Below are 144,179 nucleotides of genomic sequence, written 5' to 3'. Positions count from 1 at the left end.
CAGCACAGCCGAAAAATACCAAAAAAAAATAATAATAATAATAAATTTTTTTTTTAAATAACAGAAATTTGAAGTAAAAGGAGGTAGAGTGAATAACACTATTTGCCATTTCCTCAAGATGCTCTGTGAATATGAAGAATGTATTGGGCCATAGAGCAAGGACTACCACCCTATAGCTCGTGGACTATAGTACAGTCTACCAGTTGCTTTCATAAATATGTCTTACTGGAACATGTATTGTCTATGACTGCTTTTGTACTGTAACAGCAGAGTTAAGGAGTTGAGACAGAGACTGTGTTGCCCACAATGCTGAAAATAGTTACTACCTGGGCCTTTAAAAATATTAGCAATCTCTGCTAGAGAACATTATTATAGCTGTGATTACCATTCCTGGGATCCTTGAGACTCACCAGATGGTAGAAACTGCTGATGGTGTGCCAGGGACCCCTGGACAAAAGTACAGAGACCCTCTGGGGTATTTTTTGGTTATTTGAAATGTTTCAATGCTTCCTATGAGACATAATTTAATTAAACAATAACAAGAATCTAAAATAGAGCAAAGGATTGCCTCTGGTCTTGCATTCTGCTGTAAGAATATTTGCACACTTGTTGCTTTGAATTGTCTGTTAGAGAAGAGAGAATGGAAACCCAAATGAAAATGAGAGACATATATGGACGTCGTCATTGTCAGTCATCTGGGGATAATTAGAGGAGACAGATGACCCTGAGGGAAAGGACCATATCCATGGACATAGGATATGTGCACAGTGCCTGATTCCAGGCAGCCTTTGGTGTGGGTCCTCTTAAAAGGGGGGATGCTCAAGTCTCTGCTCTGCTCGGTCCCCAAAAGCAGCCCACAAGTTAAAATGAGAGACCTCTGTGTTGGACAGCTAACCAGGGCAGATCATGTCTTCATAGTATCTTAATTAGGAAATAAAGGGATTTGTAAAAAAAATCATTTTTGACTGATGTCTCTCCCTTAGCATCCTGGATCTTGTATTCATTGACTCAAACAACAATACTTTTTATGCTACTGAAATCTGGCAAGATGAAGAAAATTTCCCCTGATCCTTGGGCCGTGACAAGAGACTATGGGTAAGGATGGGGACTGGGGCTCCCAGCAAGAACTGTCATTTCTATGTCGGATGGAAGGGAGGTGACTTCCCTGAGGATCGACTTTCTTGGAGTTTTCTTCCTCTCAGAACCCACAGAGATGAAGAATGGTTTCGTTTTTTTGGTGCTGCTGCTATTATTAGCAGAGGCTTCTGGTGCTATGACTTCTGTCATCATCCCAGAAATCAAGAATGCATTGCTCAACAATGACGTTTCTTTTCCTGTAAACACACACACACACACACACACACACACACACATTTGGTTGACTGAAATGGCAATGTATTTGCTGTGTGATACTGTGTAAGAAACTAGCTCTTTCAGTTCCTCCTCTGAAAATGGGGTTATTGACCACCTACCTCCTGGGGCTGTTGTGAATATCAAGTAAGATGATCCCTGTGAATGGCTTCACTTGATTAATGTAGCTTGTTGTTGCCCATAATGATAACAGTACTAACAAATAACATTTTCAGATGCTTTCCATGTGCCAGGCAATGTTACAGGCACTTTATATGTATCTCATTTAATCCTCACAAAAGATATAAGAAATCTAAGCTCAGAAAGGCTAAACAACTTACACAAGGTCACAAAAAGAATGTGTTAATTTCATCTGCCAATTAGTTCTCAGGTCCTGAGTCCTGGTTTTTAAGGTTTCCTTTCTTTTTCTGTGTAAATCAGGTTCCTAGCAGGAAACTGATGTTGAACTCAAGCTGAGTAATTAAAGAAAGTTGAATAAGAAGTGGTTTGGGTTCAGAGATAAGAAGAGGTGATATAATACCCTGGGGCTAATAACATACTAGGGCCCCAAGCCCCAAGAGAAAGGAGAAGTTATAGGAACCTGAAAAAAGAAGTGTAAACAGAAGGCCAACTGACAGCACCTGTGGGCTTCAGCAGAGGAAGGTTCTGCAGGGTGGAAGCCCCAGAAGCGACGAGGATACCACTCCCTCCCTCTGAGCTCTTGTGTCTCCCTTTGGCCAAACCCACTGGGAAGCCAGAGACCATGGAGCTCCCTCTCTGACGATGACAGTCTGGTGGGGAAGGATGCAGAGTGGATCTGAAGGGGCAAGTGGAAACTATCGAGTCCTGACTCCATGGAGTCATAATGCCTACATTTCTTGGTTTACAGAAATGCATGCTCAGAAGCAAAAACTTAGAGGTAGAGAAGGAAACACAGAGAAATAAATAAAGATAAAAAGTACTGCTAACATTTTGGTGTATACCTTCCCCAAGAAGCAAACTTAGAGAACCACCCTCACGTGTCACTACCAAATCTTCTACCTGCCTAAATTTATGCCTTCAGCCTGCCTTCCCTTCCATAGTTTGGATGAATTATCCCTAGTGTTTAAAAAAAAAAAACGGTTGAGCATCATAATTTTGTTCTAGTTCACATCCCATTTCACCTCCTTAAAGACTTCTCTCCAGCAATTGTCAGCTCTTTGGTATCACAGTTTTTCCATCCCTACTGCATCACTCTCATCAGCACATAAACATTCATTAATATCACCCACTTTCAAAAATAATCTCCCCTCAGCCATCTCCAGCTATAGCCACCCAAGTTCCTGCTTTTACAGCGAAACTTCTCAGAAGAACTGTCTCCTCACTTCTTGTTTTCTCAACTCATTCCAAAAGAGCATTTCCTTCATCACTTTTTTTTTTTTTTTTCCGGTAGGCGGGCCTCTCACTGTTGTGGCCTCTCCCTTTGCGGAGCACAGGCTCCGGAATCGCAGGCTCAGCGGCTATGGCTCACGGGCCAAGCCGCTCCGCAGTATGTGGGAGCCTCCCGGACCGGGGCACGAACGCGTGTCCCCTGCATCGGCAGGCGGACTCTCAACCACTGCGCCACCAGGGAAGCCCGGAAAGGATATTCCTTAAAAAAATTTTTTTTAAATTAATTTTTATTGCAGTATGGTTGCTTTACGATGTTGTGTTAGCCTCTACTGCACAACAAAATGAATCAGCCAGACACATACAGATATGCCCTCCCTTTTGGACTTCCCTCCCATTTAGGTTACCACAGTGCATTATGTAGAGTTCCCTGTGCTATACAGTATGTTCCCATCAGTTGTCTATTTTATACATAGTATCAATAGTGTATATGTGTCAATCCCAGTCTCCCAATAGGATATTCTTTTTTGACTGGGGTTGACACCCTTTAGGAGGAGAATGCTCTTTGTCATGCTCCCCATTTCTTGTCTGGTGAATCTGTGCTATGTCTCAGAGTGTTCATCTTTCTGTATTTCCCCCCCACAGTGAGACCACAAAGAACTCCTTGGACAGCAGCCTACGGCAACTAAAATGCCATTTCACCTGGAACTTGGTAGCGGGAGAAAATTCCTTGGATGATTTTGAAGACAGAGTGTGTAACCTGACTGAGTTTCAGAACAGCGAATTCCAAGCCACAATGTGCAACATATTGGCCTACATAAAACACTGCAGAGGCCAGCACGAGGCAGCCCTGGGATGCTTACGGCAGGCTGAAGAGTTCATCCAGCGAGAGCACGCTGACCAGGCAGAGATCAGAAGCCTGGTCACCTGGGGAAACTACGCCTGGGTCTACTACCACCTGGGAAGATTCTCAGAAGCTCAGGTTTATGTAGACTAGGTGAAACAAGTATGCCAGAAGTATTCCAGCCCCTACAGAATTGAGCGTCCTGAGATGCATTGTGAGGAAGGGTGGACACGGTTAAGGTGTGGAGGAAACCAAAATGAAAGGGCCAAGGTGTGTTTTGAGAAGGCTCTGGAAAAGAAACCCAAGACCCAGAATTCTCCTCTGGACTGGCCATCGTGAGCTACCGTCTGGATAACTGGCCACCGTCTCAGAATCCCGTTGACCCTTTGAGGCAAGCCATTCAGCTGAATCCTGACAACCAGTATGTCAAAGTCCTCTTGGCCCTGAGACTTCAAAAGATTAATAAAGAAGGTGAAGGAGAGAGGTCAGTCAAAGAAGCTTTGGAGAAAGCCCCATTGGCAACAGATGTGCTTCGTGGGGCAGCAAAGCTGTATGGAAGAAAAGGTGACCTGGACCAAGCTATAGAACTCCCGAGAAAGGCTCTAAAATGCATGCCAAACAACACCTACCTGCATTGCCACATTGGGTGCTACTATAGGACCAAAGTCCTTCAAATACAGAAAATGGGTGGGAAAAGAGAGAAGTTACAGGAATACGACACGCTCTAGATCATTTAAAGAGAGCTGATGAGAGCAATGGAAATTTCTTCCATATCTGCTCCTGTATCGCCTGTCTCTCTTCACAAGCATGTCGGTATGAAGACGCAGAGTATTACTTTCGAAAAGAATTCAGCAAAGAGCTTCCTCCTGTAGCCAAACAAGTGCTCCATCTGCGATATTGCAACTTTCAGCTGTATCAAATGAAGTGTGAAGACAAGGCCATCCACCGTTTTATGACAGGTGTGAAAATAAACCAGGAGTCAAAGGAGAGAGAAAAAATGTAAAACAGACTGCAAAAATTTGCCAAAATCAACCTCTCAAACAACGGAGCAGATCCTAAGGCTTTGCATCTCTTGGCGTTTCTTCAAGAACTGAATGGAGAAATGCAGCCAGCAGAGAAAAACTCTCAGAGGGTTTTGGACTCTGGAAACCTCATCCCTTTAGCATCTTTAAGCGAGGAATAAGAATCGGAATGTGGTACCCATAGGGCTACTGCTGGAAGGGAGCTGAAACCCTTCCACCAAGTTGGTATTCAAAATATTTAACAACTGGTATGGCATAGGCATGGACTTAGACCCTGGCCACAGCACTGGATCAGGGTTAAGGAGAAACTCTGCTGGGCAAGTGTTAACACTTGAATTGCTCAGAGAGTTCTGGGAGGGGGACTAGATTGGGGCAGGCAGGTCCTGGGGCTCAGTAAAGGGCCTATTTCCCAATTGACCCCTTGGGAGCAGTTGGCACTGTGACATTCCCTCTGTGGGGTGATGTCTTGGGTTTGTTTCTATGTTTCTATAAAGCAGTCAGATACCTCACACCTGTAACACTGTGGTTCTTTTTAGCAGTGTTTTTCCATCCATGGAGTCATTTTAGAACCTGTACAGATTGGCCCTGTGATACAGTTCAATGCAGGCTGTCCCAAAATATGCCAGTGGCATATTGATTATTTTGAATTTGTTGCTTGAGAAAACAGCCAGTGCAAGAAGAACACTCTGACCCTCCTCTGAAAGCAGGAAATAAATCTCCCATGTGAAAGGTACCCTCACTGTAGCAGGAGGTAGTAAGACATCCTTGTCGCCGGAGATAGGGAATTGAGGGCTGAGAAGGCTATGTAAACCAGGTCTGCTTACATTCTCCACTAATTCGTACCCAAGCCCAAGTTTCTTTGCCTTGTCAATTCCTCACAAATTTATTATTTCTTTGCCTAAAAGGTATAAAAGCTGCTTGCTTTGGTCACTTCTTAGGCTGTATCTATGAGACCTCCATATGTATGAAATTAACTTAGATTTTCTCTTGTTGATTTGTCTTGTGTCAATTTAATTATTAGATCAGCCAGAGGAACCCCAAAGGGTAAGGTGAAATTTCCCCTCCCTGACACCCTGCATAGACACTAATGTGTTGTGTCCATCCAAAGGCTGGGGGACCAAAGCCTAGAGAGGGCTGGGTGCTCTCCTCTCTCCCTTCTGCCTTTTTCCCCCTCCTCCTCAGAAAAGCCTCCATCTAGGATTGTCTCTACCAACTCTACAAACAACATGAGTTCAACTGTCCCATTAACTGAAGGGGGAAGAGAGTTTTTAGAAGAAGAGAGCAGAGAACAGGTCAAATCTAGAAGGAACATATCTAAAAGAAATGGGGTCCGGCAACCACAATACAAGAGTTTCAGGAGGCATGTGGGGAGATTTCACCTCCTTTCTGCCCCCCCTGTAATCATAACACACCATGTGAAGGATTAAAAAGTAGATTCTGTACAATATGCTAGAAACCAAAATAATACTTTTCTATAAAACTTATATGGAAAAATGTCTTACCAGTAGGAATGGGGAAAGATAGGCAAAAGAGAAGGAGGGAACAATGCTGGTTTGTCATCGTAGATTATAAACATATGGAGAAATTTTCATTTTCTTAGCCACTATGGGGAAAATTTCTTGATAACATGAAGACTTGCTTTATTCAGAAATGCTTTGATGAGCCCAGGTTCAAGATGATAGGAAAGCGGCTGGACAGAGGAATTATTGGGTGGTTAAGGACCTAGTGAAAGGTCTTAGGAAATAATAATGGAGGTTTCTTTCCCCCATTAGAAATATTGTATATTAGGTGATATAAAACTTCATTTAACCCTGAAAATCTTGAGGGAAACCACAAAAGTCATGGTATGCCTGGAGCAATTGGGATTTTCTAGGTAAATATTGAATGGCCAGGAACAGACATCAAGGTTGGTGTGAATCAAAACAGTCAGCTGACCCAGCATGAGACCACCAGTCACCCTCTGGGTAGCAAAATGATTGCCTGTTGGAATTAATTTAAATTTAAATGGTGGTTATCAGGGGCTGGGGTGTGGGGGGGAATAGGAGAGATGTAGTTTAAGGGTATAAACTTCCAACTGGTAGATAAATAAGACCTGGAGGTTTAATGCACAATATAGTGAATATTTTTTGTTTTAAAAATAGCATGGTGTGCACTTGAGATCGGTATACACAGTGTGGATGCCTGAAAGAGTCATCGATTTAATTAATAAATAACTTAGGTGTGATGGAACATAAAGGCGTGTTCTGGTTTTTCTGAAATTTTACTGTACCTTAAATCTTCAAGACTCAACTACTGATAAATACAATGTTACACTGAGCATGAATTGGCTCCATATGACACAGACTGGTCTAACTTCATGACCACTGAATAGAACAACCATTTCCTCTACAGCTTTAAGAGTCCAGGGCTTCAGCTTACACCCTGACACCACCACCACGCACCCTATGTACATAAACACCCTGCCCCCACAGGGAAGCAGGGGGGCTGCGGCCCTTCTCTCTGCTAGATCTTGTCAACATCTTGTGCTTCCACCCACATTCTCTCTCCTCTTCTGATGTCCACTATGAGAAACGTGGAGTTTCTCCAATTCTGTTTTAGGCCGCATCCTGCAGGCAATCTAAACAAACATAGGAGAATTTTTTCTGTTAAGTAAAGAACAGAGAGAGACAGGAAGCCGAGAAGTCTCTCTTGTTTCTCAAGAGGCCTCTGGTGGAAAATACAATTCACACCAGCCGCAAAGGTAAACTTATTCTATTGCACTGAATTGGGCAAGTGTCCATTGCAGGGGAAGATTTAGCTCACTTGGCCTGAGTACCTTATTATCGGATCTGGTGCCTGGGGAGAAAAACTGCGAGCGTTCTGAGTGGAGGGTAAGATGGGCAGGCATGCTGACCTTGAGAGAGGACCATTGGCGACTGCATAGTGCTAAAGAAGGTACCCCAGGTGCATGTGATCTTGTCCTTGCACGTCATGCCACCAAACCCCTTGCTGGAACAGGAGCCCAAAAGGAAAAAAGGTAGAAAGGGTAGGGAAGAGATGTATGTCATATTACACTTAATATTTATTCGAGGACTGCAAGCTAAGAGAAATGATTGGAAAACAATCAAAACAATTATGTATGTAGCTCTTGTTTCCTGAAATCTCACTATCCAGAAATAACAAATGGAGCCACATTAAATGGAATGACTTGTAATTCCCTGGCGCTTAACCATATCTCTCCGTGCATTTCCCTCCCCTCAGGTACTCACCAGATAGATAACAAGCCCCCAACAGGTGTCTCCTAAGTGTGGATGAACAAGTCTGTCAGACTTACCTGATAACATCTGCCTCTTGCATGGCTCCAGCACCCACAATGTCCTCTGCCCACAAACCTGCTTCAATACAGCTCGTCATTCTCTGTATTTGATTGTCACCTGGAGAGTACTGATATCCCTGCCAAAGACGTTCTCAAGTGTGTTGATGCCCATGAAGGAGTGAGGAGAATTTCTCTCATCCTGCCTGGGTTCTAAGTGATACTAATTATTCCTCAGCCTCAGAGTGCTCAGCAAAAGATTCATCAGCCTCTGCCCCCAGCCCCCTTTTCCACACAACTTTCATCTTTCTTTCCACTTCATGTCAGCTGACTTGCACAATGTGTGTCCAGGGCGACTGGAAGCATGGAAGTGTGAGAATCCTGAAGATAATCACAGATAGGATCCCTAGCATGTGCAGCGTCAACCCTGGAGGCCAATGTGGAAAATGTGGGCTCCAACTAGAGACCACGCACTCCTGTTTCCTCTCTTCCTCCACCATTTCCCCCATCGTCTCTTTTGCGGAAGGAGGTAACTTGATTTGACTAATAACAAAAATTCCTTATGATTTACAGCAGAGTTGCCTCATTACTGGTAATCTATGCCTTCTTGGGAGGCCACAAAGAGGGAAACTGACTAAAATCTTTTCTGTAAAAATGGTAAAGTGCCTTTGGAAAAACAGTTTGGCAGTTCCTCAAATGGTTAAACACAGAATTACCACATGACCCAGCCATTTTATTCCTAGGTATATACCCACGAGAAATGGAAACGCACATTCACATAAATTTGTACATGAATGTTTATAGGAGTATTCACAACAGCCAACAGGCGGATCCATCAACTGATGAACTGATGTATTAAATAAAGTATCTCCATACAGTGGGATATTATTCAGCAATAAAAATAAAGTACTTACTGATACATGCTACAACATAGATGAAATTTGAAAATATTATGCTAAATGAAAGAAGCCAGTCACAAAAGGTCACATATTGTATGATTCTATTTATACGAAATATCCAAAGTAGGCGAATCTATAAGAGACAGAAAGTAGATTAGTGGTTGCCTAGGCCTGGGAGGGATGGGAGGACTGGAGGTGACAGCAAAGGGGGGTAGGGCTTCTTTTTGGGGGAAATGAGAATATTCTAAAATTGACTGTGGTGATGGTTGCACAGCTCTGTGAAATGCTGAAACTATTGAATTGTATAGTTTCAATGGGTGAATTGTACGGTATGTGGATTATATTTCAATATGGCTATTTAAAAAAAGAATGAGTACTCTTGTTATAAATGTATATAAAGAAAGCAAGCTTTCCTTTCATCACCTTCTATTTTTAACCTCTAAGTTTGTTGGCACTGTGTTGTGCCCTTCTTCTTACTAACATTTTAAGTACCATCATTACTTTTGCACTCAAGAGACATGTTGGAGAAATTCTATATTCTATTTTCTGAGTAGGGTGTGGGTAGGAAAATCTGGTCCCACTTGTTTTAGTTTTAAATACCCATTCTCAGGAACCATTCATCAGCAAATTGGCACAAAGGAAGAGTTTAAAAGCAGAAGAAAATGTGACTCACTGTGTAAGTCTAAATGTACGTGTGTACAAATTTAAGCACACTATGAATTTCTTAACACATAGAATGTTATTCAACTACCATATGCAGCTGTTGCAAATACCATGCTAATTCATGAGCGCTGCATACGCCAGGAATTAGAACAAGAAAAGCAGCAAGAAATGGGCAGCTGGTGCAACTGTACTGGAAAATAACTTCATAATGTAAGATCTATTGCATTCAGGCTGAGAGGAAGGCTTTGGCCAGTTCAGTAAATTTGCCTTTTCTCTGATCTAACCACTTCCGATCATTTCTGCACTTCAAAGTAGTGTCTATCCCTAAAATCAGCACCCTCACAACACAGAAATTTTCATGACACAATTTTCTTTCTCTTTGAGCAAAGAAGGCAAGAGATAGAGACACATTTTCCCTGGGCTGGATGTTTAAGGTTTCAAATCTCGCTATGCCAGGATTAAGCACCAGTTTCTCAGTAACAGAGATGCCATGTGTTCCTTTAAAAATTTACATTTTGTGTGTCTGTGGTATGTGGGACATTTTAGGTTTCAAGTCTCACTATGCCAGGATTAAGCACCGGATTCTCAGTAACAGAGACATCGTGTGTTCCTTAACAAATTTACATTTTGTGTGTCTGTGGTATGTTGGCCCTCTAAAGCACAAGGCCAAAAGCAGGGGCCCCTCTTACCTGGGTGACACTATAAAAGATATAAAAGGATGTCACTTTATCACTACCAGGATAACAAATTGTTAAGTCAGACAACCAACAGAATTACAGACTTTCCCAGTTGCAGGTTACTCTGGTTGGACATAACACAATCTCTGAACTTGAAGTATCTTATGGTACTCCCATTGTTGGGAAAAAACAAACAGGTGTCCGTTTTGTTACACAAGCATCTCTCTCTCTCACCTTCTGCAGCTTCAGAATGGAGGGAGACTTTCTCCTACGCAATTGACAATTCTTTCATCTTCAAATCAGCCATGAGGACTATATTCCCTATATTTTCACGGATATTTACATCATAGAAAATTTTATTTAAAAAAAATCTCTCAGGGTATTATCACTCCTTCAGAGCTTAAAGCATAAATATGTAAATTTATCAGCTAGGCAGCTTGCTTGCCTTAGACCTCAGAGATTGAAAGTGCTCAGGGTTTACTCCAGGACTTGGCTTCTTATATTTAGCATGGGGGAAAAAAAAATCAGGCTCAGTGATTTGACTCATGGATAATCCCAGAGCTAGTAAATAACACACAGAATTAAATCCAGGTCTCAAGGTGCAAATTGTCTCCCACAAGTAAATTGACTTGACGAAGTTACTTTTTACAACATATTTCTGGAGCAGTCTTTCACAATATGTGCTCCCAGAAACCCCTACATCAGAATCTCCTACAGACTTCATTAAAAATGCAATTTCCTGGGACCCACCCTAGAGTTAGGGTCAGATTCCTGGGAGCCCGGGGTTTTTTGTTTTTTGGTTTTTGGTTTTTGCTGCCCCCCGAGGCCTGTGGGATCCTAGTTCCCCCACCAGGGATGGAACCCACGCCCCCTGCAGTGGAAGCACAGAGTCTTAACCACTGGATGGCCAGGGAAGTCCCCAGTCATGATTTTTAAATGATTTACTTCCACTGAATCATGACAGAAACCCTTAAGTTTCCTTTTCCTCCTCTTGATTTGAAATCAGTTTCACTTCCAAATCCTCTTCCCTTTCATAAAGGCAGTCACTCAGAGACTGGGAGAAAGCATCAGCTGATGCATTCTCCCCACCCCACGTCCCTCTTTTATAGCTCCTTCAGTACTTACCTTGAGGTAGACGTGAAAGACTTCTGAAGAGCAAATCAGCTTGGACACCAGCTTTTCAGAACAGCAGAGAACAGATCACCATCATGAGGTCAGTGAGATACCTTGCAAGCACCCTCGATCTTGAAACCAAATTGTAAGCTTAGCTTCTTGGGTGCAGGCAAGTTCCAGAGTTGTCCTGTTGCTTGTGGACTAAACATGCCTTTACCAATAGGGGTACTTTTTATTTCTGTGACTTTTTCTGGTGTGTGCACTCAGACTCCCTAAGCTTCACGGGTGGAGCTGGGAGCCAGGAGCTGGATGTGAGGGAGGCTTGGCAGGAGTGGTTAGATCCAATCAGGTACGAAGTTTGCTGGTTCAAAGTCAGATCTAAGCAAATTACTCTTTTGAGGCTTTTTCTGTTGTTTTCTTTGAAAGAACTAAGAAGCTTTCTTCTGGTCATTTTAAAAGGAAACATTTCTTTTCAGCAGATTATGAAAGATGAAATTGGTAGTAAAAAGGCAACCCATGTTGGGAATTTTGCCCTGAAAGTTGGATCACTTCAAGGTGGGAAGTGGAAAAAACAATCCTTACAGATGGACATTTTTTCCATTTCTTATATGAAAACAAACTGGAAGCTGAGAGTTTATTTTTTATCCCTGTAATGAGAACTTGTGAGCAGCAGAAAATAATTTCTCTTCAAAACATAATGACCTAATCTCTTTCCTAATACTGATCTAATTTCTAATGAAGGAAAGCAGAGCAATGGTTGCCCGAGGATGGTAGAGGGTGAGACTGGGCTTGACCAGGAGGGTACACAGGGGATGATGCAAATAGTCTATAGGGAGATAGTGGTGGTGGTTACATGGGAATATACATTTGTCAAAATTCATCAAACTACACTTTAAATGGGTTCATTTTATTATATGTAAAGTACAATCTTAGTAAACTTGATTTTCAAAGATGCATATAGACCTGCTTGAGTTCTAACATCAGTTAGAGCCTCAGGAAAAATACAGCTGAGAGAAAAGGAAAACTTTCCCATCAGACACCTATGGGAAGGGATTGAGGGGTTGACTGGCTGGGGAGGGAGCAACCTAGTGACCATTCCGGGAATGAGGACAGGGCGATCCAAGGGCTCACAAATGCTCTGCAGGCTTGTGTCTGGGGACAGGGTGGATAAGAGGAATTCACTGCTAAACGCCTCAGGTCACTTCCCCTATGTGATGGGCTTCCAGTCATAAGTGATGTGAATCATATCTACATGAATGAGTTGACCAGAAAAACCTAGCCCTACCCAGTGCCTCGGTAGCCAGTCTGCTTAAGAAGTTTGGCAGTGATCTGTGCTTGGGTGTGTCCAGAGCCACGGACCTGAGGAAGTCTGAGGGAGGCTCTCTGGACTATGCTGGACTGAGGCCCACATCAAGGTGCCCTGTTCTCAGAGGCTGTAGGAACAGGGGCAAGTTAGGCTGTTCCTTCTCAGCTGTGCTAAAAATTTCCAAACGGGGAAGCCACCTGGGGAAACACCTCATACCTGCTGGCTGGCTAATGAGTGCCCTCCTCTGCCCCATCCACTGAGGAACTCTGTTGGCCCCTTTGCACACCCAGAATTCACTTAAATTATAACACTGATATGCCACTGATCATGGCAGTAACAGTTTCCTTGTAGTTGGAAGTGCACTCTGTCCAGGGCTCTACACGCATCATCTATTATCATCATCCCAGTAGTCCAAGGAAGGGAATGCTATTATTTTTTATTAGCCTCATTTTTTAGATGAGAAAAACGGGCCTCAGAGGGCAAATTACTTGGCCGAGAAGTCATATAGAAAGTGTGTCAGAGCAGGGTCATTACTAAGGTGCCAAACTCCAGGGCTGAGCTGCTTCTGGGTACAAAGGGCAAACGGGTGAAATGTATTAATGCTTTTAATTATGCTCACATTAGAGAGGATGGGCAGGGACTGGGAGGTCTGGACCCTCGGGTCCCTATTTGGAGAGGGAGGATCAGTCCTTAGAGTGCCCAGAGCCACACCTGACATGAAGGTAAAAGTGGATCTCCCTACGGCACAGTTTCCTATCATTTGGATGGAAGAAAAAAGGAAATTTATTCCAGGCCATTTTAGAAATGAGGAAATGAGGCTGTGATGTGATTCAAGAAATATCCCAGAGCTGGTCAAAGAGAAAACCGAAGTCCAGGCTTTCTGTGGTTATTTTCCTTTCTTCTAGATGTCTGACTCACTGTTTGATACATTACATGATCTCCCACAAATGGGAAACTGCTTTTCAAAATACCTCCAGGGACTTCCCCAGCAGTCCAGTGGTTAATACTCCTCACTTCCATTGCAGGGGGCATGAGTCCAATCCCCTGGTGGGGGAACTAAGACCCCGCATACCGTACTGCCAAAACAAAACAAAAGAAAACAAAAAACAAAACAAAATACCTCCAGGACTATGCTTCTCAAAAACACGATACAGGGACTTCTGCAACAGAATTTCCAGGGTGCTTGTGAAAATGCAGAGTCCGGAGCCCAAGCCCACCCCTAGGTTGCATCTGAATCTCTGGGAGGAGGGCTTATAATGTGTATGGCATCCACAATGCCTTCTTTCTAACTCTCAAGCACAGTTGCAGAGTCTGTGTAGAATGGTACTCCCAGTGGAGAACTGAGCTCAGCTCTGCATGTTCAGTTTCAGTTCCTCCTCAGCAGGAATCTTGATAGCATTGCTTCAGTTTTGTTTTCCTTTTCCATTTTATAAAAGCACAGACCTAACAGCTAGCATCCTGAGTGGAAACCTCCTCTGCATTTGCTTGCAGCCCACAGCAGAAAATAAAATCGGCCTGAACCCCAGCTTTTCAGAATTGCAGGGAAACGGCCATCATGAAGGAAATATTCCCTGGTTCTCTGACAGGAAGTTGAGAATCTCTCCCAAATCATGTTCTTGAGAGCAACTTCCTGAATTATGCTGATTCCATTTTTGCTAGTAGATTGAATATGCATTTCACTAATCATCTATCTAATCTATCTTACCAATTCATGCACTTTGATTTCTGTGGCTCTGCCTGATTTACAGAGTCAGGTGCTGAGGGATGTGCTCCCAGCAGAGCTGGCAGCTGGCAGCTGGGAAGGGATGTTGAGAGAGCCTAGGAGGGTATGCTCAGATCCTTTCAGGCAAAATCTGGTCAGTGAGAGCTGGGGCCTGGAGGAAAGTTGCTGCAGGTCCCGGTCCCCCTTTTGTTTCTTATATTTGAAAGGACAAAATCAGAGCTTTGTGTGTTTTGTTATAGTTCCTGTGGTTATTTTAAAAGCATGCTTACTTCTCAGCAAATGTGCTAAGGATTAGTTCAGAACTATGAAACTTCATAATGAAGTCGCTTTTGCCTTGAAATGTGCTCTGACAGGACTGGGGAATATGTCTACACGAACCATCTTCTTACCGACCTGCTAGACTTCCCGTGTGAACTATAAACAGGGAGTAAGTGTCACAGAGTCTCTCAAACTGCGTGGCAGATTCCCTGTACCACACCCGACCCGAGTGCTCTGTTAGAACCAAATTACTGGGCCCTGCATTGGGAAATCCTGATTGAACAGATCAGAAATAAGGCCTAGGAAAGAAATATGTATTTAAAGGGGACAGCAGGTACTTCATTCACACACTAAATGCTTCCTGCATTGTACGTGTATAAATGTGAGTGGAGGAAGCCCAAAGTGGGTAGGGAGTGGGAGGGGTGGGATGTTGACCCCACCCCTCTTTAAGGGATGGGCTTGCCTCTTTAAGGGATGTTTTAGGGAGAAGAAACTGGTGATCGGAATTCACTGCCCCAAAGTGAAGTCTTCCCAGAACATTGCTACTCAGTGTGGTTCAAATCTAACACCCCCTGGGAGGTTGCTACCAAGGCAGCATCCCAGACCTACTGAATCCAGATCAGCATTCTAACAAGATCCTCAGGTGATTTGGTCCTTGTGCACACTAAAGTGTGAGAAGCACTGCTCTGGAGAGTTCCTTGGCTCACTTTTTGAAGTGATGGGCTCCTTGGGTTGTCCCTGTCCTGAACAACTAACTGGGCATGAGGTCTGCCTGGCCCTTCACAGAGTCATATGCTCCACAGAAGCATCACCACAATGTCCATGGTCAAGCTGCCTCAGAGATTTCCCTTGAAACTCCTACTTTTACCATTTAAACAGGGCCTCTTTCAAGATTGTACTCTAGTCATGGCTTTGACAAGGTCCTGGAAGGAGATGTGCCAACTACCAGGCGGGTCAGCAGAGAGGAGAAGGAGGAAAGACTGTAAAATGGGTTGATTCTGGATATTTCCTAAGGACTAGCAATGCTGGTTTTATCTGCTTTGGTCACAGCTGCAGCTTGAGGCCATGAGAAATCTCTTCCTGGGCCCAAAGGGCTCTTACCTCCCCAATTCTTTCTATGAGATACAAAATCTCCAGGTAGGAAGGGCACTCAAATCTCCACATTTCACCTGAACTTAGACATTCTCTTTACTTCAGCCAGCATCCTACCTGCTTGCTTGTTCCCTTAAAGATCTGAATTTAATTATTATTCAGCAATTTATTAAATTTTATACACTAAATGTGTATATATAGGGATAGAGTATGTATGTCTGTATATATATATATATATATATATATATATATATAGAGAGAGAGAGAGAGAGAGAGAGAGAGAGAGAGAGAGAGAGAGAGTATTTAAAGCAACTTTCAAAAACATATGAGATACCTTAAAAAATGAAAAATACAACCACCATATGACCCAGCAGTCCCACTACTGGGCATATACCCTGAGAAAACCATAATTCAAAAAGAGTCGTGGGGTTTCCCTGGTGGCGCAGTGGTTGAGAGTCCACCTGCGATGCAGGGGACACGGGTTCGTGCCCCGGTCCAGGAAGATACCACATGCAGCAGAGCGGCTAGGTCCGTGAGCCATGGCCGCTGAGCCTCTGCGTCCAGAGCTGTGCTCCGCAACGAGAGAGGCCACAACAGTGAGAGGCCCGCATACCGCAAAAAAAAAAAAAAAAAAAAAAAGAGTCATGTACCACAATGTTCATTGCAGCATTATTTACAATAGCCAGGACATGGAAGCAACCTAAGTGTCAATCAACACATGGATGGATAAAGAAGATGTGGCACATATATACAATACAATATTATGCAGCCATAAAAAGAAATGAAATTGAGTTATTTGTAGTGAGGTGGATGGACCTAGAGTCTGTCATACAGAGTGAAGTAATTCAGAAAGAGAACAACAAATACTGTATGCTAACACATATATATGGAATCTAAAAAAAAATGGTTCTGATGAAATTAGGGGCAGGATAGGAATAAAGACGCAGATGTAGAGAATGGACTTGAGGACACAGGGAGGGGGAAGGGTAAGCTGGGACGAAGTGAGAGAGTGGCATGGACATATATACACTACCAAATGTAAAACAGATAGCTAGTGGGAAGCAGCTGCATTGCACAGGGAGATCAGCTCGGTGCTTTGTGACCACCTAGAGGGGTGGGATAGGGAGCGGGGGAGGGAGACCCAAGAGGGAGGAGATATGGGGATATATGTATACATATATACACTTTGTATAAACATGTATTCACTTTGTTATACAGCAGAAACTAACACAACACTGTAAAGCGATTATACTCCATAAAGATATTAAAAAAAAGTCTTAGAGCACGTAAAAATGTGTTAGCATATATTTAAATAACAGAAAGGTGGTGAAATAATTTATGTAAATAATAAACTTAAGAGTGCAGCTATCTAAGAAAAACACATGAGATAAATTAGTAAGTGAGGAAAGCTTGGCAAATGGAGTTTTAGCTTCAAATGTTTTATTTTGATCTACTCAGTCAAATATGTTTACATTGTTGTAAATGTATCAATTACAGAACTGACATGTAAACATGTCAATTCACAATAAATATGTAATGAAAATCTGCAGGGCGTGCGGGGACCAAGTATTTCATGTACCTAAACTATATAGAAGAAAAAGGGAACAGATTTTCTAAGATAATTCTTTTCTTCATTTTATAATTGACATACAAAATTGTAAGATATTGAAAGTGTGCACTGTAGCGATTTGATATATGTATACCTTGTGAAAAGAGTCCCCCATCTAGATAATTAACATACCCATCATCTCATGTAGTTTTTGTGTGTGTGTGGGGTGAGACCATTTATGTTCTACCCTCTTAGCAGATTTCAATTACACAACACAGTGCTATCAACTGTAGTCACCATGCTTTACATTAGCTCCTCAAACCTTATTCATCTTATAACTGAAAATTTGTACTCATTTACCAACCTCTCTCTATTCCCTGCTCCCACCCCTGGCAACCACTTTTCTACTCTGTTTCTATGAGTTTGAAGGTTTTTTTTAGATTCCACATATAAGTGATACCATGCAGTATTTGTCTTTCTCTGTCAGGCTCATTTCACTTAGCATAATGCCCTCAAGTTCCATCCATGTTGTCACAAATGGCAGGATTTTCTTCTTTTTTATGGCTGAATACTGGTCAGAAACATGCTTGATATGATTTCAATCTTCTTAAATTGTATTAAGGCTTCTTTTGTGGCCTAACATATGCTCTATCCTGGAGAATGTTCCATGTGTGCTTGCGAAGAACATGTATTCATTCTGCTGTTGGATGGAACGCTCTTTGTGTGTGTGTGTGTATCCATATATCCATATATCTATATATCTATATAGATATACATATAAAGTCAATCTGGCCTAATGTGTCATTTAAGTCCAAAGTTTCCTTATTGATTTTCTATCTGGATGATCTCTCCATTGTTGAAAATGTGTTACTGAAGTCCTCTACTATTATTGTATTACTATCTATTTCTCCCTTCAGGACTATTAATATTTGCTTTATATATTTAGGTGCTCATATGTAGGGTACATAAATATTTACAGATATTATATTCTCTTGTTGGATTGATCCCTTTATCATTATATAATGACCTTCTTTATCTCTTATTATAGTCTTTGTCTTTATCTCTTATTATAGTCTTATTATAGTCTTCTTTAACTCTTATTATAGTCTCTTATTATATATTTTGTCCAATATAAGCCTGCTTTCTTTTCGTTTGCATGGAATATCTTTTTCCATCTTTTCACTTTCAGTCTATGAGTGTCCTTAAAGCTGAAGGTAGCATATAGTTGGGTCTTGTTTTTTATCCATTCAACCGTTTTGTGTCTTTTGATTGGAGGATTTAGTCCATTTACATTTAAGGTAATTATTGATAGTTATGGACTTACTATACCATTTTATTCATTGCTTTCTGGTTACTTTGCAGTTACTTTTTTCCTTCCTTCGTCTTTCCATCTCTTCTGCTGTGATTTGATGACTTTCTCTAATGATATGCTTGGATTCCTTTCTCTTTATCTTTTGTGTATTTATCATAAATTTATGCTTTGTGGTTATCATGAGCCTTATATAAAACATCTTATATTTATAATAGTTTATTTTAAGCTGATAACTTAAGTTCAAACACATACTAAAGCTTTACCTTTTTAACTCTCTCATCCTCCCACATTATGTTTTTGATGGCACAATTTGTATATTTTTACCTTGTGTATACATTAACAAATTCCTGTAGCTATAGTTATTTTTTAAACTTTTGTCTTTTAACCATTATACTAGATTCATAAATGATTTACCCATTAAGGCTAGTATTTTGGGTCTTGGGTGTTGAATAATAGTGGTGAGAATGGACATCTTTGTCTTGATCCTGATCTTTGAGGAAATGCTTTCAGTTTTTCACCATTGAGAATGATGTTTGCTGTGGGTTTGTCATATATGGCCTTTATCACGTTGAGGTAGGTTCCCTCTATGCCCACTTTCTGGAGAGTTTTTATCATAAATGCGAGTTGAATTTTGTCAAAAGCTTTTTTTGCATCTATTGAGATGATGATATGGTTTTTCTTCTTCAGTTTGTTAATATGGTGTATCACATTGATTGATTTGCGTATATTGAAGAATCCTTGCATCCCTGGGATAAATCCCACTTGATCACGGTGTATGATCCTTTTAATGTGCTGTTGGATTCTGTTTGCTAGTATCAGGTTGAGGATTTTTACATCTATATTCATCAGTGATATTGGCCTGTAATTTTCTTTTTTGTAGTATCTTTGTGTGGTTTTGTAATCACGGTGATGGGGGCCTCATAGAATGAGTTTGGGAGTGTTCCTTCCTCTGCAAATTTTTGGAAGAGTTTGAGAAGGATGGGTGTTAGCTCTTCTCTAAATGTTTGATAGAATTCACCTGTGAAGCCACCTGGTCCTGGACTTTTGTTTGTTGGAAGATTTTTAATCACAGTTTCCATTTCATTACTTGTGATTGGTCTGTTCGTATTTTCTATTTCTTCCTGGTTCAGTCTTGGAAGGTTATACCCCTCTAAGAATTTGTCCATTTCTTCCAGGTTGTCCATTTTATTGGCACAGAGTTGCTTGTAGTAGTCTCTTAGGATGCTTTGTATTTCTGCAGTGTCTGTTGTAACTTCTCCTTTTTCGTTTCTAATTTTATTGATGTGAGTCCTCTCCCTCTTTTACTTGGTGAGTCTGGCTAATGGTTTATCAATTTTGTTTATCTTCTCAGAGAACCAGCTTTTAGTTTTATTGATCTTTATTTTATTGATCTTGATAGTTATATCTTCCTCTCGGATTGATCCCTTGATCATTATGTAGTGTCCTTCCTTGTCTCTTGTAACATTCTTTATTTTAAAGTCTATTTTATCTGATATGAGTATTGCTACCCCAGCTTTCTTTTGATTTCCATTTGCATGGAATAACTTTTTCCATCCTCTCACTCTCAGTCTGTATGTGTCTGTAGGTCTGAAGTGGGTCTCTTGTACACAGCACATATATGAGTTTTGTTTTTGTATCCATTCCACAAGCCTGTGTCTTTTGGTTGGAGCATTTAATCTGTTCACATTTAAGGTAATTTTCGATATATATGTTCCTATTACCGTTTTCTTAATTGTTTTGGGTTTGTTTTTGTAGGTCCTTTTCTTCTCTTGTGTTTCCCATTTAGAGAAGTTCCTTTAGTATTTGTTGTAGAGCTGGTTTGGTGGTGCTGAATTCTCTTAGGTTTTGCTTGTCTGTAAAGCTATTGATTTTTCTGTCAAATCTGAATGAGATCCTTTCCGGGTAGAGTAATCTTGGTTGTAGGTTCTTCCCTTTCATCACTTTAAACATACTGTGCCACTCCCTTCTGGCCTGTAGAATTTCTGCTGAGAAATCAGCTGTTAACCTTACGCGAGTTCCCTTGTATGTTATCTGTCGTTCTTCCCTCGTTGCTTGCAATAACTTTTCTTTGTCTTTAATTTTTGTCAGTTTGATTACTATGTGTCTCAGCGTGTTTCTCCTTGGGTTTATTCTGCCTGGGACTCTCTGCACTTCCTGGACTTGGGTGGTTATTTCCTTTCCCATGTTAGGGAAGTTTTTGACTATAATCTCTTCAACTATTTTCTTGGGTCCTGTCTCTCTCTCTTCTCCTTCTGCGACCCCTATAATGTGAATGTTGGTGCATTTAATGTTGTCCCAGACGGCTCTTAGGCTGTCTTCATTTCTTTTCATCCTTTTTTCTTTATTCTGTTCCACAGCAGTGAATTCCACCATTCTGTCTTCCAGGTCACTTATCTGTTCTTCTGCCTCAGTTATTCTGCTACTGATTCCTTCTAGTGTAGTTTTCATTTCAGTTATTGTATTGTTCATCTCTGTTTGTTTGTTCTTTAATTCTTCTAGTGGTTGGTTCTTTAATTTCTCTAGGTCTTTGTTAAACATTTCTTGCATCTTCTCGACCTTTGCCTCCATTCTTTTTCCAAGGTCCTGGATCACCTTCACTATCATTATTCTGAATTCTTTTTCTGGAAGGTTGCCTATCTCCTCTTCATTTAGTTATTTTTCTGGGATTTTATCTTGTTCCTTCATCTGGTACATAGTCCTCTGCCTTTCATTTTGTCTATCTTTCTGTGAATGTGGTTTTCCTTCCACAGGCTGCTGGACTGTAGTTCTTCTTGCTTCTGCTGTCTGCCCTCTGGTGGATGAGGCTAAGAGGCTTGTGCAAGTTTCCTGATGGGAGGGACTGGTGGTGGGTAGAGCTGACTGTTGCTCTGGTGGGCAGAGCTCAGTAAAACTTTAATCTACCTGTCTGCTAATGGGTGGGGCTGAGTTCCCTCCCTGTTGGTTGTTTGGCCTGAGGTGACCCAGCACTGGAGCCTACAGGCTCTTTGGTGGGGCTAATGGCAGACTCTGGGAGGGCTCACACCAAGGAGTACTTCCCAGAACTTCTGCTGCCAGTGTTCTTGTCCCCGCAGTGAGCCACAGCTGCCCCTGGGCTCTGCAGGAGACCCTACAACACTAGCAGGTAGGTCTGGTTTCGTCTCCCATGGGGTCACCGCTCCTTCCCCTGGGTCCCGATGCGCACACTACTTTGTGTGTGCCCTCCAAGAGTGGAGTCTCTGTTTCCCCCAGTCCTGTCAAAGTCCTGCAATCAAATCCTGCTAGCTTTCAAAGTCTGATTCTCTAGGAATTCCTCCTCCCTTGTTGGACCCCCAGGTTGGGAGGCCTGACGTGGGGCTCAGAACCTACACTCCAGTGGGTGGACTTCTGTGGTATAATTGTTCTCCAGATTCTGAGTCACCCACCCAGCGGTTATGGGACTTTATTTTATTGTGATTGTGGCCCTCCTACCGTCTCACTGTGGCTTCTCCTTTGTCTTTGGATGTGGGCTATCTTTTTTGGTGAGTTCCAGTGTCTTCCTGTCGATGATTGTTCAGCAGTTAGTTGTGATTCCGGTGTTCTCACAAGAGGGAGTGAGCGCACGTCCTTCTACTCCACCATCTTGAACAAATCTCCTAGGAAACTCTTACATAGCATGAAATATGTATGCTCTAAGTGCTTTCCATAGATAGGCTTATTAATTCTCACCAAATCCAGTGTGATAAGTCTATTATTTTCCCCACTTTACAAAGGAGACTCTGAAGCACAGAGAGGTTGCATGGCTAGAAAGTGCTGGGGCCAGTGTATGAAGCCAAGCAAACTGCATTCAAAGGCCACATGGATCTTAGAAATACAGGAACTCAAAGGAAGATCAAAGCAGGCGTGCCCTTTTCAAGGCTAAGCTCTAAATATGTGGTGTTTTGTCTGGCTTATTTCTATTGGCTCTTTGTCACCTAACAAAGAAAATCTGCTTTTGTTTTTAAAGTAATAATGCTGATGAAGATCAGATCAAGGATAAGCTGGAACAGTTGAGATGTCACTTTACATGGGAGTTGGTCATTAAAGACGATGAAATACCTGATTTAGAAAACAGGGTCTTGGACCGGATTGAGTTCCTAGATACCAAATACAACATAGGTATATACAACTTACTGGCCTATGTGAAACACCTGAGAGGCCAGAATGAGGAAGCCCTGAAGAGTTTGAAAGAAGCTGAAGACTTAACCCAGCAAGAACATGCCAACCAATCAGACGTGAGAAGTCTGGTTACCTGGGGCAACTATGCCTGGCTGTATTACCACATGGGCCGACATGCGGAAGCCCAGATTTACCTGGACAAGGTGAAGAACACTTGCAGGAAGCTTGCAAATTCCTCCAGCTACAGAATGGAGTGTCCTCAGATGGACTGTGAGGAAGGATGGGCCTTGCTGAAATGTGGAGGAGAGAATTATGAACGGGCCAAGGTCTGCTTTGAAAAGGCTCTGGAAGTGGACCCTGAAAACCCTGAATTCAGCACTGGGTATGCAATCACCGTCTATCGCCTGGAGAGCTTTCACAAAGAAGAACGAAGTCCTGGGGCATTTTGTCTAAATACCCTAAAACAGGCTATCAGGCTAAATCCAAAAGATGCATATATTAAGGTTCTCCTTGCCCTGAAGCTTCAAGCTGTAGGACAAGAAGCTGAAGGAGAAAAATACATTAAAGAAGCACTGACCAACGCGTCTTCAAATATCTATGTCTTTCGATATATTGCCATGTTTTACCGAAGAAAAGGCTCTCTGGGTGAAGCTCTTCGGTTCTTAAAACTGGCCTTGGAAGCAACACCCTCCTCTGTCCTCCTGCATCACCAGATGGGGCTTTGCTACAAGTCACAAATCATCCAAATAAAGAAAGCTACAAACTGGCAGCCTAAAGGACAGGATAAAGCAAACATCAACAGAATAATACAATCAGCCATACATCATTTTGAATTTGCTGTGCAACAAAAGCCCACATTTGAGTTTGCTTACATAGACCTGGCAGAAATGTACACAGAAGCAGGTGACCACAAAAAAGCGGAAGATGCTTATCAAAAGGTGTTATGCATGGAAGCACTCAACAAACATATGCTGCAACAGGTACATTTCCACTACGGCCGATTTCTGGAATATCAAAAAAAATCTGAAGTTGATGCAATCAGCCATTATTTAAAAGCAGTAAAAATAGAAAACGCATCATTAGGAAGGGATAAAAGTATCAGTTCTTTGAAGAAATTGGCTTTAAAGAAACTTCAGAAAGATGCATCAGATATAGAAAGCTTGTGCATCCTTGGGTTCATCCACAAAGTAAAAGGAGAAATGAATGAAGCCCTGGAGTATTACGAGCAGGCCCTGAGGCTGGTTCCTGTCTTGGAGAACTCTGTGCTTGTGACCGACCTGTAGGCATTGAAATATGGACCACTCTTACATATCACTTGATTTTACGTCAACATATACTAATCGTCTTTTCTGCTTGCTGCTTTCAGAAACATATTATGTAATTCACTGCAATGATGTAATCTTTGAACAATTACTCAAACCTAATAAAACATTGGTTGTATTGAGAAAATAGTGAAACAGACTACACAGGTCTCTGTGTGTGTGTGAGAGAGAGAGGAACAGAGAGAAGAACCATTTCTCTGTGAATGTTATATAGTAGAAAAAAGAAAGTTTGTTGAGTAGATTTGTAGCAAATAAAACACTGGCCTTGACATGGAACCAACCTAACTGTCCATCGACAGAGGAATGGATAAAGAAGATGTGGCACATATAAACAATGGAATATTACTCAGCCATAAAAAGAAACCAAATTGAGTTATCTGTAGTGAGGTGGATGGACCTAGAGTCTGTCAGACAGAGTGAAGTAAGTAAGAAAGAGAAAAACAAATACTGTATTCTAACTATATATGGACTCTAAAAAAAAAATGATACTGATGAACCTAGCTGCAGGGCAGGAATAAAGATGTAGACATAGAGAATGGACTTGAGGACATGGGGTGGGAGGGGGAAGCTGGGGTACATTGAGAGTAGCATCGACATATATACACCACTGAATGTAAAACAGTTAGCTAGTGGGAAGCAGCAGCATAGCACAGGGAGATCAGCTCGGTGCTTGTGTCCACCTAGAGGGGTGGGATAGGGAGGATGGGAGGGAGGCTCAAGAGGGAGGGGATATGGGGACATGTGTATGCATATGGCTGATTCACTTTGGTGTACAACAGAAACTAACACAGTATCCTGAAGCAGTTATACTCCAATAAAGATCTATTAAAAAAAAACCACTGGACTTACATAAAATAAAATGTTCAGTTCATTCATTTTATCAATAAATAGTTTTCAGTGCTAGATACCAAAAATACTATGGTGATGTAGGGGAGGGAAAATTCTTTTTCCTCTACCCATTTTAGGTTCATTGGCTTGGGCCTTAACTGAAAAAAGACAGATTAACAAGAGAAAAACAAACAAGTTTATTAACACTGCATCAGGCATACACAGGGGAGTACCCAGTGATGAGTAATTCAAAGGGGTGGGTTTACACAGCATTCTAACAAACAAACAATACATTTTTAGAGAAGTGATAAGGTAAAGGCAAAGAACTTTAGTTTCTAAGTGGCAAATTATAGGAAGGCAAATATATGAGGGAAACTAATGGAAGATAATAGCCTGCTTATAAGGTTTGTGATGTATATTTTTCTGTTTTTGTGTCTCTGGGTTGATTAGAGACTAGAGTTGTCTCAGGTGATTAACTTCTGTCATTCCTGGTAGAGGAGGAGAGACATTTTTTTCAGGCAGACGGGGGAGAGCAGAGAGCTTTCCTTATATCTGCTTCTTTTCAACTGCCTTTAGCTCAAAATAATCCTATGGCAAGGTGGCATATTTGGGGGTGGCATATTCTGCTACCCTTCAGTGAAACAAAGCAGACATTTTCCCCAAACCTCATGCAGCTTACAATCTAGTAAGAAAGACAGTAAAACAAATACACAGTCAATTAAAGGTCAGCTTTCCCCATGAAGATGTTTGAAATTTAATTCATTGTCAAACTGTGCCAACTAGCTTCTCTTGTTTTATGCCATTTTGTTTGAAGTGCTATTGATTCAGTCATTGGCTGGTATTGACATTTCTCCGAAGAAGATATACAGATTGCCAACAAACACATGAAAGGATGCTCAACATCACTAATCATTAGAGAAATGCAAATCAAAACTGCAGTAAGGTATCACCTCACACCAGTGAGAATGGCCATCATCAAAAAATCTACAAACAATAAATGCTGGAGAGGGTGTGGAGAAAAGGGAACCCTATTGCACTGTTGGTGGGAATGTAAATTGATACAGTCACTATGGAGAACAGTATGGAGGTTCCTTTAAAAACTAAAAGTAGAACTACCATATGACCCAGCAATCCCACTGCTGGGCATATACCCTGAAAAAACCATAATTTGAAAAGAGTCATGTACGACAATGTTCATTGCAGGTCTATTTACAAGTGCTAGGACATGGAAGCAACCTAAGTGTCCTTTGACACATGAATGGATAAAGAAGATGTGGCACATATACACAATGGAATATTACTAAGCCATAAAAAGAAACGAAACTGAGTTATTTGTAGTGAGGTGGATGGACCTAGAGTCTGTCATATGGAGTGAAGTAAGTCAGAAAGAGAAAAACAAATACCGTATGCTAACACATATATATGGAATGTAAAAAAAAAATGGTTCTGATGAACCTAGGGTCAGGACGGGAATAAAGACGCAGATGTAGAGAATAGACTTGAGGACAAGGGGAGGGGGAAGGGTAAACTGGGACGAAGTGAGAGAGTAACATTGACATATATACACTACCAAATGTGAAACAGATAGCTAGTGGGAAGCAGCTACATGGCACAGGGAGATCAGCTTGGTCCTTTGTAACCACTTAGAGGGGTGGGATAGGGAGGGTGGGAGGGAGGGAGAAACAAGAGGGAAGAGATATGGGGATATATGCATATGTATAGCTGATTCACTTTGTTATAAAGCAGAAACTAACACACCATTGTAAAGCAATTATACTCCAATAAAGATGTTAAAAAGAAAAAGAAAAAAGAAATATTAAAAGGATGCTACGGGCTTCCCTGGTGGCGCAGTGGTTGAGAGTCTGCGTGCTGACGCAGAGGACATGGGTTCGTGCCCCGGTCCGGGAAGATCCCACATGCCGCGGAGTGGCTAGGCCCGTGAGCCACGGCCGCTGAGCCTGTGCGTCCGGAGCCTGTGCTCCACAACGGGAGAGGCCACAACAGTAAGAGGCCCGCGTACCGCAAAAAGAAAAAAAACAAAACAAAAGAAAAGGATGCTAAAGGATCTGAGAGACCGTCTGCAGCAATCATCTTTGATTATGACATTTTATTAATAGACAATGCACAACAAATAATGTTTTTAAAAGGAAAATTAAGGAACCAATGTTATTGTTTTTTCATTCTTGTGTGTGTCTGGGGGGAAGATGTATGAATTTCCTATGTGGCTCTAATAAATTACCACAAACTTGGTGGCTTAAAACCACACTCATTTATTATCTTACAGTTGTAGAGATGAGAAGTCTGAAATTGGTTTCATTGGCGTGAAATCAAGGTGTTGGCACAGTCAAATTCCCTCCAGAGGCTCTAGGGGACAATTCTTTTGGTACCTTTTCCAGATTCTGGAGGCTGCCTGTATTTCCTGGTGCAGACCCCTAATCCACAGAAAATACAAGTCCCCAGGGAATTCCCAGAAATATTGGGCAAGGCTTTGGATTTCTACTGAAACTCTATAGGAAATGAAGTGAGCAAAATTTATATCATTGAGGGGCAGGCATCAGAGTTACATAGAAGCAATTTTCACAACTTCCTTATCACTAAAACATGAGATTTATTAGATTAACAAAAACATAACTTAAAGTGCTTGTGTTGGTGGGAGGAGGCTGTAAGGTACTTAAATAAGTCTAACCACTGCCAACTCCCCGAGTCAGAAATATTAAAGGTAAATAATTATTGGATAAGTGGTCAATTCTCAACTAGGCAGTTTTTCCCAGGTATTGTTATACATCGTTTGTACCCAGAAAGCAGAGCTCATTAATGTAAAATAAATCTCTGGATTATGTAATGTGTTTGTGTGAGATGTGTTTGACAATCTCCAGAGATCACATTTACTTAGTGTGTCTTATAACCTAATACCACCTCTCTCTCCCATCCTTCCCAACTCTGGAAGAGGTCTCTGCACTTCCCGGAGCTCAGTAAAACTAAAATGTGTGACAGCCTGGATGTTTGCAGAGAAAAACAACAACCAGCAAATCCAGGAAAACAGATGCTCTTTGGTACTAAAGATACTATTGCCAAGCTTACAAATGAACATATCCAGGGATTACCAAGCGGTAACTGACAGCTTTAAGTTGACAGCTGTATTTCAGGAGCTTGTTACTCCCACGGAAATGACTGACAGAACCTCAGTCGGTGTCCTGATTTAGAGCTCCCCCCAAGTGCCCAGCGGGGCTCTCTCATGTACCCTGAATCAAGCCAAGCCATAGCTCCTGCCATTCACTACTATTATAGGTGCCCCAGCCCAAGTCCTTGCTAATTGCTGTCTACACACCACCACAGGCTCTGCCTCCTTGAGGATCATCCTGGCCACCAATGTCTCCATTCTCACGACGCTGCTAGAGCTGGAATGGCATTGGGACTAAAAGCCTCTACCCTACAGCCTGCCCCAGCTTGAGCTGCCCACCCTCAGTCTGTGTCCATAGCTCTGTATCTTGTCCCCAGCCACACCAAATGTGATACAGGCATCTCCACTTTGAAGCCCATGCTGAAGGGAGTACGCCTTCACTGCCATTCCCCTGGATATCAATCCTTTCACCCAGGCCATCTCTTGAACTCCAGTACCACCCCCAACTTCCCTTGATCTGTATCCACTTTCCCTGTCCTACCTAAAGTCCACCTCCTCTCTCTTTCGGGCTGTGCTGGGAAGACTAATTCAAATAAATTAGGTATATACATGAGGGTATTACTTACATGATTCTCAACTGTGGGGAAGAGGGAAGAGGAGGATTTTGCCCCTCCGGACAAAAACAACAACAACAACAACAACAAAAGAAGTTGGATTTAGCATTATATGGAGACAATTTCATTTGTCACAACTGCAGGGTGCTACTGACATCTAGTGGAGAGATGCAAGATTGCTGCTTAAACATCCTAAACTGTCAATAGTGCCAAGGTTCAGAAACTCTGGCTTATATCTATTCCTTGGACGAGTTATTACTGAAGTTTCAGTTTCCCAAGCAGACTTTTGATCAGTTGCCAAGTTTCATGTTCTACTTCTCTTTTTCTCTACTTGCTGTGTTTCACAGGTTGATGAGAATAAATCCAGAAGGTAATACATGATGAATTTTCCCAAGAATCCACCCAATCCAACAGTCTGTGAAAAAAAGACTGATATTCAAATTCGATCCAGTACTTTCAGCATGTTCAACACCTACTCAACAGTCGGGTCTTTGCTTCTTCTCAATCCTGAAAGTGTATATTCCTTTAAAATTTTTATAGACGGTTTTTGTCTTTCTGAATTTGAATTCCTAAACAATATAAGTTGATAACCAGGATCTTTTTTTCCCTTTTGATTTTTATCATTGATTGTTTAGCTGCTGTCCATGCAAACCTTAATAAGCAAAGACCATCTCTTGGCCCAGATACAGCTAAAAGAAAGGAAAGGAAAGGAGTAGGAACAAGGAAGAAAAAACACTACCTACGCACTGGACATTTGTTCAAACAGAGCTCTATTAAATGTTCTACATCCTTAGGAAGGAGGAAATTCTGGGCTTATTTGTCTACCTCCAAATAAACCATTCAGTACTTTTTCTAAAATGTGGCTTCCCACTTAAACATTCCAACAGCCTACACACCCACCGCATCCACATTACCGCTCCAGCCTCACTTCTTAGGACGTTTTCCCTGCTCTCTGCACTCCAACCACACCATCTGCGCTTGCCAAGTATGCTTGCACCTCCAGGCCTTTGCACTTACCGTTCCCCCAGCCTGGAACGCTCTTCCTTAGCCCCATATCTACAGTGCTCATTCGTTCACCCCCTTCAGATCTTTGCTCAACTGTCACGTTCTCAGTGAAACCTTCCCTCACCAAGATATGTATAACAGCAAAACACCTTGCACTCCAACCTTCTCTCTGCTTTTTCTCCATAGCACCACCTAACAAAAAATGTTTTATATGTTCTTTATCTTTACCTCTCACACTACAAATTAACTCCAAACAAATAGGAGAGTAATAAAATCACAAACGCACAACTAACTACACTTCTGTACCTACACTGTTAGCCACGTTTAACGTGATTCTGGGGAAGCAAGAACTGACTTTATCTACAGGCCCCTTTTTCCAGCAAAACTGAATGAAAAAGTCAGCACTTTTAAAACCAGTGACCACATAGCAAAAACTGTACATCACTGTCCATTCATTTCAAAGCAAAGTGACTAGGATGGTATAAAAGTGATAAGCTGGTGCCTTTTAAACGTTTCGATGAGGAACACGTTTTCTCAAAGTTTGAGAATTATCTCCACTCTCTGTGCACAACCAGGAACAAAATGCCGAAGACGGTGAATGGGGTAGGGCTTGCCCCTTGTCTCTTTTATTCCCAGCTATATTGACAGGGCCTTCAGCAATGTCTGGCTTTTAGCAGTTATTTAATAAAACTGGTTGAAGGAATGAATGATTGAATTCGAAGGGGACAAAATTTTTAGTGTATTGGCATTCGCTATTTTCCGCTTAGATTCCTAATACCACCTCGACTTTATTGGGACCTTATTATAGGAAGCTCGGTTGGCAAGGGCATGGAAGGCAAGGGAACTTTCACACAATTGTGGGTGGGGGGTGTATAAACCTCTTTGCAAAGCTATTCGGCAACAGCTACCAAAATGTTGAATGTATACACATTTTGGCCCCCGAATTTCTCTAGATTTACCCAATGGAAATCATGGCACAAGTGCAGGGCACTGCACCTGTGTTGGCTGAATCAAGACTTGAGTTCCAGCCTAGGACGCAGAAAGCTGTAAAGCGCATCGCCTCCACACAACCAAAACAACGCTGAGCAATCTCCTGTCATTTTAGTTAAAACAACAACAACAACAAACAACCACGCCCAAGAAAGCTAATCTTGAGGCAAGTGGACTCAGCGAGGCAGGTGAGAGCCAATAACCAAGTCTCGAGGCCCAGCTGTAAATTCCACCGCGAACGACCCCGCGCTGCGCAAACCTCTCACTGCCACGCCTCAGCCGGCTCCGGGGCCCACTCAACTAGCTCTTCCACAAGTTTCTGTTTTCCGGGGCTGGACTCCGCCTAGTCGGGGATCAGTTTCACTTTCTAGTTTCCTCTTCCCACTCTGGTCCTGCCTTGAACAAAGCGGCCGCCCGCGCGCGTGCGGACTAGCGCTGCGGTCATCCCGCTCGCGCGCGCGCGCGCGCACACGCAGGCGGCCGCTCACTCCGCGCAGCAGCCGATCGCTGAGGAGAGAAGCGGAGAGGACCGGCGCCTCCCAAGACGGCCGCAGAGCCCAGCCACCATGAGGTGAGGGCTTCTGTCCGCTTCTTCTCCCCAACTCCGTGGGGCCTTTGTGGCACACCCGCGTTTCTCGCGTATTCCATTTCCAACGCAGCGCTGCGGCCTTTGAAGGGGCCGAGCCCGGCCGCCGGGCATCTGCGTTGGGGACGCTCCCCGGGAGCCCCGTCCGGGTCCGGGACGGCTGAAGGCGGGCCTGCGGGGGAGGGTGGCCGAGCGGACCCTTCTTTCGAGCCCCGGGCGTCCGCGGTCGGGACTGTCGGGCCGGGGAGCGGCGGGGCTGGGGGTGCCGGGCGACGCGTCCCGCGGGCCTGTCACCTCCCTGCGGCTCTGGTCGTCGCCGGCCCCGGGCCGGTGCGGGCGTCTTCTGCGTGGCCGGTGCCCGCAGGCCGCAGCCCCCGGCGTCACACGCGTCCGCCCCTGCCATTTTGCCTTCTGATTCCTGGGTCTGACCTCCCCCTCCTTTGTACCGTGGACAGATTGTTCTTGTTCCACCCCATCCACCGTTTTATGAGGCTTGCTTTCTCGTCTCCTTGACTGGCGTGTGGTGGGTGGTCCTTGGCTGACCCATGTAATCCGGTCCCCTGCCCTGCACGTGGGTAGTTAACGGTCTCCATTGGGAAGCTGAGGAGTGGGAGATTCCGACCTTGGGCCCCTGAAGCCCGTAGAGCCCTTTGTTCTAAATCCTGACTTTGACCACCTATGAGTTGGGTGACCCAAAGCAAAGTTTCTTCAGTTCGGTGGGTCTGTTTCTTGTCTATAAAAATTGATAGCATCCATCTCTTAGGACTGTAGAAGGGGTTGTTGACTGATGCCTGGCACAAAATATTTGCAAATGTTGACTATAAAAATATTTAATAAATGCCTCACTTCTACCATTTGTAAGAAGGGAGGGAGGTGGGAAGTATCAGGAAGGGGCCTGAAGAAACAGGGAAGGAACGGCGGGTGCACTGTATGTGGATGCAGGTTGGTGTGGAAGAGGGGTGGACCCCATTGGGCACTAACTGTCTCCCAAGAAAAATGGAAGACTACTCCTTCCTGGCAAAAAGCAAAAACAAAAAACACCCCTCCCCCCCACACAAAATTACCTGAAGGTAGATGTTGCCTCTTCAGACACAATAGCCTCTCTCTGCCAGCTTCCCAGAGACAAAGTTTAAAAATTAAGTAGACATAGTTGAAAAAGTAGAACTTGTCATAGTGTCCAGTTGTGCATAAATTCCATAGAGTGTGGGCAAAGCACTTACATGGCTAACTGAATGTCCCTTGGAGATCTCACAGCCACATCATAATGCCTGGGGCAGCCCTCCGACCTCATCGTCTTTGTGCAGAGGCAGATGTTCATTTTACTCTGTGGTTGGGCAGAGGGCTGGTAAGCCCATGTTGGATAGGGAAGACTGAAGTGGCAGAAAGTTTGGAGCCGTTAGCAAGATGGGAAGAGCTAGCAGGATTCCCTCATCTGAAATTCAGGTGCTTTTTTTCTTTAATGCTAGGCTCATGCCTCTGGGCTGGAAATGCCAGAAGCTACCAGTATATAACTGCATTCACTCAACAAATATTTATTATTGAGTTTCTCTTATATGCCTGAAATCACAAATGTGGGGGACACAGGTGAAAAACATAAAACTGGAGTAAGGTCCTTATTCTCATTTAAATGGGAGAAATAGAGAACCAAGAATAAATGAGTAAATAATCAACATAACTCAGAAAGTGATAAGAGCTATAAGGAAAATAAAATAGGGCTAAGAGAGTGACCTAGAATGGAGGGGGTTATTTTAGATAGCTCTACCACAGGCGGCCTCTTGGGTAAGGAATAGTTGAGCTGAGTGGAAGGAAGGAGCTAGTCATACAAAGATGTAGGAGCAGAGCTTTTTAAGTAGAGTAAAAACAACAGGTGTAAAAGTCCTTGAACTTATATGTTCAAGATAGGAAGAAGGTCAGTATGTCTAAAACACAGATAATGAGGAGGAGAGTAGGAGAAGACAAGGTTGTGTGGGTAGACAATCCAGCTCCTTTAGGGACTTGTAAGACATGGCAAAGGCTAGATTAAAATCTAAGGGTGTTGGGAAGCTATTGGGAGATTTTAAACCAGGAGACTGACATAATCTGATTTACATTTTCAAAAGTTTACTAATACTGTATGGGGACCAAGAGTGGAAACAGAGACCAGATTTTTGCCACAGCTCAAAGGAAAGGTAATAGTCTTTCCTATTTTCCTAGACTAGCAGTGGAAATGGAAAAAAGTGGATGGATTTGAGATGTATTTGGGTGATAGAATTAACAGGACTTCCTCTTGGATTGGATGAGAGGTTGAAAGAAGAATAGGAATCAAAGATGACTCCTAGGTTATTTGGCCTGTGGGACTAAGAGGTACCAAACAAGGTGGGGAAAAGCAAGGGAGGAACAGGCTCAAGGAACCCAGATTTCTAGAATGTCTATATTTACTTGAGATGCCAACTGAACTTCTAATTGAAGATGTAAACTAAAAGATAAGCCTGGAATTCAGGGGAGAGATCAGAAATAGAAGAAATACCTTGGAAGATCATCAGCATATACATGTTTGGATTATGGAAAAAAAGGTATTTTAATTCCCTTACATTAATAATGATGATAATTATATCTTGGATAACTAAGATTTTTGTCCTTCCTTCAGATCACTTTTAATACATTTCCAGCCAGCTCTTTTGTTATTTGAAAGAATCATTAATCACCCTCTCTGCCCCTCCACAGCATGTCCTAGTGAGAAGCAGCTCCATCTCAAAACAACTCCAACAATGCAGAATGCTATGACTTTAGATTGAGGGCTCGTATTTGAAACCATTGTTTTCTTATCCTGAGACCTTTAACTGTCTGACATGTCTTTTCCAATGGGCAGTTACACAACCTCTTACCTGCTCTTTAAGCTGATCTAAAATCTCTTGTTTTCTTTTAAGTGCTTCCCAGGCAAAGTGAATTTTACATACATTAGACATATCCTATATTTTAAAGCAAAATATTCTTAAAAAAACTCCAATTTTTATGTGAAAGAGGTAATATAGCATTATGGTTAAAAGGCATAACCTTTTGTTTAAGTCAGGCAGAACTAGGTTTGAATCTGTGCTTGGACACTTTATAGCTGTGTAACTTTGGACATGTAATTTAAACTCTGTTTCCCAGTCCTCATCCATAAAATTGTGAAAATAATAAGACATTGTTATAAAAATTTAATGTAATTTGTGTAAAGTGCTTGGCACACTGCCTGACATGTGCAGTGTGGCAAGTGAATGGTTTTTGGGGGTGTTTTTTTTGACCTCTCATCTGATTCTAGAAATATATTGTATAAGTGTACCATTTATACTATTGAGCTGAATCTGTAGTGAACCTAGGTCTTATGCATAAAGTTGTTTTCTCAAATATATCCTTGTTTGCCATTTAATTTAGCCCTCACTGTGAATAAAATAGGGAAAATTTCAAGTTAGAGTAGAGGTCTAGCCTCTTGGGCTTGCGGCTTTTTTATACATTAAGGTTTATAGGCCCAGTGTCTTCAACTGTCCTATCCCACGCAGTAACCACTAGTCATACATGACTATTCAAATTAATTAAAAGTAAATAAAATATAAAAAGCAGTTCATTGGTCATCCTAGCCACATTTCAAGTGATCAGTGGTCACATGTGGCTAGTGTCTATCACATTGTTCAGCACAGATAAGAACATTCCCATTGTGGCAGGAAGTTCTGTTAGAAAGCTCTGGTCTTGAACCTGCAATCACTAAAATGTGGGACCTGTATATATGTGTTTATATGTATATACAGACCACATGAGAAAGAGAATAAATATGAAAAAATTATAAAATTAAAATTAGTATTTCTAAGTGAACGTAAATGTCTACTAAATATAATACTAAGTTAGCTATTAATGTTTAAATTTAATATTTATAAAATTAGAAAACATTTCATGAAATATATGATTAGATTATAAATATGAAGTGGTTTTATTTTTCTAATCACTACTACTAATTGTATAATTAGTCCAGTTCTCTGACTCTTCTGCCACTTTTGGCTATTAGGACAGCCTCTTTCCAGTTCCTAAAGACTCAGCCCAATTCATTTTAAAACCTCAATCTCATATTTGATTCAAAGCACTCTTCTCTTCCTTCCCAACTCCCAGAAAATATTGATAAAGGTGCTGTGAAGAATAGGAAAATGTGATAGACTAGACTTTAGGATGGCAGGCAAGGTGGAGATGCAGCTTCAGCTAAAGTGGTCAGGGGTAGCCTTCTTTGAAGAGCTGAGATTTGAGCCAAGACCAGAATTATGAGAATAAGTAAACCCTAGTACTCTCTTAGGAAGAATTCACAGAGTGAGGGAATAAAAAGCAGGTACAAATGCCCTGACGTAGGTGCGTACTTGGCATAAGAAATAATAAACAATAAAATTTTGTAAAGGCTTGTATGACTGGAGTGCAGTGAGCATGAGGAAAGTGGTACAAAATGATGTTAGAGAAGTAGACATGGGCCAGATGGTAAAGGGCATAGTAACCATGGTTAGGAGTTTGGGGCTGGAGATAAAGATTTGAGTAGTATTAACAATGTATAGTTTCACTCTGCTTCATATTCCATCCTTCTCACAATTATCCCCATCTCTCCCACAAGCATCATTTTCTCCCTTAATAGTGGGTCATTTCCCTTTGACATATCATTAAGTCATTAAAAATATGATTGAAAAAATTTTTGACAATTTCCTCAGATTTGCCTCTGTTTCTCTACTCCCTTCATAGTAAAATTCCTTGAAGGAGTGACCTATAGTCCCCATATCCACTTCTTCTCCTCTTCTCATTATCCCCTCAACCCACTCCAGTAATATTTCCATCCCTACTGTTCTGTTAAAACATCACCTTCCCCCACAACTTTACTCCTCCCAAAACAGTGATCTCTGTCCTCATTTTCTCAACCTCTTAGGATCATTGTGCACATTAAACATTTATCTCTCTTTTTTCGAAATCAACATTTTCTTCCTTAGGCTTTCATGACACCAGATTTCTTGGTTTATCTGCTCCCCTACTGATTATTAAGATTAGAAAGGGGCAATTGAGTTGAAGTAAGATCTCAACAATGAAAAGGAGGAAGTCATAAAAGATCTTAGGACAGAATGGTCTAAGCCAGTGCTTCTCAACCAGGGTGATTTTTGCCCCCCCCCCCCGGGGACATTTAGTGATGTCTGGAGACAGTTTTGGTTGTCATCACTGGAGGAATGCTAGTTACATCTACTGGGTCAAGGCCAGGGATGCTACTAAATATCCTGCAATGCACAGGTCAGCCCCAACAAAAAGAATTCCTTGACAATCATAACTAAAGTACACCACCACCACCACCACCACCACATAATCCCATTACTCTGATTTTTTTTTCTTAACACTTATTACTATCTGGAATTATGTTGTCCATTGATTTGTTTACATGTTTATTTTCTGTCAACCCCTTTTGTTCCCTCCTCTCCTATAATAGAATTACCATGCAGAAAAGGCCTTTTTCTGTCTTGCTCATTACTATATTCACTACAACCAGCATATTGCCTGGCATGTATGACATGAGGTGATCAATAAATGTTTCCTTTTTTTTTTCATTTATTTGGCTGCATTGGGTCTTAGTTGCGGCACACGGGATCTTCGTTGTGGCATGCAGGATCTTTCGTTGTGGCACGTGGGCTCTTTATTGTGGCATGCGGGTTTCTCTCTAGTTGTGGTGCATGGACCCCAGGGTGTGCGGGCTCAGTAGTTGCAGCGTGCGGGCTTAGTTGCCCCGCGGCATGTGAGATCTTAGTTCCCCAACCAGGGATCGAACCCGCATCCCCTGCATTGAAAGGCGGATTATTAACCACTGGACCACCAGGGAAGTCCCCAATAAATGTTTCTTGATAGAAATACTATAGTTCCCATAAACATTTATACAAATATGCATACATACATATAAGGAGGAGAGTCCTGTATACAGCATAAAGGGAAATACACACACACTGTTCATTATTCATCCGAAAATTAGAGAGAAGCCTTAAGTAGCTTTTTTTTTTTCTGTAAATTTCTTTCAACCCTTAATTGTGGCCAGTTGTAGATTTAGAAAGTCTTTCCTGACTGCCTCACCATGACCATCAGCAAAACAAACAAAACTAGGTATATTAATCAGGATTTTGTCAGTTGCAGACAGGAGAAACCCAGTTCAAACTGGCTTAAGCAAAAAGAGAGATATTTCCTTAAAACAGTAGAAGTCCAGGGATGGATAGGGTGATCCAGGTATTTAGTCAGCACCACAAGCAATCTGTCTTTATTCCTGTCTAAGCCTTGCTTTCCTCTATGTTTGATTCTTTCTCAGGCAGGCTGTCCCCAAGAGTTTGGAAAGATGGCCACCAGCAACTCCAGCTTATATTCTACAAGCTTAAAATTTTTGGAAGAGAGTTCCAGCAAAGCCCCATTTCAGCAAAATTATATTTTAATTGGATTATCTCTGAATATATCACTGGGTCCAAGGAATGGCTGGAATATGTGTGCTTTCCTACAGACTGGAGGAAAGTGTAGACAGCCTGTCTCAGATCACATGGACTGAGAGTAGGGGGAGGTGTTCACCAAATGAAGGCCCCAGATGTCCACAGCACTGGACTATGTGCCCTTCCTGAGTCACTTCCATGGAACTTTATTGGAATGCTGAGTTGTAATCGACTGTGTACTTATAAGCTCTGTATAAGCAGGGCTGTGTCTTATTCACAGTTACATCCCCAGGGTTATTCAGAAGATCTTGCACAGAAAAGCCTTTCAGTAATGAATAAATACTTCCTGTCCCTTCCTTTCCCCTTCAGCTTCCTAATTTCAGAGATGAAACTAGGCCCTGCAGAGATAACAGTGTGCTTCACACAAAGGGAGTTCAACAAATATTTGTGAAGTGAACATTAAGGGTAATGTTAAGTTAATAATAGGTGGTAGCCTTTATTTTTGCCCACAATCCTAAAGGTCAGAAGGATATAGCACATAACATCAAAACCTACTAACCCTCCTTTTGCTTTTTCCCCATTTTCTCTAAGTCTTTGTTATATCTCAAACTTATACTTCTTCCCGTCTCTTGGTATTCCTGTTCCTGTTCCTGTCTGACTCTGTGTCTTTTTTTTTCCTCTGTGGGGTTTCCTTTGTTTGTTTCTTTATTTCTCTGCAAAAATTATATATTCATGTGGCTTCTGTCTCCTTCAGTGTACTTCTTTTCCTTATTTCTCACCTTCTCCCCTCTCCCTTCACTACTCATAATACAGAAAAGAAATTTTTATGTTGTTTATTAACTGTGTATATATCTATTATTCTTAATTTTCAGAACTAGTAAATACGATATTTTAAATTCCCCTCTCTAAAAATAGGTGGTCCTTGTGGGTTAGTGACTGCCAAAAGGAAATAGATACCCTATAACATAGAAAATGCTGTCATCTCTCCAGAATGGGTTTTGCAATAAATAATGTGAATTTAATGAAATATTTCTAGGACATAACTATACTAGTTTCCTCTGTATAGAGTTATAGAAACCTAGTGCTTTAACTGTAAGATCAAATAGATAAAATATAGTTCTTTGCTTAACCTGTTTAAGATTTTAAAATTTATTTCCTTTATTTCTTCAAAAATTAAAAAGGATTTTATCTTTGACAGTGAAATTCCTAAGGACTCATTGAAGGCCATCCTGTTGGAGTTAGAATGTCACTTCACATGGAATTTACTTAAGGAAGACATTGATCTGTTTGATGTAGAAGATACAATTGGGCAACAGCTTGAATTTCTTACCACAAAATCCAGACTCACTCTTTATAACCTGTTGGCCTATGTGAAACACCTAAAGGGCCAAAATAAAGATGCTCTAGAGTGCTTGAAACAAGCAGAAGAAATAATACAGCGAGAACACTCGGACAAAGAAGAAGTACGAAGTCTGGTCACTTGGGGAAACTATGCCTGGGTTTATTATCACATGGACCAGCTTAAAGAAGCTCAGAAGTATATAGACAAGGTAGGGAACGTCTGCAAGAAATTGTCCAGTCCTTCTAACTACAAGTTGGAGCGTCCAGAGATTGACTGTGAGAAAGGGTGGGCACTCTTGAAATTTGGAGGAAAGTATCACCAAAAGGCTAAAGCAGCTTTTGAGAAGGCTCTGGAAGCAGAACCCGACAATCCAGAATTTAACATTGGCTATGCCATCACAGTATATCGGCTGGATGATTCTGACAGAGAAGGGTCTATAAAGAGCTTTTCTCTGGGCCCCCTGCGGAAAGCTGTTACCCTGAACCCAGATAATTCATATATTAAGGTTTTTCTGGCGCTGAAGCTTCAAGATGTACATGCAGAAGCTGAAGGGGAAAAGTATATTGAAGAAATCCTGGACCAAACATCATCCCAACCTTACGTTCTTCGTTATGCAGCCAAATTCTATAGGAGAAAAAATTCCTGGGACAAAGCTCTTGAACTTTTGAAAAAGGCCTTAGAGGCGACACCAACCTCTTCTTTCCTGCATCACCAAATGGGACTTTGCTATAGGGCACAAATGATCCAAATCAAGAAGGCCTCTCGCAACAGACCTAAAGGAAAGGATAAACTGAAAGTTGATGAGCTGATTACATCAGCTATATTTCATTTCAGAGAAGCTGTGGAGCGAGATTCTATGTTTGCATTTGCCTACACGGACCTGGCCAACATGTATGCTGAGGGAAGCCAGTATAGCAATGCTGAAGACATTTTTCAGAAAGCTCTTCGTCTGGAGAACATAACTGATGATCACAAACATCAGATACACTACCACTATGGCCGCTTTCAGGAATTTCACTGTAAATCAGAAAATACTGCCATTCACCATTATTTAGAAGCCTTAAAGGTCAAAGACAGGTCATCTCTGCGTACTAAACTGACAAGTGCTGTAAAGAAATTGGCTGCCAAGAGACTTGGTCACAATGCTTCAGATGTGCAGAGTTTAAGTGCTCTAGGGTTTGTTTACAAGCTGGAGGGAGAAAAGAGGCAAGCTGCTGAGTACTATGAAAGGGCCCAAAAGATAGATCCAGAAAATGCAGAATTTCTTACTGCTCTCTGTGAGCTTCGACTTTCCATTTAAATACATACTCCAGGAAATTAGTTCTAAGCTTTTTTTCTCCATTTTGGTTTCTTATATTTTTGTTTATTGTTTTAATCCATTTTTCATTATAGAGCTAAGTTTTACTGTTATTTTTTACCTGGCATCATGCTAAGTACTTTATATACTTAGTTATGATGAATCTTTTTTTTTTTAACTAAAATACAGTAATCCATTGAGAAACAGCAAAATTCCGGCTGTTGTAACTTTATAAAGTATGGTCATTATGACTTTATGTCCTTTATCTCTGCTATTTATAATAATTTCTGATTAGATTTTGTGAAGTTTTCCATATTACTTCCTTATGCTGCGAGTATAATCCTACACAAACCTTTGACACCTAAGTCAGGAACAATCTTTTAGGAGTGCAAAATTATATTAGTTAAGCACTTAACTATGTAGCTTGCAAAAGATGGAAACTTCTAGTTACAGATGTTCTAACTTTGAGGATATTTAACCATCAACATGATAGTTACCTAAAGAATCCTCTTTGTTGGAAGAAAAAAGTTTATAATAGAAGTTTGTCATCCCTGATGACTTCAATCAAAGGAGAAAACACTAGAACATGAGAAAAAAGATTTCCCCATATACAGAACTTCAGGGACCCATGAGAAATCCAAAGTATTACCTCCCAAAATATTCATTAAGTAGCTAGAAATAGTGATGAGGAAAAAAATGAATAATGGAAAATCGTTAGTTTCAAATTTTTCTAGTTCTTTTAACTAGAAGAATAAACCTAAAGTTAATCTAGATGGAATTAATTTTATTCCTTCCAATTAAAATTGCAGTATTTTTAGGTTAAAATCATTGAGATAAAAAGCAGACCAATTGAGAAATTGGGAGAAATGATAAACAAATGGGTAAAGTAGATGCCCCTAACCTACATCCCTAGATTACCAAGATTTCAGTGATTTAGTTTTGGGTTTGGACTGGTTGGAATTCTCATCCACACAGTTTCTGGCCTTTGGTTAACTGTTTTAGTATTCCAAAGTTACTTCTATGAAGCTTTTCCTTTTGTCAGAAGTTTTTAGATTGACATGTTTTCCTGTAGATCCTCTAGGAATAGTTAAGCCCTATTTTCAGTTTTAATATCCACTTTGAAGGGTCACTGCTTATGGGCTTTTATCCCAGAGGACTTTTTAAATCGGAATGTTGCTAAAAGTGGCTTCTTTAATGTTGTTTCCTTGATTATAGACTACACAATTATATTTACCACCACAGTGTTAGTGGAAAAATATGCCATATGATTTAATTCTCCATACCTTCAATGTAGCTCTTAAAACTACTGTAATATATACTGTATATATTCTCCATACCTCCTAAAACTACTGTGTGTGTTTTTTACTTTTTGTTACTATTTTTATTTTTTAAATTTCTATTATAGTTTTGATTATTATAGAAGTAATGAATTCTCATTGTAAAATTTCAAACAATACAGAAGTATATGAATTTAAAAGAGCACTTCCTTCACCCTACCCCAATTCCACATGCCCAAGGTAAACTGTTAATAATTTGATAGGTATCCCTCCAGATATTTGTTTCTCAGCATATTCAAGCATACATAAATACTGCAGTGTATCTCATGAATTAAATTTTTTTAATGTTTTACTTATCTTCCTGCTGGTTTTATTTATTTCGCTGATTTCACTTGTTTATTCAAGAATTAAGAACAGGCAAGGGAATGATCTTTAAGTATTTCAGTAATTCAGGACCGAAGTCCTAACCTATCAGTAGAAGCATTTGTCCTGTTTTGCAGCAAATAGCTTATTTTGCGGCAAGTCATTTTTTCCCATTGGGAATAATGTTACGATTAAGGTTATGTTCCCAAGTAGAGACTTCATACGTAATAAAATTACAGTTGTGATATCAAAACAAAGATACAACTATACAAGCCTCTCTATTTAAACAGACTTTAAGGTCTATTAAGTGATTTTAAGATCCACTAGATATTAAAATATTGAAATATATAAGAAGCATAACATACTAAGAAAGTATAAAATCAGCATATGAATAATACAACTGTATAAGTTGAACTAAATATTTATAATAACTTTAAATTTTGTCAGTATTGTGCTTGCCTTCCTAAACTTTATAACTATTTAGAGATACTTTTATAGACTCTTCAGTTTAAAAAAGACCTCAAAATTCACCTTTATTAATTAACCATCAAAATTTGAAGGTTGAATTATCTTCCTAAAAGATAATTTTGTCTTCAGATAGTCCTTATTCTTAGAAATTTGGGACTTCCCTAGTGGTGCAGTGGTTAAGAATCCACCTGCCAATGCAGGGGACACGGGTTAGATCCCTGCTCCAGGAAGATCCCACATGCCGCGGAGCAACTAAGCCCGTGCACCACGACTACTGAGCCTGTACTCCAGAGCCTGCGAGCCACAACTACTGAAGCCCTCACGCCTAGAGCCTGTGCTCTGCAACAAGAGAAGCCACTGCAATGAGAAGCCCGCGTACCACAGTGAAGAGTAGCCCCCGCTTGCCACAACCAGAGAAAGCCCGCGTGCAGCGACGAAGACCCAATGCAGCCAAAAATAAATTTATTAAAAAAATAAAATTTGTTTCTGCCATTTAACTGAAGACTTCTAGCGTGTAGTTTACACATTTTGGTCTATCCTTAGGGACTTCAAAGATCTAATGCTTTTTAGAGATGACATTTTGTATTAGTTAAAACTCTTAATTGCAAATCAAAAAACTCAGCTAAACTGATCTAAACAAAAATGAAAATATAATGACTGATGTACTTTAATAGTCCAGGGGCAGCACTAATTTCAGATAAATTTGAAGGAATAAATGAATCACCAAATACATATGGCTGTTACGTGAAGTCAAGTGACACTGAGTAGCCAAAAACCAAATGTCTACTACACATATCTTAAAGTAATTGAAGACAATTGCCCTATGTCCCCTGAAACTTAAACATTCCATTTCCTTTCACCCACCCCCATAAGACATATTGCAGTCTCCTCCCCATCATGGTTATTTTGAATTCTCTCCAAATTGTCTTTATCCTTTGGCAATGATTTGTGCACAGGGTTTAACTTCATACCTAAAGTGAGGTTTTAGGACTCTGGTAGAATGATCCCTTATCTTTTCTATGAACTATATGTATATTAATGTAGCCAAAATAATAATATCCACTTCCTATCTACTTATGTGTAGGTTTTTCCACACATGCTGTTTTAAGGCATGTCTTTCATATCCTATACCTGACCATTTAGCTTTTGAAAGTGTTTTATGTTACTTGGTAGCATTCAGCACTTCAATTCAGATGACTCATATCTCTTAAAGAAATTATATAAATATTTGTATATAAGGTGCTATCCATTGTAAATGACAGAAAATAGAAAACCTGGCATAATCTATCTTTAAACCAGTAAGAGGGCTTCCCTGGTGGCGCAGTGGTTGAGAGTCCGCCTGCCGATGCAGGGGACACGGGTTCGTGCCCCGGTCTGGGAAGATCCCACATGCCGCAGAGCGGCTAGGCCCGTGTGCCATGGCTGCTGAGCCTGCGCATCCGGAGCCTGTGCTCTGCAAGGGGAGAGGCCACAACAGTGAGAGGCCCGCCTACCGCAAAAAAAAAAAATAAATAAAAATAAAATAAATAAACCAGTAAGAAACAAAAGTAAATCGTGTTATCAAACAAGGCTTAATCTTTTCAAAGCACTGTGACCAAGACACAATCACTGTCTCTACTTCTCAGCACTGATTTATCAAATTCGGCTCCATTCTGAGAAAACTACCTTTGTGATCCTAAGATGGCTGCCACATGCACTCTTGTCTCTATGCAGTGGAAAAGAGCACATCTCTTCCCTGAACCATCTAAGTCCAGGTTTGCAGTGTGATAGGACCGTCGTAGGTTATGGAACCATTTTCAAATAAGTCATCATGGCCAGAGAGGAAGAGACCATGTTCATTATTAGTTAGGCCTGAGACAGCTGGCACAGAAAGACAGGAATGAGGAGAAAGTTAACTTCCTTAGAAGCATGGACTGCAAGGTGCAGGGATGGAATTATCGAGAAAATCGGGATTGGATACTGGCAGCCAAAAATACCAAAGTCATGTAGATTCAAATTGTGTCTTCTTCCCCGTTCCATACACGTCTCTATAGCAAGTGAAGTATTTCAAAAAGGAGGTAGTCATTCTAGCTCTAGTCATTACTGAAGCCCCCAGTAAACTTTTTCTGTTGAGATTTCAGTGTGGTTCTCTTATTCCTCTTTATTCCTACAGATCTGTTCTCAGCATCATGGGTAGGTGGAGCAAGGGAAGAAGTTATACTCACATTGTAGCAACTGCTACCAACTGTAATTCAGACAACTTCAAAAAATAGGTAGAATTATGGGCTTCCCTGGTGGCGCAGTGGTTACGAACCCGCCTGCCAATGCAGGGGACACAGGTTTAAGCCCTGGTCCAGGAAGATCCCACATGTTGCAGAGCAACTAAGCCCGTGCACCACAACTACTGAGCCTGCACTCTAGAGCCCACAAGCCAAAACTACTGAAGGCTGTGTGCCACAACTACTGAAGCCTGCGTGCCTAGAGCCCGTGCTCTGCAACAAGAGAAGCCACCGCAATGAGAAGCCCGCACACTGCAACGAAGAGTAGCCCCTGCTCACTGCAACTAGAGAAAGCCCGTGCGCAGCAACGAAGACCCAACACAGCTATAAACAAACGAACAAATAAATAAAATTTAAAAAATTGGTAGAATTATGGCTGTGAATGTATCTGAAGTACCAAAGATGGCTGTGTTGACTGAAATAATGACTTATATCCAATAAAGCTGAGCAGACACTGAAGAAACCATCACCAGCTGATTCACAGCTGCTGTGAGGTATACAGGCCTTGAACTGGACTTGTCCAAATTCAAAGTGACAAAGGTAGATGATAAAAGTGAGTATGAGGGCTTCCCTGGTGGCGCAGTGGTTGAGAGTCCGCCTGCTGATGCAGGGGACACGGGTTTGTGGCCCGGTCCGGGAGGATCCCATGTGCTGCGGAGCGGCTGGGCCCATGGGCCATGGCCACCGAGCCTGCGTGTCCAGAGCCTGTGCTCCGCAATGGGAGAGGCCACAGCGGTGAAAGGCCCACCTACCACACACACACACACACACACACAAAGTGAGTATGGGATGACCTAGACATCAAAAGACAGCCAGATTACCCATGTGGTCAGCTTGTACATATATATGTACAGCTATATCCGTGTGTGTGTGTGTGTGTATATATATCTGTAATGGTAAAGGCCCATATAAAAATAACTGCTTTGTATTAATTACAAGGTACTTTAATATTATACCTTATTTAACTATTTCAACACTGCAAATAAATAGAGCAACGCTCAGAAGTTAGTTAAGTAACATTATCAGAATCACACAAGCTACTTAGTTACTAAGTGGTAGCACCAGGATTTAAAACCAGATCCGACCTCATTTACAGTCCACTCTCTCCATTGTATCAGTGGTTCATAAACCTAACCCTAAATCAGAACCACTGAAGTGTTTAAAATATCAAATTTCCAGGTCCCATGAAAGACCTACTAAACTAGAACCTCCAGGGGTGGGGCCTATATATTTGTAAAGCACCCAAAGGGATTCTGAGGATCATCTAGGTAAGGAAACAACTGTAATAACTTCGGGGCGATGGCCTTGTCTGCTCTACATCCTATGCATTCCATTTGTAAGTAGAAATCCTAAGGGAAACTATATATGTTAGGTTAAAGTTAACAACAGCCCAAGTTTAGATACAACTTTTACCCTGTTACGTGGAAGCTCTCCGAATAAAAAGGTTAGGGGAAATAACAAGGAATAAGCAAGAATAATGTAGAATCAGAGGTTTGGGGAGGATCTTACCTCTCCACTCCTCTCTCCCACTTCTCTCCCAGGACCACAGCCTCCCATTCCTCTGCAATTCTTTTCTTAGCCAAAGTTCTCTGGATCACTGAGATGTGGTTTCTTTTTTGCCTTAGCTTCCTCTTTTCCTGTATCAAGCCACACGTACCTATCCCACCCCAAACAAAACTCCCACCTTCTCTGGCAGTGTCTTATTTACTAAGATAAATTTGTTCATTAAGCGTTTTGTTGTACTTCACTTCAAGTGAATTAAAAAACATATAATTACTAGAAACATGCACAGAAATGCCATGTATATATTCTCCTATCTGCTCAGAACCTAGGGGTCCTCTATAAGTGATGAACTAGAATTCTCAATATCTCCTTTCATGATGGGCTCTAGGAAGAGAAAACAACAAAATAATGAAGGTGAGATGTGTAAGCTTTGGGAAAGCCAAATCTCATGGGAGCACACAGATGCCTTGTGGATAAACTCTGAAGGACAAGCATGGATTGATGTCACTTGGATTGAACAGCAAAGACACTGAACACACTGGCCTTTCCTATCCTTCAGGAAAAGCCATTCCTGTTGAAACTTCTTCCATTCCAATATCAAAGGGTAAAATGGGGTGAGGAAGAAAGAAAGAGATGAATACCCAAGAGTTCAAAAGTGAGCCTATAGGTCAACTTCCTCTAAACATGTCCCTAACTCACCACCAGATTGGAGCAAAGCCCTAGGAAGGAGGGAATGCTAGTTCAGCCACATATATAGACTATAGTGTCACGTGAATAGCCATAGCTAACTCATAGCTACATAGAATATAATATGTACTAGGTGCTGTTTTAAGTGCATTACATGCATTAAACTTATAAAATCCTCACAAAATCTCTATAGGTAAGCATTTTTGTTATTTCCTTTTGCATATGAGTACACTGAAATGGAGAGAGATTAAGTAAGCCCAAGGTCACATAGCTAATAAGAGGTAGAAAAAGATTCAAACCCTGGGTATCTGGTTCTAGAATCTAGCATTTAACCACTAATCAATATTTTCTAAATAGTTTTAAAATTTGGATTGAAGGATATGGGAAGATAGGACCAATCTTTACAGGAACTGTAGGAGAATGCTACAGAGAATCACACAAAGCACAGACATTCTACAATCATAGGTCACCCAACACTTTCACATAGAGTCCCAGATCTCCCTGGAAGGAATTGTGAAAGGGATTAAAAGCTGCTCTGAAACCCCGGGAGAGAATGGCCTGAGAAATCAGGGACTCAGTCTAAGGGAGGGGCTTAAGAGTTGGATGTTAGAAATCAGAGATTTGGAATAAATTCCTCGAAAAAGGAAGCAAACTTACTTTGGAAGGTTGAAAAACCAGTAAACAATTAGAAGCCAGAATATCCCGTGTCCTTTGCTCTTGGGAAGAAGGATACATCTCCCATGCACATACCAACCAGAATCAGAACTTTACCCAGTGTGGAGAACAACACAAGAAGGCAAGGAAGGAGGGTGCTGTAATTCATGAAATGACAAGAAGTAGGCTGGGATCACCTGCCCCTTAATATCCCCTGAGTTTGCCTTGAGCCTCCAAGCCATGGACTTTGGAAAGTAGCTCTGAGCCCCTAATTCCACTGAATACTAATTTAGTTTAAGAGGCACTTCACCTCTTCACATGCTTTCCCTTTTCCATACCACCTTAACTCCAGTAACCTTACGCCTCAATCTCACCAAAACAAACAACAAACATAAAAACCAAACAAACACCAAAAATGAAAGCCATTTACAGCATTTGTATATAAAAACCCTTTATTGATAAAGTTTAGGAGAAGAGAATCCACACTTAATAATTTAATATTATATAATCACTTTTTTAAGGAAGGGAGCAGGAGAAAGCATAGAAGGAAGGAGGGTGAGAAGATGGGGAGAAAGAAAGAAAAGAGAGAGACGGATTGAGGGGAAAAGAGAAAGAAAGAAGGAAACACTCTCAACCATTTCTTGATATTCCTGCCTCTTGCCATGATTCTGGGCCTTATCTCCTTCCCTATCTCTACTCTTCTCCTGAAAAAAAACCAATTCCACTGTTTTTCTGAAACAGAGTAATTCAGTTTTCTCTTATCCTCATATACAGCCACAGACCCACTTATGCATAACCAAATTCATTAAGTTGCTTAGTTCAACAAGAGTCTTTCATTTTAACATGATACACTCTCTTTGAAGGCAATTGTTGCTATAAATAAATAGCATCCCTTCACAATTTCATGGGAACTACACATTTAAAAGTAAATTCAATCACTAAATCTGTCATAATTGGTATACAGTATAACAAGCATGACACTTTGTTTCCAAATTATACAGAATACACTCCTCTATATCATTTGGTTTCAACATTTCTCAAAATTTGACTTCTGGTATGTGTTTGAGATTTCATCTTACACTTTAACTTAATCCTTTATCAACTCATATCAAATCAATTAACACAACAGTAGGGGACCAAGGATCCTGGGACCCAGGATGGCAATCTGAATTCCCAAAGAAGACCACAGAGGGCTCAAAATATTTTCTTTTCACGTTAAATTTTACCTATGGTTAGCCCTAGTTAAGTCAATTAAAGCCCTAGTTAAGTCAGTTAAGCCCTAGTTAAGTCAGTTAAGCCCTAGTTAAGTCAATTAAGCCCTAGTTAAGTCAATTAAAATTATCACTCATATTAACTTTGATATTCTACATAGAGAAGTGACTTAGGCAATCAAAATATATCCTGAAAAATACAACACAGCATCTTTATCCCTATATTTGTACTTGCAAGAGGAAGAGGATAAATGTGGGATGTGTAGTGAGTAGGGACTAGGGGAGGGAAGAGAAGGAAACAACAAACTTTGTTCTAAGGCTGGCCTTGTCCAATTAACTGTAATTGGAGGCATCACCAACTTCTTTTTTTTTTTTTTTTTTGTGGTATGCGGGCCTCTCACTGCCGTGGCCTCTCCCGCTGCGGAGCACAGGCTCCGGACGCGCAGGCCCAGCGGCCATGGCTCACGGGCCCAGCCGCTCCGCGGCATGCGGGATCCTCCCGGACCGGGGCACGAACCCGCGTCCCCCGCATCAGCAGGCGGACTCCCAACCACTGCGCCACCAGGGAAGCCCCATCACCAACTTTTGGGAAGTGGTCTCACTAATTCCAGCAGATGGCAGTGCTGCATAACATGTAGTTATTTGAAAAACCAAACCAAACAAACCAAAACAAAAAACTTTCTTGAATCTCTGGACTATTTAAGAAGAAAAAACTTACAAATGATTCCTTTTTAGAGTTGAGAGGTAATTGTTAAAGTATAACCCCAGGCCCTGAAAAATCCGTTTTTAATTTAGAGAAGCCAAATGCAGCCCCAAATTCCAGCAGTCCCAAAAGTCCCAGACACCTTTGTGGATCCCCTCACCAGAACATTTACTAGTGTCAGCTTGTGTTTGATTTTGCACTGGCCTTAGGAATCGACTAGAACTTCAGGTAGCCACATAAAGCGGCTTCCCCACATCCTTTCCCTTACTCCCCAGCTTCTTCCCCTGAAAAGAGTAGAGGCTGTTTCCAACCCACTCAATTCCATACCTGAGTTCCTCGGAATCATCTCAAATTTCTCTGGCCCATCATGAACTCTTCCTCTCCTAACGCCCAGAGCACGCAATGCCCTTAGCCTCAGTCAGCGTTTAAAAACCTCTTGGGATTATTCTCACCTGAGTTAGTTTTAATTTACCAATTAGGAAGTACACCTGAGATCATGGAAGGGGTGGTACATGTATTTTGAATTCCCCACCATATATAACACGATGCCAGATTCCAAGGAGGTGCTTAATAAATAATTGTGGTTGATTAACTCCTCTCATCACCTCTTAAAAAAGTTTGCCAGTATGCCGTCTGATTTTCAGTCATGCCCTGTGAGTTAGAGGCCAGCCATAGGACCGGGCAAGACTCCAGTCAGGGGCTTCTGCTCCTGGCCAAACCCTGGAGCAGGGTTTTCATGTAAAGTAAAAGCAGCTTGTGTGGTCCCTGTAACTGAAACCCCATCTTTTCACGATGAGGCTCCTGTGCTCCACCTCTTCCCAATATTCCAGGGCTCCCTTGCATGGGCGGTGCCTCTTGCCCAGGCCTCCCACTCAATTTGAGCACAACAGAGCTATTTAATTACGTCTGTCTGGGTTCAACACAGTTGTATCATTTTTACATTCCGGCCTCAATCTAAAGTTTTTGTTTGTTTGTTTGTTTGTTTGTTTTTGCGGTAAGCGGGCCTCTCACTGTTGTGGCCTCTCCCGCTGCGGAGCACAGGCTCCGGACGCGCAGGCTCAGCAGCCATGGCTCACGGGCCCAGCCGCTCCACGGCATGCGGGATACTCCCGGACCGGGGCATGAACACGCGTCCACCGCATCGGCAGGAGGACTCTCAACCACTGCGCCACCAGGGAAGCCCTAAAATTTTAATTAATGTATTTCTACCAACTCTTCTGTCTGCCACCTTTATTCCCTTTCCCAAACCTACCCCATGATACTCAGTGCTCTGGAGCTCCTGCTATTTACGTGACACTTCTTACCAGGTGTCCTATTTAAGCCCACTGAATTGGGAACATCTAACATTTCCTATGCATTCTGGGTGCAAGAGCGACTTCAAGCAAACCTGACCTTCAGTCAGCCCTACCCTTGCTGCATTATAATGCTCTTTAGCAGTTTCTTCCTTCGTTCTTTTTTTCATTTGCTCACTTGTTTTCACTCATTCATTCACCAAGTGTTTATTGAGTGACTATGGATTAGGCACTGGACTCAGTGTTAAGTGCCCCGGTCTGGGAAGATCCCACGTGCCGCGGAGCAGCTGGGCCCGTGAGCCATGGCCGCTGAGCCGGCGCGTCCGGAGCCTGTGCTCCGCAACGGGAGAGGCCACAACAGTGAGAGGCCCGCTTACCGAAAAAAAAAAAAAAAAAAAAAGTGCTTTGTATTTTGATTTTAGACCAATCCTAGGTCCTGCACTCCTCAAAGAGGGCTCTGACACTTAAATAATTACGAGTAATAATAAAAGTAATAGTGATCACTCTCTCCCAGAATTCAGAAGCACTTTTCACTTATTTGACACCTCCTTAAGCTTCAGGTAGATAGACCACATCGGGGCTGGGAAAGAAGGAGGAAGAGTTTTAGCCTGCAGTTCAGACACCCAAAGGAAGACTGCGGCAAGCAAGGGGTCCCCATCAGCTTTGTAGGTAATGATGTGGCTCTTTAATAGGTGATACTGACCACCCATACCCTCCACTAGCATGTTCTTGCCAAGTTTAGTTATTCCTTGACAACTGATGGAAGACATGTTCTGTCAACATATTTCAAATGACTTCATCAGGGGTGTAGGGAAAGGGGTAGATAAATGCTGGGGGAAGGGTACATCAAGTTCATTGTACTTTTCTTTCTGGTTTTGTATATGTTTGGAAAGTTTCATAATAAAATGTTTTAAACATCAATCTTTTTATCATTATTTAATATTTTTCCCACTGCTCCCACCAAATATTTCTCTGTGCTAATGGGACAAAATCCCAGTCATCTCTTACTGGTAGCTTCTCTGGCAACATGTATAAAAATGTATTGTTCAGCGGAGTTTAAAAAAAAAAGACAGACTTTGAAGTATGAGAAGAAAAACTCAGATATCTACCTTGAATTCACACTATTTCATTTCAATAAACAATTTCCAAATTAGACCTATTGGGACCAGGAAGGTGAGTGCCAAATAGATATTACCATCTTCATCATCACTGGGCAATGGTATAGGCACTTCAGAAAGAACTCACCTCTTGACTGAGAAAGCGTGACTTTGGTAATGCGGAAGGTGGGACAAAGCGTGCTGCCCAACCTTCTCCACATTCCGCCCCCCTGCCCCAACAAATACTCCCAAAGAGGAGCCTGGATCAACAGACAGCAAATTAAGCCACTTAGCCTGGAAGTAGTGGTCTTGATAGAACCAGACTCTTGGAAAGATTCTTGGAAATTTCCAATCCAGGATCCTCCCATCTATCCTGATTGGAAGACTGCAGCATAACCCAAAGGATTTCATCTGCCCAAGGAAGGGCTTATTTCCAAATGGTTTCTTGAACCCACATGAGAAGATCTGAGCAGGTGCAAAGGGAGGGAGGCAGACTCCAGCATCAGATGGCTTCCTAGTTTTACAGGAATTCACTACAGGCACTAGAGTGCAGTGACTACAGAGTCAGAAGACGTGGGACCTAATGCCTCAGTTTCCATGTCTATTAAACGGTGATAATATAGACTATTATGGGGATTAAATAAGACAATGCATAGGAAGTGCTTAACACGGTAGCTAACACATTGGAAGTTCTCAATAAATAGTTATGCTTTTTGTAAATTATTTGATTGCTTACCACATCTTTATATGCCAGTTACATCTTGGCATAATCCAGACAGAGCCACTCACAATACAATCCAAACCCTTTGTGCAGGGGAAAAATGTTTTTCCAAACATGACTATAAACTCATTTTATTATGCTTTTGAAATAAAATATTATTATAAATATCCAATCTATTAGTGAAATCACAATCTGAACAAAAGGCCAAATGGTACAGTGTATCTACAGAAGTTAGACATTTTGTTTGCTTCTCTACTCAGTCAATTTCAAAGTAGAACTTGCAGTGATATAAAGAAATATTTAAGATGTAAAATCATCCCACCACAATTTTGTTCTTGATTCAACAAAACAAACACATCATTCCCATGAATTGCTCCATTTTGAAATAAACAGTATAGACAAATGGAACATAACAGTAAAATTTTGTGTCATTGACAATGGTAACCTCTAAGATCTACATTTTCCTTACTGGTTTCCTAAAAATGCCACTCCAAAAAGAAAAGTAAAATAAAAATGTATGCATGTATAAAGGCAGAATATCACAAATATTTTATACAAATTTTTAAAAGCTCTGATCTCTATGCTCATTTTTCATGAGTACTTATAATACTTTAGAGAAATTACATCACAGAACCAGATAAACAAAATTTTACTGTGATCATCACTAGGAAAAAATATGTATAAGAATATTTATAACTCTTTATATTTCAAAAAATCTTTAGGCTTGAAGATTCAAGAAATGACACTTAGTGTAAAGTGCTATTCCAAACACATAAAACTTCATTTTAACTTTGACTGTTTACAGATATTTTCCAAATATTGTTTTAAAATTGCAAATGACAAAGGAAGTGGTTTCACAACTAAATTCTCAAACTAAGTATAAATATAACAGGAAACATTCCTGTTTTCTCTTTGGAAAACACCTATGAGATACTAGTTTTCTGCCGTCAAATCAAGTCAGCATTTCATTCGGAAAGCAATGTATTAATATATAATTTTATATATATATTTATAATCCAGTTATAGGCAAAGACTCTTGCTGAATGTGCTTAGTCAACCCTGGATCTTCCTCATGGCTGTGTTTTTTCTCTCAGCACCCCTGGCAAGGCATTTGTGAGATCTCTTGGGGGACAGTGGATTGAATGGCCTTCAGGGTCAAAATAGTTCCCTGAGGTTCAGATTTTAAATTTTTGAATAATTAAAATCCCCTTTCAATTGTATAACTTGCCCCTGTGTTACAGGTGCAACATGATTTGGGATTCAGGATTATAATTCAGAGGACTTAAAATGGTCGGAGACAGGCTGGGGGATCTGGCCTTTCTCTTCTCTCCCCATGCCCTCCCTCTTCAATCTGAAGACTTTATCCCACACCACAGGAAAGTAGGGTACTTGGGAGTGAGCAAACTATAATCGAATGAGTTAAGGTATGTGATTATAAACTGTAAAACAACACACCACTAGCCTTCTTAACCTTGTCCTCCCTCTCCCCTGACCAAAGCTACAATGTGTGGGAGGGCTATGATGCTGAGGTTAACCCTTGAAGTCTTCTCATTCCGCTGAAAAGGTCCACTAATGATTATCTATAAAGAGATGAAGAGCAGTGGACATTGGAACAAAAATTAACTCAGGGAGAAAGGAATCTCAGCTTCAGAGTATCTCTAGAATAATATTTTTCAGGCAAAACTCCCAAGTCCTGTTTTGGGTAATGAACCTAAATATCTGATCTGAAAAGAAAACTTTCACCAGAGACCTGCTGATTCAAGAATTCAATTCCTGCCCAGTTGGAATGCTGCCAACATTTTTCCTTTCCTAACAGGAATTGACTACAGTTTAAATAAATGCTTTATTTCTAAAGGAAAGAAAAAGGGAAGCATTAGTGTTAAAATTTCTGGTAAGATTTAGAAATCGCCCATGGGTCTTGGTGTGTTCTACTCAATTTAGAGTAAGTATTATATGTGATAGCGACAGAGGTGAGTGTCTGGTTGGAGGTTAAGTGCCTCGTCTTAGGAAAAGAGCTTTCAGTGGTGGTAGAAGGTGAGGATGCCAAACCTTCTTCCTAGTGGAGTTTCTCATTAGCATTGGAAACAGGTTGTTGAAGAGTACTTTAGATTCTTCAAAAGGCAATGATTAATACAGGACCCCCTTCTCTGAACAGCATAAAGAAACCTACATGTTAATGTTTCTGTTTACCTTCTAACTGAGGAGGGAAGATGGAGGGGCAGAGAATTTGAAACAAAGCTGCGCCCAGTGTCATCTGCTTTGGTCGTGCCTTGAAATTACCTCTATTTACAGCAAATTATATCAACTATGTCCTAACATTCTCCATAGTGTGATGCTCATTGCCCAAAAGATGCGAGTTCAATTGTGAGTACAAATCCCAAATGGGGAAACTCTGAGCCAGTCCAGCTTGCTTTGTTATTTGCTATTTTTCCATTACAAACATATTAATAAAACGATAAATTTCCTTGGAAGGCAATACTTCTGCCAAAATAAAATCCTTCAGAAACATGTACAGTACAGTGGTCCCACCTCTTTCAGCCCTGAAGATTCAGGCTCAAGGCCATTGATCATGTGGGGCTGGAACCAAGCATTGCTATAGCCACAGACTCCCCATCTTTCTGATCTAATTCTCTTGCTACAGAATAAGCCACCGATCCATTGGTCCATAGCTGCAGCTTGGGATCTGATTCTTTGGCAAGGAACTGCAGCTGGGTTTTTCTCGTCTTCTTTACAAGTCTAGCAAAGCCAAGTAACACAGAACTAAATATCATTGAAAATCCACAGAGAAGAAACGCTGCAGTGTAGCTGCCAGTCGTGTCTACAAGCCATCCTGTAACAAGCAACAGCAAAATGATATTGAGTTGAAAATTCAATTATTTACCCATTCTCAAATCTAATAATTTGTGAAGATAATAACAATAGATTGCTAGCACCACTGCTATAGTTTTGACACAAAAAGCAGATGTCCTAAAAGTATTGTGCAGCAACTGAAAAATGCATTCTATTTTGTAGGGAAACTTCTAAAATGGATTGTTGTTATTATGTAAAGTGCTTGGAAGTGTCACACTTTTAGTATTCACACAATAAATATTAGTTATTATTATTAATCCCATGAAATACGGTAGAAAAGATAAAAATAGCATCATTCAAATTACTGATGATGGGATTCTTTCTTTATCTAGGGTGTTAAGAGAATGTTATTGTACAGAATGCTAGTAGTAGTATTCCCAGCAGCCATATACTGACTATCCTGAGTAATAGAACACGCTTCTAGATAAAGCAGAATCCAAATTTTCTGTTGGATCCAGTCATCGTACCCCATCCAGTTTGAAAATCAGAACGTTGGACCATCTTACAGTTTAAAATGCAAACTTCAGAAAGCAGAATTCTGTAATCACAGCTTTTTTTCTTTATCTCTTATTGCAACAAATTAACCACAATATCTGTTCCGGCTCTAAATTTTGAGGAGAACCAGAGTATATGATATGCAAAATATAGGTCACAATAATCAGAAACTCAGTGGGGTAAAATTAGACCTTGGCAGGAAATTATTTTGTGATTAAAAAGGTTTTTTAAATTTTTATTTTATATTGGAGTATGGTTGATTAACAATGTTGTGTTAATTTCAGGTGTACAGCAAAGTGACTCAGTTATACATATACATGTATCTATTCTTTTTCAAATTCTAAAAAGGTTTTTAAAAATTCCTCCAAACTTTACTTATAGGCCAAGAAAATCCACCGGAGAAGTGTATGATTTCTCCTCTCACCTACTTCAAAACCATTAGTCAAAAATGGCATGCAAAAATTGTTAGAAGCCCAAAGTTTCCTGCAATCCAAACTACTCTCAAATATTTTAGTTATCATGTGATTTGCTTGTACATTTTTGTAGCAGAAAATGGAAGAGATTGAGTAGAGAGTTATCTTAAAAGTAATTAAATAAGAGAAGTATTAAATAGGAACTCACACGCTAATCCTCTAGTACCTGGCAATGAGTATAATGTCTGATTTGCCAAATGAAGGCCGTGGTTTGAAAAAAGGATCCAGGAATCCCAATTTATGTCCTATGACTTTTTAACAGAGTTACACTGTCCCTAAAGGTTGGTAAATACAAAAAAGTGGCTATGGAGGGAGGATGTGGGAACATTTTGGGGGCATTTTCCAAAAATGAAGCACTAAACATGTAGTCCTTTATCATGAAGTTTAAACTGATGAGGAATTTTCATCAGCAGCTATCAAGCAGTCAGTTTCCCTTGGTTTGATGCTTTAGCAATTGCTGGAGTTTAGAAATAACCCGAACGGTGTATTCATAACAGCAGCTAAAGCAGAAATCCTGCCTTCTTCAAAAAATTCCCTCCCTTCCTTCTAAGCAAATGTTTGGCTCATTTCTCTTCTGCCTATCTTCAGAGAACTTCTTCACTCTTGTTTTTAATTTAGGCAGGTAATAATCTGGACCAATTATTCTCAATCCTTAGTGTACAGAAGCATTACAAGAAAACTGGCTGAGAGTGTAGATTCCTGGAACTCACCCCCAAAGGTCCAGATCACAGAGGGAGGGTCAAGGAGTCTGCATTCTAACAAGGGTCCCAGGGGATTCTGATGCAGGTGGTCCCAAGACCTCATTCTGAGAGACACTGGTCTAGACCACACACCCCAGCAAGAAGGCATGGGTTCTGACCTGTTTGCTGCTATACCGACAGCGCCAAACACAGTACTGGTGTACACAGGCAATAAAGATTTGTTGAATTACTTGTTTAATGCATGCAATAAGTACTTGTTGAATTATTTAATGCATGCAATGCATATTTGTTGAATTACTTATTTAATTATGTTTTTAATTTTTATATCATTTTACAGTTTACAAAACATTCTAGATGCTTTATCTTGAATCCCAAATCTGTATATCCAAATCTGGCCTCCCTCAAATGCTCAGATTTCATCCTTAAACAGCGCTATTGAGCACTTTATTGGGTATTTCAGATACCTGAATATGTCTAAACATTAAATTTTTAGTATTTTTCTGGCAAAGCTACTCTCTCCAGCTTCCTTATTTCTTTTAAACATGCCATTATCTCCTAAGTTATCTTGGACTTCTTTCCCTCCTTCATGCCCACATGCTAAATTCAGTTTATTTTTTTCCCCAAAATTTCCCCCTTGCCCCAGAGCTCATTCTCATTTCTGCCACAGCAGCCCTAGTTCAGGCCTTTATCAGATGGCTCTTGAACTATTAGGATGAAATCCTGTTTCTCCTTTAAGTTACCAGATCAATTGCTAGATCACGTTTTCTAAAATATACTCTTTACTATACTACCCCTTTGCACAAAAGCTGTAATACTAGCCTAGCCATATTCTCTGAAGCATATAGGGCCCCACTCCTTCGGCTGGCACTCAAGACATTCCACTATGACACCCGCACTTTATCATTTCAGCCTCACCGCCTACCGCCCTCCCTACTGAAATTCTGTTCTCCTGCCAGCCTTCCCTCTGAATGTGCCCAACTTATTTATAAGTCTGAACAGCTGCTTCATTCCATTGCTTCTATCATTAGTGTGGAATGGAATCAAGATCCTAATTTGGGACTTTTTCTTTCCAAGTATGCTAAGGTCCCCCAGTTAGTTGGAAGAAGATTATAAAACAAGGATGCAGGTGAGACCATGATGTTTTGGTGGCTCTGGCATCCCTTTCTCTTTCACTCTTCCCAACTTACTTCCAATCTTCATGGGTGTGTGTGAGTTCACTGTTTTTACATCAATATGACAGAGAAGAGGTGATTGGGGGTTCTCTCTGCAAACTTACCCGCAACGGGTGGGCTCACCAAATACGGCACTGCATGGAGGAAGTACACCACGCCAAGCGCTGATGACAAAGAAGCGGTCCCCACGATTTCTGCAGTCACTACTGGGATCAGAGTCACATAGGCACCATCAAAGTAGCCAAAAGTACAAGCGAAAGGCACGAGCAGGGGGAGACTTTGAAGCATTGGGAGGCAGAGGTAGCAGAGCCCATCCATTCCGATGGCAAAGAGGTAGCAAATATACTGGTAATTCTTCAGACACCTGTGGATGTGAAGACCAAGAATGAGTGCAGTATGCACAGGTTCTATCAAAGAGCTCTAGAACCATGCCCAGGTAGCAGTAAGCACTGCAATTATTTATAGAGATGGCCTCCGCATTGTGTGTTTTCTATGTTGTCTTCCTGTCTTTCTTTTGGTATATGCAAATGCAAGAATGTATCTTCCCAGGAAGCATGGTATGGTAGAAAATAACCTGTGCTCTAAAATTAGAAAGATAGAAGTTTGAATCCAATTCTACCACCTACTAACTGCCTAACTCTAACCTCAATTCCTTTAGCTATAAAACGGGGGGGCTGTCTATCTCATAGTGTTATTCAAGGATAGTTGTGAAATAACACATAGAGTGTCAGGAGACTAATAATTTCTAGAAGTCTACCATATTAGATGCTTTCAGATGTGTCATCTGTTAGTCTCCGGCACATCATATATGCTCAATAACCCAAGTGGTTATACAAAGAGGAAGCCATAATATGAAGAAATGAAGGTGATTTGCCAGAGATTATGAAGGTGTTGTATTAGGACTAAGTCTTATTTCAAGACCTCCCCAGTGGTACTTCCATGAACACTTCCCTTTGTAGATCCAAACCCAATCTATGAGACCAATTATTTTAAAGACTCTGTATAATATCAGCACCAGCAATTTATGCTTTACAAATGTTTTTCTGCCCACAATCTCATTTAAGCCTCACAAAATGCTATAATGTCCATAGGCAAATATTGAACTGGCCCATTTTACAGATGAAGACCCTTGAGGATCTGAGGGTTAGGTGATTTTAGGTCACAGGGATAATAGGGGGCAGACCCAGCACAAGAACTTAGGTCTTGTATATCTCAGACTAGAGATCCCTCTCTCAGACTTATACCAGGCTACTTCTTGTTGAGTTATTTGATTGTAAAGATGGTTACCCTTTGCTCTCCCACCAACTCCTTAACCATTAAATATGTGGATTTAATCCTAAATATTATATTCACAATACTGGATAATGGCAGTTGGATCCTGATTAGTTCCCAAAGACATAACGTGTGAGAAGTCATAGGATGATAGCTCTTCCAGGTCATAGCTCAAGTGTGAAGAGTCCATCATTTAGGAGAATATGAGTAGTTTGCTCTCTTCAATCCAAACAGATTAGCATTAGCTGAAGAAACTACTCAGTAGATTTCTTATAACTTTGGTTTAAGCCTAAAATCATAATGAAACTATTTGCTATTTGCACTGTCAAATATAAATACGTGGCTACAGGGCTTCCCTGGTGGTGCAGTGGTTGAGAGTCCTCCTGCTGATGCAGGGGACACGGGTTCGTGCCCCGGTCCGGGAAGATCCCACATGCCGCGGAGTGGCTGGGCCCGTGAGCCATGGCCGCTGAGCCTGCGCGTCCGGAGCTTGTGCTCCGCAACGGGAGAGGCCACAACAGTGAGAGGCCCGCGTTCCACAGAAAAATAGAAAAAAAAAATCAATCAATCAATCAATAAGTAAATATGTGGCTACAGAGAGTGTGTTATTATTGACCTGATCCTCCTGCCTGGACTGGAGTCTGTTCCTCTCTCTATTGCCAGCCACTCTCTGGGGTGGTTCAAAAGAAACTAAAACCACAATGCCCAGACAGAAGTTGTCTCACCGGAGGACTGACTTGAATTAGAATGGAATTAAATCTGTCACCAGAACTTCGCTTCTGCCATTTATACGTACCCAACATCCTAAACAATCTAGAACAGGTGTCAGCAAACTATGGCCAAATTCAGCCCACTACTTATTTTTTGGACTGTGAACTAAGAATGGTTTTTCCAATTTTGAATGATTGGAAAAAATCAAAAGAACAATAAAAGTTTGTGAGAGAAAAATTGTATGAGAAATTAAAATTTTAATTTAAAATTAAATAAATCTTATTGGAACATGGCCACTCTCTTGATCACATATTGTCTATGGCTGCTTTTGTGTTACAACAGCAGAGTTGGATAGTTGGAATCATATGACCCACAAAGCCAATGTGACTTTGTCTGTTTAATGTCTGTCCCTTTACAGAAAAGTTTGCTGACCTCTGACTAGAAGAACCAACAAGGGAGTTGCCTTCAGATATCAAAAACCTGTTAACATTATTCAGACCTAGGTATTCTAGAGGGTAAGGTGATGAGGGGAAACTCAAAGTTTAAAGCCCCTAGTGGGGAATCAATGGCGGTTTCATGGATTTTACCTTCTGTCGGTTAGCCATCCGAACGTGATATTGCCAATAATGTCAATCACCCCAAGTACGGACATAAGAAAAGCAGCTTGCTGGTGACTCACTCCACTACTCAAAGCATAAGGCACCAAGTACACAAAGAGAGGGCTGCAGCCATAAGCCATAAATAGAACAGAGATGGCCAATACAACAAAGTCTGACATCAGTAAAAAATTGTATTCCTGCTGCAAAGAGCCACAGAGGCAGGTCTGCACCCATTCTTTAGTCCAAGTCGAAGAGGGAGACACCCGCTGAAAGCCTTGTGTCTCAGTTCTACAGACATGGTTCTGCTCTGAAGTTGTCTGGTCATCTTTAAGAGTAATTGGCCGCATCAAGGCGCCACAAACACAGAGATTCAAAACGAAACCCCCAAGGATGAGTAATGCTCCCCTCCAGGAAAATTGTTCAATAAGGAGCTGAACCACAGGAGCCAGGATGAAAATGCCAATGCCACTTCCCGACATGGAGATCCCATAAGCAAGGGCTTTCCGTCTGCTGAAATACTTTCCAACCATGGCAATAGCTGGAGAGTAACAAAGTGCAAATCCAAGACCTGGGGATAGAGAGAACTCTATGAGTGCTGGTGGCACGGCATGAACAGCCACTGAAAGAACATTTCTCAGAATCATACTATTTGGAATAAAGAGAATCTGACCTTCAAATAAACCCTTTTAAAACTGCTTTCTACACCAAGCTGAAAATGAGTCTCCCCTCACCAGTCATCCACAATTTGCAAAGTATAGCATATATATGACTTTCTTCTTAGGAAGAAAAGCCTTAAGGGAATATGACTTACGCAAAATAAAATGAAGAACTTAAAAACGATTATACAAGCTCAATTTGAATTAACTAGAAAATCAGGATAACACTGACCTAAGAAATTTATTCTCCCCACCACTTCTTTTTTAATAAATTAAAATTAATTTTAATAAATTAAATTATCTCTGGATAATTTAAGTATTTTTAAATTATCCAGAGATTTACTTCAACTCTTCACTGCCCCTGAAGACACAACTCTGATAATCTGGACCACACCGGACTTTGGGTTAAAATAGCATTTGTGACCCCGTGAAAGCTCCAGAGTAATCTCACATATTAGGAAACATTGTGCCAATTTGATACATGAACATAGCATGTACACATAGCCACCTGAAAATATCCCTTAAAGTCAGCAGAAAGCCTCTTCAAGATTTTCCACTTCTATTCCTTTTAAGTCAAGAAAATTTGAAGGGCTTTAAACCTGGAATTTAAATGTCAAGGAAGGAAAAGGAGAACTACCTTCAGCTCCTGTTCCCATCTGCAGAGCAGAGTGAGCAATGATCCCAATTTGCCTGGACTGAGGGGTTTCCCAGATGTGAGGCTTTCAGCACCAAGACCAGGATAGTTCCTGGTAAACTGGGATGACGGGGGCCCTAGCAGTCAGACCCTTTGGATGACAGGGGACAGATGCCGTTTTTAGCTGACAGAGCTAGATTTATAACCTTACTATGAGATTATATCCTTTATTGGCCTGATCATGCTAACCCTGTGGCCCAGACAAGAGTTAGTGTTACCCTCCCCTCTGAGTGATGGGGCAGAAAACCGCTACTCTAGTCCCACCAGCCAAGCCCACCTTGATCCTATGCAGTCCCTGTAAGTGTGATTTATGGAATGCACATCAGTTGCTTCTCTTTCTATGGGCTTCATTCTCTAAAGATACTTCCATAACATCAAAAGAAAATATGCAATGTAAGAATATTCACAAGGGGCTTTCTTTTTAAATGGTAAAACCCCATTTATTGGACAATGGTACTCACTATAAAGTAGGGGCAACTCAGGTCAACCACAGACAGTATTGCAATGTCTTGGCAAAGATGTTGGGAGAATGATCATTGCCGAAAATTTATGTTGCTCTGGCTAATGTCACATTGCTTCTGAGTGGAGAATCTCAGCCATACACGGCTGCCCAAGGGAAAGCCAGCAGTCACTGTTGTCAAGTGGCTGAATTAAAGTGGTGATACATTTTCACTACAGTATGACAGTCCATTGCATTTCTAGCCCTTTGGTTTAACTGCTAGGTAGGCAGACATTAAGATAAATTATGCATCTTACAAAATGAATATTTTATGAATTACTGCTCTGTTGGTGGGCTTGACAACCCCTGGATAGGGTGGGGTGAGAAGGGTGGTACAAAGTGCCCTTACCTGTAAGAACTCCCAGAGTGAGGTAGAGATGCTTCAGACTGGTGGCAAATGAGCCCAGGATGAGACCAGTAGATGCAAGCAAGCCACCCAGCATGATTCCCACTTGACAGGAAAAATGGTTACTGACAACACTCCCAAGTGGAGCTTCAAAAACAATAATAAATAGGTTCAAACACAAAGGCCTTGAGGGCACTGCAGAAAGGCTGTGGGTGCTGCATTGGCAGAGCAGAGAATGATCCATCTTCAAAGCCTCGAGCCCGCCCCACTCATTCTACAGATTTGGAAACCAAGGAGAGAGGAAGTGACTTGTCCATGGTCCCACAGAGAATAAGTAGCAAAGCCGGAATTAGGATCACAGCTCCTGACTGGCACTGGACGGCTCATTCCACATCTCCATTCTATGACAGCCATAATCCCAGGATTATGTGGTGTTTTTTAAACAGTGAATCAGCTCCTTTAAACTACATGTCACTTGCATAGCGATGTGCCTTGTATGTTTCATATAGTATTGATCATACACAATTAACAATAATTATGACAGGTAAATGGTAGAGAAGGAAAGTGGGCAACATGGCATGGCCAGCAGTGTTATGCAGGAAAAGGCCAGGGAGAGAGACCATAGACAAATTTCACAATCTGGCACTGTTTCCGGGCTTCTGGAAACCCTGTGGATGAGAATCAAAGCCCAGAAAATCTAGGAAATGAGATGATGATATTTTGGTTGGCCTCACTCTATTTGTGGTTTAACAATGTGTCAGAATTGTGCCAACTTCCAGGCTTATAGACTAATAATTAAAGCTGGAAGAGGCCAAAAAGAAATTGAAGCTCAGGGGAATATGACATATTCAAGATCACCAAGAACTATACAGTTCAGGGAACCCGACAGTGAGTGCAGGGTTATTTCACCCTGTTATTCTGGCTCCTTGGGTCTCTCAGACTGATGGCAGAGATGATGGGTGAGGAATGTATGTGAATTTCTTTCTGAAGAATAATTCATGCTGACACCAGAACTCCTAGTAACAAGATCAGAAGAGCCAATTCTCTAGGTATCTGTGGAGTATAATTTTTATATCGATCAGATTAAAATTGGGTGTGACACAAATGTACATGATAGAATCAGTCATCACCTTAATATCCCATCTAGTTAGAATAGTGGCTGGCTGCATATATAACCTCTGGAGAATAGGAATGAGCAAATCTCCTGAAAATATGTCTAATTCTTCAGACTGATGCTGCTATGGCTATTGGAAAGTGACAAAATGTATACTAAACTCAATGAAAAATGTTCACTTCTCTGTTCATCATAGAGCAGATATGACCCCAATGGGTGTCCCAGATGTGACTCTGCAGAATTTAAATATTCTGCATCTAACATGACCCTGCTTTTAGCTCAATGTCTCACATGGTCATTGTGACCACTGTGGTCACTGAAGGTCATTTCTTCCTCTTTGAGGGATTATAAATATTCTCCAAAAGATAACAGTGAGAGAAATGAGTCACCTGTATCCTCCATGAAAGATAAACATGGCTGTCTTGGCATGCTCACACAAAGGCTGTGCCTAATCATCTGACCCTGAAAACCAAGTGATCATCTTACTGGTTAAAATAAAAAAGACAGGCTAGAAAGAAAACCTGAAAATATGATTTTTTGATCCCTTATGACCTTCCAGGGTTATCAGTAGCATCAACTTAGCCATCTCATGAAACCTAGAATTGCACTCAAATTCCTCCCAACCAAGGAAATACATTTCAGCACAAATCAACCAATTCCTGATTATGTACATTTTTCTAAAAATAAATATGAATCAGTACCTAGAATGGAATAGATGACATTATTTATGATACCAAATAATATAGTATTTCTCTTTTGCCATTAAGACATGGCCTGAAGAGATAACAGTTTTCTAAAATACTCAGGAGTCATCTAAATGAAAGGATGAAATAGGTCTAGTCTGCAAATAGATCATTTTGATTTGACCCAATTGCAGAACATTTCTATGGCACTCATTTAATAACTTTGGTTGGAAATTTTTAAAAAGAAAAATCTCAAGGTTAGTTTTTCCTTAGATCAATGAGAGATTCCATGAATCTTGAGAACACTCTGTACACCGTACGTAGCACCTGTGTGGCTCTTGATGAAAACTACAACCGTAGTGAATGTGCTTATCTCATGATTGCACCATTCTATCTTTCTACAATACTTCTCTAAGAATGAAGATTGATGCATGAAAAACGAGCCAAATTTTGAACCTTCTGGGAAGGGACGAGAATGAAAACAAGACTTGAGATGTGATGCACATATTGTTGGCACTCATTTAAGGAGATCACATTGAAATGGCTCATGGTGCTTTCCAATGGCTGTTTATGTGACTGGAGAATGAGGGGACCACAGCATTCAGAAGAAAGCAAGCATATACTGTACGGTTAACTGCGTCCAAAATCAGGACAAGTACTGTGATTGCCCAGTTCCCTATCTCTATAGGTATGTGTCCAATTGACTGTATTCACTACCTGGTCCATCTGACATCAGCCAAGAATACTAACTGCAAAAGCACGTCTGGGTGGGTTTGGCTAAAGGCAGGATCATACTTTTCTTTTTATATGGTTTTAGCCAATTTTTAATCATAGCCCTTCTACTCAGAAAAACTGGTCATCAAAGGCAGTGGAAGGTCACTGTCATGTATAGATCAAGGTTAGCCAGTAATTATCTATCCCTGGAGATACTCACCACAGAGCATGGTCACACAGTCTACAATGGAATGGATCCAGGCTGTCTGTGCATAATCCTGAGAGAAGTATGTCTGGAAGTCCACAAAAAAAATTGAAATACATCTGAAAAAAAAAAGTGCAAGCATTTTATACCAACAACAACAACAACAAAAAGAATGAACATGTATTTGATTGAGAGTTTCAAGTTTTGGTTCAATTGTCTGTTCCAGTCTCCAGGGGTTTTAATTGATTTTTCAATGGTTCGTTGCTGGCCTGTAATAAGTGGGAAATCAGAAGCTAACCATTAGGATGTTCTAAGGGATAAGAACAAGTGTTTAGGACTTCCCTGGTGGCACAGTGGTTAAGAATCCACCTGCCAATGCACGGGACACGGGTTCGATCCCTGGTCCAGGAAGATCCCACACGCAGAGGAGCAACTAAGTGCGTGAGCCACAGCTACTGAGCCTGTGCTCTAGAGCCCTTGAGCCACAACTACTGAGCCTGTGTGCCACAACTACTGAATCCCACGTGCCTAGAGCCCATGCTCTGCAACAAGAGAAGCCACCGTAGTGAGAAGCCCATGCACTGCAACCAAGAGTAGCCCCTGCTCGCTGCAACTAGAGAAAGCGCGTGCACAGCAACGAAGACCCAGCGCAGCCATAAATAAAGAAAGAAAGAAAGAAAGAAAGAAAAGAAAAAAAGAAACAAGTGTTCACCCACTAGAGCAGCTGCTGAAACCAAGTGGATGTGAAGATCACTGCTGTAGGGAAGGTCTTATGGAAAAGATGACAGGTCAGACACATGGATTGTTACTCATCGTACTGTTTCACTAACATCTGAAACTTCTAAGAGGTTGTTATACAAGTTAAGACTTGACAATAAAGTATTATACATCACCCAGCAATTTCACTTCTAGGTTTTAAGCAAAGTTAATAAACAGATGGTGATGATAATAATAATAGATACACATAAAAGGATATACTCTGGAGAACTATTTATAATAGCCAAATATTGTAAACAGCATATATGTCCGTCAGTAAGGGACTGGTTAAGTAACTTATAGCACATCAATAAAATGAAATATTATTAGGTATTAAAAATGATTTGCTTTGTATTTATTGATTTGGAAATAAATTCACAATATAAAGTTAAATAAAAAAGTAAGTTACAAAATAGCTCATATAGTAAGGGCTTATTTTTATAAAAATGTACTTCATGTAACTAGAAAAAGCCTGAAAGCATATAAACCAAACTGTATCCAGTCATTATATGTGCATGGTGAGGTTATAAATGATTTTTTTGTCTTTATTCTGCATTTTGAATTATTTTACAGTGAACCTGATTTCTTATACAATCAGAAATTTATCTGTGTGTGTGTATATACATATGTATGGGGGTGTATATATAGAGACAGAGACAGAAACAGAGACAGAGAAATTTTTATGCTGGAAAATAGCTAATTACTTAGGGAAAACAAGACATAAGTGATCCAGAAGCAATAGTTTGGAATGAACCGCACACAGATAATTCAGGACAGGAAGCTTTTAGAGCTCCGTGATAGCAGGGAAAGAGTTCAGGCCTTGCAGCTTGGAGATGAGATAGGAGGATATCTGTCTCCTTGGATAGGACCACATTCCAACTCATTATGCTTCAGCAGCCCCTAATAACCTGTTCTTTTACTCTCTCTTTCCTCTCCAGTTGCTGCTGGATGGAAAAGTGAGTGATGGAAAAGTTAAAGAAGGGGGAAGAGGATCAGGGTGAATCAGGACTGCTGTGTTATGAAGGTCCAGCTTCATGGGCATACAACCTACACAGTCGCACAGAATCTGGCACTCAGAAGCATTAAACTTGGTTTAACTCAGCTGTCACTGTCTTAAAATTCCTAATAATTTTATCTTTGAATTTGCATTCTGTAAGTGAAGTCCAATGGGACAACGAAGCATGCATGTGAGCAGAGAGCTCCGGATTCTTCAGTCTGCAATTCTGTGCTTTTCCATTTGCACATAGTCTTAGAGATGCCCCAGGGCACAGAATTCCAGTAGACTCTTGTGTGGGAGTCCAGTAAGACTCAGACTGAGTACCAGGTAAGTGTGTTACACCTACAACTGAGTGAGCATGTGCACAGGGGAGTGAGAGAGACCATGCTTTCCTTTCAAACCAAAACTTGCTTCAAATGCAGAAGAAGGCAATGGTGTTTTAAGAAAGACAAAGGGCCAAGGATTCCTATCAGATCCTTTCTTACTCATGTTGCTTCTCTGGATTAGCTGATCGCTTATGCTGAAAATGATGACACAGAAGGAATGTAAAAGGTAGGGCTACCGGTAATATAAAGATGAACGGCAGATTTGTGCTACTAATTTAACATTTCCATTTTCTTTACTCAGAACAACACTAAATAGTAAATTTTAAACACTGTGAAAAACTGAGACCACTGAAAAAAGGAAAAGCTTCCCATTTTAGTACGTTTACCAGCCCTTTTTTTCCTGCCTTTTGATCAAGGGGTCCTGCATTTTCATCTCGCACCAGGCCCTGTAATTATGTTGCCAGTCCTGGTGATAAGAAAGAGAAAAGGGACGGTATAGGGCAGCGATCCCCAACCTTCTCGGCACCAGGGACCAGGGACCGGTTTCGTGAAGACAAATTTTCCACGAAGGGGGGCGGGGTGGGGTGAGGTGGGGAATAGCTCAGGAGGCAATGCGGGCGATGGGGAGCGGCAGATGAAGCTTCGCTCACTCTCACCCTGCTCACCTCGTGCTGCGCAGCCCTGTTCCTAACCGGCCGCGGGCTGGTATCTGTCCGCAGCCCGGGGGTTGGAGACCCCTGGTATAGGGTGCTAAATTCTAAGTCCCAGAAGGTATTGGGATGGAGTTTGATGTACAGAGTACGGAGAGGGATCAACACTTGTGGAAGGAAGAGGACGGGAGCAGGATTAGGCAGAGAGAGCTGGGCAAACAGATGTAGGCCTGACAGGCCTCAGCCAATCCCCAGGGAAATGGGAGGGGCTTTACGCACCTCCCTCCGTCAATCATTGGATATGGGCCCCGCTGGAGGGGCGAGCTCTCGGGAGAGGCAGCTCTGCGCAGGTGAGGGGGACCCTGCGGACACTGACAGCTGCAAGCTGCCTGCTGATGTTCACCCTGTAGCTGAGGCCCTCCGGATGGCACACCTCCGTATTCACCAGAGTCCCGTTCTTGTCCTCCACGCTGAGCACTGTATGGGATGATATCTATCAAAGGGACATCAAAAGTTGTCCTTCCGGGCTTCCCTGGTGGCGCAGTGGTTGAGAGTCCACCTGCCGATGCAAGGGACACGGGTTCGGGCCCGGTCCGGGAAGATCCCACATGCCGCGGAGCGGCTGGGCCCGTGAGCCATGGCCGCTGAGCCTGCGCATCCGGAGCCTGTGCTCCATAATGGAAGAGGCCACAACAGTGAGAGGCCCGCGTATGGAAAAAAAAAAAAAAAAAGTTGTCCTTCCCCTTCCACTGATTTAAGAAACCAGACAACGTGCTATAGTAGATCCGATGCTAGGTTAATAATTATATCAGAGTTTGGAGTACTGAAACATAGTCACAATGAAAATGCAGAGAATGATAACATAAACTACCCGGCTGAGTATATAAATTTAAATTTAATTAAAATATTGCAGAACTTTTTCTAAAGCATGAGCTAACTGCAACAGGCTTATACTAGTTTTAATTTGGTACAATAATAACAGGAAACTCTACGATGTTTCTTAACATCCTAAAGATTGCTAGACTAGTACAAAAAGTCTATTATTTTCTCCTAACCACTAGGCCTTCGATTTAAGTGAATAATGATTTCTTGGATATAGCCTCAGTATCAAAATAGTTAAGTTATCCTTAGCCCAGGGTTTCTCAATCGAAGCACTACTGACATTTCAGACCTGATAACTCTTTGTCCTGGGGGCTGTCCTGTGCGTTGCAGGATGTTTAGCAGCGTCACTGGCCTCTGCTCAGAGTGTTTCCAGACACTGCCAAAGGTCCCCCCGGAGAGCAAAGTCAGCCTGTTTAGGACCACTGATCTAATCAACTATCAAATTCTGCTTATTCTACCTTATACATATCTTTCAAATGATGCCAAGGAGCTCCATTGCCTTTATCATTTATCATTCATGACAACACTTCTCTCCTGGACTACAGCCAAAACCCTCCTAACTGATTTTCCTGAATTCACACTTGGCTACCTTCAGTATATTCTACACTCCATGGTCCAAGTGTCCTCGTCACTAGAACACAAATCAGATCCTGATGCTTCACACTTTTTTTTTTTTTTTTTTTTTGCGATACGCAGGCCTCTCACTGTTGTGGCCTCTCCCCTTGTGGAGCACAAGCTCCGGACGTGCAGGCTCAGCGGCCATGGCTCATGGGCCCAGCCGCTCTGCAGCATGTGGGATCTTCCTGGACTGGGGCACGAACCCGTGTCCCCTGCATCGGCAGGCGGACTCTCAACCACTGCGCCACCAGGGAAGCCCGCTTCAAACTTTTTAACATGACTTATGAGACCCTGCATAAGTTGGTCCTTCTTAGCATCTCTCCTTTCTTCCCATCTGGTGCATTCCTCACTTCAGAGAGACTGAACTTCTTTCTACAACTTTTGACATACCACACATGCTTTTTCACACCTCTGAGCATTTTTTTTTCTAGGATGATCTCCCAGCCTCCCTCATTCTTTTAATCTCAAGATAATAGTCAACTCCTCCAGGAAGGCCTCCTTGACTACCTGAGTCTGGGCTTGATACCTTTTTTAAGTATTTCCACTACATGCTGGACCCTTACCACACTGTGTGGCGATGTTCTTTGCATTTGTTTGTCAAATTCTCCACTAGACTCTTGCTCTGTGACAGCAAAGACCATGTCTGTCTTATCTTGCATTGAATCCCAAATATCTAGTACCATAGCTTCCTTAAACATTGTTCAAGGTTCAAGGTATGAAAGGAAGGAAATTAGGAGGGAAGGCAGGCTGAGAGTTGCTAGAGAAGTGACTGGAAGATAAAGAAGTGAAATGGTTGAGTAGCAACTTCAAGAACGTGAATGAGAAAGGAAGAGGAAGAACGGATGGCAGCTATGTAGGAGCACGTGGCTAGATACGGTACAGTAGAGGTGTGAAGAATCTGAGTTTATAAGCTGAGAGAAAGAATTAGTAAAAGAGAGATGCAGAAGTTGGAAATGTGGAAGAACATAGGACAACTAAGAGGAAAGCACCCCAAATGATAATAAGATATTTTGGTGTTGTAAATCATAATCTCTTCTCTCCACTAAATTGTTTTGGGGGGTTTAATACTTGTGGGACTATGTTTATTTCTTGTGAGTTTTTTTACCTTGTTCTGTTGTTTTGTTTTCTGTTTGATGGGTTTTTTCCAACTGATTTGACTAGTCATATCAAACTGTAGGTATGTAAGATTCAGAAGTAACACCTGAGATTCTTGCCCAAACATGTGAGTAGGCTTGTCAGAGGTAAAATTTAATAACCACATACATATGCTTCTTTTTTTAATATATAAATTTATTTATTTATTTATTTTTGGCTGTGTTGGGTCTTTGTTGCCGCGTGTATACTTTCTCTAGTTGCGGTGAGCAGGGGCTACTCTTTGTTGCGGTGCGCGGCCTTCTCATTGCAGTGGCTTCCCTTGTTGTGGAGCACAGGCTCTAGGCGCGTGGGCTTCAGTAGTTGTGGCATGTGGGCTCAGTAGTTGTGGCTCACGGGCTCTAGAGCGAAGGCTCACTAGTTGTGGCACATGGGCTTAGTTGCTCCGCGGCATGTGGGATCATCCCGGACCAGGGCTCAAACCCGTATCCCTTGCACTGGCAGGTGGATTCTTAACCACTGTGCCACCAGGGAAGTCCCACATGCTTCTGAATGACTGTGACTTTTATGAAATATGGGAAGAATTATTGTATTTTAATTTGTTCTCCAAAAGGAAAGGACTGTGGAAGTTTTCAAATGGTAAAGTTTCATGATTTATGCCTTCTAAACACAGGCATGACCTTAAAGCAAACAAATTTTATTGGGAGCACATGAGCTTCTCACTTTAGAAATTATTTTTGTTGTCCCTTGGAATATTTGTGCATCTGACAGATGTCAGGAGAACTCGGTTCTGATCTCTGATTCCTGTGCTGAATAACTGAGAGTTTTGATGAAGCTTCTTAATCCCTCAGGGTCTTGGTTTCCTCATCTATAAATTAAGCATTTGGGGAAGCATGACTGTATCAGTCAGAGTGGATTAGATCATGCTGCAATAGCGAACAACTCTGAACATCCTTCAGGGGTTGACAGGTTTTGTTCATAATATCACCCAAGTGTTGTTTGTTACAATGTTCTCAAAGATGCTTTCTCTCAAGAGGTCAACATACTTGCTGTCTCTATCTTGTCACTCTGCTATAAAATTCTTCTCTGGTAGAGTTGGAGGCTGACAACATCTGATATTTGGTAAAGACTTTTTCTGGTTGATGAAGTTATCCACTAAGTCAATGCAGTAAGTAATCCACTGGACAGTGTAGCCCAGTGGGTAAAAGCACTGCCACTTACTCACTGTGTGACTTTGGATACATTATTCAACATCTGTGTGTTATTATAAGGATTAAATGACTTAATCAATGAAGAGTGCTTGGAATAATGCCAACAAGCACAGAGTAAGTGCTCAGCTAACATTAGCAATTATTTACAGGAATTCAGCTGCTGTTAAAAGAGCTCCACAGTTCCACAGGATTCTAGACATCTATTGCAATTAAGTTAATTTAGACCCAGAAGACTTAGAGAAAAATAGGTCTCAGAGCTGGGTGTTTTCTTTAAACATTTAAAATAAGTGTTGTTTTGCAAGTATCAACTTCAATTCATCAATTTACTAATAGAATGTCATGTAATTACACTAGGAAATATGATTCTTTCTTTTATATAAATTTATTTATTTATTTATTTTTGGCTGCATTCGGTCTTCGCTGCTGTGTGCGGGTTTTCTCTAGCTGCAGCGAGCAGGGGCTACTCTTCATTGTGGTATGAGGGCTTCTCATTGCGGTGGCTTCTCTTGTTGTGGAGTACAGGCTCTAGGCACATGGGCTTCAGTAGTTGTGGCACATGGGCTCAGTAGTTGTGGCTCATGGGCTCTAGAGCGAAGGCTCACTAGCTGTGGCACATGGGCTTAGTTGCTCTGCGGCATGTCGGATCGTCCCAGACCAGGGCTCAAACCTATGTCCCCTGCATTGGCAGGCGGATTCTTAACCACTGTGCCACGAGGGAAGTCCTGAAATATGATTCTTAACATAGATAATGTGTTTGGTAACAAGATGTCTTGAAGAAAAAATATGCAAGCAATGCACATTAACAAACAGAGGGAGTAAATAAATAAGAATGACTACTTTAATAGCCTGCACAACTTTAAGCTTATATAAATTTTATGTGTAAGGAAGCATCATCAGTTACAAGGTAAGAGTGAAATATGATTTTTAAATGCCCTGGATTATAAATGGTAGCATTGTCTGTAAAGCAAAACCCAGCAAGCAATATAAATGTCCATCAAAAAAATGTTTTAAATAAATTATGGAAACATCCATATGGTGAAATTTTAAGCACCTACCTTTCAGTGAGGTAGAGCCATATGTGCTGATATGGAAATATTTCCAAAATATATTATTAAGCAAAAAAAAAGAAGTTCAAAACAGTGTGTATAATATGATCCCATTGGTGTAAATGAAAAGAACATGCTTTATATATGGACATAAGGTTTTTAAAAAAATTTCTGGACAGATCTCAAGAAACTATTTATGAGATTAACTTTAGGCAGTGAAACAGGGATTCAGGAAGTGAGGAGAAAAAGGCTTTATCTTATATGTTTCTATATTGTTTGAATTTTTACCTTCCAGATGTATGGTTTAACTTTTAAGCATATTATTTAAATCAAAGAGAAGGGAGCACTCCCAAACTCATTTTATGAGACCAGCATTATCCTAATACCAAAACCAGAAAAGGACACTACTAGAAAAGAAAACTACAGGCCAATATTCCTGATGAGTACAGATGTAAAAATTCTCAATAAAATACTAGCAAACTGAATTGGCAGCATATTAAGAGGATCATTCACCAGGTTCAAGTGGAATTTATTCCTGGGATGCAAGGATGGTTCAACATACACAAATCAATCAGTGTGACACATCATATTAATAGAATGAAAGAAATGAATTGTATGATCATCTCAATAGACACAGAAAAAGCATTTGACAAAATTCAACATCCATTTATGATAAAAACTCTTAACAAATCAGGCATGGAAGGAACATATCTCAGCATAATAAAGCCATAAGTCACAAGCCCACAGCTAATATCATGCTCAATGGTAAAAGGCTGAAAGATTTTCTTCTAAAATGAGGAACAAGACAAGGATGGCCACTCTCATCACTCCTATTCAACATAGTCCTAGAAGTCCTAGCCTTGGCAATCAGGCAAGAAAAATTAATAAAAGGTATTAGAATTGTAAAGGAAGAAGTAAAATTGTCTCTATTTGCAGATGATATGATTTTATATATAGAAAATCCTAAAGACACAACCAAAAGGCTCTTAGGTCTAATCAATGAACTCAGTAAGTTGCCAGATATAAAATTAACATACAAAAATCAGTAGTCTTTGTATACACTAACAATAAAATTTCTGAAAAAGAAATAAAGAAATTGATCCCATTTACAATAGCATCAAATACAGTAAATTTAACTAAGGGCATGAAAGATCTCTATGCTGAAAACTACAAGACTTCAGTGAAAGAAACTGAAGAAGACACAAATAAATGGAAAGATATCCCATGTTTGTGGACTGGAAGAATTAACATTATTAAAATGTCAACACTATCAAAAGCCATCTATATATTCAATGCAATTCCTATCAAGAATCCAATGGCATTTTTTACAGACGTGGATAAAACACTCTTAAAATGTATATGGAACCACAAATGACCCTAAATAGCCAAAGAAATCCTAAGAAAGAGGTATCACACTTCCTGATTTCTAACTATAATATAAAGCTGTAGTCATCAAAACAGTTTGGTACTTGCATAAAAACAGACAAATAAACCAGTGGAACAGAACTGAGAACCCAGAAATAAACCTAAGCATCAACTAATGTTTGAAAAGGGAGCCAAGAATATTCAATGGAGAAAAGACAGTCTCTTCAGTAAATAGTGCTGAGATAATTGGATATTCACATGTAAAAGAATAAAACTAGACCCATATTTTAGACCACTCACAAAAATTACCTTGAAATGGATTTAAGGATTAAATGTAAGACCCAAAACTATGAAACTACTAGAAGAAAACATAGGAATAAAGTTCCTCAACATGGATCTTGGTAATGATTTTTTGGATATGTCACCTAAAACACAAGTAACAAAATAAAAAAAATAAACAAGCAGGACTACATCAAACTAAAGAGCTTCTGCACAGCAAAAGAAACCATCAACAAAGTGAAAAGAATGGGAAAAAATATTTGCAAACCACATATCTGATAAAGGGTTAATATCCAAAACACACAAAGAATGCACACAACTCAACGGTAAAAAACCAAATAACCCAATTTAAGAAATGAGCAAAGGACCTAAATAGACATTTCTTCAAAGAAGATATACTAAAGACCAACAGGTACATGAAAAGATGCTCAACGTCACTAGTTGTTAGGGAAATGCAAGTTAAAACCACAATGAGCTATTACCTCACACCTGTTAAAATAGTCATCATTAAAAAGATAAGAGATAACAAATGCTGGTATGGATGCAGAGAAAAGGGAACCCTTATGCACTGTTGATGGGACTGTAAATTGGTACAGCCACCATAGAAAAGAGTAGGGATAAAAATAGAACTACCATGTGATCCAGATATTCCACTGTTGGGAATAGATCCAAAGAAAATGAAAGCACTAACTAGAAAAGATATCTGCACCCCCATGCTCATAGCAGCATGATTTTTAATAGCCAAGACATGGATGGATGAATGGATAAAGAAGGTGTGGTATGTATATACAATGGAATATTATTCAGCCAGAAAAAACGAGGAAATCCTACCATTTGCAATAATATGAACAGACTTTGAAGGCATTCTGCTAAGTGAAATAAGTTAGAGAGAGAAAGACAAATACTGTATAATCTTAAATATATGTGGAATTTAAAGCAACAACCAAGCACTTATAAAAAGAGATCAGACTTATGGTTACCAAGGCAGGGGGTGGGGAGGGGAAGGGAATTGGAGGAAGGTGGTCAAAAAATACAAACTTCCAGTTATAAGATAAATAAGTACTAGGGATGTCATGAACAATATGATGACTACAGCTAACACTGTTGTATGATATATAGGAAAGTTGTTAAGAGAATAAATCCTAGGAGTTCTCATCATGAAGAGAAAATTTTTTTCTTTTTTCTTTTCTTTCCTTTTTATTGTAGTTATATGAGAAGACGGATGTTAGCTGAACCTATAGTATATGTAAATCAAATCATCATGCTTACAAACCATTATACATAAAATAGATAGATAACAAGGTCCTAATGTAGAGCACATGGAACTAAATTCAATATTCTGTAATAAACCAAAATGGAAAAGAATATATATATTCAGTTATATATATATATATACACACACACACACACATAAAAAAAAATGAACCTCTTTGCTGTACACCAGAAACTAACACAACACTGTAAATCAACTATACTTCAATAAAAAAAATCATGCTGTGTGCCTTAAAATTATATAGCGATGAATGTCAATTAGTTCTCAATAAAACTGGAAAAAGAATTAACTGCCCAGTAGGCACTGATCCTCTCAATTGACAAATCACCGTGCAGGCTGCTTTCCTTGTCTCTGTCTCCAGTTCTCTTGGCTGCTTCCTGGTGTGTCACCCTTTTCTCCTCTGAGCCTATTGTGCTCAGGTATCCTCCTCTCAGCCTCTCCCAGGAACCTCTGAAAACAGGCCTTTGCTGCCAGCCACCATCCTCTCTTCTGGTTCCCAGCTGCCCTTCTTATAAAAGCACTAAGCTCACTTCTAGAACTTTCCTCTCATGGGAATGATGAAAGCTTCCACATGTAAGAACCAAGATGAAAGAGATGCCTTTTAACTCTATGACCTCCTCACTCCCAGAACACAAGATCCATAATCTAGACGGGAGAAAAATCAGACTCAACCATCATATTATTTTAAACAAATCTACAGTTTATTTTGACACATGATCAACGAATCCTTATTGTAGCAAAAACAAACATCCTGCTTCTTTCCTGCATTATCTATTTGCTGTGGGGGGAACATCGATGCTTTTATTGATGATGCCATCAAGTGAAGTTATGTAGTGCAAATCAGTTTCTTCGGCTGCCAAGGGAGTGTTGCCAGAGAAGAGCAACAGAGTTCAATTTGAATGAAGGCACCTCTAGAGGAGAGAGCTAGCACATGCAGATTTCAAGTGTGGCTTTATTCCAAATGTAAATGAGATGAATGCATCTCAGTGTACGCACGTTTAACTTAAGTATAGTCAAGGCTATGCCCTTGGGTAAAAGGAAAAGAGGAAACATGACCAAATGAGATGAGAGAATCCCTGTATTTATGCTCTTTCTCTCCTTCAACCTAGAAATCAGCCTCCACTACCACAGCCAAGTGCAAAATGAAGCAAAAGAATTTAAACTCTAGGCTTTAAGCTTCCAACGGCTCAGTATTCTGGTGAGCTGAGAGGTTTTCAAGGACTATTTTGAGCTTATATATTTGTCCTTTGTGGGATGAGCTGCTTGTGAAAAGAAATGTCTGGCATAGCCATAATATTTAGCTGAAAAATGTCCTAACACTCCAGGTTTATGTGTCAGAGATTATAAGAGACCACTATCCATGACTTTTAAGTGTCAGAAAATCACATTCCTTGCGAAGAAAAAGATATCCGAGCATTCAAAGGAAATGCACACACACGAACAAAGCATATAGTTGCACATATATTTTCACAATGACAGGTTCAGAACTAGAATGAAGCCGACTTAGAAAAAAAGACAAGCCAGGTCATCTGATAATAAATCGAGAAGAAAGTCCCACCTACCTGGTTACTGCCCGGGTGCAGATGGTAACAAGAAAACAGCCAGCCACAATCATCCAGCCCCACCCTCCATCCGGTGGGGACGTAGACCGAGCTCTATTTACTTTTGCCATGGTTTCAGTTCTTTTTTCTTCTTTTCCAAGTTATTCCAACAGCCCAGTTATGATCTTGGAAGGGTCTGCTGTCCAGTGATTTCCTGTTGGCATTCAAGACTGGCATAGAGTGCTACCTGGAACATGGGTTACTGGCCATCTAAAACCAAAAATCAGGACATAGTTGTATTTTATTGCCATATCCAAAGATAGTTTTTCACTTGGAGAAAATGATTATTACTTTCCTGTTAAATATGATTATTTGTTAACTATGAATACTGGCCTGGTGCAAAGACCATTAGTTGTCCTTGGAACCTCTCCCCCCTTCTTTTTTTAATAACAGATCTTCTCGACTTTTAGCCAAATCCATGACGACAGTTTGGATACCATACCTTGAAGGTAGATGTGGCAACGTGGTTTAGTCTAGACTAAAGGGATATGAGCAAAATAATACATGCCACTTCGGGTTCCTCAGCTCAAAGGCAAAGGCACTTTCTTAAGACTTCCACCACCTCCTTTCCCATAGACTGGAATGTGGATGTGGGGATGAGACAGTTCCTACCACACAGGCCCAGACATCGCCCTAGGGGCTGGCAGAGCTACAGAACAGAAGGAGCCTGGGTCCTCAAACGACTCTGTGGGGAAGAGGTGCCTCTCCAGCTCCTGACTTCACACACCCCTCACTGTTACACCAAACTTAAATAAGCCTCAGCTTTATTTGAAGCTCTCCATTCTGGAGTCTTTCTGTTACAACAGCTTAGGCTATGTCTTAATTATTATACTGAATGATTCTGACGGTAACTGCATTGGCCTTTCTGACCAAGAATGCTATAATTCTTAGATGGAAAAAATTGAAGCAAGAAGAGAATGAAAAATAAGTGAAACAGAATAGAAAGCCCAGAAGCTAGCACATAATAATTCAATACAACTAAATAAGGTAGCAAAGAGGGATGGGGAAAAAAAGGATTATTTGCTACCTCGCGTTACAACTCTCCGTTTAATTCTTTTTTTAAAAAAATAAACTTATTTATTTTATTTATTTTTGGCTGCACTGGGTCTTCGTTGCTGTGTGTGGGCTTTCTCTAGTTGCGGCAAGCAGGGGCTACTCTTCGTTGCGGTGCGTGTGCTTCTCATTGCAGTGGCTTCAGTAGTTGTGGTGCACAGGCTCCAGGGCATGTGGGCTTCAGTAGTTGTGGTGCACGGGCTCAGTAGTTGTGGCTCGCGGGCTCTAGAGCGCAGGCTCAGTAGTTGTGGTGCATGGGCTTAGTTGCTCCACAGCGTGTGGGATCTTCCCGGACCGGGGCTCGAACCTGTGTCCCCTGCATTGGCAGGTGGACTCTCAACCACTGTGCCACCAGGGAAGTCCCTCCATTTAGTTCTTAACCTTCTAGATAGATCAGAGTTAAATGTAAAAAAGAAGTCATTTAAAATCTAGGAGAAAACATATGCAAATAATTATCTAACCTCTGGATGGGAAAAGGACTCCCTGAGATGTAAAGTGATGTTAACAAACCAAGGGAAAATTTTGTTGATTTGTCTAAATTAAAATTTAACATGTCTATACACCAAAACATGTAATAAATAAGACGAAAAGGTAAACCATAGACTTGGGGAAAAAAATAAGCAACACATGATTCAAAGAAGTAATATCTGCAACATTAATTCATTCAACTACCAACACTTATGGAGCATCTAATGTGTGTTAGGCGTTATTCCGGACACCAAGGATTCAGTGACAAGCAAGACACACACAGCTCCTTGTGGTAGACAGAGTCTCAGCTACCCCTATGGTCTCACATCCTGCTGTTCTTGTTGTGTAATCCCTTCCACTGAGTGTGGGTGGGACCTGTGACTTGCTTCTAACCAGAATACAGCACAGGTGATGGCACATGACTCCCATGATTAGGTCATGCTGAATAAGACTCAGCCCTGCTAGCCGACTCTCACTCTCCTGCTGGCCTTGAAGAAGCAGGCCGCTGTGTTGCACACTGCCATGGAGAAGGCCATGTGGCAGGGAACTATGGGTAGCCAGTAGGAGCTGAGGACAGCCTCAAAAAGCTAAAGTGACAGCCAAAAGCTAAAGCTCTCAGTCCTACAACAGAAGGAAATGAATTCTGCCAACCAAGTGAGCTAGGAAGCAGATTTTTTTCCCTAGTTGAGCCTCCAGTTGAGAACACACTCTGGCTGACACTTTGATGGCAGCTTTGTGAGACCCTGCGCCAAGCCAGCCAGGCCCAACTAAACGAGGCCTGAATGTGGTCCCACAAGAACTGTGAGATCAAGTGTTTCGTATGGTATACTTTGGCATGTCAATCAAGCTTCTTAATTACAGTTAGGGATGAATTTTTTAAGAGACTAAATCAGAGTTTTAACAGGTGATTTCTCCACTGGATTGAGCCAATCACCCAATTTGAGGTACAATTTTATAATGATCACCAGAAGAAATTTTAAATAATATTAATTAAATGAAACACCAGGGACTTCCCTGGTGGTCCAGTGGCTAAGACTCTGCGCACTCAATGCAGGAGGCCCAGGTTTGATCCCTGGTCAGGGAACTAGATCCTGCATGCTGCAACTAAGAGTTTGAATGCTGCAACTAAGACCCAGCGCAGCCAAATAAATAAATAAATAAAATGAATAGTAAAAAAAAAAAAAAGATCTGCTCTTTATAAATAAATAAATAAAACATCATTTCAAATATGACTAAGCATACATTGTTTGGTGACCATAGACCATGCACCACCTGGTAAATTATGGACAAACCAAACTGTCTAATAAAGAAAACTTTACTTTAAAGCCACGACTTTCTCAAGAAAATGGCTCATAGTAAAACCTCGCAAGCGTTCATCTTTGAAGCCACGGGAACAAATTGGCAGCCTGTGTGTTCAGAGAACAAATGCAGAGCAAAGATAGTCAGCCGAAAGCAACAAGAGTGATTCCACGTAGACCACTTAGGTTTGTTCACTTTCAAGACCTGGAAGTGCCTCCCTTTTCATCTTAATTGGCCATCCTGTGAATGTGGGGAGACTGACAAAGGAGATGGACTGAATGGCTGGAGAGTATAAATCCATCAGAAGTATTAGAAGAGCAGTATTGTTACAAATATTAAGCCTACCAATTGACAGAAAGTCAAAATTATTATTTGAAATGGTAATATTGTTAATCACTGGCCTAGGGACAGAGTCATAGCCAAAGCACTGGGCTAAGTGAAAATGACAATATGGAGGTAGCTTTTCAGACCATCCATAGGCCACATTGCTATGAAGCAGCGTTATAGACAGTATCTCATTTAATTCTTACAACAACCATAGATGGTAGGTATTATTATCCCTATTTTACAGATACCGTAACTCAGACTAGAGAGATGCAGTAATTTTCCTAATTATTATTATCACTACCAAGGAGCAGAAATGGGATATGAACCCTAGTCTTACTTTTCCTAACCAATACCCTATACTACTTGCACTACTTTTCCTTATTCCTTGATGTAAATTCATATACATTTTAACCTAATCATACGCATATAATTCTCGCTGAAGGCACACCAGTAGGACGTTAATTGCAGCCTGATGCAGCTAGAAATACAGTTCTTTAAATGGTACCATTGGCATTTCCCTGAAACATGCCTAAGGTCACTGACTTGATCAGCTAAGGAACTCTCCCTGATTTCAAAACAACCAGAGGAGTCTCCGACACTCTGGAGCTTAAGGGTCAGTGCCTCCAAAACATAACTTTGTGTCATGGGTAAGTTACTTTTTTTTTTTTTTTTGGCCACACCACGCAGCATGCGGGATCTTTGTTCCTTGACCAGGGATCCAACCCGCGCCCCCTGAAGTGGAAGCGTGGAGTCTTAGCCACTGGACCGCCAGGGAAGTCATGGGTAGGTTACTTTTAATAGTCAACTACTTTCCTCCCCAATATTAAACACTCAAAGAAAAACTCATTTAAAAGATCTATCATACTTGTATTTTCACTTTAATATACACAGCCTACTGCAGCAGACAGAGCTGGTTGCCTATCCCCAATCCATAGTCCACCTCTCCTCCATTCTGTCATAGCCCTGGCTTGGTTCAGGGATCTACTCTATCTGCTCTCTCCAGCAGCCATTTGCTTCAGGGAAGGGTGGCCCAATCCATTGTTTCAGGGAATGGCTTTTGATTGGTTTCCCTTTCCCTTGTCAGTAAGTGCTTAGGGGTTAGGAGGTGAAGCAATTCCAGCCAATGAACTATGAGGGAAAGTCCTTTGGAAAAGATTTCCTTGCTCTTAAGAAAAGACGCAGGAAAGAAACAAGCCCTGCTTCTTCCTATAGACATTTTGAATCTGGATATGACACCTGGAACTACAGCCGTCACTTCTTCACCATGAAGGAAGCTAGCCTGAAGACAAAGTCAGTAAGTCGTCTTGCAGGCACAGCAGAAAGACGAAAAGAAGCTGGAACCTTAATGATGTCACTGAGCCACTAAACTAACCAATTCTGGAGCCACCCTATCTAGCTTGTTAGGTAACATAACACATTTGACTTATTGTGGGAACTAGCTGAGGTTTCTGTTACTTCGGCCAAGAGGATACAAATGGATACATGCCTGCAGACAGTGGTATGTTGAAGTCAGTATCTGCTGCCTCTCATCCCCATGCCACGTTCAGTGATGTCATATTGGTGGCTTGAAACTGGCCACGTGAGGAGTGCCTCTACCACAGAAGCCATACATTGGTAAACTACACATCCAAACTTTTTGTATCCTCTGAGACAACCAGTTGTTAAACATTTACTAGCACACCACTGCAATGTTGGGGTAATTTAAGGTGTATACGGTAAATATTTTCTATGAACTATGAAGTCAAGCCAAAGAACTAGAAAAGAATTTAAATATCTATACAGTGAGCTAGCCACTTAGCTAGCGTGTCACCTTTTAAATAAGATAATTTTTCTGTCTCATTGGGCAGGAATCAGCTAACTACAGCCCTCAAGCAAACTTTGGCCTGCGGCCTCTTTCAGTAAATAAAAGTTTACCGGAACACAACCATACCCATTTAGTTGCATTTTGTCTTTGCTTTCATGCTACAACGGCAATGGAGTAGTTGCGACGAAGTAGAAGTATTTAGTCTAGCAAAACTTAAAATAATTACTATCTGGCCTTTTACAGAGAAAGTGTGCAGACCCCTGTTCTAGGGAGATGTGATGCATTGATCTGCAGAATAAAATGCCAATATCTGGGAGGATGAGGTGGGAGAGAATCGATATTTATGGCTATGGTGGCAGAGTGAAGGGTAGAAGAACAAAAAGAACTAGCAGTCAGAGGAAGATCCGGGTCCTTCCTGGTCCTGATTCTCTATCTTATGAGTTATATGAACTCAGGCAACCTACTTTAACTCTCTGAGCCTCAGTTTTCTCATTCATAAAATGGGGCTAATGTTAGCCTTACAGAATGTTGTATGGATTAAAATGAGATAAAATATGAGGAGTACCTGCACACTACTATATATAAAATAGATAGACAATAAGGACCTACTGTATAGCACAGGAGACTATATTCAATACCTTGTAATAACCTATAATGGAAAAGAATCTGAAAAAGAATATATATATATGTATGTATGTATGTATAACTGAATCACTTTGCTGTACACCTGAAATGAACACAACATTGTAAATCAACTATACCTCAATAAAAAAAATAGTAATTGAAAAAAACCCTGATGAGTGGATAAAGAAGATGTGGTATATAATATATATACACTGGAATACACTGAGCCATAAAAAAGAATGAAATTTTGCCATTTGCAACAAGGATAGACCTGGAGGGTATTATGCGTAGTAAGCAAGTCAGACAGAGAAAGACAAATACTGTATGTTTTCACTTATATGTGGACTCTAAAAAATAAAACAAAGGAATGAATATAAAAAAACAGAAACAGACTCACAGAGAATAAACTAATGGTTACCAGCAGGGAGAGGGATGGGGGGAGTTGTAGTTAGGGGAAGGGGATTAAGAGGTACAAAGTACCAGGTGTAAAATAAATAAGATACAAGTATGTAACGTACAGCACAGGGAATATAGCAAATATTTTATGATAACTTTAAATGGAGCATAATCTATAAAAAATATCGAATCGCTACGTTGTACACCTAAAACTAATATAATATTGTAAATCAGCTATACTTCAGTATAAATCAATCAATCAATCATGAGGAGTATCTGGTACATAAACATAGATATTATTTGCCATGTGACTTAACCTGTTTTCATTTATTCATCACTCATTAATTCAGTAAACATTTATTGTGTGTCTAGTATGCATGTACTATTCTAGGAACAGGGCTTAGAGCAGTGAAGAAAATAAACAGTGGCCCTGCCTTCAGGGAGCTTACATCCTAGTGGGACAGGCAGTCAATAATCTGTTGAACAATAATTTCTGAGCCTTAGCTTCTTTGTTTGTACAAAAAAAAAAAAAAATCCCCTCTACCTACTTTGTGGGACTGTAGTTAGATTCAGATGAGAACAGTCACAAACTGGCAGCAATGAGCAAATCAAACTTCAGGACATTTTTGTTAGGCCTATAGTGTTTTTAAAATGTTTACTTTGGTTGCCACATGTAAATATGAGATTTTCCTAATGCTATAGACTGAATTTGTTCCCCTAAAATTCATATGTTGAAACCTACTCTCCAATGTGATGGTATTTGGAGGTAGGGGCCTTTGGAAAGTGATTAGGTCATGAGGGCCCTGCGTATACAGAATGGGATTAATGCCCGCTTAAAAGAGACCTCAGGGGACTTCCCTGGTGGTCCAGTGGGTAAGGCTCTGTGCTCCCAATGCAGGGGGCCCGGGTTCGATCCCTGGTGGGAGACCTAGGTCCCGCATGCATGCCGCAAATAAGAAGTCCGCGTGCCGCAACTAAGATCCCGTGTGCCGCAACTAAGACCCGGCACAGCATGAATGAATGAATAGATAAATAGATAAATATTAGAAATCCAACAAGGGATGCAAAGTTTAAAAAATTAAAAAAATAAAAGAGACCCCAGAGAGCTACTTTACCCCTTCTGCCGTATGATGTCACAGTAAAACATGGCATCTATGAACCAGGCAGTGGGTTCTCACCAGACACTGAATGTGCCAGCTCCTTGATCTTGGACTTCCCAGCCTCTAGAACTACGAGAACTAAAGGTCTGTTGTTTAAGCCACCCAGGCTGTGAGATTTTTGTTATAGCAGCCTGTACCAGCTAAGATATCTAAAAATCCAGATTTCCAAGTCTTCTTGAAAAACTGAGAGTGCTAAAGATACTGGTCTGGCATTCCTTCTTGGCAGCCATTAGCTGGAGTCAAGTATGGCACTCTTCCTTTGGATAACACCTGTACAGCCCCTTCAGCCTGCCTCTGACCTCCTGTATTGTCCAATCCCTGTGCTGTTTCACTCATGTACAACACCTGCCTGACTCCTTTAGGCAATAAGATCTTCCACTTCTGCCTATACTGTGTTGCCATAAATCAAAGTTTCTTGAACAGCCATATGTGAGTCATGTTTATGGCATGCTTGACATCTAGCACTCTGGCAATTTCAATAGGACTGGCACTGGTGATTCTACCAGCACCTGCGGACAAACACACACAATGTAATAACTCACCAACTGGACACAAATATGTGTCACGAAATGATAGGATCGATTATACAAGTGAAAAAGCCAAAGCTTAGAAAGCTGGCTATAGTCCTAGCCTCTTCAGAGGTTTTTCTGTTAAAATAGTCCCCAAGGTTAAACTGTCTTCAATGTAAGATTATAAAGCCATCTACTCATAAATGGACAGTGTGAGACCATCCTCGGTCTGTGCTGCCCAGTGCTGTTGAAAAATTCTGAGACAGGCAGTGCTATGCAACAGCCCTTTGGAAAGCAACATAGGGCAATGGATCAAGGATTAGAAAGTTATTCATATTCTTTGAAGAGTAATCTCAGTTCTGGGAAGTTATCCCAAGAAAACAACTTAAGAGAAGCTGAATACTACCGGAAAAAAATAATAGCTGTGCTATGAATAACGTAAAACCGAAACAACCTAAATGCTCAACAACTGGGAAATGTCTAGAGAATTATGATACGTCAAACAAATGGGATAATAGACAATCCTTTAAAATTATAAAGAAGAAGAAAAGACTGTAATATGGGAAAACGTTTATGATGCAATGCTACAGCAAAAAGAGGACTCTAAAATTGTGTGTACAATGTGAGGGAAGCTATGTAAAACTTCTGTAAAAGTTGTATACTTGTAACTCACGAAGTATGGGAAGAATATGCAAAAAGAAATTTAGGTGGGATGGTATAATTAAGATTCCTTTTCAAAATTGCATTCTATTCTGCAGAATACTATAATGGTGGATACATGACGTTATACATTTGTCAAAGCTCAGAACTGTAGAACACAAAGAGTGAACCCAAATGCAAACTATGGACTTTAGTTAATAATAATGTATCAATATTTGTTCATCAGTTGTAACAAATGTACCACACTAAGCTAAGATGTTAACGACAGAGGAAATTGGTGGGGGAAGGAGAAAGGGTACACAGGAACTCTTTGTACTTTCTGCTCAATTTTTCTGTAAACCTAAAATTTCTTTAAAAAATAAAGTCCATTAATTAAAATAAAATAAAATAAAATTGCATTCAATACCATTTTATATATAATTTTCTGAAATAAATATTTCAGGTTACTCCTGTAGTATAAATATGAGCACAAAAATCTCTTTTGTATGGTTTCTCCAGGACCAAAAATAACCATATTATTTATTGATGCTGCACATTGAAAATTAGGTGGTTATCCCATAGAAGACACAGGGTAACAAGCCCTTGGCAAAATAAAATGTTCTGTTTCGTTAAAAGATATTTAACATCATTAAATTTTACCTTGCCTCCGCTATCCCCAGATGATTCCATTTTTATTTGTTTCAGTTAGACAACCTCCTTTGGCATTCCCACAACTTATAAGTTCAGAACTTATTGGTGAGGGTCTCTCAAAAAAAGATAATTGCATAAATCCAAATAAAAAATGTAAGTAACAGCATAGTGAGCAAAGGTATGTTGTAAGTTAGAGTCAAGCTGGGTAAACCACAGAACAAGGAACATCCTCACACGGTTCCAGGGTGGGGAGAAAGGACTTCTCTGAAAGCATCAGTATGCGAGACTGTTACTAATAATTCCTCATGAATAGTCGCTCTTGAGCCTCACAAGCCTCAGAGATGGGCATGATTTCCCCCCTTCCACGATGATGAAGCTGAAGCTCTCAGAAGTAAAGGGACTCGCCTGACAACACTGTATCTGAGTCAAAATAGGGATGAGTAGCTCTGGTGGATTTTGGACAGTGCACTTGCCCATCTGCCCTCCAGATTTCAAAATTGTTACTGGGCATTTCTGTCAACAAGCCATGGTAAAGCTTAAGCACTCATTCATGTGAGTGACCATGACCAAAGGAAGCAGGGGGTGGGGGGGTGGCAGGGGAGGTTAACCACCAGGTTAACTCAGGGTTGTACCGCTGCTTACAAAACAACATGTGAGTTTCTTTCAAAACAGGTCATGTAATAGATTTATATGTATTCAGAAGAGATGCACAGGTTAAACAAGGCTAACCTAGTTTCCTGGAGACTTTGGAGCAGCCTGTGGTTCCCTTAGAATATCAGCCTGAGCCTCTTGTAAATAATTAACCCACCTGATACGACACAAATATAATGGAAAAGTCTTCACTGAATTAAGAGAATACCTACAATTATAAGCAAAGAAAGTACATTTCCATCGTGCAATGCTTCATTTTACTAAGCAGCCTTCCGTTTATTTTATTTTGACATCCAACCACTAAAATATAATTGCATTCTGCATCTCATTTTGGCTTCAGAAAAAAAAAATTGAAACAAAAGAGGCTCTATATTATGATGTTCCTCTAAGGTTACTCCTTAAACAGTACAGGTTGGGATATATTTTCAATTTCACTTTGTCCTCTTTGCTTTCAAAAATCTAATCATGTGCAAAGAATTCTTGCTAACGGTCGATCCCCGTCCAGTAAGGCACTCCATTTGTAGGGCAAATCTTTCACATTGCCCTCAGTATAGTTTTCTGAGGTGATCCGTTCTATCAGTAGAAAATCTACACATTTCTTACAGTTGCAGTTGGAGAAGAGGCACTTATTTCGGTGGGCTCCCAACACTGTCTTTCCATTGTTCTTTCCTTCCTCGATCCTTTCTGCTTATTTCCATTGCCTTAACCTTTAGCAGTATCCTTACTTTTTAAATTGGTTTGCAGACATAAGAGAAGTGGAGGTGTGTGGCAGAAAGATACCAAGAGTGAGATTCAAGGCTACTGGGTCCAAGTGACACTACTTAGTCATATGATCCTGCATGAATCACTTCCTCTCTGCCACTATTTCCTAATCTGTAAAAACAGGGCGTCAAATTACTGATGTCTAAACTTTAAACCAGTTGGCTGATTGCTAAGTATCTCTTCCCCAATATCTAAGATACCTGGTAGACTATGCTTATTGTTTATTGCTCTGTGGAACAAGGAAATGGGTCCCATCCAGAATAAATCCATATATAAGTAAGAAGTCACAGTATTGTGTTGTAGAGGAAGTTCTCACCACACAGAAAGGGAGAGCAGAAACCTACACCAAGAGAGGAAGAAGAAATTTTTTTTAAAGTAAGGGTGATGAGCTGCCCAGATATCTCAGGGATCATGTCTCCCACTCCCTAGAGCCTTGACTAGGGGTAGGTACATGACAGAGAGAAGACATAGGAACCTGAGAAGTTGAGGGGGAAGCTGCAGTAAGAAGGCCTGTGCTGTGTGTCCCATGGGTAACAATGAGAAGACACTGCTTCACTGGGTGCCTTTGGCCTGTGATGTGTCTGGGCAGAGAGAAAGCCAGGACAGTGTCCACCGACTGTCCCTCATCACCAGTCTGGCGCAGGAGTGATCTGAGGCTCTCTCATGTTCTCAGTAGAAGACAGCTAAGAGATGAGAGGCAGGGCTGGGGCCAAGGGGAAAGTGACTCCGTGGCCAATAACCTGAGCCAAATGGAAATCGTGGCTGATCCTCAAGAACTACAACAAAAAAGGTGAGGAATTTCCCCATGTGCTGGACAGTCAGAGAGTGCAAACTACAAGTTCCACCAGCAGCAGATATGTCATCACAGTACACAGTGAGGAGAGAAGCCACTACCTAGAGACCACCAAGATGAGTTTCATCAGCATGATGCCCAGTGATCAATACTAGCGGCAGTTCTGCTTAGGCCAATGAGAATTCACGGATCTGCATGCCAACCATCTCCACCACTGTTACCATGAGGTCACATGAATTCTCCCCTAAACCAACCACTCATACAGGAGAGGGAGGGATGAACACAATACAGGGGAGAAATGACCTTTATACAGAAATCAACCTTCAATTTGGCTGCTTATTGATTCAAAAAAGACTGCACTAAATGAAAGACATTACTTTAAACTTGCAAAACCTGCTAGAAACTTTTTTACATTGAGGTATAATTTACATACAATAAAACACACCCATTTTAAGTCTACATTTTGATGACTTTTGACAAATATACACACTCATGTAAAACCACCACAATCAAGATATAGAACATTTTCATCACCCCAAACATTCCCTCACGCTCCTTTGCAGTCAATCTCCACCAACCTCAGCGTTGCATTACCACTGGTTTGCTTTCTGTTGATGTAGATGAGTTTTGCCAGCCAAGAATGTCATAAATATAGAATCACACAATATGGACTATTTTGCTTCTGGCTTCTTTCACTTATGATAATTTTTTAAAATAAGTTTATTTATTTATTTTTGGCTGCATTGTGTCTTGGCTGCTGCGCGCGGGCTTTCTCTAGTTGCAGCGAGCGGGGGCTACTCTTCCTTATGGTGCTCAGGCTTCTCACTGCGGTGGCTTCAGTAGTTGTGGCACACGGGCTCAGTAGTTGTGGCACGGGCTCTAGATGCGCAGGCTCAGTAGTTGTGGCACGCAGGCTCAGTAGTTGTAGCACACAGGCTTAGTTGTTCCGTGGCACGTGGGATCTTCCCGGACCAGGGCTCGAACCCGTGTCCCCTGCATTGGCAGGCAGATTCTTAACCACTGCACCACCAAGGAAGTCCCTATGATAATGTTTTGAGATTCATCCAGGTTGCTGTGCATACCTGTACTTGATTCCTTTTTACTGCTAAATAGTAATCTGTTTTATGGATATATTACAATTTATTTATTTGTTGATGGACATTAGGATTGTTTCCGATTTTTGACCATTATGAATAAAGCTTCTGTGAACATCTGTATACAAGTCTTTTATGGACATGGGTTTTCATTTTCTTGAGTAAATACCTAGGAATGAAATTACTGTGTTGTATTGTAAATGTATATTTAACTTTAGAAGAAACTGCCAAACTGCTTTTCAACATGGCTGTATGATATTACCATAACATATTAGAGCTCCAGTGTGTAATGGAGTCTGATTGTAATTTTAATTTGTACTTTCCTTACTACTAATTATGTTAACCATTTTTTCATGTTTTATTAGCTATTCATATATCTTCTTTTGTGAAGCCTCTGTTCAAATATCATGCCCATTTTTAATTGGGTTGTTTATCTTACTATTGAGATACAAGAATTCTTTGTATATTCTCGATACAAGTCTTTTGTAGATATATGTATTGCAAATATTTTCTCCTATTCTGTGGTTTGCCCATTCGTTTCCCAATGGTGCATCTTGAAGAGCAGAAACTATTAATTTTGGTGAACTGAAATTTATTTTTCCTTTTTAGTCAATTGTATTTCTACATATTAGTAGTTGTCGCTGAAACTCAGCCTCTGTTCACCGGTGCTGAAGAGAAATGCGGAGACAGAGTTTTGGGTGAAGCAGAAAAGAATAGCTTTTTATTGCTTTGCCAGGCAAAGGGGGCCACAGTGCGCTAATGCCCTCAAAACTGGGTGTCCCACCCTAGAGGAAGTAGCGAGGAGTCTTACAGTGTTCAAGGAGCAGGGCATGATCAGCTCGTGGATAATTCTTGGATTGGTTGGCGTCAAGATGAAGTTTCAAGCATCATCAACCTTCTGGTTTCAACCAGTCTAGGGTCTATGTTCTTGCGGTCAGCAGTTTTCATCTGGTGGGGGTCTGCTTCCTATAAAAACACCTTAGCAATGTGTGTCAGGCCTTTATCTGTAGCTTTCAGGGAACTGGGAGTTTGGTGATTCTGCTCTGTGGCAGATTTATAGTCTAAATTGTTACCAGTTCCCCAGCCCAACAGCTATTCTTTGTTTCTACATCTTCACATTTCCCAATCATTAACTCTTAAGTCAGACTTTTACTTCAAAAGACAAGGACACAGGGGCTTGTACACAGTTTCATAGTGAACAAATAGAAAGTGGAATTTAAAAATACCACTTTACATTAGGCATTTCATCAAAAGCCATGAGATGCCTAGGAATAATTTTAACATAGTATGTGCATTATTTGTACATTCAAAACTACAAAACAGTGCTGAGAGAAATTTATAAAGGCTTGAGAGAGAGGGAGAGACAGCGAGCAAGCCTGCTCATTCCATGGAAGACTGAGAAGATGTCATATCTACCCAAGTTGATTGTTTCAATGAAATCCCAAACAAAGTCCAGCAGCCTTTTTTTAAAAATAGAAACTGACAAGCTGATTCTAAAACTCATATGGAAATGCAAAGAACCTAGAAAGTCCAAAATAATTTTCAAAAGATAGAACAAAAGTTGAAGGCTTATACTAACTGATTTCAAAGACTTGTTCTAAAACCAAAGTAATCAAGAGTGATATTGGTATTTTAGATTAGTGGAACAGAATAGAGAGTTTAGAAATAGACCCACACACTTATTTGTATGGGAAGGAAACGACTCTCTAGTGTTACCTCACACCATACACAAAACCTAACTCGAAATATCATATCTAAACATAAATGCAAAAACTATTAAAAAAAACTTCTGGAAGAAAACATAGGAGAAAATCTTCATAATTGGGGGACAGGCAAAGGTTTTTTAGACAGGACATAAAAATCAAAATGAACTCCCCACTCTTGCCTTCATAGAGGCTTTGAAGAGGTTTAGATTTATTATAGCAACAAAGAAGCTGTTATTTTGTTCACATCTGTGTCATCATATGAGCAAATCTCAACTCTACCACAACTTACTAGAGAAGATTTCCAAATGGACTCTACTATTGCCTCTACAGTGGGAAAGTACTCTTTAATCATACACCGTTTGTACCCCTTAGGGTGTCCCATTTGAAGCTCTTTATTGAGATACTCACTCCTGTCTCTGTAGAAACAAGAGGGAAACTGAGAGATACTATTTCTGATAATGGAAACTCAGTGTCCTCAGCCATGACCTGTTGGCTGAGGACCGTCTGGCCCCGTATTCAGCCCATATATATGTCCATATCTGTAGCCAAATATCAGCCTCATTCCCAGCCCATCATGCCACTCCCACCTATCCCATGATACTATATGTTTCTTTCAACCCACTGAAAAAAATCAAGCTTTAGTAGCTTCTTACATGCTGTTTTCTTTACCTTCAAATTCCTTCCTTCGCCACTTCCCCACCTGACTTATCATTTCTGCTTCAACTGCTTCCACCCCACCTCCAACCTCAAAGTAGTTATCTCCCTTTTACAGAATCTTGGAGCTCTCTGTACATACCCCTCCTGGCCCTTATCAGACGCACTGTTGTTATCTATTTAATGTCTCCCTCTACCACTGGCCTGTTTAACTCCACAGAACAGAAACAATCTTAAGTCATCCTTGTCTCTTCCCCCAATTCTCTCCACCATCTCCAAACCCCAACACACACACACACACACACACACACACACACACACACACACAACGTCTGATGCAGAGTAAGAGCTCTATCAGTGTCTAATAAATGAATGAAATAAGTTCTGCCTTCACCAGAGAGAACCCCAGCAAGTCATAAAAAATAAATTAAAAGCATAAATAACAGTCACTAGTTTTAATGTGGTAATTCAATTGAAAGAAACGGGAAAAGCACTTCATCTTCGTCAGAAAGGTCTAATCTTCAGACATCAGGCAAGAAAATCAACCATTCCAGCTAGAAAATGAAGAATATTCAGCACAACCGGCTTCCCTCTAAAGGACGCTCACCCAGGAGCAAAGCAGTCTTGTCACAGAGGAACCAGCCAGTACTTAGAGCTCAAGTCTCTGACTCCTGGGCCAGTGAAGCCACACAGCAATAATAGTAACAACAGTTACTATTTGGGGGCACTTAATCCACCAGGCTCTGAATTCACTATTATACATATGTTATCTCATTTTATCTGTTTTTTTTTTGTCTCAATGTTTTTATTGGAAACAAATAGTTGCACCAAGCAAGAGCTTGCTTTTCCCACTCCAAATTAAAACAGAGCACAATGGGGCAAAGATCAGTTGGCCGGACAATTCCAATATGTGGACATCCTTCTTTCTACTCACTGTGGTTGGGGTAACTTTATTCGTAAACAGTCACTCTTAGACAAAATATTAACCCCAAAGTGCTAACGTCACTCGAAAGGAAGTGGCCTTAATTTCATGTGTGGGGCAGTATGTTCTATAAATGCCAAAAGGTGGGAGAAGCACAAACACAACCCACTCTTTAAAAAAACTAAATAATTCAAAGTAGAATTTTTCCATTCCCCCCTTTCTCCTGTAATAAAAAGTAGTGCTGGGCTCTGACACCCAGATTTGGTTTTTATCCTGGCCATTTACAAAGTGTTCCCCCATATGACTTGCATCATTAGGGTTAAGAATAATAGGTTCATTCACTCTGAAGAAAGTATCTACTCCTTTCTCCTCTTCTTGCCTTCATGCTCATGTTCCTTGGGGCAGCTGCTATCTGAGGGCCTTTTAGAGCCACCGTGCTGTTTGGCTTCTTCCAAAAATTTGTCCAAACCAAAAGGATCCTCCTCAAACTGAACTGGTCCTTCTCGGCCTCTGTCTACGGTCTGAACCAGAAAACTCCTTAGTGGGGACAAATCTGTTAGTCTTTATTCTGGCTTCTAGGTCATCACTATACATGTCCTTGTCCAGATTTTTACTGGGCCTGTAAATATTCTGGGCCATATCTTTACCACCTCTCCAGGCTTGATCATAAACATTGTAAATTCCATCTTCTCCACCTGCAAAACCACTGTCCATACCCTTGGATTGGTTGAAGAGCTTTTGGTCATACTGAACTTCATTGGAAGTCTGAGGGTTGGGCACACCAAAAACAATGACTTCACTGATATCTCGATTTTCATTTCTCTGCAGTTTCAACCTCTTATCTGGAGCTGCCCTGGAAAGATTCCAGTCATGCTGTCTCTCTTTTTGCCTGTCATGCCGGATTTCATCCCTCTCACGTGCCTCCCCATCCTCTTTTTCCACATGGGTTTTGATCCCAGCTCTTCTCTCCCCCTGGCTTTCTGGGCCATTTCTCTAAGTTTCTCTTCATGTTTCTCCTTTTCTTTTTGAGTCATCTTTCTCTCTACTTGAGCTCGCATTTCCACAGCTTCACAAGCCTTCCGATCAGCAATATAGAGGGCTTCGGCCAGTTTTGCAAAATTTTCATTGATGTGAACGGTCTGCAGTCCTCTTCCATCAGCCGCCAGACGTTTAGCTAATGGAACTGTATAACCCTTTGCATTTTTCCAGTTTGAAATACAGGGAGGAATCTTCCACTCTTGTTGTTCCTTCATGGTCATCTTTCGGCTAGGAGAATGCATGACAGGTGCAGGAGGAGAAGGTGGTCCCCGGGGAATTTTCTTATTCATCTTGAACCTTCGAGGCTCCACTGGATCTTTCTGCATTTCCACCATTCGAATAACTCTCTGTTTAGCTCCAGTGCTGAAAGCCACTCCTTGTTGAGATGGTGTGTATTGGATATACAGAGAAGGAGCCAGTTTATCAGCTGCTGCTCGGACTGGCATGGCTGCAGCAACCTTCTGTGATAAAGGATATTTCTAAGGTTACCTTTGTCTTTTCTGTTTTCTCTTTAATGGCTTCTTCATCAGGTCTTTGCAGGTCTGGGTCATCTGCATTCATGACTTCTTTGGGAACCATGTCAGTGTACTTGCTATAAATGACCTTGTCTTTTGACTGTCCCTGTCGAACAGTTGCATCATACTTATTTTTTCCTTCAGCATCCACCTGAATGACCAGTGCATTTGACACTTTTTTCTCTTGTCCCATATTCAGGGGATACTGGGCCACATGGATCGCTGGAAAAGCACCTCCATCTCCAAAATCCTCTAATAACTGAGGTATCCAGCCTTTCCGGTACCCGCATGGGGGAGGTTCTCTTTGGGAGGAGACCAGTGAGGTCTGTCATGATCTCTGGGATCTTGCCTTTTCTTCAGCCTCAAGCTGGTCCTGGGATAGCTGAGTAGGTGCAGGTAAAAAGCTGGTGTGCACCATCTACTGCTGCTTCCTCTTCTCGTTTTATCTTTATCCCAGCCCTGTGAAGGAGGTATTATAATTTCCGTTTTACAGATAAAGAATGCTCTAACTATCCAAGATTTAGCCTCGGCCTGAGTTCAAAGCTTGTGGTCTTAACCTCTGCATCCTGTTGCTCTCTACTGGCCTCCAAGCTCCCTCCTGGTGGAAGCCAGCACTATTATGTTCGATCTTGTGTCTCCAGCACCGAGAACAGTGCCTGGCATATATTTGCTAAATGCTACGGTGAAATACAAACCTCTTGGGAAAGAGAAAGATACCTTGCCTCCCAGCCCCTGGATATTTTATTACACCCTCTTACCAATGATTAAATGTCTGCTTCTACCCACCCGGGACTCAAGGGCCCACTGAACACCCTGGCCTAGGGGATGTGCATTGAAGGGCCATCTTCCAGGTCTGCCGTGAGGGAATTCCAACACTTTTCTGCACAGCCTTTATAACAGTGGAGAAAAGTATTCCAGCTGAGCCTTACAGTCTTCTATCCAGGGGCAAACTCAAGCCCCCAAAACAACTGAAAGTCGGGGAGAAGTTAAAGAAACCCCTTCTCTCTCTGCTTGGGCTTAGATAGTCTCTGGCTCAGGGACCCAACTTTTTTTTCCACTTGAAGTCTCTGGGTCTTAGGGATGTCCTCTAATGCATATGGACTTATTTATTTTTGTTGCCCAATGATATTACACATATGTTGTGAAAAAAATAAATTGGTCTTGGGACTTCCCTGGTGGCACAGTGGTTAAGAATCTGCCTGCCAGTGCAGAGGCACGGGTTCGATCCCTGGTCCAGGAAGATCCCACATGCTGCGGAGCAACTAAGCCTGTGCACCACAACTACTGAGCCTGCACGCCTAAAGTTGGTGCTCCACAAGAGAAGCCACCGCAATGAGAAGCCTGCGCACCGCAATGAAGAGTAGCTCCCACTCTCTGCAACTAGAGAAAGCCCATGTGCAGCAATGAAGACCCAACGCAGCCAAAATTTAAAAAAAAAATTAAAAATATATTGTTCTTAAGCGCAGAAATACTTTGCTTTTTTTTTTTTTTTTTTTTTTTGGTTTTCTTTTCCTTTCTGCTTCTCTCTGCTTAGTCCTCAGACAGATTCTGGTAACAGGGGAGTAAATAATTACTGACTTCAACCAGAAATTTTTGGATGTCTGACGGGACCTTTTGGCACTAAACTGAAACACTAACCTTTGCTAATAAAGCTGCCGACGTTTCTACATTGTCTATGAGACTTTGAGGATAGGAATACTTTACATAAGACGTAGAATAAGCATCAGTGTGATTTATATGGCATTTGGTCTACAGAAAAGGAGAAAAAGGTACAGTTTGTGATTCACAAGAGGCAGAGAGTAGAAAGCAAGCTTCTTTCTCACCCTGTCAGTTCCTAATCCAGAGTCGCTGATTCTAGGCAACATCAGAAAAATGCTTACTCCTGAGTCCAGTAGTTTGTTGACAGTGCAATTCAAAACAAGGAGCTTGCCCCCAGTAACCTTTTTCTGCAAAAATACAGCTCTTTTCTCTCCTATCTGGAAATACAAGTAAAAGCAGTGATAGGCCTGAGCTGTAGCTAGCCCTCTTTGATAAAAAATACAACATGTAGTTGAATATTCCAGCACTTAGCACAATGTCTGGTATAAAACTGGTGCTCAATATTTGTGGGGTTCAAGGAAGAAATTTTTGTGTCTAACTCAGTGACCTTGCAGAACTCTTTAATTCGAATTTTACACTCAACAGCATATGGAATCATTAAATCAGATTACGTTATATCAGAGGCTTCTTGGCTACAGAGGAGAAACTTGGAGCTTGAGATGCATTTCACAGAGTCGTTTTGTTAGTTGACAGAGAACCTTTTATGGAAGAACAGTGCTGCCTGTCTCTACAACATTTTCCTTACACTGTAATCACTGCTCCTGCCATGTTGTTGACATGGAAGGGGAGCCGAGTGAAATATGTCAGTTGGCTGGAAGTTAACCCCTCAAGTCACGGAGTGTTGTGGAGAACTTGTGTTTCATAGAGAGTACAGGCAGGGAATTCCCTGGCAGTCCAGTGGTTAGGACTCTGTGCTTCCACTGCTGGGGGCCTGGGCTCAATCCCTGCTCCAGGAACTAAGATCCCACAAGCCACGTGGGGTGGTGAAAGATAATAAATAAATAAATAAATAATAAATAAATAAAGATATAAAAAAGAGAGCACAAGCAGAAGAACTTAGGTCTGCACTCAGAGTGTGAGCTCCCTGTGAGCAGGGACCCTTAATGCTTCAGTGCCTAGGATGGTTCCTGGAAGAAAATGGCACTCAGTAAATATTTAGTAAACGAACACCCCCAATTCTTGAGTTCTGGATGTTTTCTCAAGTCACATGGGGAGGGGGCCCAGGGAGCTTGAGGAATGGGGGCAAGAAATTACCCATTCTTTCTTTGTTTTTTTTAGCCACTGTCAAAACAGATTAACTAGCCTTCCCATTACCTGGGTAACAGAGGCCTAAGTGAATATATCTCAATGAGATACACTGAGAACACGGGGGCAGGGCCAGGTCCTGACACCAGACAGGGCCAAACCTGGAAACAGAACTTCACTGCCAGGCTGGCCGTCTCTTCTTGCTTTGGCCGAGTGGCTAAAAACAAACGTGGGCTGCTGAGAGGCTCACCTACAGGGCCTGGCCCTCGGCCCATGTCTTCCCCATACTGCAGAGGCCATCAAATTCCACAGGCCCTTAGAGATGTTTATTTTTGCACTCTGTAGACTCTGCTCGCTGCTGGAGCCACAGCAGGTCACACAAAGGACAAGGTATTGCCAAGCTGAGAATGTGGGGTGCTCCTCAGTGCAAGACCCAGGACCTGAATTTCTTCCCGGAAATGAAAGAGTTAGGAGCGCTTTTTACAAAAGTTCCTCAACAGGTAGGTGGTTGTCTTTGTCTCTGTCTTTATTGAAACAGTCAGGAATGAACGAGTTCATCCAACTTCCTTCTAGATTTGAACCCACAGAAAAGTCTGATGAACAAAGGCCTTGGAAGTAGTTTCCAACCCTTTTGCATGTGAGGTCCCTCTATACATCGTAAAGTATTTCCTTAGCCAAGCAAGGCAATAGTTATGTTTTTAGAATAAGTTATCTGTTGATCAATAAAATATGTAAAGGCAACAGTTAAAATGAATTTCATGGCATTTTCAAATACATTTTGTTTTATTTGATGAATCACTCAGACATTTACAAACATTTGAAAAATTGTGGTAACTGTGTAAGATATTTTTCTGTCCACTGACAGGATGCCATCATGTACGAGTGGATTTGCACACCTTGTACTAATTCTGTCGTCTCCTCCCAGGTCTGAGACCCCCAGATTAGAAGCCCCTCTCTGTTTACTAAGGGTAAGCCTAGTGCCTTGAAGAACATCAATTCCTTCTGGTTTACGAGGCATATTATTTGTTCAAGGTCCCAGTAGGAACTGGGAAACTGGGGAGACTTCAACAAAGATATTATTCATAAAGGTGTGAACAAGTGTTCCTAAAATCTAACAAAGGTCAGTAGAGTCCTCTGGGGCCAGTAACACTAGCACTTCTAGGCCTGAGAGGCAAAGGGAGAGAGCAGTTGCTGGAACCTTCTGCAGAGTCACTGGGTAAAGGAAAGCAGCCCGTCCATAAGGGTCTGACAGTAAAAGAACCAAGGAAAAACAATACACCACCTTCACACTCTTCCTGCCTTCCAAGTCCCATCAGTGGCTGAACCGAACAGGAGCCCAGCTGATGTAGCCTATAAGCGTCAGCCTTCCAGGGCAGAGACGTGGGTGGAAATGGGATGAACAGTGAACTTGGAGGTGCAAATGGAAACTGTCCTGCACACCAGGGTAACCTGTAAGTTTGCCCTGTAGTGCACTAGGGCTATGGTTAAAAACGAGATCAAGGGGCTTCCCTGGTGGCGCAGTGGTTGAGAGTCCGCCTGCCGATGCAGGGGACACGGGTTCGTGCCCCGGTCCGGGAAGATCCCACATGCCGTGGAGCGGCTGGGCCCGTGAGCCATGGCCGCTGAGCCTGCGCGTCCGGAGCCTGTGCTCCGCAACGGGAGAGGCCACAACAGTGAGAGGCCCGCGTACCGCAAAAAAAAGGACAACTCCAAAATCTGCATCTCTGCTGTAGATCTTCCTCCCGAGTTGAAAACTCCGATTTCCAACAGCCTATAAGTTACCTCAAAGTCACATGCCTACAAAGCACTGGCTGGTCTCTCCTGGAAACACATTTTATTTTCATGCTTTCACCATTTTCCAGCTAGGTATGCTAGAACACTCTGAGTCTTTTGACTCTCCTCCCTAACCCTCGGAATAAGTGAGTCCAACTCGTACCACTTCCTATGGTATCCCTCTCATACCTGCCCTCCCTTTTTAGTTTCCCATGACCTTGTACCTGAACGAAGTCAGAGCCTGTCCCAGCTGGCCTCGCTAATCCTAACTCCACCACTTAGAGAGTGACTCTGTTTAGACTTTCCTGTGCTTACTAATTATGACTCTTATATAGTGTCTCAGGGACTCAGTTTCCTCATCTGTAGGGTAGAGCCATGCTCAGTACCTACAACTAGGGACAAAGACCTCCTTTCCATTGATTCCACGGGGCAGAAACTCCAGTGGAGCTAGCACCCCTGGTGTTTACTTACTCACCTACTTTTCTCTGCAGGAGAAGTTGGTTACCTGATTCATAGGTTTGGGAGAAACAGATGCACATGCTCAGCTTTTTGTTTTTCTTTTTTGTTTTTCCACTTGGAATCTGCCTGTGAGTAGAGAGCGCTCATCCTTCTTAGCTCTTCCATCCTGTACATGAAACAGGGGTATGCGCCCTTCAAAGGAGGCCTGTGGTTGTTTGAGGGCTTCCAAGGATGGTGACTGGGTAAGTCCATCTTTTATGTACCCAGAGTACTGCTGTCCTTCCTGGCTGGTAGTCCTAAGCCTCATCCCACTCTTATTAACATTATTAGCACCTAAGGCAGCATTTTAGTCTTTGATTCTTGTTTCTACCTCTAAATTGGTTTTGAACTTGTGAGAAGACAGGTGGTTTTTATTGATCCTATTTTTTTTTTTTTTTTTTTTTTTTGCAGCACGCGGGCCTCTCACTGCTGTGGCCTCTCCCGTTGCAGAGCACAGGCTCCAGACGCGCAGGCTCAGCAGCCATGGCTCACGGGCCCAGCCGCTCCGTGGCATGTGGGATCTTCCCGGACCGGGGAACAAACCCGTGTCCCCTGCATTGGCAGGCAGACTCTCAATCACTGCGCCACCAGGGAAGCCCTTTATTGATCCTTTTGATCCCAATTCCTACCTCATGGAGTTGTTAAGAAAATGAAATGAGGTAATCCATATTATATCACAAAGCATAGGATCTGCCCGTAGTACGCATTCAAATAAATGTTAGCTCTTCTTACTGTCATGGCTATTGTTGTTATAGACTGCTTCCATGAGTCTTAGGAAAGGGATAGGAATTTAAAATTTCAATATCCTATGATTATTATAATACTTCATATCAAGATAGTGTGGAGAATAACAGCTATAAAGCTATTATATAACTTTAATTTGTAAAATAAAAGTTATAAAGTAGAACCTTCTAAACAGCAGAAGAAAATCTATCACCATTTCCTCTCCAAAGACTTCACATGGAGGCATTCACATGTGTTCTGAGGCTGGGTGTGAAAGCTGTTCTGAAAGCACATTTCTCTGAGGAGGCTTACAAGAGGGCCTTAGGCCACGATGCAGTTGTAAATAGTAACATAACATGGCTCAGAAAAAAAAAAAGTTTTAAGAAGAAAAAAGAAACCCACATTCCTCTGACAGGATACTCCTCTCTAAAAGAGTTCCAGAGGTTTCCCCTGCCCTCAGTTATACTACTGCTCTTTGAGTATGTAGTGCTCATGCAATAATGCAATATGAATGCTGCATTACATTTTGAAGCACATAAACCAGTGCACTTGGCCTGGGGTCAGACATGCCTGGCTTTGAAACCCAGTGCTGACAACTAATAGCTGTATGAACCTGACTTGCGACTTAGCTTCCTGAGTCTGTCTCCTGCTCTGTATATTGAAGTTAATAGTTCCTCTTTATTAGGGCTTTAATGAGGATTAAAGGGCAAATATGTGTAAAAGCTCCTGACACCTATTAAAATATTCACATAATAACATACATTAATTCCCTTCCCTATTATACCAGCTGATACATTTTTCATCTTCTTTTGTATCTTTCAATAATTTTCCAAATTAAAAAGTGAAGCGAAAAAAAAAGCAAAGCAATTATACAAGCTATATAGTAGCATACAGTAGGCACTCAAAAAATACTTATCTAAGTTAAACATATACCAGTTACTAGTTCAAACAGTGACATGGTTAGCAAATTATTAGTAAATAAGTGTCTTTATCATACCTGAAAACACCCATATTTCTTGTCTTAGAGTATCCAAAGGAAAAAAGGGAGAGACCCAGAGACTTTATCCTTCTATGTCAATTTTCCCTTATGATATTGGGACAAGACAAAAGAACTAAATAATTGAATGAGGGAGAGTGGCAAAGCGAAAATGATGGGGAAAACAATAAACCCAAGAAATACTATGCTCTTTGAACATTTAAACTAATTTTTACTTCTTTGCAGTATTTAGTTGGTTCTTTCTTTTGAATTGCACACTGAAATTCTTTGCAGGCAACTATCTGTATATTGAATATCTGTGTCCATGTTCTCTTCCCTTTTTAGTGACTTTTCCTAAGTAGTACATGTCCCAACCATGGATCATTATAAAGCCTTTACGAATGATGGTTATGAGGACTGTAGCAGCACCCAAAAAATGCCTGTGTTGGGCTAACTCACAGTCAGAACACAAAATGTACGAGCTATGAGTACAACTACAGAAAATACATGTGCACAAGGACAAAATGAGAAGGGAATGCAGAGAGAAAGAAAATAGTTGTGTGAGGAAAGTAAGATTATGAAAGGTCTCTTCCTGTATTTTCTGAACTTCTTGGAATAATCTTATACCCTTCTTATAAAAAGTAATAAAACTACTTTTACATAGTTGTATCTAAGTGTATTCTTACTGCTTTCTTTCCCATTCCACATCGATTCATGTATGCTTTTTTGCATATTTGACAGAGCTGACACTTGACATTTTGTATCTTTACCATGGTTGGGTTTGCCCTCTTCTTGTAAACTTGTCAAGATTTTATCCTCTTGGAATACTTAGGGGGAGGGCTTTACTTTGGGACCACTCTCTTATACTTGGATCAAAGGTCACCCCTCACTTCTTTTCTTCCTAACAGGCTGAAAACAAGAATCTATCTGTGGAAAGAGAAAATGTACAATCATTTTTTAAGGCTGTCTAAGGAAACAATCCAATTAGCAGAGTTTAGTTCTGTTTTTTTTTCCCAAAAAAGGGAATGTGTGTGTTGTGTGTGTGTAAAATAAAGAAATTTATTCCAGCATGCTCTTTCACTATAATTTTCAAAATTGCTTTTCTCTTAAAAAGTGATGAAATATTTGATGAGTAACTAATAGGGAATGAAAAAGTCCACTTTAGGGCAATGGTACTAGATGGAATGAGAATGTGATGTTCTTTCTCGTGGCATTTTAGGCTCACGCAAGGATATCATTCCCTTTTCTTTAATAAACTTCTTGAGAGAATGCTGACAATGACAAAACTGTCTTTGCTGGGGGCTAGTAGAAGAATGAGTTCCTTAATATTTTCAGGGTAAAAATACATAAATGCTTGATTTATATTGAAATAATTTTAGGATCTTAGAATGAGATTAGAAAATAAACATTTTGATTTCTACAAAATAATAATTGCCTATAAGATTGAAAAGTACAGTTTCATCTGTAATTAACCGTTCAAGTCTTAAATCCATACTCCTCACTTAAAAGAGAATGTCAAATAATACAAATTTAATTTATTTGATTTCTTGTTTCTCAAGAATGCAATCAATTAAGAGCACAGCAAAAAAGGCTTATGAATGGCTGAAGTCTACATTCCAAAGGCCAGTGTATTTTTACTGTGTATTCTATGCTAACAAGGTTGTTTTTATGGGTTTCAAGTCCGCCAATGATAAGCTATAATCACAGTGTAGTGCAAAAAGGTATCACAGACAAATCTGTAACCAAGTGTGAGGAGATCATTGTTAAGAGTCTAATGGCAACAGAATCGACCAAGAAAAAAAAGAAAAGAGAAAAAGAAAAGACCCAGAAAATTCAATGGCTTGGAGTCATTTTGTATACAAGGAAATACATCAACATGTCTTAATTCAGAGCTTCCCAACTGCTGAACAGTGCTACAGGTGTGATATGGGTCTGTATTAGTCAGCTTGGGCTGCATAATAAAGTACCACTGACTGGGTGGCTTAAACAACAGACATTTATTTCTCATAGTTCTGGTGGCTAGAAGCCCATGATCAAGGTTCTGACAAATTTGGTTTCGGGTGAGAGCCTTCTTCCTGGCTTGTAAATGGCTACCTTCTTGCTGTGTCCTCACACGGCCTTTCCTTGCCATGTGTGTATATTGTGGGGGGGGGGTGTTTGGCCAGAAATAGAGAGAGGTGGGGGGAGCTCTCTGGTATCTCTTCTCATAAGGACACTAATCCTATCAGAAAGGGCCCCACCTTTATGACTTCATTTAAGCTTAATCACTTCCTTAGAAGCCCCATCTTCAAATGGGTAACAGCCACACTGGTGGTCAGGGCTTCCATATATGAATTTGAGGGGGGACACAAGCATTCAGCCCATAACAGGATCCCTCAGCTGGGCAGAACCTTGAGTTGGCCAGAGCCCAGGCCAGGAACAGTCTCGTGGTTTACCCCAATTTGGCTGAGAAAGATCATGATTTTTGAGGTCTGGTTCCATGAGAGAGGTTGGGAAGCACTGCTTTTAATGGACCCTGAATGCATCACTGCACTGTCGACCACTATGATAATAAATCTCAGTGACCCCTTAGAATGAAGAAAAATTACGATAATAATTAATGCTTAAATAACATTCACTATGTGCCACACCTGCTCTCAGTGTTTCTTTACACATATTAACTCATTTAACACAACAACCCTCTGATATATGAAGTATTATAACACCAGGCTCGAGAGATAGTCCTTTGTCATTAGACTGCCTGAGTCCACATCTCAGCTTCTGCACTTTTAGCTTTGTAACCTTGGTCAGGTTACTAACTCTCTCTGAACCTGTTTCCTCTTCTATAAAATGGGGATGAATATACAAGTGTACAATTCCAAAAAGTTCTGAACATTTTTTCCAAAATTTTTCCATAGGTTGGCAACATACTCATTTTGTGGCTAGACCCAAACACTCATAGTTTTTATATATCTTTCCGAGTGGGATATTCTTATGTTTTAGTGCGGAATCATTTGTGGGTGGTTGATCACAGGGTGCTCTCCCCAGCCCTATTGGGGGGTTACATATATATATTCTACATACCATAACAAGACACTTGGTCCTAAGGATTTCTGAAAAGGTTTCAACTCACAGCTGTGAGAATTTAGTTAACTAACATACTTAGAACAGTGCCTGGCACATGTGGTAAGCGATATACTAGTATTAATTATTATTGCTGTTGTTATTATTACTGCCATTGTCTAGATGAAGAAACTGGGGCAGAGAGAGATCAAGCAGTCTGTCCAAGCCGCAGCCAGCATGTGGCACAGCTGAAAGTGAACCCAGACAATCTGGCTCCAAAGACTGTGGTCTTAACCACTGCACTATACCCTCTCTACAAATTACATACGTTTCATTTCTGTTCAGTCATGTTCAATGTTCCATGTTTAAGAAATATCACTCAGCCATAAAAAAGGACGAAATAATGCCATTTGCAGCAACATGGATGGACCTAGAGATTATCATACTAAGTGAAGTAAGTCAGACAGAGAAAGACAAATATCATATGATATCACATATGTGGAATCTAAAAAAGTGATATAAATAAACTTATTTATAAAACAGAAACAGACCCACAGACTTAGAAAACAAACTTAGGGTTACCAAAGGGGGAAGGTGGGAGGGAGGGATAAATTAGGAGTTTGGGATTAACAGATACACACTACTATATATAAAATAGATAATCAGCAAGGACCTACTTTATAGCACAGGGAAGTATACCCAATATTAAATGGGAAAAGAATCTGAAAACAGATATATGTATATGTATAACTGAATCTCTGTGCTGTACGCCTGAAACTAACAGGGCATTGTAAATCAACTATACTCCAATATGAAATAAAATTTTTTAAAAGGCAATGTTTTAATAAAATATTTTTAGAAATTTTGTCCAGCTCAGCTTCAAGGGAATTCAGCTCCATCATTCAGAATGATCCAAGAGCAGACCCTGGGGGAGGGGGCCTGCAGCCATGTCAGTTCTGTAAGAGCTGCACCTCCCTGGCCCAGCTCACCAAACAGGAGTCCACACCTGATCCCAAGGAGCCAACCACAGGCTGAACCAAACTCTGAGATTTTACGTCTTCAGAACTGGGAATGGGAAAATGAAGTGACTGAGTCAGACTGGAGCTGGGAGGTGCTAGGAGGCAAGCTGGGGAGCCTCTGCCACGTACATACCCACAGGATCTGAGGACCAGCTGAGGAAGGTAGCAGTTCTGTGCAGACCAGTGGTTCTCAACCAGGGACAATTTGGTCCCCCAGAGGACATTCGGCAATGTCTAGACACATATTTTGCTGTCACAGCCAGAGTGCTTTTTTAAGCGTCTGGTGGACAAAGGTCAAGGATGCTGCCTCACCCTACAGTGCACAGGACAGCTCTGCAAACAAACAAAAAAAGAGTATTATCTGGCCCAAAGAGTCAATCATGACAAGGCTGAAAAACCCTGGTATAGACTCAGAGCAAGCAACCATGTGGCACACAGAGAGGGTGAGATAGAGGAGTTAATTGCTTTAGCTCCAGTGGCTCCCCAGGCCCTGATTGCAGCTGCTTCAGAAAACCTAACGGCTCTGCCTGCCCCAAGTTCCCCTGAACTACCTTATGGACCGTGTTCTTCCTGTCCATGTAACATTCCATAAAAGTTCCCCTCTACCTTGCAACAGTTTAATGAGTTGATGTTACCTGCAACCAAAGATACCAGAGACAGGTTTAGGGGAGAGCAACTCAGGATGGTGGGAACAGTGTTTCAGGCAGAAGGAACAGTATATGTAAAGGCACAGAGATTGAGAAGGCAGGTGGAAAAACACAGAGGGAAAAATGAAGAACAATGCAGGTGACAGGAAAGACATGAGTCAGGGCACAGAAGCAGCCACAAGCATGGTGTGTTTCCATGCAGAAAGGAGAGTGGTCTGACTAGATCAGCAGGTGTGTACTGGGGAAATGAAAGAAATTAATCTCAGTGGAAACAGCTTTGAAAGAGGCCTCAGACTATACAAGTGTAATACAGGCCTGTATATCAGTGACTGTTCTAGGCCTAATTCATCCTTTGAATGGATAAAAGAAGAAAAGCACATTTGGGAATGTATACTCCCTTAGCAAGCCATCTCTACTTGGTAAAAACATTGCCCTCTCAGTAAAGAAAAAGAAAAAAAAAAAAAGCAACAAACAGCATTTTCCCAATATGTGAAATAAACTAAAGCAGACACAGTAATCTCTAGCATTCATGGCAATCAGCCAAAAGAGTTTTTAATCAATAAGCTCCTTGGTTCCCCATTCTGTACTCCAGGGAAGATGCAGGGTGAGTGGGCAGCGACCTCACTGCCTGGCACTGAGAAGGGTCTGAGGTTGTATGTAAAAGCCCCATATGGCTTACTTATTTAAAAAATAAATTTTTTTTAAGTCCACAAAGACTGAGAAATGGTCTTCCCCTTCACCTCAGTCAAGGAAGGAGATTTAGGATTCATAAAAGCATCACTAAATCTTTCTGGGGAAGAAAAAACAAACAAGAGAGTCAAACACACATGTCGATTATGCAACAGTGACATGTAATAGACATAAGTCTAGCAACAAAAAGAGAAAAGGAAATGAATGTTATTAAAACTGAGGCCTCCTCAATGCCTTGTTTCTCTTTTTTCTCCCTTGCTTTCTAACATGGATAATGTGATTCCCTGAGGAAAAGCTGCTTTTGTAGTCAGCAGGTCAAAGGTCTTAGATCCGAAAACAGTGTATACCCAATGTTCCAGAAGAGGTGTGTGTGGCTTCCTGGTACTGAATCGACCCCTGCAGGTCAAAAGACACTCAAAGATGAAATTTGGATCTATGGGATGAAATGCATACCCTTTCACTGCCAACGGGAAGTGCTTCAGACACTGGTGGATGGCCACCAGGAACCTTTTCACAGCTGGCTGGGAAGGAGGCCTGGGCGCTGTGGGATCTGTACAAAGGGTCAGATTCCTCTGAGTGAGCACAGCCATCCTGGGGAAAGGCAACAAGGCTTCTCTAACGGGAAATAACATCTGACTGACCAATTGGGTGTTTAAAGGAAATGCCCAGGATGGTGTGGCAAAAAGACTCTCAACATTTTAATTCCATAGATGAATATCATCATCACAACAGCAGCCACTTTCTCAGCATTTACCTGTGGGCCAGCCCTTGTGTTCAGGGAGTTACATACATGAATTATAGTCATTCAGAAAGGGATCTGGGGGGCTTCCCTGGTGGCGCAGTGGTTGAGAGTCCGCCTGCCGTTGCAGGGGACACGGATTCGTGCCCTGGTCCAGGAAGATCCCACATGCCGCGGAGCGGCTAGGCCTGTGAGCCATGGCCGCTGAGCCTGCGCATCCGGAGCCTGTGCTCCGCAATGGGAGAAGCCGCAACAGTGAGAGGCCCGCGTACCGCAAAAAAAAAAAAAAAAAAAGAAAGGGATCTGGGTAACCTGCCCTTCAGCATCGGTGCAGCTTGGCATCATGGTACCACAATTTTGCACAGCAGAATTTCACTTTCCTTTCTGAGTTAATGCTATGTCTATAAAAGTGCTTATAAGGGCTTGGGAACCAAACCTTCACCCCCAAATTGGCAGGCTATGGGATGGGTTCAGTAGGGCTTTGAAAATAAGCTGGCTTTCATTAGTTGGGTCATTGCAATGCCTATGCCTGGGATAGCAGCAGTAGCAACAAACCAACAACAGGGACAGTTCCCCACCAAAGGATGCTTTAGACATCTAAAGATGCTTTTCCCCTCAGCAGTTTGGGGGATTTTCAAAGGACCACCTCCTTCTGTAAAAGAAGTTGGGAGGAATGATGACCAGGATGCAGAAAACTCATGGTGAACTAAGATACAAAGTATACGCAGAGATATCAAGAGCTGGTTGAGCTTATTCTGCACAATGTTAGGATAAGTAGAAGTTTTGATGCGACAAGAGTCAAAATGGGAACTGACATGTCAGGAAAGTGACTAGGGAGTGGCTTACATCCCTGTTAGCACAAGCTATTGTATGGCCTCTTGAAAGGTGTCTTTTGAGAAGAAAGAAAGGGTGATTGAACATTTTACTTTTAAATAATAATCTCTAGAAAATGTGGGTATATTATAATGGCATTATATAGCGAAAAAGCCTTTGAAATTACTCCTGGTATTGTTTTCAAAGCCAGGTTATTTAAATAAGGAATCCATGCTCACCATTTTGTAGACGTAGTATTTTGACCCCAACAGTACTGCTTAAATTGATAATCAGTAATGCACACCAGACTTTGTTCCCAATGACCTTTGATGTTTCCAAAAATTATATTCACCTTCCTGGAGATCAGCCATTATTGAGGATATTCAAAAGAATAAGCTAAAAGTTTAAAGTAGTTTCGAAAAATGAGGCTCTAAAATATCATGAACAATGATAGCTTGACCTTAAATATTCCTAAGGATACTTTTAAAAGGGTAATATCATTGGATATATATTTCACACTATACTTTTGAAACAATATTCTACTACATGTATTTATACCTGTGAATATATAATAAGGTCTGTTATTTCAGATATGATGAAAAAAAGGTGTAAAAGTTATTGTTGACTCATCCCTAAAGATATCAGTCCAATGTCCTATGATCATAAAAGTCAATATAATTGCTGGTCATCATCAAAGAGAAAGTAGAATTAACTGAAAAAGGTAATTCCCCTTGTACCAAACATCAGTATCCATAATGCTACATATAATTCTGTTCACTTGCAAATAAAAAATACATATATAACAATCTCAGAAGAGTCAAAGATAGATGACTAATGTGTCTCAAGATATGAAGTATCTTCATATGAAAAGGAATTAAAAAGTAGGGTGTTTCTTCAATAAGCAGAGAAGTAGCTCAAAGGGTGATGGGCTTGAAGATTATGAAATCCTGATGAGTAAATCTGGTGAACCTAGACTAGCAACAAATCTCAGACCTTGCTGGCAACACCTGAAGCCTGGAAGAGACCAGGTTGACTTATATGTAAAACAGTATTCTCTGATTCTCAAATATTCCAACAATCCTCTACCACCTGCATGTCCAACGATTCAGTTCATTTCTGACACTATCATCCTGGAGTTGGCATCAAATCCCACAACTTACAGGGCTCAGCCCACAAGACTGCCCCCGCCAGTCTCAGGTCCTAGGGCACCTGTACCTCTGGCTGACCAACTAGAAACTGGGGTTTCCACCAGCCACTCCTCAGGTTACAAAATTTGCTAGAATGGCTCACAGAACTCCAGAAAACAAAAACACTCTAGTTACATTTACTGGTTTATTATAAAAGATACAAAGGAACAGCCAGATAGAAAGGTACATGGGGTGAGGTCCAAAAGGGTCCTGAGTTGGGAGCTTCTGCTGGTGGAGTCAGTGTGTGCCACCCTCCCAGCAAGTGGATGTCAAGTTTACCAACCTAGAAGATTTCTGAAGCTCTTGTTCAAGACCGTTTTTTTTTTTTAATGTTTGTCTTTTATTTTTATTAATATTTATTTATCTGGTTGCACTGGGTCTTAGTTGTGGCAGCCCCTTTATAGAGCTAAATCTCCAGCCCCACTTCTTTCCTCTCCCAGGAGATCAGGGAGTAGGGCTGAAAGCTCCACCCCTCTAATCACTTAGTCCTTCTGGAGACCAGCCCCGCCCTGAGGCTATCAAGCCCCGCCCCCATTACTTCATTAGCATAAACTCAGGTGTGCTCCAAAGGTGCTGCTTATGAATAACAAAAGACACTCCAGTCACTGAGGAAATCCCAAGGGTTTTCAGGGTGCCTTGCCAGTAGCCATAGACAAAGATCAAATATATATATATTTTTACTATAACTCAAGAATGTTCAGTTCAACTTTCAACTGAAATAATGAGATAAAATGAATATGAAATTCTATTGTGATGGGCCAGATGACCATCTTCAGAATTTACACCAAAAAATCTCATTTCACAGCTCTCGGGCTCCTCGCCTAGCTTTGAAAATAGAAAAGGGCTGGGAGAATGGAGTTAAAAAGAGGATTATTTTAAGACCATTTCTTTAGAGATGGGGGATGCCCCCACCCCACCTCAAGCCTAGAAGAAGGAGGAAATCAGGGTCTAGTTGGGACTCTGTTCGAAAACTCAGTGGAGAGGACTCCAGGCCCAGGGGATCAGAAGAAAGGCTGGCAAATGGCATTGACCCCAGCACAAAGGAGAATTGCACCCTCCTGGAAATAGTAACTGCATGCCCCCTCCCCCATGGAGACTCCAGGGATGCAGGAAAGTTTCCCACAGGCCAGTTGCAGACTTTGCCATGGAAAGAGCTGCCTGGAGCCATTATAGTCCCACCCAAGAGGGCCTCCGGGCACGGGAAATTGTTCTCTAAGGAACGGCAAGGGTCCATAACCACCAGAGGACCAAGAGCTGAGGGGGTTGGAACCAGCCAGAGGAGAAGTACTACATGCCTCACAGGGGTTGGACCTAGAAAGTATGAATGAAAAAATAAAGGGATAGAATAGAATAGAATAGAATAGAATAGAATAAAGATGAAATCATCCCCTAGATAAAGAGTGTACATACCAAGTAAGATTGTACCCTAGTTTCCTAATCTCCTCTCCTACTGAGCCAAGCCCTAGAGGAGTTAAAAAATGTTTTTACAACAAGTTGGGAGAAAGGAAACTTTAGGCTGGAAAAGAAGGAAGGATGATGCCTGCCTCTCCCTCTACAAACAGCCAACTTAATAATGGTGCTACCTGGGGAAAAGGTAAGACTTGACATTAGATTAAATTCTACATTTTTATTATGTGCATGGGTTAGATATTCTAATTTCTGAATTGAGACTGTGTGACTTGAAGTGACCAAGAATGAAAAGAAAGCCATAGGACCTGAACACGTTTTCACCCAGAGATAGCGGTGGGCTATTCTCCACTGAACAAGTTTTAAAGAGGAAATGAGAGATGGAAAAAAAAAAGTTGCAGTTTTATTACATCCCGCAAGGGATGCCTGTTCAACATCATACACACAAGAGGAAGTATATCACTGTGACCTATAAAAATTTTATGGAAGTCATCTCCAGTGGCAATACCAATTGAAGTATGAGTGGAGTCAAGAAAAGTTTAGACCAATTCATGGATAATATCAAAATAGGTTACCCAGAGAAAGAGGGAATATTTGGAAGATGCCATCACACTTTGGGGCTAACATGATCTCCATGTCCTCCTACTGGCTTCATCTGTTCATGGTGTCACACTTACAAACAAACAAAAGGTCAATTTTAATGTTTTAAAGCTGCACATATCTTAACTGACCATAACCATCATATACTAAGATAGAATAATCCATCATGATTATTACTTCATTGACCAAGGCACTTTAAATAAGACTCTATAAAGATGATGATAAATGTATATAGATTATCCACTAAAGGTTATTATTGATCTTCCCTTGAAGTTATCCTTTATCTTCCGTGGCCTGAGACAAGAGCAGTTTAGGCACAAGAATGGGAACAACCCAGCCATGCCTAAAAGAATTTGCAAAAATTATCTATAAATAATTTATTTTAGTAAGACTGCACTACTTAGTAATGGTTGAACATCCATAAAATAAAAGAAAAAGAATAATTTACATCTGTTGTATAGTGCAATGGACTTTCTATCCACAAATATTACTGTATTTAAACCACAGATGATCTAGTGAGCAAAACAGAGAAAGTAATGGTAATCTCTTGCTTTTTTTTGCTTTTTTTTTTTTTCTGCCCAGCATCCAGGCCATATCATTTAGGCAGCAGCATCTCAGTTTTCCATTGGGCATCTTACCCATTCTCAGCTCATGTGCTTTGGAAACCTACATGCTCCTGGAAAGGCCTGGCCAGTTAGAGGCACAGTGATTCATTCAGAGACTTATGAACCAAACTAGACCAGTAAGAGTCAGCCCTGCAGCATTTGCTGGAACAACTGGGAAGAAGTGCGTTCTTTGCATGGGATTCCAAGTCATAGAATTGATACATAGAGCTGCTGGTGGCCATTTTTGTCTCCACTGGGAGAGACCCCACCTAAAATGAAGTCAACCCAGGAAAGAGAAGGAGTGAGAGAAATACATAGTTCTGAAATTGTATCAACATCTGTATCAGCTATAACTAAATCCTACCCTTGGAACTCTCTGTTCAGTGAATAAATGAATTAGCTTTTTGCTTTAAGTCAAGTTGAATTTGATTTCTGTCACTTGCACCCAAGCTCCTGACTAATTTTTTGAAGCATTGTTATTCTTGGCTTATACATATGGCTCAGAGCTTATGTAACTGTCCAAGATCATGCAGTAATATGTGTCTAAACCAGGATGCAAACTCAAAGCTGTCAAATCCTCCATCCGTAGCTCTTTTCAGTTCCTCAGCTTGGCTCCCCATCCCTCAAAGTTATCCTACCAGTGTTTATAGTTTTGTGTGTGTGTGTGTGTGTGTGTGTGTGTGTGTGTGGTACGCGGGCCTCTCACCGCTGTGGCCTCTCCCGTCGCGGAGCACAGGCTCTGGACGCGCAGGCTCAGCGGCCATGGCTCACGGGCCCAGCCGCTCCGCGGCATGTGGGATCCTCCCGGACCCAGGCACAAACCCGTGTCCCCCGCAACAGCAGGCGGACTCTCAACCACTGCGCCACCAGGGAAGCCCCCCTACCAGTGTTTTATAGGCCTAAACAAACACATTTGTATCCCTTTTTGCACAGACACTCAAATAATCAGATGAGCCAGCAGTAATCAGAAGCAGGAGGACCGGGACAGTGAGTGTGTAACATGTAGCAGATAAATGAAGGGTTCTCACTAAAGTAATTTTGTCAAAGCAGACTAGTACCAAATCAATCTCCAGTTCCTCTAATGCTAAAAGTGCTGGAAGCCTAGGAAATTGAAGTATTGTGAGCCACAGGAACACAGTAGAAATAAAGAAAATCCAAGTAACCGTACTGGCTCCATTCCTGTTGGTAGACTAATTCAATCACCCACACACTATTTTTTCTTTTCTTGAAGAACTGTGATACAGCGATATTTAGGATAAAGTTTTTCAATTATCTAATATGAAAGTCTACCAGAATTATTAAATAAAGCAAATGTTTTAAATCCAACAAAGAAATCAATCAGCCAAGGATCAAAGAGGATATATAGCTACTTCATTAACAAAGACATATGTTCTAGCTCACACTGTTGTTAGGAGTCTTAATTGGTTCAATTTTCTGAAGTGATATTTTGCAACATCTATCAAAAGTTTAAATGAACTTAACTTCTGACCCAATACTTCTACATTTATTTAGGAATCTGTCATATATGCTCAGATATGTTTGGATAAGGGTGCATTAGCATTATTTATAACTGCAAACACATTGAAATAAGTTTCTATTTGCAGGGAATCAGCTGGATAAATTGTGGTACAGACTCCGATTTATTATAGATTGAACACACACGTTTATCTCTGCTGTCTCCTAAAATGCCACTGATGGTAAAGGAATAAAAAAGAAATAAGCCACAAAGATAAAGAGAGCAGGAAAGATGATGATAGCAGATAAGAAATGTGAACCAAATATTGGAAGCTGGGAAGTAAACGAACAGATGGTATAGGACTTAGCCAAACAGAGAACGCTGAAACCTAAGCCGACAGGGAAGGAATACAATAAGGAGTAAGCTGACTGTAGAATCACAGAAAGACTCAGGGATGGAGGAACAGAGGACTTCTAGAGGCAGCGCATGTGGTTAAAAATAGTATTGATGGAAAGTCTTTAAAAGTTCTCCTCCCCGGCACCTGCCCCAGAATCAAATAATGCCATTTGCAGCAATATGGGTGGACCTAGAGATGATCATACTAAGTGAAGTAGGTCAGAAGGAGAAAGACAAACACCATATGATATCACTTACATGTGGAATCTAAAATATGACACAAATGAACTTATCTACGAAACAGAAACAGACTCACAGACATAGAGGACAGACTGATGGTTGCCAAGGGGGAGGTGGGGGGTGGATTGGGACTTTGGGATGAGCAGATGCCAAGTATTTTATATATAGGATGGATAACCAACAAGGTCCTATTGTATAGCACAGGGAACTATGTTCACTATCCTGTGATAAACCATAATGGAAAAGAATATGAAAAAGAATATATATGTATACACACACATATATGTAACTGAATCACTTTGCAGTACAGCAGAAATTAACACGACATTGTAAATCAACCATACTTCAATAAATTTTTTTAAAAAATTCGCCCCCCACACCCTGAGACAATTAGCCTCCCCATCTCCACTGGGGGGAGAATGGTGTTTACTCTGTGGAAATGCTACACACTATGTTATTGGGAACAGCAGATACAGTTGGGGTGCAGGGGGAAGGTGAGGCGCCATATGAAAACAGGGGATTAAATGAAAACCATACTGAAAGGTGACATACCCTGTCCCCAAACCCAGGTCTCACTGGACTCCCAGAACACTAGCAGCCAAGCTTCTGATCTCAGGGCAAACGACTGAGATGTATCTTTGGAGAAACCGACCAAACTGAGAGCAAACGTGCTAACCCTTGGGAGATGCAGGAACTACATCTAACAAAACTGCTGGATCCAGAGCTCCTCATTCATCATGCAGCTTGCCAATTCATCAATTCTTCCATCCAATCAGCTTTTTAGCATCTCGTTCTTAAATGAAGAGACAACCACAGATCACCAGATAATTAAAAGCCTCTAATATAAAAGCTCAGATAGAGGGAATCAGGAGGGGAACGGCAGGGGAAATGAACTCAGAGGAAACAAGGACCATGACAATTCAGGGCATGAAAGAGAAGGACAAGGTCAGGAAAGAACATTTTTTTTTAAACTTTAGTTGATATCTTCAAAAATATAGAGAAAAGATAGTGCACAAATGAAACAAGAAATGGAGGCTATAAAAAAGAAACATTCAGGAACCAAAAAAGAACTCTTGGAATTAAAAATATGATAGTGGAAATTTAAAATTTAATGGAAGGATTGGAAGACAGTGTTTAAGAAATACCCCAGAAAGTAGACAAAAACACAAAAATATAGAATATTAGAGTGAAAGAATAAGAAAGTTACTGCATTGGTTCAGAAGATCAAACATTCAAATAATAGGTATCCCCAAAACAGAGGAAACAGGAAGAAATACATGATGAAAGAAACACTACAGAAACACGTTCCACATTTGAGTGTCCAACAAAATTAATGAAAAACCCCACAGCTCCCAATCTCACATGATTTACAAAACTCAATTTCAGGTGTATTATATAACAAAATATGAAAAACAAAATGACTAAGCTTTAAGAATATAATACCTTCATGAGCTGGAGGTAGGGAAAGAATTCTAAAACAGAGCTCAAAAAGCCCTTAATCATGATGGGAAGAACCCTGATACATTTGATTGCATTAAAATTAATAACTTGTGTTCATCAAAAGATATGATTAAAAGAGTAAAAAGACAAGACAGAAAGTGGAAGAATATATCTACAATATATATAACCTACAAAGGGTTCCTATCAAGAATATAAAAGACACCCCTATTAATCAATATGATTAATAGGACAATCCAATAGAAAAAGGATCTGGACAGGCAATCCACACAAATGGAAATCCAATGGCCAGTGAGTACATGAAAAGATGCTCAACTTTATTTGCAATCAGATATACAAATTAAAAACACAAGATAGGGGCTTCCCTGGTGGCGCAGTGGCTGAGAGTACGCCTGCCAATGTAGGAGACACGGGTTTGTGCCCCAGTCCGGGAGGATCCCACATGCCGCGGAGCGGCTGGGCCCGTGAGCCATGGCCGCTGAGCCTGCGCGTCCGGAGCCTGTGCTCCGCAACGGGAGAGGCCACAACAGCGAGAGGCCCGCGTACCGCAAAAACAAAAACAAAAACAAAAACACAAGATAGATGTGAGCCCTAACGTAAGCTATGAACTTTAGTTAATCATAATCATAATGTGTCAATACTGGTTCATCAATTGTATCAAATATTCCACACCAATGCAAGATGTTAATAATAGGGGAAATCATGGAGGGGCAGAGAAAGTATATGGAAACTCTATACTTTCTCTTCAGTTTTTTTGTAAACCTAAAACTGCTCTAAGAAATAAAGTCTATTAATTAAACACAGACACAGACACAGACACACACACACACACACACATGATGAGATACCACCATACATGCATCACATTAACAAAAAGTATTAAAAGTTTGGCGATACCAAGTGTTGGCAAGGATGCAGAGCAATGAGAACTCTCATACACTATTGGTGGAAGTGTAAATTGGTACAAATATTGTGGAACACCACTTGGCATTATCTAATAAAGTTCAAGACAGGATTTCCACATGACCTCTCCTAAGTGTATACCAACATAAATGCATATACAAATATATGAGAGCACATGTATGAGAGTGTTTATGCAGGCATCTCGGGTAAAAACCCCAAACTGGAAAAGCCCAAATGTCTATCAATATTAGTAATTCGAACAATTAAATGAAATTAAAATGAAAGAACCACAGCTACATGCACCTATACAGATGAATCTCAGAAACCTAATAATAAGTGAAAGGAACAAGTCCCAAAGTAATATGAACAGTGGTATTCCATCCTCAAAAATTTTATAAAATTTTATAAAACTAAATTGTATTATTTAGAGACATACAAAAGCGAAGTCCACAAAACATAGGACAGTGGTTATCAGGTTGGGGGAAGGAAACATAATCAAAGAGATCCATCACACAGGAAGTTGGGCTGGAGGCGGAGTGTCTTCTAAGATATTGGCCATGTTCTATTTCTTAATCTAGGTGGAGTTACATAGAAGAAAAAAAAAAAGAAAAAAAAAAGAAAAAAGGAGCAAAACACTTTGAAAATGTAACTAGCCCCTCTGGTTTTTTAACTTTTGGTCTCCAGATCAGTCATTCTCACAGCAGCCAAGTCAGAACATCAGTAAGCAAAGTTCTAGGGCAAGAAGGGACTAGCTCCTTCAAATACTTTCATAGAACTCTGTGAACTGTTCTATTCTCCCTCCGCCTTCATAAAGGGTCCTTCAGAGAGCTCTCTGGTTGAACCAACTTTGTAAAGTGAGGGTAGTTGGCAATGATGAGGGCACCAACAAGACTATGACACCAACAAGACTCTGACAGTTAAAAGCAAAGGGATATGATCAACTCTAAGCAAAAGTTTTCTTAGTAATTTCAGGATTTATTATGCAAGTGGCAAGAAATTTAGGAACTGTCTTTAACCTGATTGGTGGCATTAAGATATTTGAAAGAAAAAAATGTATATATAGAAAAAAAGAGTGGGATTGGGCATGGATAAATGGGCAAAAGGAATAAAATATTATAAATAAATAATATAAATAAGTAAATAGCATAAAACACAAGAGAACAGGGACTGTGCATATGTCCACTTTGATACTGTACTGGAAACTAGGGGATATGATCAATCCATTACAATGAAAAAAGTGTTCTGAAACAAAAAAAAAGTATAAATTACAGCCTGACCCACCTTCATGGAGCCCAGGGATTCAGAAAGAGCTGAGAAAAGCATGGTCCTAAGCTTACAACTCCCCTCTACCTGCTGGACAGGAAGTAAACTCCTTTTATGGTTGCAGCTGCATGCCAGGGAGGTTGAGCACTGAATCCTCAGGAAGTTCTGACACTTTGTGAGCTGGGGAGGGAGTGAAACTAAGGGAGAGGAGGCTTGCGTGCCTCTACCTCCAATCTGCACTTTAGTTAAAGAATATCCACGCTCTGTCTGCTCAGAATTAATGTGTTTGGTCATGTGCCCTGTTGATAAACACTTTCCCCATGGGTCAAGGAAAATATCAAGCTTCTTTGGTTTTATTTATTTATTCTTAAAGAATACAGGTAGAAACAAGAAATTCAGAAGTTAACATATAGTATTCATAGCAATAAGAAATGTATATTACTCTTAAATCAAACTACAATATATTGCATTTTTTTGTATCAAATTTCTGAAAACTCTGGGACTTCCTTGGTGGTCCAGTGGTAAAGAATCCGCCTTCCAATGCAGGGGACATAGGTTGGATCCCTGGTCGGGGAACTAAGATCCCACACGCCACAGGGCAACTAAGCCCACGCGCCACAGCTACTGAGCTTGCGCGCCTCGACGAGAGGGCCCGCGTGCCACAAACTACAGAACCCACACGCTCTGGAGCCCATGTGCCACGACTAGAGAAAGAAAACCCACAAGCCTCAACTAGAGAGAAGCCCACGTGCTGCTACTAGTGAGAAACCTGAGCAGACCACGTGCGGTAACGAAAAGATCCTGCATGCCTCAACAAAGATCCCGTGTGCCACAACTAAGACCCAACACAGCCAAAAAAAATAAGGAAAATAAATAAATATTTTTAAAAATTTTTCTGAAAACTCAAAGATCAGGTCTTTTCAGCAGAGGTAGAAAAGTATAATGGTGAATAGGGGTAACTGGAAAGCACAGGGGGAAAACTCCACATGGTGCAGGGAAAAGAGCACTGAATTAGGGTCTCAGGAACCAAAGTTTCCCTACATGCACACAGCTGGTTAGAGGCAGAATGGAGTTAAATTTGGATCTCCTGACTCCTAATCTAGCACACATCCTATTACATGCTATTGCTACCCTGTGTACAGCTACTGATTGAAGGATTAGAAGTGTGTAGACATAAGAAAGAGAAAGACCCATCGACAGACGCATGGATAAAGAAGATGTGGTACATATATACAATGGAATATTACTCAGCCATAAAACGGAATGAAACTGGGTCATTTATAGAGACGTGGATGGACCTAGAGACTGTCATACAGAGTGAAGTAAGTCAGAAAGAGAAAAACCAATATTGTATATTAATGCATATATGTGGAATCTAGAAAAATGGTACAGATGAACCCGTTTGCAAGGCAGAAACAGAGACACAGACGTAGAGAACAAATGTATGGAAACCAAGGGGGGAAGGGGGGTGGGATGAATTGGGAGATTGGGGTTGACGTATATACACTAACTAATATGTATAAAATAGATAACTAATGAGAACCTGCTGTATAGCACAGGGAACTCCACTTCACTGCACAGTAGAAACTAACACAACATTGTAAAACAACTGTACCCCGATTAAAAAAAAAAAAAAGAACAGAGAGAGAAAGAGAAAGAAAACCCAAAATGATTTCATTAAGAGCATGTTTCTCTTAATTAAAGAAGATCTTTTCAGGACTTCCCTGGTGTCACAGTGGTTAAGAATCCGTCTGCCAATGCAGGGGACACGGGTACGAGCCCTGGTCCGGGAAGATCCCACATGCCGCGGAGCAACGAAGCCTGTGTGCCACAACTACTGAGCCTGTGCTCTAGAAACCATGAGCCACAACTGATGAGCCCACGTGCCACAGCTACTGAAGCCTGTGTGCCTAGACCCCATGCTTTGCAACAAAGAGGAGCCACCACAATGAGAAGCCTGCACACTGCAACAAGGAGTAGCCCCTGCTTGCTGCAACTAGAGAAAGCCTGCACACAGCAATGAAGACCCAACGCAGCCAACGTAAATTAATTAATTAATTAATTAAATTTATTTTAAAAAAAAGAAGACCCTTTCTAGTAAGATATAAACTAACATTTTCCTATTGAGGTCAGAATTATATTTTATGTATGCATGTGAACTACATATTTATTCCCCTCAAATTGTAAATTATAAGGGCACACAGACTACATAAGATAAAATTAAAAGTAAGTACAATTTTTATTTTATCTACTTCTGTACTATTCGAAAATTTAATAAGAAACAAGTACTACTGTTACACCCAGTAAAAATATAGTGATATTTCTAGTTCAATTGACTGAGATTAATTACATTAGCTATGAGCTCTCATTTACATATGACTGGCTGAAGTATAATTCCTGACAAGGGGAGTTGTTCCAGATATATAGTTACAGTTATGTGAACAAAATAATTTATAAAACTATGGATGATCTATCACATTTTTATCAAATACACATAATATGTAAAATATCTACAAAACATCTGGAACATTGTATAAAATGGAACGAAGGAGAATGTTAATTCAGGTAAAATCAATCCACTTCCTATGGGGAGGCCACAAAAGTTGGCCTTAAAATTTCTAGACATAGCCAGTAAAGGAAAACCCAGGCAGATACATGATTTGTAATGTCCATAAGGTAATGACAAACCAGCTGGACTAAAGCCAGACAGTTTTTCCTAACAGTAATAATAGTGTGCTTACATAATGCCTACCATATGCCTGGGCACCAATCATTTAACCTTTTCTACAATGACCCAAGTGAGTGCTAAAACTGCTAGTGCCATTGTACAGATGGGGAAATGGAGGCACACAGAAATTAATGAATGACTCACCAAAGGTCACACAGGTGTTTAAACCCTGCCTGGAGTGCTGGCTCCAGAGTCCCCACAAATTCCGTTTGAGGCTGGAATTCAGACAAAGTGACTTTTAGCTGCTACAGTATCTCTCCTCAATCCCTCATAGGGAAAACTGTGTGATGTAAGACTAACACCTCAAGAGCATTCTTACAGCAGGCACAGTGCCACAGTTTGGAGGGCTTTTTAGATTGGACCATAAATGTACAGTTGGATGGAAGGCGGCACTATTTATCGGACCACCTCATTCTCCTCCTTAAAACACTCCAATGGTTTCTCCATTGCCCTGAGAATACCACCTATCCTCTTTATAACATGCAAGGCCTTGAAGGGCCATCTTCGTACCTTCAAATGTCACCTCTTACCACTCTTCCCCTCAGTCATGTTGAAGCAGCTTCCCACGTCTTCTGTCTGATCTCTGAACATGCTAAACTCATTTCTGCCTCAGGGCCTCTGCACTTGTTCTTGCTTCCCTGGAATACCCCTCCACCCGCCATGGTCTTTACAAAAATGGCTCTTTCTTGTCATTCAGACCTCAGGTCAAATGTCTCTTTCTAAGAGAGCCCTTCCCCACCATAACAATGCATGATACCCCCTGTCTCCACGACCTCTAAATTAGACTGTTCCATTTTCTTGTAGCACAGTTATCACTATTTGAAGCTGTCTCATTCATTAATTTGTTTACTGTTTGTCTTCACTACAAAACCATAAGCTCTATGAGGGAGGGAATCTTTTTTATTTTAACATCTCTATTGGAGTATAATTGCTTTACAATGGTGTGTTAGTTTCTGCTGTATAACAAAGTGATTCAGCTATGCATGTACACATGTCCCCATATTTCTTCCCTCTTGCGTCTCCCTCCTTCCCACCCTCCCTATCCCACCCCTCTAGGTGGTCACAAAGCACCGGAGGGAGGGAATCTTGCCTATCTTATTTACTGCTGGATTCCCAGCACCTAGAACATACCTAACATATAACAGGTCCTGAGTAAACAAACATTTATTGAAATTGAAAAATTAATTGAAGACAACGTGATCCTTATCGTGTTGCTTTTCATTTCAGTTATTTAGGCTGGCTACTCACACGGCCCAGATCTTCAACTGCTTGAAAGCCCTGTTTCAGTTAGGGTGGTGTAGGGAGTACACAGCCTGCACAACCAGCATTTGATGCTGGAATTCGGGCCAGAGTGACGCCCCCAGAAATATTCCTGGTCCAGCTGCAAACTAGAGGCCACTTGCATTCACCAGCTGGTGGGCAACACTCCTGAGCAGAATTAAGCCGCTTGCCCAGGAGTTTGCAGCATTTCAGAGCCTCACACTGGAGAGCTATCCAAAATGTGCCAAGTGCCTGGAGCCCTTGGGATTAGAGAAGCAAATAAACATCAGTCATCTTGGCCATACATCTGCCGGGTATCGATACAGTTGATACCACTTCCATAAGGAGTATGCATTTAAGTTTCCAGCTGCCAAATCACACTGGCTGCCACAGACTGAGACTAACACAACACTTATAAGTGTTAATTTGGCAGAGGACAAAGAAGTCCGTGACTTCATATCAACTAGGCCTCCATCTGTCCAAAGAAGCTGGCAGTCAGCTTTCTCTTATCCCTTCATCAATGATTGAAAAGATAAGGAGCAACAGTGATGGGTAAAGCTTGTAGGAAACATGTGCTCTACCCGAGATCAAAACCACAAGTGGAGGTCAGGTCAGGGGGTTCCTATCTGGTAATAAGGACCTTGTCAAAACAGACACGTGCTTAGTTCATTTCTCTCTGATGAACGTTCTCAAAAGCAGCCCCATGTCATTCAAAACAGCAGGCATGAAGGAGGATGAAGCAACACTCTTTTTCTAGAACAAATCTTAAAACATGATAACCTATCAAATGGTTTGTTTCTCACATAACTGACTTATACCTTTTTTTTTTTACCTTTTTTTCCCTTGACATTAAATATACCTTACTAAAGTGGTAGGTCCTTGACTAGCCTCATTACATAAACATAACCTTGTTTTATTTGAGAAAGATTTTAAAATAAGGTGGCCAAAATGTGCTTCAGCAAAAAGAGAACTCACAAACAATTAATGTAGTGCCTTCTAATCCATGGTTGTTATCTCATTCCTACTTAGAATTATAAAAGGTCCCTGGAAAATCCCATTAATCTGAGAAGAACCTCTCTTCACGGCTCTGTGCCTTCTCCAAGTGGAAGCACAGAGGGATTAAGTAGATGAAACATGAAGTGATTTCACACCCAGAGGGTAGACAGAGAAGGGCGTGTCCGGAGGTGCTTGGAGCATGTGGATTTCTAAACGTGTGTAAAGAAAGTAGAGACACGAACAGGTGAGTCACGGGCAGTGACCCGTAAAGGCCACGGGGCCATGTGGGCTGGAGGAGGTGTCACTGCAAAGTCACTGGAGAAGACAAGCCCCAGGTCAGATGGAAAGAGGCTTGCAGGGGAGTTTGCAATTGTCCTCATATGATTTGGACCACTAACGCCTGTGCTGGGACGGGGCTTCAGTGATGGAAGCGAACGGCAGCCCTCGGAAGAGGCTTTGGAGGAAAATGAGGCCACGTGCCCAAAGGGTGGAAAGGAGGGAGGAAGGCGACAGAAAGCCAAACCCCAAAGTCATTGACTGCTTCTCTTTTGAGAAGTTTGGGAGAAAACCGAGCACAAGAAATGTTGAGATGAAATGAACAAGGATGTCTTATCCAGATGTAGTGTGATTAAGAAGTGGAATCACTCTTGTGCCTCCCAGATACACAATCTGTCCTCAGCGTCACATGCTTCCAGCTCTATGAGGCCCCAAATTTAGTCATCACATCTTACCACTGTTTCTTTCTTTTTTTTTTTTTTACAACTTTATTGGAGTATAATTGCTTCACATGGTGTATTAGTTTCTGCTTTATAACAAAGTGAATCAGTTATATATATACATCTGTTCCCATATCCCTTCCCTCTTGCATCTCCCTCCCTCCCACCCTCCCAATCTCACCCCTCCAGGCGGTCACAAAGCACCGAGCTGATCTCCCTGTGCTATGCGGCTGCTTCCCACTAGCTATCTACCCTACGTTTGGTAGTGTATATATGTCCTTGCCTCTCTTTCTTATATCCACACAAAACCAGCACAAGTCCTAACAGCTCAAGTTGGGACCATTCCAACAGTCTCTCTGACTTTGCTGCAAATTCTTGGCCCTCAGAGTAGGCAGCCAGAATCATCTTGTCAAGAGAAAACAAACCAAACATTAAAAAATCTCCCATAAGAGGTCACTGATAATTGATTAAAACAGTCAATCACTTGTAAAGAGGCCCTTAACTAGTGCCTTTCCTTATCACCTGTCCCCTGGTTCATCACTCTCTCTATCCCTAAAAAAAAAACCCCAGGGCTTCCCTGGTGGCACAGTGGTTGAGAGTCCCCTGCTGATGCAGGGGACACGGGTTCGTGCCCCAGTCTGGGAACATCCCACATGCCGCGGAGCGGCTGGGCCCGTGAGCCATGGCCGCTGAGCCTGCGCGTCCGGAGCCTGTGCTCTGCCACGGGAGAGGCCACAACAGTGAGAGGCCTGTGTACCACAGAAGAAAAAAAAAAAAACCCAAAAACCAAAAACATACTTTGTAACCCGCCCTTTTACCCTGTAGGTGATCAAATATAGTAACTGGAGGAAAAAAAAAGAAATAAATTATATTGTTGTAAACTGGACAAGCCTGATTTTCATAAAGGTAGTAGTAATTTGCTCCATGAAAGGATTCCTTCCAACTCTTTCTGAATTGGTACATGTGCAAGCTTTACTGCTTTTTAAGCTGACATAGGCACTTGCTATGAGCCATAAAGCTCTTTGGAAAATTACAAAATATATAATTTCACAGAATAGGAAGAAAGCAGCCTTCCCTTTCATTTGTAATCAACCAAGATGACCAGTCAAAACCTTGCTGAGTAAACATACCTAAAAAGGAGATTTCTTTGTGCTAAAAATCAAAATGAGGGAGGAAGATGCACTTGGGCAGCAGAAAGCCACATGCTGAGGCCTGGTTATAACAATGTCTGTAGTCTAATCCACTGCCAAGAAGCCCTGTTTCTGCTTCACCAGGCAGAGGAATGTGTGGCAGCCGGGCCTCCAGCACTGGAGCATCTGTGGACGGCCTCCACCATGGACAGTGGCAATGCAACAGGGGCAGCATCAGGTCCAAAGTCATCAAGTAGGAGGACTCACGTGAAGGCTTCACAGTCAAGGGCAAACGGGAGGTACTGTCAACCTCTGAATTCATACAGCTTGATTCTGAGTTTCAAGCATTTTTTTTTGCGGTACGCGGGCCTCTCACTGTTGTGGCCTCTCCCGTTGCAGAGCACAGGCTCCGGACGCACAGGCCCAGTGGCCATGGCTCACAGGCCCAGCCACTCTGCGGCATATGGGATCTTCCTGGACTGGGGCATGAACCCGTGTCCCCTGCATCGTCAGGCAGACTCTCAACCACTGCGCCATCAGGGAAGCCCTCAAGCATTTTTAATTACACATATTATACATGCTTAATGTGGAAAAAGGAGAGAATAGAGCAAGAAGACAATAATAAAAATCAGCTACATCCTGCCAACTAATAGGCACTGTTTTTATTTGGAATAAATCCTTTGAGTTTTTTTATATTATATATGTATGTAAATACATTTTAAAAAAACAAGACTGAGAATTCACACCCATTACCATCTCTACTATTGAAAACAAAAACAAAAAATTTAGCAAGTGTTAGTAAGGATGTGGAGAAATTGGAATCCTTGTGTATTGCTGGTGGGAATGTACAAGAGTGCAGCAACTATGGAAAACAGGATGATGGTTCCTCAAAAAATTAAAAATATATAGAATTACCGTATGATCCAGCAATTCCACTTCTGGGTATATACCCAAAATAAATGAAAACAGGGACTTGAACAGATATTCGTACATCCACGTTCATAGCAGTATTATTCACAATAGCCAAAAGATAGAAGCAACCCAAGTGTCCAGATGAATGGATAAACAAAATGTGGCATATGTACACAGTGAAATACTATTCAGCCTTAAAGAGGAAATTCTGACCCATGGTACATCTCAGATGAACCTTGAAGACATTATATGAAGTGAAATAAGCCAGTCACAGAGGTACAAATACTGTGTGATTCCACTTATGTGAGGTACCTAGAGTGGTCAAATTCATAGAGACAAAATGAGAATAGTGGTTGCCAAGGGCTGGGGGAGGGAGAATGGGGAGTTATTGTTTAATGGGTATGGAGTTTCAGTTTGAGATGATAAAAAATGTTCTGGAGGGACTGCCCTGGTGGCGCAGTGGTTAAGAGTCCACCTGTCAATGCAGGGCACACAGGTTCGAGCCCTGGTCCCGGAAGATCCCACATGCCACGGAGCAACTAAGCCCACGTGCCACAACTACTGAGCCTGCATGCCACAACTACTGAAGCCCATATGCCTAGAGCCCGTGCTCTGCAATAAGAGAAGCCACGGCGGTGAGAAGCCCATGCACTGCAACAAAGACCCAATGCAGCCAAAAATAAATAAATAAATAAATTTTAAAAAATGTCCTGGAGATAGATGGTGATGATAGTTGCACAACAGTGTGAATGTACTTTAATGTCACAGAACTATACTCTTCTGTTTATTGAAGTATAGTGGATTTACAAAGTTGTGCTAGTTTTGGGTGTACAGCAAAGTGATTCAGTTATACACACACACACACACACATACACACATATATATATACATATATATATTCTTTTGCAGAGTCTTTAGAACTATACTCTTAAAAATGGCTAAACTGGTAAATTTTACATTTTGTATTTTTTTACCAAAATTTAAAAAGAAACACCATGATGATCCTATCTGTAATTTGCTGTTTTTGCTTCATTTGATACCATGGCTGTTAATAAAGGTACTCTGTCTGATCATTTAGACATGGTTGCAAAGTATTTTACTGTATGAATGCACCATAATTGGGTTCACCAATCCTCTACTAGTGGACAATTAGGCTGCCTCTGATTTTTCTCTCCCCAAAAGACACTGTATGATTCAATCATGTGACATATCAGGTCACACTACATTCCTGATGATCTTTCTTTTGGACTCATTAAGGTCATTCACAAATATTCTGAAAATCTTGCACTTCAGTCAGCAAAATTTCCACACCATTAAAAAATATTTATTAACTACTTTCCCTGTAATATATTAATAATTAATAACAAAGATAATGATTAATACTTAATTTTAAATATTTATTCAGTACTTGTACACTTTTTTTTTTTTTTTTTGGCCGCATTGCACGGCATGCGGGATCTGAGTTCCCCAACCAGGGATTGAACCCATGGCCCCTGCAGTGGAAGTGTGGAGTCCTAACCACTGGACTGCCAGGGAAGTCCCAGTACTTGTACACTTTCAAACTTACTACTGAGGAAAAAAGTTAGAAATGTTACTAACTGAACATGACACCATGGGCAAGATTCAAAATACTTAACAAGAGGTGGATAAAGGCGCCAATTACTCAGAGGAGAGGCCAGCTGAACAATGGGTCAGCCAGACCAGTTAGCCCTGACTAACCCCAAAGAAACCATGTAACCAGGAGTATGGAGTAATATGGGAGTTCTAAAGCAAAAGTTTCTGAACAGACCCTATCTTTTGTTGGTTGCCCAAAGGAGAGAGAGCATAATTGGGAAAAGAGGAGCCAGGCTCTGGACTGGTAAAGTTCAATACCCCTATGGGACCCGGAAGTGGACAGTCCAGAGGTTCTGTCGGATAAACTGGTCTAGAGCCTAGGAGAGAGATCTGGTGTGCAGATCAAATATACACTTGGAGGTCAGAGCACACAGTTGATCACAAAGACCTTTAAAAGCAGGACTTTCAGACTCTGTGGGTGTCCCCTGTTAATGGCAGAGTCAATTCAGCACGTCTGGAGGGAGACTGAGATTTTCATGTCTGATAAGCTGGTGAGTGAGGCCTATGCTGGTCCCCAGACTACGAAATGAGAAACCAGGTGGCCTGAGGGTGGGTAGAGAAGGAGAGAGAGGGGGACTTCGAAGAACCCTGAATTTTAGGAGAGGATAAGAAGAGGAGGCTGCAACGAAATTGAGAAAGGCAAGAAGTCCAAGAGAGCCTGGGGTCACTGAAGTCAAAGAAGAAAGGAACAGTACTGCAACCCTGCTGAAGAGGTACTGAGCCTGTCTTAGCCCACTCGGGTTGTCACAACAAAATACCCCAGACTGGGTGGCTGAAACAGCAAACAGTTATTCTCCCACAGTTCTGGAGTCTGGAAGTCCAAGATCAGGGTGCCAGCCTGGTTGGTTTCTGGTGAGAGCTCTCTGCCTGGCTTGCAGAGAGCTGCCTTCTTGCTATGTGCTCACGTGGCCTCTTCTTGGTGTGTATATGGAGAGAGAGGTATTTCTCTCTCCTTCTTCTTTTTTTTTTTTTGCGGTACGCGGGCCTCTCACTGTTGTGGCCTCTCCCGTTGTAGAGCACAGGCTCCGGACGCGCAGGCTCAGCGGCCATGGCTCACGGGCCCAGCCGCTCCACGGCATGTGGGATCTTCCCAGACCGGGGCACGAACCCGTGTCCCCTGCATCGGCATGCGGACTCCCAACCACTGCACCACCAGGGAAGCCCTCTTCTTCTTCTTATAAGGAAACTAATCCTGTCACAGGGTTCCACCCTCATGACCTCATCTAAGCCTAATACCTCCCAAAGGCCCTACCTTCTTTTTTTTTTAAATTAATTAATTTATTTATTTATTTTTGGCTGCGTTGGGTCTTCGTTGCTGCGCGTGGGCTTTCTCTAGTTGCGGCGAGCAGGGGCAACTCTTCGTTGCGGTGCGTGGGTTTCTCATTGTTGTGGTTTTCTCTTGTTGCAGAGCATGAGCTCTAGGCGTGCGGGCTTCAGTAGTTGTGGCATGTGGGCTCAGTAGTTGTGGTTCACGGGCTCTAGAGCGCAGGCTCAGCAGCTATGGAGTGTGGGCTTAGTTGCTCCACGGCGTGTGGGATCTTCCCAGACCAGGGCTCGAACCCGTGTCCCCTGCATTGGCAGGCGGATTCTTAACCACTGTGCCACCAGAGAAGTCCCGGCCCTACCTTCTAAGACTATCACATTGGGGGTTAGGGCTTCAACATATGAATTGGGGGGGCACACAAACATTGCATCCTTAAAAGTGCCCACTGGACTTTGTGTAAATGTAAAGATACCCCGTAGGTGTCTGGCAGCAACTTCATTGGATGATGTGATTACTTGAGGGTACACAGATTCATTATGACAACCCAAGACCACTGCTGTAATACTCATGACCTGTCAGCACTCTCAGGCTCCCCCAGGTTGAGAATGCTGAGCCCCTGGCTTGGCAGAATTGCTGTGTCCCGGCTCAATGCAGCACCCTCGACATAGAGGAGAAGGCAGGAGCTCCTGGGTGCACATGCCAGGAAGCTCCTGAAACAGGAGTCTAGGCCACAAACATTCACATCTCTAATACCTATTAATTTGCTAAAAAACAGTCCCCCTGGGCACTACCGACTTAACAGAACAGTCAGAGTCAGAGGGCTCGAATCCCTGCCGGCAGCCTGCATTTTCTCTCTCTGAAATTATCAATTTTGCTTCACTTTACAGGCCCAGCAGAAGTTCTATTTGTGGAAACTGAAAATAAGTGCAGTCACAAATGCTTCTTATCCCCATATTCCCACAAGAAGGTCAAAGAAAAGGCACATGGTTTCCCAGGTCCAAGCTCCCAGGCTTGTTATTCTAGTGACCTCATCAGTCACTCTGCAGAAAGCCCTGCAGAAAACCAGGCCTGCAAGAGCCCTACTCCCCATAGAATGGCTTCCTGGGGGAGTCCCCAGCTCAGCTCACAGCTCTCTGGCCCCGGCCATGGGATCCACTGACTAGGGCAGTCATAAACTGCACTCAGCCATCATGAGTTAACCTCAGAAAGTCATCACAATCAATACAATGAGAGATGGGATTTTCCACAATGCTTTACTTTCAATTAAAATTAAAATTAAATAAACTAGGTGCTGCCTTGTAGAGCCAATAATATTTTATAATTGCAGTTATTTGGCAAATTAAGGCAAAAGACCAAGCAGAATGCCAAGAAGAAGCTACCTTGACTTATATATTATAATCACAAGAATCTCGCTTATCCAGACATATTAGCTAGCTATGTGACAAAGGGCTAAAAGCTAACAAAACTGAAACCTGTGCAATTTATTCACAGGAACACATCAATGCATCTTATTCATTTATTTATACTCTAGAGATAATTCTAACTGGCCTAATTATTTGTTTTTCAAGGCAGCAACAAATTAGAATGTAAACTTCAGGGCAGGGACTTTTGTCTCTTTTGTTCACTGATACATCCCTGACACTAAGAACAGAACTCAAGTATCTGATGGATTGTGAGAGAATGAACCTTTACATGTTCTCCTCAGTTGTATAGCCCAGACCCACCCTACTATGTCACAACTCGGCTACTTCACACTTGAGCCCCAAAGACCTCTGATTTTGCAACCCCTGGTTAAGTGCCATGACAGACCACTGGCTTGTAAATGGATATTCTAAGCAACTAATACAATTGCTTGTATGAATAACAATATTCCCTCTGTGATCTTGTTTCCACTGGTTATTTGCTTAGCACCTTGTTTTTACCAAAACAAATGTCCACCTTGTTTCCTACCAGATCGTAAACTCCTTCACACTAGTTATTGTGGCAAATTGGTTGAATTGAGCTGGAAAGGGAAATTTTAGCTCAGTGCCTAACCTTCACCATTTGAAGGCTCTCCAAACTGAACTCCACCTGGAGAGGAATAGAGTCTTGTAAAAAACTGATAAACGGAAACCTCAATTAAAGAGTCAGGAGACCAGAAAGGAGAGCACTTATGCCCTGTGATGGTAACAGAGCTCAACAGCAAGAAGGAAGACTCCTTTCCTGGCAACAGCTCAGCCAGTGAAAGGCCATGGACTCTGTTTACTAGAACCCTGCCAACTTCCTTTTCCCCTCTAAAGAAGAGTTCTCCTTCCCTGGTTGTGAAGGGACTTGCACGTGGCTCACCATGGTTGCAGACCCCAAACTGCAATTCTCTGCTGATCCGGAATTAAACCCATCTTTGCTAGAGAAACATCTGGCAGTCTATTTGTTTTAGGTCAACAGTGTGAGTAATTGTTTTTAATCCCCTCATTACCTGGCATATCATAGGAACAAAGTGGCACTGTAATTTCCCATTTGAAACACAGCACTTTTTTGGATTAACATTCTGTTCAAGTTACAACAGTTCTGTGGCCAATGTGATACTTCCAATAATGGCCAGGAATCCACTAAATCCATGACAGGCCAACAGTTCTTGCTGAGGCCTAACTCAAGAAAAATTCAAATGTTTAAGAGCCATGTTCTTTTTTTTTTAATTCAAAATGAAAATAGCTTATTAAGTTCTATTGGGAGAATGGGGAGATTAGAAATGTACATTCTCATAACCTAGAACACCAGCTTTATTGAACAGAAGACTCTCACGTCCCTGTCTAAGCGTCTCTAAGAAATAACCCTGCAGAGGTAGTTGGGCAGTTTTCTGATCTTTCATATTTATACAGAACTTTACCATTCACAAAGTGAGTTATTAGGCATTACCCATTCTCCAAACCACTCCTCAAGGGATTGATTACCACATTCCCACAACCCTAAAATAACAGAAATTGTAAGTTACCTCATGGACTTAAAAACAACTTTTCAGGCTTCCCTGGTGGCGCAGTGGTTGAGAGTCCACCTGCCAATGCAGGGGACACGGGTTCGTGCCCCAGTCTGGGAGGATCCCACATGCCGCGGAGCGGCTGGGCCCGTGAGCCATGGCCGCTGGGCCTGCGTGTCCGGAGCCTGTGCTCCGCAATGGGAGAGGCCCGCGAACCGCAAAAAAAAAAAACAACAAAAAACAACCAACAACTTTTCAGGAAAAAGGAAAAATTAAGAAACTCCAGGATATTAAATATATGCATCTACTGCTGATCACATCTTATTTCAGAAACATTAAAATGAGAAGGAAAAATAGTGTACCTTAGACTCGGGGAAACTGAGACTAGAATCTTCTGATGTTCAAGTGACTTGCCCAAAGTCACTCGATGATTTGCCTACAGGGCCAGGGCTAGGGCATCTTCATTCTTTCATGCAACAGTAGCTGAGCACCAATACATGCAGGCGCTGGAAAAACAGAGATGAGCAGAGGCAGCCCGGGCCGTCCTCCCCACCTCTTACTGTCAGGGGCTCTGCTCTCTGCTTGGGCAAGGCAGGACAGAGCAAGGCAGAAAGCCAGAGCAGCACAGATAGCTCTCCTTTCTCAGAAGAGTTGGCTGCCAGGACACTCCGTTGCTGCTAAACCTGGGAGTACCTGGGTTCCCAGAGCCCAGCCCTCCAGCAGCCTCACCCAGGTACATCCCGGAGAGGACAATGCGTTCCTGAGCCCCACCTCTGCCCTCTCAGCAGTTCTGTCTGGCTGGAGACAGGCATGCCTGGCTCCTTTAGGTGATTTGTACATGAAGAGAAGGTGGCCAGGGGGCACACCCACCAAACTGTTAGCAGTGTAAACCTCGAGCATGGGAGAAGAGGGGGTGCGTGGGGAAGCAGCATGCCCTTTATTCCCTTCTGTAAAGTCTAAATTATTCCAGAGGTGATTTTGAGAATGCAAATCTGGAAAAAAAAAACCAAGAAAAGCAAATCTAAAATATGCAATTTGGACATAGAAAGATTTGGGTTGAAATCCAGGCTCTCCCATTGACTTGCTGTGTAACCATGTCTCCACTGTCTACCCACTTCACAGCGTTGTTCTAAACGATTTAGTTGCTGCCGCTGGACTCTATCCCCGTCCCCGCCTCCACAGTCCTGGTCACACTATGTGGTCAGTCTGTTAATGGGTTCTTCCAGGGCAGGGGTGGTCCCACTCTTTGCTTTTTCCTAATATCATACATGACACATTAGTCTTTAAAATTACTTGGGGAAACATATAGGCAGAGAACACTATTTATATCATATACGGTCTACTCGCAACTATGACTTTTGCAGGAGGGGCATTATCTTTTTTTTTTTTTTTTTTTTTTTTTGCGGTACGCGGGCCTCTCACTGTTGTGGCCTCTCCCGTTGTGGAGCACAGGCTCCGGACGCGCAGGCTCAGCGGCCATGGCTCATGGACCTAGCCACTCCACGGCATGTGGGATCTTCCCGGACTGGGGCACGAACCCGTGTCCCATGCATTGGCAGGTGGACTCTCAACCACTGCGCCACCAGGGAAGCCCCCACAGTATTTTTTAATTAGGGACTTTAAAGGTAATTAATTGTCTTTCATCAAATGTCTCTTCCCCAGAAAAGACTATTTAAGATTATTAAAACTATAACAGGCTAAACTGAAATTTTACCGTAATATACAGTAACCTGTCTTTGGAACCAATTAGGTATACTATTATGCAAGAATTTATAAAGAAAGCAGAATGTGCCAGGACACTTCTGAGATGCCAATTTGGGGGATCAAATGACTCAATGTCATTTGAAATTTTAGTTAGACCTTCATTTCTAATAAAATTAGAATATATAGGACTTCCCTGGTGGTCTAGTGGTTAAGACTCTGTGCTCCCAAGGCAGGGGGCCTGGGTTCGATCCCTGGTCAGAGAACTAGATCCCACATGCCGCAACTAAAGATCCCTCATGCCACAACTAAAGATCTCGCATGCTGCAACGAAGATCCCATGTGCCACAACTAAGACCTGGTGCAGCCAAATAAATATTTTTTTTTAAATTAGAATATATGGTTGGCTATATTTTATTTTATTTGAATGTGGAAGATAATCAAAGAAGTCAACCTAAAGAAGTAAAAAGGAATAACCCATAGTAGAAGATAATGTAAAAAGGATATATACATTTATATGAATATGTATAACTGAATCACTTTGCTGTACATCTGAAACTAATACAACATTGTAAATCAACTATATTTCAAGAAAAAAAATTTAAAAAGAAGTAAAAAGAAGAGGAAAATATGTGGGGCTTAATTTTTGATACAATGACCAGTCCCTTTATCATTGGAACACCCTTACTAGTAAGTAAAATATTTTTGACAGTATCTTATTTATATCCATTTATTTATTCTTTACCCACATACTTTGACTTTTTCTAAGATATTTATGAGTTTTTTAATTAAGTTCTCACTGTTGCCTGGTAAGCCTTGTAACTAAAGTTGCCAAATAGCTAGCCAGCATGGAGGGCAGGGTCTGTGTCAGTGAAACGAAATGAAGCTTGGACCCTGGTGGAATGGACCTTACCCCTGGGTTCACTGGGATTACAACCAGAACCTGACAGTCACTGCTCTGATTACAAAAGAGAGAACAAAGACATGGGGGAGATATCTGGCTTTTAAAAGTCAAGAAACCACAATACTTCTTAAATCATTTTATGCCAAAAATACCACAATGGCTGTCTACACTGCCAAATCCACTAGCTAACCACTCAAGTTTATCTTCTCATTCTGCACCTCAATATGCGTATGGAAGAAGCCCTATAGTTTTGTTCAGGATATAGGATTTTTGAAGAGTGGGAGAACTTCCTTGGCTGGTTCCCACACCCTGTGCTCTGACCCTACCAGGCTACCTCACCCACCCACATATACACTCGTGTTCCAACTCTTCCAACAGTTATGCACGAGCATATGTGGGGAAACAGCAAATTAAAATATAAAAAGGAAACATCACTGACCAATGTGTACTGGGTTAACGTGAGTACAGAAGAGGGTACCTGACCTAGCACAGCTACTCCTCGGCATTTTATCTTTGACCCATTACACTCTCTATAAACACTCCCCATGGGTAATTACACTTACACACACACACACACAACTTAAACTGAGTCTCTATGCTGATGACTACCAATCTATATTTCTTGCCCAGAATATTTAACTGCTCATTTGGCTCTCTCTCCCCACAAGCATGAAGGATATAAAGTTAATAAGACCCCAAGTCTTCCCATGCTTTTTTCAACACAGATGCACAGTAGCAGCTAGAAATAATTAGGAGCTACCAGAACCACATAAACCAAATTTGGCAGGGAAAGAAAAGCAGAAACTTAGAAACATGTGGCCTAGGCATTTACAAACTTGTTTTTGTCAAGAAATCCTTTGTTCAAATAAAATCTTACTTGGAAACCCAAAATGTGAAATCAAGAATAGCCCACCTGCTCAGGTTGCAGAAAAAACCACCGAAAGGAACCCTAAGCTGGACGCTGGACTCTTCCTGCCCACATTGTCCCCATGCCCCGGAACAGCCCCTGAGGCTCCTTGAAACTCTCAGAAATCTGCAAAACATAGTTCAAAAACTACTGGTCAAGATCCATGAAGGTGCTATTTTCAAAACAAAAATTAACAGCTTAAGCACAGTTTGGGAAAGCTAACTGGTAACCATGCATGAGAATTTCCATGCATATTAACAGATGCACACTATATATAAAATAGGTAACCAACAAGGACCTACAGTACAACACAGGGAAGGAACTATACTCACTATTTTGTAATAACCTATAACGGAAAAGAATCTGAAAAAGAATGTGTGTGTGTGTGTGTGTGTGTGTGTATAACTGAATCACTTTGCTGATTCAACAATACAACATTGTAAATTATCTATACTTCAATAATAAATAAATGAATAAATAAATAAATAAAAGAACAAATGTCACTAAAAATAAAGTTGGTTCTGAGTAGCAAGAGCTAGATTGGTCTTTTTCAGGTCCTATGTCAACCACTTCACCACATTTTCTCAAAGACAGTAAATCCCAATGACAAGGAAAAACCTAAAATTAGTCATATTTTGTTTAAGTCACACAAGGCCAAGTTTAAACTCCTATCTTTATTATAATATCTTTCTTATATAAAGTCCTATATTTTCGAAATCAATTTGGTACAATTAAATAAAAGGAAAAGTATCCTTTTATTTAAGGATTTATTTTATTTAAGAGGCAAATTTGAGCATTAGGATTAACAACTCAGTCAACTTAAGAAAACACATAATAAATAAGGACATATCTGTAAGTTATTATAGAGGAAACACATTGTTGTACAGGAAAACCCCAACTTACTGTCCTCAAGAAACAGACCTATATGACACCACAATCATCAAAAACATGAAACAAGGTGGGAAACTGATTGGTTGGTTGACGGTCATGATACCAGATTTGGTTGCTTTGGTTACTTTGATACTGTACACACATAAGCTCAGTGAATCTCACAGGGGGTAAAAAATGAGTGGAAATTCACTTAACCCTTAGAAAAGCTTCCCATTTACTTAGTGGACACTGTATAGAGAAATTACAAAAATCCAATATCGTGTTTAATTTTTTCAATGCAAAAAAGACACTATAACAGTGATTTGTTTCAATAACATTTATTCTGAAAAAGCATAAAATGATTAAGTGTTATATAGATTGGTGGCTCTCAACCCTGGCTGCACATGAGATTCACCAGGGGAGCTTTAAAAATTCCTGATGCCCTGGATCTGTCCCAGAGCTACTGAATCAGAATTTCTGAGGGTGGCTTTTGGCACCAGTAGTTTCCCTTCCTTCCCCAGGTTATTCTAATGTATCACCAGGCTTGAGAGCCATTGATATAGTCTTGCATCAACTGATCAACTCAGTTGTCAAACACCAACATGAACAAACCATTCCTTTTTGATAGCAGTGATGCCTGTGAGTTGGGCTCCCCTGGCTCATGACTAGTTAATAATGATGGGTAAGGCTGCTTTCTGCTAGTTGTCTTGTTGACCCATATCTGACCGAAGAGGTTGCATTCCCTTCTCCTTTAAAGCAGATCTAACTTTGTTGTGAGTGTGGGTTTGGGGTTTTTTCTTTTTTTGGTCGTTCCTTCATGGGCTGTGAATGTCGTTGTTTTGATACAGGTTTAGAGAACTGAAATTGCTATTTCAAGAAATACAACTGGTTTGGGTAGATAAATATGAGCTTACTTCCATGGAAAGTATTTCATCAAAAAAAAGTAGAATTACAAAATAAGTAATTGTGGCCTTAACCTGTAATATGTTAAGTAAACCAGAAAATGGTGAATTGTGCCCAGAAATATTTTGAAATTTATAAAGTCTACAAGTGATGACGTATTGGTAGAGTTAAGATTTTATGTTGCTACTTTGTTTACATATATGAACCAGGGAGCCATAAGACAGCTTGGGGAAAAACGGGTTGTGATTTTTTATGGTGATTTAGAAGACTGAAAACTGGGTTCCGGCCTCCTCTACAATCATAAGGGACTAATATTACATCCATAAGAGAGGCTCATAAACATGGAATTTCTCTCCAGAGCCAGAGAAATGAGCCATTTTCAAGATATGCTAGGGTACCCTAAGAAGTTGAAACATTAAAAGCTCTCTTAACTGAAGCAATCGAAGTCAGTAAAAGCAGAGAGTCAAAAAGATGATACATCATGTTTCAAACATTTTATTTCAATTTTAGTCACATAAATAAAAGTAAAATCATTCACTAATCTTTGGGTGCCAGGTCATGACTGCAGTTCTGTGTTGCCTTTGTTGGTTAAACCTCACCCAGATTTCCTCCTTCCATTTCTTAAAGGCACTTGTGAAAAAACCTGAGGGCAAAATCTCCCTAGTTTTTTTTTACTATAGTTTCCAATCTTTTATAGCTCTGTATTCCATACCTGGGGAGCAGTAGTTTGTTGATTTTTTTTTAAAATTTAGCCTTTTAAAGTATATAATTCAGTGGTTTTTAGTACTGTCACAATGTTGTAAAACCAAGACTACTGTCTAATTCCAGAACCCAGCCATCACCTCAAAAAGAAACCCTGTACCTACTGCCTTCATTCTCAATTCCCCCTACCCCATACCCTGGCAACCACAAATCTACATTTTGTCTCTATGTGTTTGCCTATTGTGGATATTTCATATAAATGGAATCACAAGGTGTGGTCTTTTGTGTCTGGTTTCTTTCACTTAACATGTGCTCATGGTTCATCCAGGTTGTAGCTGCTGATATTGTTTTTTAATATGGCTTATTTTTAGGAGTCTGTATGGCCATCAACTTTGTTTTCATAGAAATAGCATTCCTTTTTGGCACTCCCATTATATCAGTTTATGGAATATTTAATTAAATCACGAAATTACAAGAGCAAGTATTAATAAAATAAACAAGACTGTGACCAAACACCACGGTAAGCGTGCACCTGAGCTGATAAAAGCAAAGTACACCCATTTATTATGATGACAGTTATTTGCCACAGTGGTCTCTGAGCTCTGAGCAACAACGGGTTCGTGTTTCAGAGGGAAACACGGTTAAGCACCGGTTAAGCCCATGAGCCGTTTTAGTGTTGGAGGATACTCTGTTACCTAGGACGGAGCGGTATGCATGCAGAGGGTGTAGAGGTGATAAGTGTCTATTAGACAACCCAACACAACCTCAACTGTCCCCCAAAGAAAGTCTTCTATACATCTCCTTCTTCAAAAGAGGCAAGGATGTGTTCCCATAAAGATAGGTATACCCTCCTGCCTTTATAAAAGCTTTACCATCCTATTTATCTTTCGAGAATCAGCTCAAACGTGTCCTGCTCTATAAATTCTTCCCTAAGCCTTGACTCCCCTGAGTGTGTACATGCTCTCTCTCCTTCAATTTCCAACATACTTATCTATCTCTTACAGTGCTTATAACTGGTATTACATAGCTAGTTAAACAATGTAGTTTCTTCCGTATGAGGCTGTAGGCTGCTTGTGTTTTTATATCTCCTACAGCCACCAGCACAGGAAAAGAGGGGCTCGGGACACGATCTTTGCGCAAATCTGTAATAAGAAGTTCAAGAAATATTTATTAAGTAAATAATGAATGAGCACATTGATTAAATGATTAAGTAAAGGTGTGTAACTTCCTACCTGGCTATAGAGCAATGCACCTCTTTCTTCAATGTGCAGTAAGGAAGGAAGATGAGAATCTGATGGGGCTGAGCGGTAGGCAAAGGAAGAAAATCAACTCCTCTGGGTGCCTAGCTGCTATCAGAAATCATGACTCTCCTCCACGTGTTCAACAGAAATCACTTTCAAATAGGACATTGTTAGATAATGGCACTTCCTGATGTCCTCTGATGTAGAACAAATTAAAAACAGAGAGAAAAATCTTTGCACTCAAAACATCCCATTGTCTTCAAGTGTGGATTTGGTTTTTCTCAATTAAATTATTATACCACTTGAATGGGTTTTTAGATATCCTAGAAACTACTCATAAGAACATAGCTTCCAAATTGGCGATTTTTAAAAGCAAAGCCATGGGTTAGGTAAGGAATGCATAAACAACCCCCAAAGCAGCGCTGAATACATTTTTTTGGCGGTATACGAATGAAAAAGTGCCAAGTTCATTTTGATAATCCTTTGTTAAAAACAATAAACATGCCTGAGCTTGCAAACCATGCCGTTCTGAAGAAAAAGCTATTGAGAAAATTAGAAAATGCTTAAAACTGCGATGTCTGATTAAAAAGAAAAACCTCTGTGGTAACGGATTTACCAGTAAGTCACAACACTGTGTCTCCTATTAATATGGAGCAGGGGACAAAATGTAAAGTGAGATAAAATAAAAGCAGAACACCATCTTCATAAATAAATAAGAAGCTACATCTTAAAACTAATACAATTACAGTCCGCAACACTGACACAGGGGCACCAACACGATTGAGAAAACGAATCCTCCCATGCTTCATTAAATTCAGTGTCACCACAATGATGTCCTTGCATTAAAGGAAGTGTAATTTCAGGGACTCCGAATGAACATACATAAAAATAACCAAGTGTGGGAATTTCTATTCACATAGAGTTCACGTATGTCAGTTCATAATAGTTAAAGTAACTTTAACTGAATTTATTTCTGTGTTTGTTTTTCACTGATTATAAAATCAGCAGAATCACAGTATTGGAAGGAAGATAATTTGGAATATTTACATCCATTTCCCTACTTTAGGCAAAACTGAAATTCTCTTCTATCTGCCAAACAAAATCCTGGAAAAATTCTAATGAATTAATTGTAACTTGAGGACCACAGGATCAAAGTTCTCTGTTCTATTCACTGACATACCTCAAGTGCCCAGAACAGCACTGGGCACATAGTAGGCACTCAATAAATACCTATTAAATGAAAGTAAATTGAAAGACATAAAAAATGTGCAATGTAATGCTAAAATGCTAAATAAGTCTGTTTAAAATTCCTTTCTCAGCTCTGTTATAGGTTATGGTGTTAATCATAACACACAAATTGTCTTCATATAATCCACTTTTCTCAAGCTGGCTCCAAAGTCACAAATCACACTTTTAACTCTAACCAATCACCACCACAGGGAGGTAAGAATCGGAAAAGACTCCAAAGAGAGATGAGGGTAAATTTCATCAATATGTTTTGATTTTGATTACTTTTCTTCTCCTGGAAGTTCATCTGGGATGTATCCGCATATTCATCTTTGTATTATTATTTAAAGACATGTATTTAAGAATGTGTTGGGCTTCCCTGGTGGTGCAGTGGTTGAGAGTCTGCCTGCTGATGCAGGGGACACGGGTTCGTGCCCTGGTCCGGGAAGATCCAACATGCCGTGGAGCGGCTGGGCCCGTGAGCCGTGGCCGCTGAGCCTGCGCGCCCGGAGCCACAGAGGGAGAGGCCACAACAGTGAGAGGCCCACGTACCACAAAAAAAAAAAGAATGTGTTATTTAAAATTAAGGTTTGTATTTTTTAAAATTATACTACAATGGTGGTTTGACTAAATCAACCTCTTATTTATTTCAGAATCCCACCAGCTTAAAAATAAATAAATAAAAAATAAGAACAGGAAAATGACATGATTAGGTGATTCTAGTCATCATTTTTGCTCAAAAAGCCTGGAAGCAATATGCTTTGAAAATTGAACGGAGTTGGAAGGAGAGGGCCTGGATTCTGGTGTTGGCTCCATCACCAAAGAGCTTAACCAATCCTTGCTAACAGGAAACTTGAGCTTCCCAGGCTGTAAGGTGAAGAGTTTGACAAGATGACCTCTAAAAACCTGTACAATTTCCAAGATCCTGTGATTATAAGTGACCAAATCCAGTCACTTAATTACTACTCCCTGGGAGGGTCAGACACCATTGGCTTAGTTTGACATGACATTTATAGGGGGAGAGGGGAGCAAACTATGCAGGGGCAGTTGATTTGAAAAGCTAGTGATCTCGGGGGATTTCCCTGGTGGCACAGTGGTTAAGAATCCACCTGCCAATGCAGGGGACATGGGTTCAAGCCCTGGACCAGTAAGATCCCACATGCTGCGAAGCAACAAAGCCCATGCGCCACAACTACTGAGCCTGTGTGCCACAACTACTGAAGACCAAGCGTGCCTATAGCCCGTGCTCCGCAACAAGAGAAGCCACTGCAAGAAGCCCACGCACCGCAAAGAGTAGCCCCCGCTCACGCCAGCCAGTAACGAAGACCCAACACGGCCAAAAAAAAAAAAGCTAGTGATCTCCGATACCCTTGGACATAGTGTTTCTAAATTTGGAGGATCTGAAGACTTTCCTCCACGGTTAAGCTGACTGGGGCACCAGAATGCCCAGCTCTCAGCAAAGAAAAGGTAAGATAAACTAATTAGAGTCCCTTCAAGAATGGAAGGGTTGCACTACTGGGCATGTACCCTGAGAAAAGCATAATTCAAAAAGAGTCATGTACCACAATGTTCATTGCAGCTCTATTTACAATAGCCAGGACATGGAAGCAACCTAAGTGTCCATTGACAGATGAATGGATAAAGAAGATGTGGCACATATATACAATGGAATATTACTCAGCCATAAAAAGAAACGAAATTGAGTTATTTGTAGTGGGGTGGATGGACCTAGAGACTGTCATATAGAGTGAAGTAAGTCAGAAAGAGAAAAACAAATACCGTATGTTAACACATATATATGGAATCTAAAAAAAAAAAGGTTCTGAAGAACATAGGGGCAGGACAGGAATAAAGATGAAGACATAGAGAATGGACTTGAGGACACGGGGAGTGGGAAGGGTAAGCTGGGACGAAGTATGAGAGAGTGGCATGGACATATATACACTACCAAGGGTAAACTAGATAGCTAGTGGGAAGCAGCCGCATAGCACAGGGAGATCAACTCCGTGCTTTGTGTCCACCTAGAGGCGCTGGGTAGGGAGACAAGAGGGAGGAGATATGGGGATGTATGTATATGTAAAGTTGATTCACTTTTTTATTTTTCCAAAATGCAGAGAAGATTTATTTCGTACAAGAGCATAAAAGACATAAATAGAAGACTGTGTGTGTGTGTGTGTGTGTGTGTGTGTGTGCGTGTGTGTGTGTGTGTTTTCTGGAAGTGGGGGTCATGGATGTCAGGCCTGGAAATATGTGAGGTAGGAAGTGACGAGACAAGCCAGACCCGTGAGATCAGGTGGGCAAGCCTAGCACCTGAGGTTTGAGCCAGAGAAGGTGGCCTAGTGATCAAGGGACACCCGTGGTGAGCCTGACCCCAGGGCAGTGGTCCTGGTTGTGATTCACTTTGTTATACAGCAGAAACTAACACACCATTGTAAAGCAATTATACTCCAATAAAGATGATTTAAAAAAAAAAAAGAATGTAAGGGTTGAACCAGTGCCCTGGCAGGTCCCATTCAACTCAACACTAAAAAAAGAAAAAGAAAAAAAAGTTACAAGAGATTCAGAATGCTGAGTTGTGAAAGCCGAAGGCTAACCAAAGAGCCCTAGGACTTACTGGAATCGTGCTTTTAAATTTTGCTTCAAACACCTTCCGCTGTATCTGCACTACAGGTATCACTGATTTTCTGTGAGGACAAGAAGCAACTAAGAATTTAAGTCAGTTGAAGGTTGTGAGTATTATTACCTGAGGGTGAGGGGAGATTCAAAATAAAGAAATAAATAAGATACACTGGAAACAGAATACAGAAGAAAGGCGGTCTCTCTTGCACGAGAAGTCTGTATTTGGAAAACACAGGAGATGGGGATCAAAGCCGCTCCCTCTCCAGCCACCGGCCCAGAAACTGCCCGAGCGCCGGCCCAGCACCGTCGGGGCAAGTGGGCACGTGTCTCTCCTCTAAACCAACGCGCGCTCCGAGGGACCGGGTTACGGTGGCGGGCTCCCCGCACGTCTCACGAGGCGCTGGGGCGGCGGGGAGCCAAGGGAGAGCCCTCCGCCACCTCTGCCCAGCCCAGACCTAGATCCTGCCGCCGCGCCGCGAAGGATGCCCGGGTCACCTGAGCCACCGCGTCCTCAGCACGGCCGAGCAGGAGATAGGACAGAAGGTGAGCCAGGTGGTTCCCGGGCCCGAGCGCTGGGGATCCCGGCGCCAGAGCGACCGGCGGGAGACTGCGCCCCGGCAGCCCGGCGGGCCAGCCTCCAGCCCTCCGCAGCCCGCCCAGATCCCCCCTCTCCGCCTGCCCCCGCCGGGCCCCGCTGCGTGCTCACCTCGCGTGGACCTCTGCAGCCCGGACGGCCGCGCGCACGGACATACCCCCGGGGCGCGCCCACCGTGCCGCGTCCCCGTGCGGTGGCCCCTTCCGGGGCCCCAGGCGCCGCTGTCCGCGCGTCAGAGGCGCGGGGAGCTGACTGGGCGGGGGCGCCGGCGGTGCCGGGGCGGGTGCCCCGCGGGCAGCGCGGGAGGCGGAGAGCGTGGCGGGGAAAATCCCGGCGCTCGGCCTCCGAAATGCACCAGCAAGTTCAGCGTCCCGAGCTCTGCCGTGCACTCCCTGGCCGGCGGGTGAATGGGATTTATCCCTGAGATCCGCTCTACGTGCCGCGGCTGGGTGAGGGGTGAGGGGCGCGCGGGAGGAGGGCCGCCTCGCGGTTATGTAATGGATCAGCCCGCCGTGACCCGAGCCAGCTCGCTCTGGGACGGCCCGACCCTCCCCGGCAACTGCAGTGCGTGCCCCCGCCCTAGGCAAGCAGAGGGGGCCGGGTGTTCTCAAAAAGAACTTTCCCCTACAGGCTCAAAGAGCAAGCTCTGGAAAAGGAATCCAAGGACTCCCTTAGGTGTATCTGGCAGGGATCTGGACTCTGCCATGCAACCCGTCCCATTTCACAGCACAGGGAACTGAGGCCCCAAGGTGTTTAAAACGCTGCTTCTTATTGTTAGGTGGACCTAGATTCAACTCTCCTGAAAAGCTCGTGACCTTAGGCAAGTTACTTAAGTCTCCGAGCCTTTCTTCACCTATAAAACGACGATAATAATAGTGTCCACTTCCTGTGCTTGCTGAAGAAGACAAAATGAATGAGGCGCAGGAGTCCGGTACGTACGTAACACACCCGCAGTAAAAGTTACG

The 144,179-nt window shown here is 41.4% G+C and overlaps 3 protein-coding genes and 2 pseudogenes across 6 annotated transcripts; 3 read left to right on the top strand and 2 right to left on the bottom strand.

Moving 5' to 3' along the window:
- Window positions 1-1,048: 1,048 nt before the first annotated feature.
- LOC308624403 (interferon-induced protein with tetratricopeptide repeats 2-like) lies at window positions 1,049-4,920 on the top strand (annotated as a pseudogene). Its single transcript has 2 exons — window positions 1,049-1,095; window positions 3,364-4,920. The product of its transcript is annotated as an interferon-induced protein with tetratricopeptide repeats 2-like (transcript).
- A 6,293-nt stretch (window positions 4,921-11,213) lies between these two features.
- LOC308616073 (interferon-induced protein with tetratricopeptide repeats 1-like) lies at window positions 11,214-23,930 on the top strand. Its single transcript, XM_081232083.1, has 2 exons — window positions 11,214-11,328; window positions 22,430-23,930. The coding sequence occupies exons 1-2, from the start codon at window positions 11,324-11,326 to the stop codon at window positions 23,862-23,864; spliced, it is 1,440 nt and encodes a 479-aa protein (XP_081088209.1). The 5' UTR covers window positions 11,214-11,323; the 3' UTR covers window positions 23,865-23,930.
- A 6,940-nt stretch (window positions 23,931-30,870) lies between these two features.
- On the top strand, window positions 30,871-41,741 carry IFIT5 (interferon induced protein with tetratricopeptide repeats 5). Its single transcript, XM_081232073.1, has 2 exons — window positions 30,871-31,032; window positions 38,674-41,741. The coding sequence occupies exons 1-2, from the start codon at window positions 31,028-31,030 to the stop codon at window positions 40,115-40,117; spliced, it is 1,449 nt and encodes a 482-aa protein (XP_081088199.1). The 5' UTR covers window positions 30,871-31,027; the 3' UTR covers window positions 40,118-41,741.
- Window positions 41,742-52,492: 10,751 nt separating this feature from the next.
- SLC16A12 (solute carrier family 16 member 12) lies at window positions 52,493-143,563 on the bottom strand. Of its 2 annotated transcripts, XM_081251777.1 has the most exons (7): window positions 143,326-143,563; window positions 77,590-77,838; window positions 65,548-65,651; window positions 62,820-62,963; window positions 60,610-61,189; window positions 58,144-58,403; window positions 52,493-55,178 (listed from the first exon to the last, which is right to left on the bottom strand). In XM_081251777.1, exons 2-7 carry the CDS (start codon window positions 77,697-77,699, stop codon window positions 54,916-54,918), a joined length of 1,461 nt encoding a protein of 486 aa, XP_081107903.1. In that variant the 5' UTR covers window positions 77,700-77,838; window positions 143,326-143,563; the 3' UTR covers window positions 52,493-54,915. The 2 variants fall into 2 exon arrangements, with proteins under 2 accessions (XP_081107903.1, XP_081107904.1); XM_081251778.1 differs by lacking the exons at window positions 77,590-77,838; window positions 143,326-143,563 and adding an exon at window positions 68,541-69,060.
- On the bottom strand, window positions 93,025-95,136 carry LOC308616986 (SNW domain-containing protein 1-like; annotated as a pseudogene). The gene has a single exon. The product of its transcript is annotated as an SNW domain-containing protein 1-like (transcript).
- Window positions 143,564-144,179: the final 616 nt, after the last annotated feature.

This window comes from Mesoplodon bidens (assembly GCF_964165515.1).
Source record: "Mesoplodon bidens genome assembly, chromosome: 1".
In the NCBI taxonomy this organism is placed as follows: Eukaryota; Metazoa; Chordata; class Mammalia; order Artiodactyla; family Ziphiidae; genus Mesoplodon; species Mesoplodon bidens.
This window is presented reverse-complemented; position numbering and strand designations above follow the sequence as displayed.

Excerpts from the sequence above, each read along its gene's own strand:
- SLC16A12 (XM_081251777.1), bottom strand. The coding sequence starts at position 77,699 with ATGGCAAAAGTAAATAGAGCTCGGTCTACGTCCCCACCGGATGGAGGG. Across the intron at positions 65,652-77,589 it reads TGCACCCGGGCAGTAACCAG|ATGTATTTCAATTTTTTTTG; the intron begins GTAGGTGGGACT and ends TTTTTTTTTCAG. Across the intron at positions 58,404-60,609 it reads GGATGGCTAACCGACAGAAG|GTGTCTGAAGAATTACCAGT; the intron begins GTAAAATCCATG and ends TCACATCCACAG.